Source organism: Melitaea cinxia, chromosome 24, assembly GCF_905220565.1.
Source record: "Melitaea cinxia chromosome 24, ilMelCinx1.1, whole genome shotgun sequence".
NCBI classification, from domain to species: Eukaryota; Metazoa; Arthropoda; class Insecta; order Lepidoptera; family Nymphalidae; genus Melitaea; species Melitaea cinxia.
This window is the reverse complement of record NC_059417.1, coordinates 8,542,663-8,686,841: the sequence shown is the minus strand read 5'-3', so window position 1 is coordinate 8,686,841 and position 144,179 is coordinate 8,542,663. Positions and strand designations below refer to the sequence as shown.

The window sequence follows — 144,179 nt, the reverse complement described above, 5'->3', positions numbered from 1 at the left end:
GAGATTTGGGTGCAAATAAAATGGTAAATTATCTTCTATTGTTTCGAGAAGTAATGGTTTTTATGGTATCGTTATATTTTTTTATATGTTTTGAGTTTACTTACGAAACTATTATAGCCACGGCTCTCCACGGTATGAAAAATATTGGTAAGTAAAATCGTGTGAAACTACTGACGTTAAGGCTCAGTGACGCTGAGAGTAATCAGCATTTACTGAACCGGTACGAATAGAAAGCGTCAATTTATATTACTAGTGGTCGTCCAGTGGTCGAAATTCGACTACAATTAATTTAAATTATAATTTAAAAATAAAAATAACGCTAATGTGTTAATCCCAATAATAAAAATATAAAGCCGGGTCAAATGAGACGTTTTGTATGTTCCAAGGTTCCTTTATTGATTTCCTATATCGTACTGAAATGGTACGTTTTGTAATAATTGTCTTTGCTCGCAAACGAAAAAAAAACGACATCAATTACATCGACTAGTAATACAACGTAAGTAGACGAAAAAATATTAAAATACGCATGATTAAAAATAACTCAAAAAGTACTCCTCAGATCTCTAATAAATCGAAATGGGACGACATGAACGAAGCCCCATATTTCGATTAAAAACATAATTATCAAAATCTGTACCACCAATAATATAATAATATATACGCTACACATAGCGTTATTACAAAAAGTTAAAAAAGGTTATTTGCAAACTTTAACTGCCATTAATCTATAATTATTTTTGATAATGAAACAGTATGGATCTCCTTACCATTCTCAACATTATCGTTCGCTATAAATTGAAATTAATCTTACTTCAACGGACAAATTTTTAAATATCATTCAAATGTTATTAAAAGATTTTTTTCTAATTGTTAACCTGAATACTTCTATCTTAAAACATTATATAAAAATTATCTAAAACAATCTAAATGTTATTTAATTCTATATGTATGTAAAAATGGTAAGTAAATGGTATTACAATCTACAACTGAACATAGGCCTTCCCAAGGTTGCGCCAATATGAGCGTTATATCTATACCAGTATATTTCATTTGATTTTGTGGTAGTTAATCGTTTCGGACTTGTTTTATTACGACCTCAGTGTTCCTAAGTTTTTCGTCCATTTCAAATATCATACAAAGATGTTGAACAAAGATGCTTTGAACGATTTTTGTAGCTGTATGTATGATTATAATAGATATATGATTTACGGTCTTTCTGCCGCACTCAGAGACGTTTAAAGATTACATAAACGATTACTAAGTACAGATTTAAAAAAGTTGTCTCTCAGAGTCAGTTAATGATTTGTTATATGACTAATCATCCATTAACTTTAAGTATTGCTGGACCCTTACTTCAGTATTGTTAAATGGAGATTTTGACGTTTCGAAAGTGAGGTTAGCTTGTTATGTTATATGACAACAGTAGCCCGTGGTGTATAATATTATAATTAATCTAATCAATAAATAAATTATAAACAAGTGTGATGTCTGATCTAGAAGATTTTGTCGAGTTTTGTCACTAAGTGATATTCCTAAAGCTAACGATATCATTCAGTATATAAATGACGTCAGAGAATAATATTGTTGTTACATAAAAGCTTTCTTTTAACGCACAGAAATGCGGGTAGATACATGCTACATAGACAAAGATAACGAAATGAATGGTCTCCTCTCGTTATTTATGTCTCATTATCCAAATTAATCCATGTAAATTATGATTGCGCATACTTAAGTTGACTTATCTACTTTCAATATAAATGTTTACATTATTTAGAATTGTGTGTTGTTTTGAAAATAAATCTTTTTATATACAACTAACTTTTGGCCGCGACTTTGTTCGCTTATAAGTCTTCTTATTATACCATGTTAGGCGATAAAAAGGCAAACATTTTACTTGTTTTTGTAACATGACTTGTATCGTAGCATGATGTTGTAGAGCTTAAATTAAATGGTCTATTCAACACTAAAAAAAATTCAATTCGGGCGAATAGTTCCTGGAATAAGCGTGTTCAACCAAGCAAAATCTTTCGGTAATCTACGTGATACTAACTTTCTCCCGCGGCTTCGCTCGCATTGAATTTTTTTTTTAATAAAAAGTATCCTATGTCATTTCTAATACCTCCAAGAATATGTGTAAAAAGTTTCATGATGATCGGTCAAGTGTTTATCAATTTATCAACAAACTTAAATTCACATTTATAATATTAGTAAGGATTAGCACATTAGGTACATTCGTATATATGTACGTATATTTGTTGTCATATAAAATATAAATAACATTTGTGTCTGTCTACCCTCTAAAGTTCTAGACTTTGTTTCTCTTTACGTGAGTAGTCTTTGACTTACCTTATATTTATGTAATTTTAACGATATTTGATTAATAATAAAGTGTGTTTACTACAGTAGTTGCGAAATTTTGTAAAAGATGTAGCGGATTTAGTGAAATAATGTTCTTTATAATTCTAGTATTACTTTACTTGGTTATAACTTCGCTTCATAGCTTGATCTTGAATATGTATTGATTTATGTTTTATATGTTACCTAACGACGCGTTGGCGCAACGGTCACAGCACTGGTCTGTGGCTGTTGCGCTGGCGGTTGCGGGGTCGATCCCCGCACATGACAAACATTTGTTTTGGCCATACAGGTGTTTGCCGTGGTCTGGGTGTTTGTGCAATCCTCGTGGGTCTCCCCACCGTGCCTCGGAGAGCACGTTAAGCCGTCGGTCCCGGTTATTATCATGTACACCTGATAGCGATCGTTACTCATTGAAGCAGCGTTTTGGATTAAGTACTGATCCTTCTCCTACATGGGGAAAGAGGCCTATGCTCAGCTGTGGGATATTATAGGGTGAAGCATAAGTAGTAATTGACGTATTTTTCTTTGTTCCATCTTAGTTTTTATTTGAGTTTCTTTTGTAACATTGAGTGGCGTCGTAAAATACTTATATGTATTATCTTTATGACTCATTTGTGTTTTTATTTACCGATTATTGTGTTCCTTCGTTGCATCGCAAAATAGGTATTTATATGAAATAGTCTTCCAATACAATAAAGTTTTTATATACCTACGGTACGTTTTTCATATTATGATTTATAGTGCCGTGACTCTTACAATATTTTGTTCGAAATTTTCGTTGCCAAGATATAGAGGTGACATACTTGTATTACGAAAATATGAGACTTTTTTTTTATCGTGTATGAGTTGATTAAAAATTGTATTTGAGTGTTTAGTATTAAATGATTTAATACTAAAGTAAAGGATTGTGTAAAACCAGGTCGTCTGGCGCGAACTTGGTGAGGGCTATGTCTAGCAGTGTACTGCAATAGGCTAAACTGACTGACTAAACTAAATAAGGTTATAATTATATATAAACTAGCTGATCCTGCAAACGTTTGTTTGCCATATATGTTATTAACCCCCTTAATCCCTCTCCCCTTATAACTTAGGGGTATGAAAAATAGATGTTGGCCGATTCTCAGACCTACCCGATATGCACACAAAATTTCATAAAAATCGGTCCAGCCGTTTCGGAGGAGTATGTTAACTAACATTGTGACACGAGAATTATAATACCTATAAGATAAATATATCACACGCTGTTTTAGAACGATAGAAAAAACGTTAAAATCATAAGAGATTTAAAAAAAAAATATATAAAAATATATTTTTGAACGAAGACCGTCTATTTAAAGTTATTTAAAAATGTTTTCTTAGTAAAACGGGACATTCATCATATTTCTTGTTGGTCATTCTGAGTTCCCAATATTTTATAACAGATGCGCTAAAGTTTGTCACACTGCATTAAAATCATCATAGCATTAGTGTAACGTACAGACACTAGGTGTCGAATTGTAAAAATAACGCACTAAACGATTTGCTTCCTCGTTCCTACGCACCGCAAAAATTTGGAATGACCTTCCGGCTTCCGTTTTTCCAACGAACTATAACTTGGGTATTTTTATATCAAGAGTGAATAGGCATATTCTAGGCAAGCGCGCACCACCTTAGGCTGCATCTTCACTTACCATCAGGTGAGATCGCAGTCAAGCGCTAGTCTATATATTTAAAAAAAAAAAATATATATATATACTTCGTAAATGAGTTATGACTTTTGTATATGATTATTATTCATTCTATATATATTACACTGGCGTCTCTTCTAAGCATAAATTTGTCTGAATCTTATTTTATTTAAATAACCTGAATTTACAGTTAGTGACCGCAAAAGTTAAAAAACTTATTTAAAAGTTTTTAAAATATTCGCAATGACTGTAATTGTAGATAAAAATTAGAATTAATGAACTTTACACAAACTTCATGCTGTATTGCTGTAAAGGAAGATATAATTAGATTTTTGTTTCATATACACGAGTCATTAATTGTAAGTCGAAAATATTTCGAGGAATTTTTATATTTTTTGTTTTAACTTTTATGATTTTAGTTTGAATTTAAAATTCATTATTTTGTTCCCATAATTTTATTTCAATGTTGTAATTATGTTTTTGTGATTTCTAGTGTTAATATTTTGTTTGATATTTCGTAATGAAGTTGACATGCCGTACAAAATATGATATCCATCTGTTTTATTCTATCATTTTTAATAAATACTAGCCCGCGACTTCGTCCGCGTGGAATTGAACAAAAAGTTATTGTTCGGTTTGTAGAGTTATAAAATAAGTAAAATGTAGTTACTCCTTATTACATCAGCTATCTGCCAGGGAAAGTCCCGTCAAAATCAAACAGACGGACAGAAAGACAGACAGACAGACAAAAATGATAAAAAATGATATTTTGGTATGGTACAGAGTATACATCCATATGTATTTAGATATATTTGTATAGATTTATCTTTTAATACACACGTATGTGCTTTAGTGAGGTTCGAATTAATAAAAGATCAAAACAAACTGTCAACTGAGAGACAAACTGAAAAACAAATCACGCTAGAAATTCATGAGTTTTCAGCAACACGCAGTTTGACGTCACGCTTACACACAAACACAATGTGTGAATGTGTGAAAATCTTTATGAATAAAGTCATATTTTTTTATTCTTTTATAAAATGTATAGACTTTTGTCCTATAATGGTAGTATACTACTAATATAGATGCAAAAGTTTGAGTGGATGGATGTTTGGTACTCAGTCAAGTCTAAATGACTGAAAGGATCTGGATGAAATTTTGATGCAAGTACGAATACTTATTTTATACTTTATCGTTATTTTATCAATATTTTATGTTTTGATAGGGTTTGAATAGGGGTGAGAGATCATTATGAGTGATTTGCACTTATGTAAGTTGGAATATTCTTATTTTTTTTTAATGTGATTTTAAATGTACAATAAGTTATTAAATAAATGAATTGTAGGCTAGAATAGAACTAGGCTTTTTATCCTGGAAGACTTTATGATTACCATTGAATAGATTAATTGTTGTTTTTTTATAGAGCCAAGGGTCGAATGATTTGACAGATTTTGCACAGTTAGGTCAGAGAAATGATATAGGCAGACAAAATTGTACTGTTCATATGGAACATTATAAACGTTTAAATTGTATCAAAATTTTCGAACGAAGTTGTGGACAATAATTAAAAATATGAAAAACCTTGATTCAACACTTTTTAATTTATAATGTAACTACTACTAGGATTACTTTTTATCTGTCATTTAAATTGGATACGATTATTGTGAATTATATGCGTCGTATAGATGTGAACGAAATTTATTCGCATTGTATCACTTATCACTATTGATAGTAGAGCAGGTGTTTGGTTATCAGTTAAAACAATATTATCTTATTATATACGGTGTAATGGACAATGAGACAATATTTTGTTTACTATAGATTTTGTATTTCATTCTTTATGCTTCAGCGTGGTGACTATGGGCAACACACATGTGTTCACGCCATTTTTGGCGTGAACTTGTAGAGGCCTATGTCCAGCAGTGGACGGCGACAGGTTGAAGTAATAAAAAAATAAATAATAATTTGTATTTCTTTATTCATTTGAACTATTTTTAAAATTTATTAGAGTGTTATATCGCTTATAACTTATTCTGAATAAATGCAATAATCCATACTAAGTGATATGCACCCACTTTTTCCAAAACGTAACAGTTTGGAAACAATATGGCAATCTTAAAACTTAGAAGGAACTACGATGGTATCATATTTAAGTTTTGTCAAACTTTAAGGTGGAGTGTTTTCTAAAGCAACCCTTAGGTAAGACGTCAATCACCTTTTACAAATACTTCTAACACCCAGACTCGGGGTAGGAATCGAACAAAACGAACTAAACTAAACTAAGAAAAAAAAAAACATCTATTCCATTTCAATATTATATTCCTTTTTAAGAAAATCAGGTCGATTACTTCAATAGACAAATGTTGAACGATGTAATTCAATTACTACTTTGTCAATACGTTACAATGTTGTCAAGTAGTTTAGTTAGGTAATGAAACGAGAAAACCAGCGTTATTATAAGTACTTAAGTACATTTATTGTCAGAGTAAATAAAATGGTATATAACACTATAGTGTAGAGGTTTTAATAATGTGTCAACTTGTTAATAAAACAGCGATAATATGTTACACGCAGAATTACTATTTACAAACCACTTGATAGCTCGGCTAGATTTCTTTTGTGCGTTTGGGATACTAATACAGGGATTTCAGCTATTTGTTTAGTTATTTTAGTCATTTATATTTTACTCTTTTGCCGTTTCTGGTGTAGCGACGCGTGTATACGATTATACCGTCGACTTACGCTGTTTCGGTTCCCGTTCGAGGCAAATATTTATATTTTTGGCCTGGTCACCGCTTCCGCACGTAAAGCTCGTAAGAAGATTTTTAATTGTGTTTAATGCTCTACAAAGACGTACAGGTGAGTTTGTATAACTTATTTTATATATTTTTTTATTTATTTGTTGAAATATATTGATAACACACACTTTGTTACAACTACCTGTTCTAAGTTAAATTAAGTTTAAGTAACACAATGAAAATTATGAGTGTGATAGTTAAAATTATAAATTTACTTGCACTTTGGATGTTCGTTAGACAATCGAATATCGAATCGAATGCATTCTTTTTTAACAAAGTTTGCCAGTTTATCTTTTGTCGTTCTACGGACGTCAAAGCTAACTAGTATTTTACATTCTTCGTGACATTGGCGAAATCATCTTTGCTATCTTAGGACAATTGGAAGCCAATAAGCCAAAAAAATTGAGTGAAAAATTAAGCTTACAAATTAGTGTATTGCGTTACACTATGATATTATCTATAAACCTTGACATCGGAACCACCATTTATGATCTTCCGCCTCTTATCATAAGTAAAAAATAAAATTGAGATAATATATACATTATGAAATTAGGTTAATTAAATTTATATTATCAATTTCGATAATTTATCTATGACGTTACAAAGAAATATTCGTTTCTGGTATGAATATCCTATTGGGTCTCCACCGTGCTTCGGAGAACACGCCACGTCGTTAGTCTCAGTTATTATCATGCGACTAGACGTAGACACTTCACAGGAATCTTTGATCATGGATCATGGTTAGGCAATTCTGGAACTAAATTTAAACGTAAATCAGTGATTGAATTTGGTTATTTTTTGAATTTTTTTTTTTATATTAAAATTTTACAAATGCTCAGCTACGGAGTATAAGAATCATTATAATTATTTTCTAAGCAAGTATAAAAGTCCTCCCTGACCATGGTTGCTATAAAGTTTCCGAGACGTCGTCGGGCATTTAAAAAACTTAATAAACCGCGATAAAATCCGAAAAAGTTGTTTCATTATAAGTATAACTTGTGGAGAAATAGGTCTTCGGCCAGTAATGGGACGCTATTTCAGACGGTTTTACAAACTATGTTTCATTACAATTCGGTTATTAATAAAAGTAATTAAGAACAAAACTTTGCCATTAATTTTTCCATAATCTTCGATAGGCTAATATTTATTGGCATTTTTCGCGTATCATAGAATAGAGTAGCAATGTTATTTGGTAAGTTGTCTCGTTTGCAATTTAAATTTTGGAACGATTTCAAATTGACGTACATCGTCTTAGCACGAGTTTATCTAAATTCAATAGGGATTTTTATTGGCAAAAATTTATCCCAAATGTTATTAAAGGGTATCTGATTATTTATAAAATCTGAAAAGTATTGAATATAACATTGGTAACCTTTAATACAGCCATTTTAAGTTAGCACTGCACTGACTGAGGTAGGCCAGAGCCAAAAATAATCCTACTCAAAATTTGGTACAGCTCGACTGGGGCAGTACTTTGAGCTTACAGAAGATCACAGCTAAATAATACTATTTTCAAGCAGTGTTATGTTCCTGTGGTAAGTAAGGTGATCAGAACTCCTTGGGAGAGTTGGGTAAGATCAGCAACGCGCTTACGATGTTTCTTGTGTTGCAGGCGTCTGTAACTTACAGTAATCGCTTACTATCAGGTGAACCGTACGCTTGTTTGACGACCTAATTATATAAAAAAGCACGGGCCGAAGACCTTTAAAGTAATGTACATTATGTAAAAATGATTTTAATTTTTTTTTATTAATTCATACTTAGAGTTAACGGTAAGCGGAAAAGTTTTCACGTGCAAAAAAGGCAACAAAGTTCGAAGGCGTTGGTCGTGTTAATTGTATCCAAATCATATGGATTTTTTAACATTATATTCCTTTGACGTCGATACGATTTTAAATTTCAAATATTAACTCATACATTTTTTAAGGAATCCCGATTTTGAATAAGTATGTAACCCGCACGAGTAAAATAGAATTCGTTAAACGGTAATTTCAGCTTTTACTTTTTTTATAATTGTGACGTAGTGTCTACACAGGGCTGTCAACTTGTCTGTGATGATTGTGGTTGATTTAAACGAAAAAACCGACAACAATTTATATCGACAAGAAAAAAAAAACAATTTAATACGCATTCTGAGGAATAATTCAAAAAGTCCTCATCAGAGCCGGATCAAATTTAAATAGGACCACGCGACAAGCACTAACTTTCTATTAATAGATGAATCACCAAAATCGGTACACCCAGTAAAATTTATGATGTAACAAATGTAAAAAAAATCGAATAGAAAGCTTCCTTCTTTTTTGAAGTTGGTAAAAATAACTCTGGGCTGCCAACTAGCCCGTGGAAATACCGCATTCTGTTCCCGCTACGTAGCTGTGTCGTAAGAAGTGTCGTCATCAGTGATTGAAATGGCTGGGAATAAATTTTACGACGATTTCGCCGAGTGGTCTTGATGAGAGATTATATTTACTTTGTAGTAGTTTACTAATGATTTTTTTTTAATTAACAATTTTTTTTTATAGGTATAATTACGTGTCTTTGGAACTCCAGAGCGTGTTTTAGTTTAAATCGATGTCAAACACAAGCCGGATTTGTAAATATAATCTATTGGTTTATAGATTATATGCTATTTTTAACGTCATGGTTTTGTTTTGTAGATTACTTTTCCACAAAATACTTGTTTTTAAAAATCCTTTATTTTCTTTTTCTTTGATTGAACTTTCGAGAATAAATAATAGATAAATCGTATCCCTTATCAACTTGCTTTTTTTACGTGTAAGAAAGAACACGATTAGCGATTTGGACTCATTCCAAACTTGCTTGTTTATTTTATTTATGACAAGATATCGGTTAATCCTACTAATATTATCAATCTACTAACACTACCTAAATATTATTACTATTATACCTATTTCAATGAAACTTGGTGAATCGATAGTTGGAAATCCATTCTAACCCACAGACTGTATTTTACCCCGACATGACCATGTGATCGGTAGTCACACGGGTAAAATCGCAAGGCATAGCTAGTATCGATCATATATTGTAAAGTGTTCGTAGGTATGGCGGAAGTAATTTTATTAATATTGAGTCGAATTTATAAGAGTTGAAATCCATTGATTGTTTTGCTTTTGTAGCGATGAATTAAATTCTCGCAATTATTTGAAAACGTTTTCTTTTTTGAGGTGTTCTTTGTTTATATTACAATTTAAAAAAAAAAAATGAAAATTATGAGTTTCATTTATTTAAAAAATGTTTTTTTTTGGAAAAATTAGGTTAGGTTAATATACTCGTATATATATATGTTTTTATTTTAAAATAATGTAACCATATTTTCATATACGTAAATCGATTAACCAGTGTCAAAAGTCAACGCACCTAAATATAAAAGAACAAAGGCGCTACACGTATTGAATATATACATACGATTTGCTCCTTTTGATAACACTATTAGCGTTTTGTCGAGACTCGAGTTTGACGCGCAGTCGAGTATCGTTACTCGGAGCGGTCTATCATACACCGGTTATTTGTGTTTATACGTGTCACTAATCGCGTTCGAAATTTAAGTTAAAACAATAGTAATAAAATAAGTGTGCTCGTGTTCCAAATTTGATTTCTAAAAATATTAAAATAGGTTTTTATAGTGTCGTGTTTGCTGTTGTTTAATACGAAAGGTTGTCTTGTGTGTTTTTTTTTAATAAGCAAAGAATTTTTATTGTATTGAGTGTTCTGTGGTTATTGGAATTAATCTGAGTAGTTGGAAATAGATGTAATTTTATTTAAATTGTGAATGACACACGCGAGTGAGTGAAACAGTAATTTAGAATTTTGGCGGTATTTTTTTCTTGCCAACAAATTAGAATTTCGCTCTACTATTGGATTTAGTTGTTCAAAAATGTTTTCAAGTGAGTTTTCAAATATGAATTATTTTAAAGTTAATTATAGTCTTTCATATGTTTGAATCGATCATGTATCGTGTAACATACTTTTATTATAACATTAACGATGTTTTTATTTGTTGTTAAATCTTATTTAGGTACTTACTTTGTTTTCAAAATATCTTCAATTTTACTAATTTAAATTAAATGAAAATATGCATATAAATAAGAGCCAAGTGCTTAAGAAATAAAATTAAATAGATTCATTTCAAAACTATACTGTAGAACGACTCACCTTTATTTTTAAGCGATTTCAAAAAAGGAGAAGGTCAGAAATTTTGACTGGGTGGACCGATTTCGATGATTTTTGTTTCATCGAAAGATTGCAGATTGCTTGTCTTGTATTCTCATTTAAATTTAAATGAGATCTGACAAGTGCTTTTCGGGTTATATCTAATAATGCGTATTTACTTGACTATTTTTTTGTCGCTCTACGTTGTATTTCTTGTCGATGTAATTGAAGTCGGTTCTTTTTCGGTTTGCGAGCAAAAACAGTTATAAACTATAAATACATATTAAAGTTATTTTGTTTACTAATCCTGAAATTATTAATTTATTCATTAGTGGTAAACAAAATTAGAAGTGCAATAAGTTTTCGACATGACACAGAGGACATTAACCATTACTAGTGGTCGCCCAGTGGTCGAAATTCGACTATAATAATATATTAAATATAATAATATATTTTAAATTATAAGTTTGTACATTATTCAAGTTATGTTGTCAAAGACTATAGGTACTTTGTATAATAATAAACAAAAGAGTTTAAATGCGCGTGTGTGTGTCAAATACATGGTAGTGTGTGTAATGTTTTTTTTTTTATTGATTTAATGTATTTTTTATGCATAATTTAAAAAAAAATACTAATGTTTATTATACTTAGTGAACAATGTTTAAAAACTTATTATAAATATCAATCACTTGAAACCATAAAGAAATATCACTAATGGATTTATTGAAAAGGTGTCCAGAATAAAAAAAACCTTTGAATGTATTTCTTACCTTATTCTTCTTCTATCATTATTAAAATGAATCTAGGAAATGTCATGGTCCATGATTCATTGGGGAGATGGCGCGGTGGCCGATGCAGAAAATAAACAGTATATCAATCAGTAGTATCAATGTCAGTCAGCTGTCAAAGCTGTCATTAAATATATGATTATTTTTAAATCAATACGAAATCGATAATCATTTTGGTTTGCTATTTTCGCTATTAATGTAAGTAACTTTATTTAAACGCACTTTATTGTTTACGACTTCAGTTGTGCATCTAAATACTTTGAATTAATTAACTAGTGCAAATTTTTCTTTTGAATTCTGTAATCGATTATAGTTGAATCGATACCTAACTAATTTAACGAAAGCTATCTTTCTCATTTTTCTTCGTTTACAGATTCAGAATTGAGCAGATTTTTTATATTTTAATTTAAAAAAAAATGACCAATTTTAAGCCATATCTCTACTTATTACATTTCGGCCCACTAGTCCCCATCTCCTTCAAGACAGGGATAGAAAAAAATTGGATGTCAGCCCGATACGATCAAATCAGCACGCAACGTGTAGTAATTTATCCACAATGTGTCCACAATTAAGACGCCTAAATTTCTATGGCTTCGTTGTGATAGATTAGTTCCGTTGTTGTCAATTATTTGTCATATTATAGGATTACTCTGTAAATAGTGGGATAATAGAAAATAATAAATCCCTGAATGAGATTAATAAATCGACAGACGAAGCCGCAAGTATTGAATAGTTCATACGTTGAAATACATTTTTTTATTTATCTGTTGTTGTGTATGTGTTGACCAATGAAACATTATTCAATTCAAAAATTCAATGAGAACCTTCCGATTCCTACTAGAAGTTTATGTCTATTGATGTAAGCCACGAAATATTCCATTCAAAGGAATAAAAAACGTTCGATTTCCGTCAGAGGAAGATATTTGTATTTATAATAAATATCTAACACTTACTTTTACGGGGCTTACCGCGATGTTATTTTGGAACTCATAATCCCTGTCATCAGTGACCATGGTGTTTGCAACGTCACCGAAATATCGCTGGTTGAGTATAATTACCGTGAAAATTTAATATCTATTTCTAGCCTAGGTGGTTGTCCTTGTGGGTCTTTTTACCGCAATGCGAGCAGTACGTAAGGCCTCAAATACCGGTCGTTATTATACATACGTAATACTCTTTACTCTAACAATAAGTAAACGATAAATTCTTCACTCTGAATCTGTAGAGTGCCTTAAGCTTAATTTTTTTTTACACAAGAAGAAAATTCCTTTGTCTAACAAGTGCATTTACAGGCTGATGAATTTCCTAGTAACGAGTGGAAGAACTAAACTTATACCCCTGAGCTCTGGCTACCTCACTAACCAGGAACACACCACTATTTGATAGCAGTATTATTGGACGTGGATTTTCTGTAAGGTTGAGGTCCTTACCCAGTCGGGCTGCTCCTATTTTCTTGTATTTATTTCTTGCTGTGTCCTACCTCAAGCTGTAGATGTTCTACTACTAATTGTTACTGACTAAGTTTTTCTCACGTATAAATATATAAGTACGAAATGAAAAAAAAGTACTTCAAAATAAAAAATGATCGTCAATTTTAGTATGAATTTGATCACTAGCCAGTTTTGACCATTTTCTGTCTTGTCATTGTCTTTCATATTGCTTACTGAATTTCTAATTCTCGTATTTAATTAACTATTTCTTCACTTTAAATATATTTAAAAGTAACATATTATATCGATTCATTATTATTTTACAAGTTTCGAGAACGTATCGAACAAAAATACACAGTGGTTGTGATTGGGACATTAGGTACATTTAAAAAAAATCACAATCGTTTTATTAATTGTATTCAAATTTGAAAGGAAATTTAAGAATGTAGTTATAGCTTCCAATTGTCTATTTAGTGAGGTATTTATAAATATATGATTGTCATTTTATTGCGGGGAACTAGAGGTCCAATGGGACTCACTCGATTGAGTACTTCAATAGTTTCTTGTTCTGCTTAGACTTGTGTTTATTTTTCCGTTAAGTCGTGATGTAGTTCTAATAGTTACATAAAAGAAAATAATTTCTTCTACAACGACAGCTCTCAGTCTCAGTTTGGGTTCTCTAAAAAAAAAAAACACCTACTTTAATAATTCTTATAAAAATACGATGTTATTAAGTACTTCTCCTTTCATCAGCGAAATTGTATAGGGAAAATTTTTCAAAGATTTTGAGATTTGAAAAGCTTATTATTAAATTTTATTATATAAGAAACCATACGTTATATATTGACGGTTACAGGTTACTTTGTATGCAAGACTCCAAGGAATGACGCGCGTTACAAATAGTAATTACATGTGAATAGGATAAAAGAAATCTTAGATAAACGTTTTTGACGGATGTGCGGATGAATGTTCAGGACACCGGAAGTTTAAATCAAATTCAAAATAAAAAAAAATCTACCTATTCAAGTAGAACTTTACAATTATAATTATATTAATGTTAAAAAAAATAATTGTTTGATATGAAGCTACCACCGATTCGGAATGTAGATTCTGTAGAGAAGAGAAACTCCGCAGGTACTCTTTAAAACAAACTATTAATCATTATAAACTACGAGTAAGTTATGGTTTGTATGAAAATCAGCGGACCTAAACCCACACAATTCTATTACTAGAGTTGCATTGGGTATAATATAGGGACTAGCAATAACTAATAAACAAACGCTCTAGAAATATAAACACCGGCGGTTTGCGGGTTCGATTCCCGCTCGAGATAGATATTTGTATTTGTACAAATATTTCTGTACTTTGTACAAATACGTCTTCTTTATCGTCATCATAATTTTCTATTCCGAATTCTAAGTTCTAAGTGGAAATCTTTTTAATTTATTAAAAAACAAAACACGAATCAAAACAAAACATTCGTAAAGTTCTAAGAATTAGTTGTTGGAGACAATTTCGGTAAGGCTTATTGCGATGTTTTTTCTCAGTTCTTAAGATATAATGTGTATGGTAAGTGCTTTTATTTAGAACTAGCGACCCGCCCCGGCTTGGCACGGTTGCAAAAACCATCAGTATTCCTCTATTATATTAAGCATGTATTATACATATAAACCTTCCTCTTCAATCACTCTATTTATAAAAAAAAAACCGCATCAAAATCCGTTGCGTAGTTTTAAGGATTTAAGCATACATAGGGACAGAGAAAGCAAAGTTTATGCTATGTAGTGATTGTAACATCTTAATTTGATACTGAGGTTGTTTATTGGGAGGTTTATTATGTTTCACCTAACTTTGTGATGTGCAAAAATGTATTTATAAAAATATGAAAATTATTCACCAACAGAACACGTTAGTAGTCGTCCAATAATTCAAGGTGATTGATCATCTTGAACCTCAGATAAAAATACCATCTTACTAAAAGGATATAACATTATTGTGTTTGTTCGCAAACAAAAAAAATCGACTGCAAATACATCGACAAGTAATACAACGTAAGTAGACGAAAAAAATTAACAAACGCGCTAGTCGTCACTACGGTTTTCCTTCGGTTTCTCTGAGATTCCATCATCAGATACTGTTTTCCTTATCATGGTACCACACTTGGGATATCTTCTTTCAAAAATAAAAAATAAAAATCGGTACATAAACGACGAAGTTATATATTTATACACCGTAATATCCCACTACTGGGCATAGGCCTCTCCCTATGTGGGAGAAGGATCAGAGCTTAATCCACCACGCTGCTGCAATGCGGGTTGGCGGATATATTCCCTACTATGAGTAACGATCGCTATCAGGTGTACATGATAACAACCGGGACCGACGGCTTAACGTGTTCTCCGAGGCACGGTGGGGAGACCCACAAGGACTGCACAAACACCCAGACCACGGCAAACACTTGTATGGCCAATACAAATGTTTGTCATGTGCGGGGATCGAACCCGCAACCGCTATCGCCAGCGCAACAGGTACAATCCATGGCTGTAACCGTTGCGCCAACGTGGCATCTTTTATATATATATATATATATATATATATATATATATATATATATATATATATATATATATATAAACATACGGTCGAATTGAGTAATCTCCTCCTTTTTTGTAGTCGGCTAAAAATACCTAATGTCTCGGATCTCATTTTAAGATAAATATAACATACATAAAAATATTTAATTAAATAAAGTAGGATGTGACACAGGTCGCATGCCGAGCGGGTAGAGATTTATCCCGACCATAATATTTCATGCCAGAAAATGGATTTTAGTACAGCTAACAATGTACACTGTTAATATAAAGAGGAACATTTATTCGTTTGTTTGTGATTGATAAGCTAAAACACCACTGAATCGATTTTCAAAATTTTTCACTAGAAGGTATCTAAGTGGTATGTCCTTACCACATAGACTGTATAACAACAAGAGAAAACGCTACAGTCAAAATCGTAGATACTTTGATCTATGTTATGACACGTTGACAGCTGCAGTCAAAATGGCCGAAATTCGTTTGTTTTTGTATTAAGTGTTTTGAACCTGTAGCTGTACTTCTTGAGTCAACGTTTCCGGGTCAAAATAACCTGTTCTGTCATACTTTGGCTGTACGAGTATGTTTTTTCAATATAAATGGCAGGTGTTTGCGTTTACTTATCGTATTAGTTCATTTTCGGAGAAACAGATTATGAGGAAATTTGACTTGTGTTAGTGTTAATTTAATTTAATATATGTTCAAAAATGAAAGGTATACCGTAGGACAGTCTAGATTCAGAGTGCCTCAAACAGGTACCACAGTCTTCTCCTTCAAAAAATCCCTTAAAGTACACTATTTGGCACTATATACATAATATATATATATATATATATATATATATATGTTTATTATTATATATTATCTATATGTACTTTATTCAAATATTCTAATTTGCACACCAATTATTTGTTTACTTCCTAACTACAGTTTCTATTTCGTGTCATATACCCAAAGGTTGTCTGGAAAAGATCGCTCATTCAGCGATAAGACCGTCTTTGTACATCTTTCGTTTTGTTTTTTTTGTTGTTTTTTTTAATGGTGTACAACAAAGAGTATTATTATTATTAAGACGTCGTAGTCTAATGATGATGATGATGATGATGATGATGATGATGATGATGATGATGATGAACTGCCCGGACAGACTTCGTTCTGTCAAAAGTTAATAGATTTTTATTTATATAGATTTTTTTATTTTAAATTATTTTTTAGTATTAAATAAAACCTTCCAATTCTTGATTGTTATCGCATATGCGAACAACAAATAAAAGATAAGAGATAAGGAATTTGTTATTTTTCTTTATTCGAATACGATAATCTCCGGAAATGCCAATCGTGTACAGATAACCCCATTTTACGATGTATAGTGGTAATGAAGTTTTGAATAAAGCTAACAGTAGCCATCTTAGAGAAAATATTTGTCTTGGTTTGGCGTTTGATCTTTGTGGGATTCCCCACCCTGTTTCGGAGAGCACGGGGCCATGTCGTTTGCGACGTGTATACATATATCGCGTGTAATCGTGCCAAGTCCCGTTTATTTTATAATATTTATCATAAAGTAGCTGATCCGGACGCTGACCGATTTCGACAAATTTTGTTTTAATCGAAAGGTGGTGTGTGCTGATTGGTCCCATTTAAATTTATTTGAGATCTAACAACTACTTTTCGAATTATATCTAATAATGCGTTTTTACTTGACGCTTTTTTCGTCGACCTACGTTGTATTATACCACATAACTTTCTACTGGGTGTACCGATTTTGATAATTCTTTTTTTGTTGGAAAGGGGATATCCCTAGTTTGGTACCATGATAAGGAAACCAGGATCTGATGATGGGATCCCAGAGAAATCGAGGGAAACTCTTGAAAATCCGCAATAACTTTTTACTGGGTGTATCGATTTTGATAATTTTTACTTTAATCGAAAGCTGATGTTTATCATGTGGTCACATATAAATTTTATCGAGATCTGATAACTACTTTTTGATTATTCTTTGATAACGCGTATTTACTTGACATTATTTTCGTCACCTTGCGTTGTATTATACCTCATAACTTTTTACTGGGTGCACCGATTTTGACGTTTCTGTTTGAATATAAATTAAAAGCTACTATTCGTCACGTGGTCCCATTCAAATTTAATTGAGATTTGATTAGTAATTTGTGAGTTATATCTAATATTGCGTATTTACTTGACGGTTTTTTCGTCACCCTACGTTGTATTATACGTTATATCTTTTTACTGGGTACACTGATTTTGATCTTTTTTGTATAAATCAAAAGCTAATACTTGTCATGTCGTCCGTTTTAAATATGATTGAGATATAATGAGCAATTTTTGAGTAATCTTTGATGACACGTATTTACATGACGATGTTAAGACGACTGTGGTCATGTTCAATACTTTGCCACAACGCCATCTATCAAAATTTAATGAAATTACTTCGTTCACTATCGATCAAATTACAATATTCCACTAGAGTAGAGAGTTGCAGTTTATTCGTTATAAATATATTTGAGCTTTTAATTTTTGAGTTATCGCTAATACTGGGTACTTACTTGGCTATTTTACGTCGACCAACGTTATATTAACGTCATTACTATTTTACTGGGTGGACCGATATCGATGATTCTTTTTTTAATCGATAGGTGGTGCTTGTCATGTGGTCCCATTTAAATATAATTGAGATTTGACTCGAACTTTTTGAGCTATATCTGATATGGCGTATTTACTTGACTGTTTTTGGAGTTTTCTCCTTAAGAATCGATTTTCATTTAAGGCCCCGGAATGAAAAAATTGAACAGTAAAATCTACTGAACGAATGACCTTGTTAGAGATGGCGTTCAGACGTTTTCTAATAACGCAATTAGGTTCCGATAGATGGCGTTATTGATTCATTTATTTACAATTTGATATAGTAATAATATATTTCTTAGACTAGTAAGCCTTTTTGTGCCTATTTAGTATTTAGACAGTTGATCTGAAGGGGTAAACTCCAGTCGTGCATCGGAGCTGTGTGAAAACATGAACATTACATATTTTTAATAAAAAAGACATAAACCGTAATTCAATATAAATCCGCTTCAACTAAAAAACCCGCCGTAATAAGCGATGTCAGCGCTTCGCGCGAATCGACGACGGGCCTTTTATGAAATTTCTGCCTTCAATCGCTAACAAAATGTTAGAAATAACAGTAGAACATTATATAATTCTACAATTTTATAATGTCGCGTTATATGGAATACGAACAAAGTATTATTACTATTTTTTCGTCGATCTACGTTGTATTACTCTTCGATGTAATTGAAGTCGGTTTTTTTTTCGTTTGCGAGCAAACACAATTATTTGAGAATATTTCTAAAATTTTCTTTTATACACAACTTATCCCGAATAACTTAATTATGGAGCACAAAAAGATTTATCCTGTTCAGTGCAGTTGTTCGTAAGTTCTCGCGTACATACACTTCGGAGATTCATTTTTATATATTTAGATCAGGGGTTCCCAAACTTATTTTGTCTACTGCCCACTAAGAGAATAAATTATTTTATAGTGCCCCCTTTGAGCAATCTTTTAATGAATATTAGTTTATGTTCACAAGTGTGTGTGTAGAGTCCTTATAGATTAAATGACAAATCGCCCCCCAAGCCTCTACACAACGCCACCATTATTTTTTCTAGGTCTCTTACCGCTTAGTACTGTAGCGCCCACACGGGGGCTTTATCGCCCACTTTGGGAAACACTGATTTATATCGTAATAATATAGTTTATGTTTGATTAAACATTTCGTCATGTTAATTTGCAATTTCGTGGTATAGGTACGTAACTTGTAACCTCTGTTCTGTATTTAGTTTGTGCTAATGATAACAATATGCGATAACGTACGTAGGTTTGTTCTCGTATTAATAAAGCCATGGATAGTTAAGTAAATTAATCATTATAATAATAACAGTAGGGAAATTATAATAATAGGGAAATCTGTATTTCTATTTTTATACATCTAAGTGGGCAAACAAACGCACGGCGCACCTGGTGGTTAGCGATTATCGTAGCTTACTGACGCCTGCAACTATAACTTACTTTTAGTTTTCGAGCTGTGAAATATTTCATTAACTACTAACTTCAAGTTTTAGAATGTTTTTAGAGTTAAAATATATGAATAGAGAAGTAATATAAGTTTATTTACTATTTTATTCTTAAAAAAAAATACATATTTTGGTAAAATAATTGATATCACTTGTTCGAATATATAGTGCGTTTCATCGAATAGTTCCTATGGCGTTAATGTGGCAGTGATGTTTTCCAGTGTTCCCACATTATCTATAATAACTTACCTCAAAGTAAGGGTAATTTTATACACGTTTTTTAGTTATTCTAATATATTATTTATTTTTAATTTGTTGCACACTAAAAACAAAAAAAAAACATACTGAATAAAGTGCAAAGGTCTTATTACTGATTATATATTTACAAATTATTCGATTGTTGTAATTTTAAAAATCAGGACAGTAATGAAAAGCATAAATAATTTAATAATTTTTATTAAAATTATGATCAGGCAAAAGATGCTCATCTAACGGACTTATACCCAAGAGATCGTCGTCATCTTCATCTTCCATATCATCTTCGTCATCAGAAGTGTCGCTATCGTCTCCCACTTCAATTATGAACTTGTCCATCTCGCTGTCAATAACTTGGCCATCAGCGTAATATTTTTCTTCCAATTTTTTCACGTGCTCACATTCTTTTTTCCATTCTACTTCGGTGATCGTTGCAAATGCTTCTTCTGTGATTTGGACGATTTTATTTGCTTCCTGACCTAGCTTTTTTTCAGCAATTCGTCTTTTTAAAACACTCCATATCAGCTCGATGGGGTTTAAATCGCAGTGATAAGGTGGAAGCCTTACCACTTTATGCCCATGCGCCTCCAACATTACATCGGCTTCATAAACAGGTGGTTGTTTGTGCTCCTTTATTATTTGAAATAGCTGGGCTGTTACCATACTTGGCAAGTAAGAAAGAGCATTACTGTTATCCAGTTTTGCATTTCTGCCTTTCTGCTTGACATTGTTGGTGCTCTGTTAAGCTGCACTGTGTGGTAGGAGGCGTTATCCATCACCACAGTTGATTGAGGAGGCAGATTTGGTATAAGCTTTTCATTAAGCCACTTATTAAAATTCGTCTTATTCATATCGTCGTGATAGTCGGCCGCTTGTGACTGAGATCTGAAGATCAGTTGAGCATTGGGTATGAAACCCATAGCACCACCCGCGTGGACGATAATCCAACGTGGCCCTTTGGAGTCTGATGATAATACACCTTCTTTTTGCTTTGCCAACATTTTCCGGCGCAATATGTTGAATGTATATATGTCTCGTCCAAATATACAACTGGGCGCTGGTTTCCGAGACGATTATTTCGCAATTCTTCCAGGTATCGATAACGCCAGGCGACAATATCGTATCTCTCCATTAGGACTTATCTTTTGGATCCACATTTTTTAAAATAAAATCTCATATCTTTCATTATTCTCCACAAAGTGGTACGACTTCCTTTGAAATTTTTCTCGCTTCGCATTTCATGCAATAACTTTGTTAGAGTGGGCAACTCCTTTTTTACGGAATAAAATTCATGTATTTTATGCCTTATAGCACACCGGTTGAAGTCATCCAGTTCGATTCTTTTAGGCCGGAGGCCGGTTTAGCGTGGTGTTGAAACCTTGGTCGAAGTGCTGGCTGCGACCTCACCTTCTTTGGTGACTTTAGACACGGTTTTTTCGGATATACCTAAAAAAAATATTTAGGTTTATTAATTTTTTTTTTTAAATATTCGGTTTGTCACATGCACATGTGTGTACACATGCTTGCCTAGGTCTTAAAAATAATTACCGTTAAAAACAAATGTTAGTTTAAGTGAGGAAATTATTATCTGCTACTGGTAACCCTATTTGACTAACCTGTCATGGCGGCGACACGAGCCTGAACACATCTTAAAGGAATTAATGGGGCATTATGACGTTTTTCACGTTCACAAAATGTCTTCACCTTTAACACCATCATTCTTTCACCACTTTTCAAAGTTTTGGGCATGATTTCAGTCAAAAATCAAATGAAAATAAACAAAATCTGCGGGGGCGTCTTCTCGTGGCAATGAATTTGACAGAGAGTGGAGTTCAGTGGGACCAACAGAACGCCATAGGAACTTTTCGTTGAAACGCATTCTAGGACTTAAATTTTTCAAATATTTGAAAAGTTGGTAGATCTAGCGAGAAGTTGGTAAAGTTGGTAACACTGCGTAGACGCAATACTTGCAGCAACCAGTTACGTTGTGTCGACGGGTTCATTATACTGATTAGCTTTTTGTCGCAATCATTAGCGTATATCTATACTTATATCAAGAAAGAGAGAAAATATATAAATAAGTATATGTTATGTTTTACCAACTGAACCGGCAAACTTTGTACTTTATTAACTTTATAACAAATAATGTCAAAATATATCGTAAAAATCGATATCTATGTAAGCATACATATATAATATTATATCTTAAACAATTATATGTTCAATATAAGATTTTTTTTAAATCTATTTTTATTTAAAAGAGTTAGGTCACGAAGTGATCATGTCACACCCATAGGAGCAACCTCTCTCAATTAATCTTAATCCTATCAATACAAATTATATGGCAGTCTTGCCTCTGCAGACGTTGGAAAGGCCAGAATACAGGAATATGGAATACCATATTTTAGTATTAATAGAATTTACGTTGCTTCTGATAAGAAATTCTACCATTTCTGCTTCGTTCCAGACGACATCTATTATGTTATATAAGAGACTACTAATTGTGTATACATATAATTAACCCAAATACCTTGACATTCTGTATTTGTAAACAATCCGCTCATAACGCTCACGTCTAACTGCGAGTATCACCTTCACCTATTGCACGGATAAGTGAAAATATTGTTTACATTTACAAGACATACATAATTCATAACTAATTCTGTAATTACTTACAATAAAAGAAACATTTGGTTCGAACATTTTTTTTAATCTAACTTTTTTTAGTTTTTTTTTTAGGATAATAACGGTTAGAAACATAAATATAAATTATTGTTTGCTCGCAAACGAGAATAAAACTGACCTCAATATATATTATTAAGTAATACAACGTAACGTAACTAGATAGTTGAAAAAAATAGTTAATTAAATACGCATTATCAGAGATAACTTAAAAATTACTCGTCAGCTAAAAAGAATTATCAACTATCAACATATTACACCCAGTAAAAAGTTATGTAATGTCACACATAAAAAAACATACAATCGAATTAAGAATCTTCTCCTTTTTCGAAGTTGGTTAAAAGGCTAAATTGGAACCACTACCAATTTGGATATTTTATTTCGTTATTTTCAGGACAGTTTGTATAAAAAAATAATTAAAAAGTATGAAAGTAAAGTACTCACGGACAAAATGTGGCGGTACGAAGTTTCCTCAGTTAGCGTTAGAAAGCTCTTTATAAAGATGCTAATTTAAAACTAATGTAGAAGCATGTAAATTTAAACGTGCGATGCGGTGTACTTTTAGTAGTTTCCTAATTATCCTATATGATATCCTTATCAGCATTTTTGTATGCTATCATTATAATGGATAAATATATATCATTATAATTTTCCGTAACAAAATATTAATATATATATATATATTTTTTAATTATGTAATATATCCACAGGCTTATTATGCCCGTGCTTTTGTTATTCCATATATTATTATTATTATTTTTTAACATGCATCGGTACTTCACCGCAACTTTAGAATCCTAGAAGCCTTAATAACTAGTCTTAAAATTTCAAATTTCTAAAAGTCGACGCGAGTCCACTGATCAAGACTATTCTACATATTGCTTTTTTATATTTTTATATAGTAATTATTTTTATTATATTTACACTTATTTGCTAACTACAATATATGTACACTTATTTTCTAGCTACAATATATGTACACTTATTTACATATTAATATTTATAACATTCGACTTATTTTTGCATGGTTAAATGTTTAGTTTCTACATAACGTTCTTAATATGAATATTTCAAATATAAAATTACATCACAAGAACGTTACAAACAATACATTTTAATATTTTAAGTATTGTGAATAATATTTTGACTGATAATGAATATTAAAACTCGAGTAGTGTTTAAATATACAATTATATTTATATACTTTTTCGAATTTTTATAGATATTAGATAAATATTATTAAATTGAAAGAAATTTACAATTGAGTTATCAATTATCAAGCGATGTAATTATTCTATACTAGCTGCCCGGACAGACTTCGTTCTGTCAAAAGTTACCTAATAGTAAAAAAAAATTTCTAATTTTTTGTTTTTAATATTAAGCCTTCCGTGGGCCTTAAGGAACATACAAAAAATTAGCCGAATTGGCCATTCTCGAGTTATGCGCTTAGCAACATTCATTTTTATTATTATTCTATATAACATTTCTAAGCTACATACAAAAAAAAAAACAGTCAAATACAAATATTACTCCACCAAGAAATAGATGTTCGAATACAGAATAAACATGTTTGCTCGCAAACGAAAAAAAAAACCGACTTTGATTACATCGACAGCACAGTAATACAACGTAGGTAAACAAATAATTGTGTTTGCTCGCAAACGAAAAAAAAAAACCGACTTCAATTACATCGACAAGTAATATAAAAAAATAGTCAAGTAACTACGCGTTATCAAAGATTACTCAAAAAGTAGTTATCAGATCTCGATAAAATTTATATGTGACCACATGATAAACATCAGCTTTCGATTAAATTAAAAATTATCAAAATCGGTACACCCAGTAAAAAGTTATTACGGATTTTCGAGAGTTTCCCTCGATTTCTCTGGGATTCCATCATCAGCTCCTGGTTTCCTTATCACGGTACCAAACTAGGGATATCCCCTTTCCAACAAAAAAAGCATTATCAAAATCGGTACATCCAGTAGAAAGTTATGCGGTATAATACAACGTAGGTCGACGAAAAAAGCGTCAAGTAAAAACGCATTATTCGATATAACTCGAAAAGTAGTTGTTAGATCTCAAATAAATTTACATGGGACCAATTGGCACACACCACCTTTCGATTAAAACAAAATTTGTCGAAATCGGTCTACCCGGTCAAAAGTTCTGATGTAATATACATAAAAAAAAAAAATACAGTCGAATTGAGAACCTCCTCTTTTTTTGGAAGTCGGTTAAAAAATAGTCAATTATTGGACATAATTTAAAGTGTTCGTCAGATATCGATTTAATTTAAATTACTATGAAACTTAGTAAACCTGATGAAATTTGTTCCGCCAAATTTTGTTTCTTTTTTTAACCGACTTCCAAAAAAGGAGGAGGTTCTCAATTCGACTGTATTTTTTTTTTTTTATGTTTGTTACATCAGAACTTTTGACCGTGTGGACCGATTTCGACAAATTTTATTTTAATCGAAAGGTGGCGTGTGCCAATTGGTCCCATTTAAATTTATTTGAGATCTAACAACTACTTTTCGAGTTATATCTAATAATGCGTTTTTACTTGACGCTTTTTTCGTCGACCTACGTTGTATTATACCGCATAACTTTCTACTGGATGTACTGATTTTGATAATTCTTTTTTTGTTGGAAAGGAGATATCCTAAATTTAGTACCATGATAAGGAAACCAGGATCTGATGATGGGATCCCAGAGAAATCAAGGGAACTTCTTGAAAATCCGCAATAACTTTTTACTGGGTATACCGATTTTGATAATTTTTAATTTAATCGATAGCTGATGTTTGTCATGTGGTCACATATAAATTTTATCGATATCTGATAACTACTTTTTGAGTAATCTTTGATAACGCGTAGTTACTTGACTATTTTTGCGTCGATCCACGTTGTATTACTTGTCGATGTAATTGAAGTCGGTTTTTTTTTCGTTTGCGAGCAAACACAATTATTGTGTATATAGTTTTTTTTTTCATTTCTATTACACATACAGCAAGGTAATAATGACGAACACAAAAAACATGGAATTTGGTTAGGTCTTTCGGAAGATACGCAAATAAATTTTGGCGATTTTTATTTATATTATAGGTATAAAGTTTTTTGTCTTTTCGAAGGCGAATTTCAATTACTCTCCTATATAAACTTTTACATTACTTTCAATTGTCAAACCTTCTTATACACTACTAAAGTTATATTCTAATATATAAAATTCTCGTGTCGCGGTGTTTGTAGTTAAACTCCTCCGAAACGGCTTGACCGATTCTCATGAAATTTTGTGTGCATATTGGGTAGGTCTGAGAATCGAACAACATCTATTTTTCATCCCCCTGAATGTCAAGGGTAGTCCACCCCTTATTTTTTTTTAATTTTTAGATAAATTATTATTTTTTTATTTTATTATGATTTGGCGTTGAAAAATACATACAACCCTAAATTTTCACCCTTCTACCACCAACCCCTGTTTTTAAATGGCGTTTAGCGGCAAGCCAACGTTTGCAGAGTCAGCTGGTAACATATAAAATATATTAAAACGTGCATTGATCGCTTATTATAGTACCTCAGTTTTATCGAATTTTATTAATTAATTAAATGTTTAAATAAAGTAAAATACGCAATGTTATTGGTATATTTTAACATATTTTAGTATATCAATTGATCCAAATTTCTTTAAGAATTTATCGTTTTTAAATATAGATAGTATTTTGACTCGAAAGTAATAAAAAATGTTAGTTAAGTAGGTCAGTTGTCTGCGAGATACCATTGAAGTTTTTTTTTTTTTTTTAATATATAAGTTTTAACATCCCTAGGCTCTTAAGTGCCCATGCCTTTTTTTATTTACATTTGAAATTTATTTTCTTATTATTTCTGTTTAGCGTTGAGGCGTATTAATTTCAAACCATTGAAGTTTCACGTGTAATTAGTTAACGTATTATGTACATAACTTTGATAATCATAGGATCTTTTTTTTTAAATAGAATTTGTCATACATGGAAAAAGATAATGGATCAAACGTGAGAAACAAAGAGTCATAACCTGTGGTACTGGGTGCGCCGCTTAACCCTAAAATAGGTTAATTATTCTAATTGCCCAACGAGCATCCGTGGGCTGGTGTTACGCGTTATATTAATGGAGAACGAGAGATGGATTGAGTGGAGAGCCGATTTTTTTGTGCGGTTATAATGCGAAAACTACTTAACCGATCGAAATAATACTTATATCATAAAATGCAGCGTGTTTCGGAGAAAAAAATATGGACGGATAGAGGTCGTTAGTATAAATCTATAAGACGACGCGTTGCTGCAGCCGTTCAGTGCTTTAGCGCAACTTCCAGTGCTGTGGTCAACTTCAAGTAGCAGCTAATCGCATATATCATGCAAATCTAATAAATATTGTTAGCATAATCTCGATTATTTTAATACGTTTCGTGACGTTATGCAACAGTGTTAATAAAAATAGTTCCCTACCCGCTAATACGTTTTGTAACGTCATGCAACAACGTCAATAAAAGCAGTCCCTACCCGTTCAGAGGGCTCTTTTGCTTCTCGGCTTTCGGAACGATAGGTCGTTGTTTCATGACGAGTGCGTTGATCATTTTTATATTCAAAGTAACGGTTGTTTGCTTGGTTAATTTAAATTGTAATTCTCGGTCATTCTTTTCGATTAAGTTAGTGGTTAGGGTTATTTTTTGTGATAATTGTTATATTTGTAAAAATGAGTAATAAATAAAAGTTAAGTGTTCGGTTTTCTGTCTTTTTTTTGAATAAATAAGTTTGTTTCTCCTAAAAATATCATTACCACATTACGTTTCGTTTTTAATCGCGTACGTTATCGGAATATTTTAACAAAGCCAAATGTTCTTCTGACAGGGCTATAACAATGTATTGTATGTACTATCCCTATAAAAACTTTGATTGACAGATTTATTGATTCAGCCTCTAACGTACTGCTCCTGGGTAAAGGCCTCTTCCTTCACAAGAGAAGGGTCGGAGTTTATTCCACCACGTCGTTCCACTGCAGATTTTTATATATATTCCCTACTATGAGTAACGATATCTATCAGTTGTTTGTGATAACAACTGACTAACGGGATTGACAGATTTCTATGCTCTCCGAGACACGATGAAGAGACCTATTGGACGGAAACAAACGATCGAACCCGCGGTCGCTGGTGTTTAAGCGTCTTTACGCACCGCTACACTAGAGCAGTTTCTATAAAGACTTGTACTACACGTATAAAAGTAATAGTTGAATGCACGCTATTTAAAATATTTCTAAAAGATAATGGATGTTGTATTTTCGACCACACCGACCCATCTTCTCAACCCCAAATGAGATTGGCGTAGTAGATGTCAAATTAACTCAATTAAAACATACAACCATAGTCATAAAATGAATCACTCACAGCAATTTGTACCTTTTGTTCAGACTTGGCTACATTTTATATAGTGTCATTTATATTTCTTGCCAAAAAAGATAGCGAACTTGCCAGATATGAGAGAATCTTTCTAAAGTGTTATGCAATGAATTGTTTCCAAATTAGCTTGCGTGTTGGCGTTGGGTTGTTACTTTCTTTTGAGAGCAATATTGGTTGTTTGGTTGTATAAATCAATATTCAAAAATATATATCTTTTATAGCCTATATCCTAAAAGGAATGGGTATTTAGTAAAAAGCAGGAGGTTCTCAATTCGATTGTATTTTTTGTTACCTCAAAACTTTTGACTGGGTGGATCAATTTTGATGTTTTTTTTCTTTTCATCGAAAGAGGGTGCGTGTCATATGGCTCCATTTAATTTTAAATAAGATCTAACCAGTACTTTTCGAGTTATATCTACTAATGTGTATTAACTTGACTATTTTCTCGTCGACCTACGTTGTATTATAATACCTCATAACTTTTCACTGGGTTCGATTGTGATGATTCTTGTTTTTATCGAAAGTTGACGTGAACCCATTCAAATTCGATCGAGATCTGACTTTTTTTTTTGAGTATTCTTTGATAACGCCTTTTTATTTGACTATTTTTTCGTCTATCTACGTTGTGTCACTTATCGAGGTAATTGAAGTCGGTTTTTTTTCGTTTCCGAGCAAACACTATTATCTATTATACATAAATATTGTAGGTACTAAATTTTAAGTCAAGTAATAACTGTGTCTTTATGATAGAATTTATAATGATTGAATATTATCTTTTTTTTTTAAAGATTAACGGTTTAGTTTTTTGCCGATTCTTTTTGGCAGAATCAACATTCCTAATCTGTGGTAGTTTTATAATAGTATAATTAAGTAATAAATCTCTTGAATCTTACATGAATGACGATATTTTTGATTTAAATTAATTATTTATCACTTCAGCCTATGGCAGTCCACTGCCAGACATCTCGGTTTTCCGCAATTCTCATCCAGCCTACACCGGCAATCTTACGTAGATCGTCGGTCCAACGGGCCGGAGGACGTCCCACACTGCGTTTGCCATTTATTAAATGAGGAGGTTAGGAACAAAAAGTGTCATTTACAGTTTTTAACTTTTTGAGTAAATTGAGAAAATAAATATTCAAGTTGATCTAAGCAATTTTTATTATTTTTTATTAACCATTTATGTTTCAATTCTTGTATTAAATTTGATGTATTGTAAAGTTATTTTGCTGGTTTTGAAATTTGGAAGAAAAATAATAAAATACACATCAAATGACACCCTTTGATCCAATAGCTTGTAAATGTCACTATTTGATTCAATAATTTTGTAAAATGTCACCTTCTGAAACTCGCTGTCTAAAAAATGTTACCTTATGAACCATTCTGTATGAAAATAAAAATAGATTCACACATAACATTTTTATTTCTTATACATGTAATTCTCCACAATCAGGTTCCAAACAATCACAACGATTTTCATTATATTCATTGTCATTTTCACCGACATTACTTTCATACAAAATATCACAATTCCATTTTAATGAAGGCTCATTTTTCCAGTCTTCTCCAAACTGCTTTTTTAATAAACTTTCAATATGCCTTTCAAACTTTTTAACTGAGGTAGGGCACAGCAGGAATTTCCTGCTCAAAATATGGAGCAGTCCGACTGGGGTAGTATACCTCGACCTTACAGAAGATCACAGCAAAGTAATACTGTTTTCAAGCAGTATTGTGTTCCTGTTGGTGAGTAAGGTGACCAGAGCTCCTGGGGGGATTGGGGATTGGGTCGGCAACGCGCTTGCGATGCTTCTGGTGTTGCAGGCGTCTATAAGCTACGGAATCGCTAACCATCAGGTGAGCCGTACGCTTGTTTGCCGACCTAGTAACATAAAAAAAATCCTTCTTTTTAGCACCTTTGATAAAGTGTCCCAATTCTTTCTCAACTAAATTAACATTACTCAGGTTAATTTTCTGCTTTAAGAGACTTTGAAATTTAAAGTTTTGAAAAGTTTTAACTATTGCTCTAGTTCCATTTCTTGTAACCTTCTTTTGTATGTATATGCGTTTTATATCTCTAATACCATCAATGTTTTTAAATATTTATCAAGGCTTTTAATATACTATTTATTTTTATATAATGTACTTCCAATATTAACCAAAAAATGAACTTTGCCATGCTGAGATATTATTTTTTGATAATGTTCTTTAGTGTTTATCATTGTCACTTTTCTGAGATCTTTTTCTATTCGCCCAAAAACACGATCGGCTGGCAAAAAACTATGTCCCCGAACAGGATATACAATCAAAATTTCTTTAATAGATGGAGGTGACTCTTTGGCTAACCAGAACATAAGTGTATCAATAATAAATGAATTTTTGTTTTGACCATCACACCCGTCACATAACATGCGGATGCTGTCTATGTTATTGTTTTCAACAATGTATCCGATTTGAACCGACTAAAGACTCTTCAAATGTATTTCCTATGAATATGTCACCTTTTGAATTCAAGTCTTAATAATCTCTGTGACTGAATAAAAATGTATCTTTTTGTTCCGGAAGCAGAAGTTCACATCGATTTTTCTATGAAACTAGTCATTTTTTGAACAAAATCTTGGGAGTAACAGATAGAATTTAACATTTTGAGTCGATTTCAAAAAAAAAAACCGAATTGAGCAAAATACGTAAATGTCACTTTTTGTTCCTAACCTCCTCAAATATGTTTTAATTAATTATTAAATATGTTTTATATTTCATCAAGAGTTCTGCTAGCCGTCAATTTTTTTTTTGATAGATATACTAAAAACAGAAAACAAAAAAAAAAAAAAATTGAAACTTTGCAATTATGTCATTCTATACCATGTTTGTTAATCAAATTAACTGTTAGGTTAGGTTAGGTTAGTTTTAAAAGAAATGTTTTAAACAAAGTAACACGCGGAAGCTTAGTATGAAGTCCGTATTCCCATAATTGTATCGTGTTTATTTTTAACCTTTTTACAACATTTTTTAGACATGTCGGATACTACATACATAAAAGAGGAGATTCTCAATTCGACTATATTTTTTTTTCTATATATTTATACGTGAAGCAAAAACTTTATTCCCCATTTTACGAAAATTGCGCGGACGGAGGAGTATGACATTTCGCACACATATAGTTTACTATCTGTGCCCGCGGCTTCGCCCGCGTTGAAATCAGTTTGTCACAAAGTTTTCCCGGCAAACTTCCAGTGAAACTCTCATCAAAATCGGCTTTGCCGTTCCGTAAACCTTCCTCTTGAAGCCCTCTCTCCATTTGTGAAACCGCATGAAAATCCGTTAAGTAGATTTTGAGGGAATCGGTCACATACGCTTTTGGGAACTTAATTTTATAATACACTAACTGTTGCCCGCGACTACGTCCGCGTGGTTATGAAGATATGCATTACTATTAAGATGCTTAACGCAAATTATTTTTTTATTTCAGTCACTTGAAATGCTTATCACTCTGAGTAACTTTTTCAAAAGGCACAATTTAGTATAATTTAATAGTTATTTTTATAAAACCTCTCTATACAACACATTTTTAGTTTTATTTTCAGGCTGCAGTATGAATAACCTATCAGACGAACTTGTTGCTACTGTATATTTTTCATACAAACTATCAACCCCAATTAAACCTCCTTAGCGATGGAATATCGCAAAATCCGTTCTTAGCGGACGTCTACTAACTATAATCTACCTCCCTGCCAAATTTCATCTTTGTCCATCTTGGATGGATGGACCATCCAGCGGTTTTTGAGTTCTCGTGATGTCAATCAGTGACCTTTCTCTTTTATATATATAGATTACGATGTATTATTTGGACACTTCCTCGCCATCTATAGAGCATACATTTTAAATTTCAAGTCTCTTACCTTAATAACATATGACTTTCATATAAACTTCCAACCCCCGTTTTATCCCCCGATTATGGATCGAGTTTCGTGAAATCCGTTCTCAGCGGATGTTGACTATTATATACAATCCTGGAAACTAATTTATGGGGTTGGGGGGAAAGAGGGGGTTGGGGGGGGGAGGAGGGTGGATTTTCACCCCTCCGGCATACTATTTTCGTGTAAACTCCGTTGTTACAGTGATAAGGTTAAGGTTAAATTTTTGTTATTTTTGACTCCACCTTAATTCTGGTGCTGCGGTAAGTTTACTCATGCTCCGTTCTGCGACTATCACGCGTTATTTTCCAAGAAATTTACGTAAAAACGATTTTTACTGTAAGATAAAAATACGATACGAACTGACCTTTAACGACTGACGAATAGACACTTTTAAACAAAATAACGCCACTTTTAAACAAAATAACGCGTAGTTGTGCTGCGGGACGTGCACTCATGCTCCGTTTTGGGACTTTCACACGTTATTTTTCGAACTAATGATGAAATAAAATGATAATTTAAAACACAATAACAATTATTAAAAATACGATACAAACTGACGTTTAACGACATAGACAACATAAACTGAGTTCTGAGACAGATTATTAAATGCATAATATAAATTATATAAAAATCATTTTTAAGATTTAATAATCTAAGCAATTTTTATTTATTATTAATATCTCAAATAATTGTAATTTTCTTTTCTTAAAGTACTTTTAAATTTATATCCATAAATAAGTCAGAGATAGAAATAGATTAAAAATACTTTGAGATAGTTTAACATTGCGTGCTAGAATATAGGTTTAAAAATTCGAAAAATACCCAAAACCGAATCGGAGCACCCCACTGTCCACGTGGTCTTGGTCTGTCCTACCCCTAGAGTGTTTTTTTTGTGCCGCGGAGGCGCGGAGGGAGGGCAGCCCTCGCCCGCCGTGCGAAAGCGCGCGAACGAATGCGTAGAGGAGCGGCTGCGGAACGGAGCATGAGTGAGCGTGCTTTCGCACGCAAGGGCGGAAGGGCTGCACTTCCCGCAGCGCCGGAGCCAAGCGTTCCTCTAACTTTCGAAATTCTTCTTCTAACCTCAAAACTTTAACCATGGATATCTCCATAACCATGGGGTTCTGAGGTGTGACAGTGGTACCAGGGGTAGCGTTCCCCACCCTCTCCCCCCTTCCCATAGTTGTCAGGGGGGGTAAGGGGGGTAGAAACCCACCCTTCCTACCCCTCCCAACCCCAAAAGGGAGTTGATTTCTAAAGATTCATTATTTGAACACCTTCTCATCATCTATAAGGTATACATTTTAAATTTCAAGTCTCTTACTTCAAAAACATGGGACTTTCATACAAACTTCCAACCCCCATTTTACCCCCTTAGGGGTTGAGTTTCGTAAAATCCGTTCTTAGCGGATGTCTACGTCCTATAAGGAGCCTACTTGCCAAATTTCAAGTTTGTAGGTGTTATAGTTTCGGAGATTTCGTGATGAATGACCTTTCGCGTTTATATATATTATAGATATTATAGATTATAGATATAGAGAAGGAGCGCAGAATGCTAATATATTTTTTTTAAATTATGCATAATAAAATTAAGCAATAAAAAAAATTTACACGCAGTACCATGTGTTTGACACACATATGCATATTATACGCTTTTGTTGATTTTCAGTCTGTAGTCAAATTGAAAAATTTAAAAAACGGTTCGTTATTTTCATATTCTTTTTTGTTTTCTTTAATTTACATTTTTAATTATTGTCGAATTTCGACCTCTGGGCGATCACTAGTTATATTTTAATAAATCATTAGCAATTGTTTTGATAATGATTAAACAAAAATATACCTATAAAAATAAATTAAATGAAATATTTTTATGTAATCAGATAAAGTTGAGTGTTACGATGATTTGATCTACGGTTTGTATCTAACACCGTGTATTCTTTTTATATTTTTCTAAGAAAGAAAAGTGGGCTAGTGAGAATTCCCCGTAAGCGACATTAAAAAGAAATATTCACATTTGTAACATCGCATTAGCGTAAGCTGTAATGAATTTGTGATTTTATGATGGTAAAAAAAATAATAATTTGACTATGACTAGTCCGTTGACGCAGTTAGCCTTATGAATACTTCGCCTTCTTCGGGTTAAAATGGCTTTCAATAGTGAAATGAGCACAGACGATTTCAGCAATGTCACGTAGAATGGAGAAGACAGGCCCAATAAATATATATCCTAGAAAGATTAAATTCTTTCCCTAAATTAGGGTATGTCAAAAACATACACATGGTTGGTACATAAGTCACAGGCATCAATGCGCCTACCCTAGGAACAGACGACCGTATGTTTATTATACTAAAACAGATTCGAATTTTATCGTGGTTTATTAAGTTTTTTAGATGCCCGACGTTTCGGATACTTTACAGCAATTGCGGTCACGGGAGGCCTGACGTGTCAGATGGTCTAAAGATACAAAGTTATTCGAAACTACCCTCGTCGTGTGTGCTTATGTTAAATAAATATATTAATTTATTTCTATCTTATTAACTCGGGGAGGCCTGTGTCTAGCAGTGGACTACGATAGGCTGAAGTGGTGATAATGATCTTAAATCATTGAATCAATTGAAATCCGTATCACATAAAAAATGCTAGACTTTTTGAAACTAAAACTACGATGATGTCGATGCTAGGTGACCTAGAATTGCTTATGATACTTTTTATTATAATGTTAAATCGTCAATATTTCAGAAAGTAATAAAGGAAATCACGCAAATTATCATGTACATCACAAAAAAAAAAATACCCGCCAAGTGCGAGTCGGACTCGCGCACCGAGGGTTACGTACAAAAATTATTAGAAATATTTTTATTATATGATGTAACTAAAAATGTATGCTTTTCGCAATTTTTCCTTTATCTGTGCTATAAGACGTTTCGTATCAAATTTCAAGATTCCGAGTTCACGGGAAGTACCCTGTAGGTTTTGATTCCCTTGCCAGTGTCGAAAATTTGAAGCATAATCACAGCTCCAAGCGACAGTAGACCTGAGTATTTGATATGAATTTCAGCTTGATACCTCCACGCGTTCCCAAGAAAAAAGGTCTTGACAGACAGACGGACAACAAAGCGATCCTATAAGGGTTCCATTTTTTCCTATTGAGGTACGGAACCCTAAATACAAACAATAGTCAATCCTCTTTGTATTATTAGTATACGCGTATTTACATATAACACTACCTGTTCTACTTTGTATCGTGTATGTGGTGTATCGTAGTTAATATATCCTTTGTTCCATATTCAACAAAACAATACATACACACACACACAAACACACACACGCACACACACACTGGTACTTCATATCAGTTTGCGTAATCCTGACTAAAATTTGATACTTTATTATGAGGATTTTTTTTAAGAAATTTAGAATCAGATTAAAAGTACCTGCTCCGCTACGGATTGATGTTATTCATTTATTGGGAATTTGGGATGACTGAGATGGAAAAAGTCAATTATTCTGCCTTGCCTTATTCCTTTTCTATTCTTGAAGTAAAATGGGGGAAAAAAACCGTTAATAACAAAATAAATAAATTATAACATAAAAATATCGGTTATGTTGATATAAAAACTTATCAAAGTATGCTATCGTTTTGTATATATCTCACAACGTATTATTATTGAGTTTATAGGCTATAAAATATTAAGTCACCTTTATTCTATTATATTTCTTTTTTTTATCGAACGAATTCGATCAAAGTCCACTCCACTATTTACAAAGTGGTATTAGTTCCGGATTTCCCTTATTTAAACATAGGAGTATGCATGTAGTAACCTGTTATAAAACTACCGCATGTTAGCTTGTTTATTACGCATTGAATGTGACAATTAAACTGGTTGCTATGTACATTATGTAAGTACCATTTGCGCTTTGCGGTTTTATCTGTACGGCTGTTGAGGGAATTTTCGAAAGACATTGAAAAGTAACAATGTTGTTATTTCGGATCGATTATCTATATTCTAAGTTGTATATATCTATACAACTTAGATTTTAAGTGATTCAATAACCTATGTCTATCCGAACTTAAAAAATTATAATAAACTAGCTGACCCCGCAAACGTTGTTTTGCCATATATGTTATTAACCCCCTTAATCCCCCCTTTATAACTTAGGGGTATGAAAAATAGATGTTGGCATCGGCCAAACTGAGAAGCGCCTCAGACCTACCCCATATACACACAAATTTCATAAAAATCAGTCAAGCCATTTCGGAGGAGTATGGCAAGTAACATTGTGACACGAGAATTTTATATATATTAAGTGAATATTCATAGTGTTTATTATAAGTATAATAAATAGTTCGCGACTAAACTTTGACGCACTACATAATTATCATTACAACTTTTTATGTGTAATTAACATTAGTGATATTAATCATCATCACTTCAGCATAATACAGTCCACTGCTGGACAGGCATCCACAAGTTCGCGCCAAAAATGGCACGAACTTATGTGTTTTGCCCAAAGTTACCACGCTGGGCAGGCGGGTTGGTGACCGCAGGACTGGCTTTGTAGCACCGAATACGCCGCTGCCCGTCTTCGGCCTGTGTATTTCAAAGCCAGCAGTTGGATGTTTATCCCGCCATCGGTCGGCTTTATAAGTTCCAAGGTAGTAATGGAACTGTGTTATCCCTTAGTCGCCGCTTATGACACCCACGGGAAGAGAGGGGGGTGGCTATACTCTTAATGCCGTAACCACACAGACAATTAACAACAATTTCACTATTTAAGTATTTTTTAAGTTTTTTTTTTAAGAATTATGTTTAGTTATAAATATTACACAAGTGAATCTATAACTTAATAACTTATTATTTAGTTAACATAAGTTAATTGAATTAAATGTATAACATTATGACGTAAAAAAATATATGTTAAAACATTCTGCAAAGTATGTATAACATTTCTTATCTACGATAAAACATTTTTATCGTAGGTTTTGACACAAAAAATACATTTACAACGCTATCGACGAGTGAGCATTAATAAAAACGCGACAACATGTTAACTAACGCTAATTATACAAACGGTAAAATAAAACGCGTAAATAGTTAGGTACTGTACTTTTATGACATACATTTTTTTCTGTTTTTCTAACGTTTCCTATGTATGTTATCCAAACAATGTGGAGTTTATTTATTTATACTTTACTGTACACCACACATACATTATTGAGCATAGTTCTAAGGTAGTTACAGATTGTGTAGTAAAAGGGATAGGCATACGGTTAATTAGTCATTTCTTCCAGACAACCCAAGAGTGAGGAGTTTTTGTTGATTGGAACGAGTTTATTACTTTATTTCTATTTTCATAGTATTCAATAATTGTGTTTGCTCGCAAACGCAAAACAACCGACTTCAATTACGTCGACAAGTAATATAAAGTAAGGTAGACGAAAAAATAGTCAAGTAAAAACTCGTTATTACAGTTTACTCAAAAAGTAATCATCAGATCTCGATTATATTTAAATGGGAATTCGATTAAAATAAGAATCATCAAAACAGGTACACCCAGTGATGTAATTGTGCGCAAAGTTAATAGACATTATTAGATATAACTCGATAAGTACTTTTCAGATTTTAATTAAATTTAAATGAGACAACATGAGGCGCACCACATTTCGTTATAAAATCGCCTTTATTCGGAAGTCAATTTAAAATATTTTAAGTTCGGTCATTTGCTAATCTATATATATAAAAATGAATATTTGTCTGTATGTCCTTTATAGAATCGTAAACTATGTATTTGATGATGTCTTCAGCAAAGAGTTGTGTATGAGCCAACAAAGGTTTCTGAGTTGGTACTACCAAAAAAACAATAAAAAAAGCGTGGCAACGCGCGTAGGGTACAGTTAGTGTTATATAAAACGTAAATCTACATTTCATTAAACGATTGTTTTAAATGCTAGCGTATTGTAGTCCGCTGTTGGACATATACCTCTTCATTATGACGTCAAGTTTCTCTGCAATTTGTATTCAGCCTCGACTGGTGATTTTATGTTAATGTTCGTTATGCGGGAGAATACCCTAACTCTGCTATGTATGGAAAAATTCATGGACAATAGGATGTTCTCACTGTGTTATATACCTACCAAAATTTTAATAGAATTATAACGAGGGACATTTAATCTATAGAAATTTATTTTACTTACTGACTTACCTTCATGACTTGAGGTTACATAACAATCGATGGCAATATATTATTCAATACTTGCTGAACCAACGGACGTTGTTGTTGTTTTTTTTTTTTGGTATCGCAGGGGAACCTATTTACGGGTGATAGACGCCCAGGTAGGCAGTCCTAGATCGTATGTCGGCTTCAGCATTTGGGTGTGCAATACTGACCAAACCCCCGTGAGAGCCTTCAGCCTGTTTAATTGGAGGGTCCCAGTTCTGAAGGCAAAAGGATTCCACCAGTGACAGGCTGGCCTCGGCGAAAAGGCCAGACTTCTCCTCCATGGGGACTGTCCGGCTCACCTTTGAACCATCCCGACGACTCCGTGTCTAACAGGACTGGGTTCCCATCCCGTCCTGACACGGGCACAGCGCCGTTACTGGAGGCGCATTAAGTAGCGCCTCCTACGCACCCTCGTTCGTCACCTGCGGAGAGAGGCCTTGTTGGCGGCCTCCTCTCTCACCCGCTCGCTCCGCCCGCTCATTCTCCTTAAATTTTCTAATTTTCCGCGCAATTTTCTTATTTTTTTTACATAAGAACCTTTTCCTGAATAACGTTACGTCATTAGCTCTAGACTATTAATAGTAATAACTAATCATCATTACTGTCCTTGTCCTAAATCTTATCCCTATGTTCTTAGTGAGACATAGAGGGGACAATTTGTATCTATTTTTTTTTTTCTGTTTTATGCTACGCTGTTATTCTGTAATTGTTTCTGTACCGTTCTCCAAATAAATAAATAAATAATAAATAAACGAACACAATAAAAAAGAGTAAGCGAAATCGGTGCAGCCGTTCACGCGTGATGACGTGACCAAGGGAAATAGGGATACATTTTTATATATGTATGAATGTGAGTTGCACGTATTTTGTCATATGTAAGTAGCAGGAACAATATTAAAAAGGCTGAAAAGAAAATTAAGTCGTAGGTAATTATGAAGTGATGAAAAGGTGAAGTGATTTTCTTGATTATTTACGTAATTTCGTTTCTGATTTTACATATCTACAACTACATCACAATATAGAATAGTTTTTACTGTTTGTTAAGTTAAACCACTATAACAATTAAATTAAGTGTTCAATATTATAATAAATTAAAAAAATAAATACAATCTTTCTCCACAATTGTGTCACCAGTCACAATGTCTTAAATTATTGATCGATTTTGACAAAAAGCTTTTATGACCTTTTAAATTTAATATTTCAATATAACCTGTATATATATATATCGCGCTAGGGCGTGCAAAAATATCTTCTATAGACAATAGTTATTCTAATAATGTATTTTAACGATGCAGATACGCGTTCCCCTAATAACACGATGATAATATTAGACGATGTTAAGTGCATCGACCTCGGTTGCATGAATAACTGGGAAATAGAATAGGGACAGTAGTGGGCGTATTTTTGTGCAATCCCTGATAACTATACAATGTTTTATTTATTTTTCATTGCATTTTGTATATTCTGTTATGAAAGAAGAGTAAGAAAGAGAGAGAAAGAGAGAGAGAGACAGTTTTTATGTGTATTGAAGTGATAGGTAAGTTGTTGACTAAAATAATTTCTTAACTTTTCGTACTAAGGCTACTTCAAAAAAGAAGGTTCTCGATTTGGCTTTATTTATTTATTTATTTATTTATAGGACACCAACAAAGTGTACACCAAATTTCAAGTACATATACAATAACAGTAGAGAAGTGTAACTTTAATTATAGGTGATAACTACATTAAAACATATATCTACTAATTACACACAAATAACGTACATATGACAAGAACTTAAGATAGTGTTATACAATTAAATTAACTACATTAAAAGATTGAACAAAAGAATTATTATTTTTTAATTTATGCTACTTCATTAAGTTTTTGATGATTCTTTTCTTATTCGAAAGATGACACGTGTCGTGTGCTCCCATTATTTTTGTGTGAGATCTGACGAGGAGTTTTAAGAGTTATCGATATAATGTGTATTGCGCTATACTTGTCGATAAATTGAAGTCGTTTTTGTTTTGTTTGAGAACACACATAATGATGTTCAAATAACGTTTTCAAATAAATCGATTCGTAGTAATCATTCTTTCATCATAATCATGTGCTGTGTGGCTACGGCACTAAAGAATTTAGCCACCCCCTCTCTTCCCGTGGGTGTCGTAAGAGGCGACTAAGGGATAACAAGGTTCCACAACCACCTTGGAACTTAAGAAGCCGACCGATGGCGGGATAACCATCCAACTGCTGGCTTTGAAATACACAGGCCGAAGACGGGCAGCAGCGTCTTCGGTGCGACAAAGCCAGTACTGCGGTCACCAACCCGCCTGCCCAGCGTGGTGACTATGGGCAAAACACATGAGTTCACGTTATTTTTGGCGGAAACTTGTGGAGGCCTATGTCCAGCAGTGGACTGTATAGGCTGTAATGATTCTTTTATATTGAATAATATAGATTTCTTCTTAACAACTAGTATGTGGTACTTTTGCCTGCCAATAAAATACCGTACTATAAGATGCCCAAATATGCTATTACATAATCGATACCATACTTTCACCATATGACGATAACGTAATAATTTCTCAATAAACTTGTTTATATTGAAACTAGCAAATTACCACTTCCAAGACCCTACTATTTGTGATGTTAGTGAAACTAATATTTCTAATCAGCTAAAAAAGGGTTTTTCGTCAGCTCTGACACGCAACTTACGTTAACTCCTCAAGTACGATTACCGTGGTATTAAAAAAAAGAAAATTAAAACGTTCATTCATTTAATTAAATTATCTATATACTTATTAATACGTGAAGCATAAACTTTGTACCCATCTTCATCCCTAATATTTTTTTAAATTATGCATAAAAATCAATAAATACATTAAGTAAATAAAAAAAAAATGTTATACACACTACTATATATTTGACACACACACGTCAATGAAATTGAGATTAGATTATGACCTATTGATTAATATTGTTTGTCTCTACTAAATGTCAACTATAATTACGTAAAGTTAGTCAAATCAGTGACTATTTATCAAGATCAGTTTTTACGCACAATGCTAACACAGTGTTATAAATAAAATTCTCGTGTCACAATGTTAGTAACAATATTCCTCCGAAATGGCTGAACCAATTCTTAAGAAATTTTTTGTGCATATCGGGTAGGTCTGAGAATCGGCTAACATCTATTTTTCAAACCCCTAAGCTATAAGAGGGTTAATAACATATATGGCAAAACAACGTTTGCGGGGTGAGTAACTATATATCTATCTATCTATTATATAAATGAAAATGAATGTTGCTAAGCGCATAACTCGAGAATGGCTCGACCAATTTGGCTAATTTTTTTTTTGTAAGCCCCCGAAAGGTTTTTATACAAAAATTAATAACAAAATAATTTTTACTACTTACTTTTGACAGAACGAAGTCTGTCCGGACAGCTAGTAATATACATAATAAAAACCGTTGTCTCTATGAACGCAGTGTTACTTGTTATGCAGTCGTGAAACAATTTTCTAGTATTCAGTAATTGCCTCGGGCCGTCGGTCCCGGTTGTTATCATGTATACCTGATAGCGATCGTTACTCATAGTAGGGAATATATTCGCCAACCCGCATTGAAGCAGCGTAGTGGATTAAGCTCTGATCTTTCTCCTACACGGGGAAGGAGGTCTATGCCCTCCTAAACAGTAGTTGTTTTGTATGTTCCGTTTCTGATAATACATTTTAATTTTGATAAAACATAATTATTATTGAAGCATACACTTACGATCAATATCATCATTGATATTGATATGAATGAAGCCTTTATATGGTTTTGTCCACTAGCAATAAAATGTTGACACAATTTGTATGGAGCTTACGGTAAAAATTCCATCTCTAGTCAAAACCAAAATCAAAAATAATTTCATTCAAATAGGCCTCAAAAGCACTTTCGAATCGTCATTTTACAAATAAAAATTTCACAGTGATTATTATTTTTGTAAAAGTGAAGCTATCACCGATTCGGAATGTAGATTCTACAGAGAAGAATCTGTAATAATTCGCATTTATCTTTTTGAAAATAATACAATTATAAATTGTGTTTTAGTACACAATTAGTAATATCTTGCATGAAATAGAGCGTCACTAAGTCCACACATCTTTATACTAACTAAAATACTATTACTACTAGTAAGCCAATTCAGAGGTAGACAAGATATATTATTTATTGAAAACGGTCGTTGGTCATGTTTTCCGCGATAAAGCACTATGATTTATGTAACTTAAGACCCGTAGACTCGAAAGTGATAATAATACTTATTAGTTTTCGTAATGGACATTGAGTATTCACATCAGTCACAGAGTTAGACATCTAAGAAGGGAGATAAAATCTTAAAAGGTACCTTAGTCGTTGAAAAGGCTTAAATTACGTGTTAAAAACGTAAACAATTGAACCAAACAATGTAATCAAGGACAAACAGATAACACTGTACCTTAATTCGTAGCAATAAGGATCATAATTCTTTGATAATGAATCGTTCATCACGATTACATGATACACGCGTGTCGAGTTTCAAAAACGTGTATGGCTACGGCACGAGTAATAAATAAACGACGCAAATAAACGGGAAGATTGATGTTAATTCTGTTTCCGTTTATGCTTATATATAAAGTAGCCCTGTCTCGCAGTATCACACTCGTAAAAAATACAGCCTTTATATATAAAAAAATAGCCTTTAGCCTTCCTCAGTAAATGAGCTGTAAGCGACACAATATTATCTATGACCCATGTACAATATAATCTGTAATGTGGTACAAATTTGTATGTTGGTAAAATGTTAATATAGTGTAAGGTATATTGTAAATCGTTTTGTAGTCGTCCAGTAACCGTCGCTGCGATCGGCACGTTTTAATTAAGTCATTTGTAAAAGCTTCCATTTATCCTCAATAAATATATCCTCACCACAATTGTTTTATATCCGTCTAAGATCGATCCTCTACATTAGCTATCCAACAAAAAATGCTTTGTGGCTACGGCAGTAAAGAATATAGCCATGAACGTAAGAGGCAACTAAGGGAAACACAGTTCCACTGCCAGTCTACCACCTAGGAATTTAAAAATGGCTTTCAAATACACAGCTCGCAGACGGGCAACAGCGTCTTCGGTGCGACAAAGCCAGTCCTGCTATGGGCAACAGACATGAGTTCGCGACATTTTTGGCGCGATCTAGGGGAGGCCTATGTCCAGCAGTGGATTGTGATAGGCTGAAGTGAGTTAGTGAATGAACAAAATTATATTTTAATTTAATGATTTTTTATTTAAATCAATCGAGTGCGGTGGGGAGTGTTGTTAGTATTTTTTGCTTCGGAGACTTTGGACGAGTGTCCATGCTGACTTCGTACTAAGCGAGGTGCGGTCTCGCTAAGAGGCACCCTTAGGACGAACGGACATTCCGAGCCAAAAAGCCTAAAGGGCTCCCCTTATTTTTTCACGGGTAGGTATTAGTACCTGGCCACCTCGACCTGTGATGCTGTCAAGGCCGCTAGGGCCAACAGCACTTGACACTTTGGCAAAAAAATAATAATAATATGGGTGAGTGTCATTCGATTACCATAGCAAGAAGCCATACATCTTTTTTCCGCCGGCGTGGGGACGCCATGGGATCACTTTCGCACACTACCACGAATAGCAAGAAGTCAACGTTAGTCTATATCAATCACCACCAAGGTGTTTGATTCCGTAAAACTAACGTTTTTTCTTATATTTTGTCCTGTATTTTATAATACCTATGATATAATGGTTTTACCTATTATAGATTTTATTAATGTAATCCCTGTTTATGTGGTAAAACATAAAAATGTCTATTTTTGAGACTTGTTATTTTTACAATACCTACGAAAGTCTCACTCTCAACAACCCAGTAATATTCACACAATTTTTTTTAATTGGGGATCTGGAAATACATATAATTCATAAATAAACGCCCACCAGAAACACGTGTGGCCTACACAAAATTTTCTCATTAACGGAAATCGAACCCGCGATCGCCACAGCCTGTATTGTGAACGACGTCTATTTGATGATTCACATAATATAATGAACACTGTGTTTAAATACTGCGATTGTCATTTCGACGTTGCAGACACCACTCTCACTGACTCAGGAGCTGCGAGTTTAGTGTCATTGCGGACAATCATAAATGTGAAAAAAACTTACTGTGTGGAAAAAAAAACGAGTGTGTTTTGGACTATACGATTGAAGTAAAACTTACGAAACGTAAGTCTTCTTTCTATCTTCGTTAACTTATATCTCCCTCTCAACTTCCGTTCGCCACGCCCGATCACACTTTTCCTAACGCTCTCGTCACGCATTCACCAGCTTACTCCTCAAAGCAAGCATGCGTAAAGAAGCTTTACTTCAAAAAACATACTCTAAATGTGAAAAAAAAAAACATTATATTTATTGTACTTTTTAGAATTTACTTAGTGATTTTTCATTAGTAGTGACTTGAATAGAGTCAGGAAACAAAGAGGGAGCTGTGTCAGCTTTTTATCTACAAACACAAAAGATCACGAATTATGCAAGAAGTAATAAATAAATAAATAACTAAATGAATGACGTTAAAGAGCGCAAATTAAAATTAAAAAAAAAAAATATATCAACACTCGTAGAGATAATTACTAGCTTACACCTCGTCGCTCGCGTATCCAGGTGCCATGAGACTTTTGGAATAAAACATAGCCTTATATGTTATTATAGATCACCAGCTATCTACATACCAAGTTTTATTACAATCAGATCAGTAGTTTTAGCGTAAAAGAGTAACAAATATCCATCTACCCTCAAAAAGTTTTGCAATAAAATATTAGTTCGACAGAGCAATCACCTTGTTTCAGCATATACGCTCGGTATAGGACTTGCGGTACACGTGGGTGATCGAATGAATCACTTTTTTATAAACAATGGTACCCACGTGTAGGATACGTTTATTACGTCGGAGTTTATAGTGTGAGCGTAGTAGCTGTTGCGTAAACAACACTCGAGTTGTATTTAACTGGTTTTGTGCTATTGTTGTTTATTTAAATTATATTAGGAATGGCACATTCATTGAGCACGAACAAAGAGGACACAGATTAACGGACAATTATAATAAAAACTATGTTAGCTTTTATATTCTTATCTATACCTAAACGTAGATGTAATAATTGACAACAAATATGTGAAATGTATTTTATAATTTATCTAGCTTGTACCCGCGGCTTCGCTTCAGCCTGTAATATCCCACTACTGGGCATAGGCCTCTTTCCCCATGTAGGAGAAGGATCAGAGCTTAATCCACCACGCTGCTCCAATGCGGGTTGGCGGATATATTCCCTAGTATAGTAACGATCGCTATCATAGGTGTACATGATAACAACCAGGACCGACGGCTTAACGTGTTCTCCGAGGCACGGTGGGGAGACCCACAAGGACTGCACAAACACCCAGACCACGGCAAACACCTGTATGGCCAAGACAAATGTTTGTCATGTGCGGGGATCGAACCCGCAACCGCCAGCGCAACAGGTACAATCCATGGCTGTAACCGTTGCGCCAACGCGGCGTCAACCCGCGGCTTCGCTCACATTGAATTATTTTTAATAAAAAGTACCCTGTTACTTTTAATACATCCAAGAATATGTGTACAAAGTTTCACGATGATCGGTTAGGTGGTTTTCGCGTGAAAGCGTAACAAAGAAACTTACATTCACATTTATAATATTCTGAGGGATTAGGGATTAATTAATTAATTTAATGGTTTTCAGATGTTTTTGTCTTAAAAGATAAACGTGGCCCTGTATTGCAATAAATCAGAAGCGTTAACTAAAATGTATACGATTTTTAAAATTTCCGAATTTTTCATCAAATAAGAACAAAGTATATCTTTCAGCGATAAGACCGCCTTTGTACATCTTTCATTTTATGTTATTATTTTGTTGTTTCTTTTAATGGAGTACAATAACGAGTACTATTGTTATTATTATAAAGTATTACAACAATAAAAAAATTATACCAGTATAGTCGTTTAAGCGTGATCTAGGCAAATAGATATTTATTTTTATTTTTGTAGTTGTATGTTTCTTGTTTTGATTTGTTTCATGTTCTTTCGTTAGCCTGTAACGTATGTATCACTCCTCTGTTGCTGGTTCGAGCGAGTAAAAAGTTCGGTGGTTCGATGATCGCTAAACGTCAGATAATTTGCTGTTTACAATCTTTTGGATATTTTTATAAAAAAAGTTATTTTTTATGGAAATCTAAAATTTATTGACCTTCATAAATAAATAGAAACGATAACATATATTCACATCGTTGTAAATAACTGAGGTAGGTCACAGAAGGAAATATTCTGCACAAAATCTGGAGCAGCCCGACTGGGGAACCGTCTCGACCTTACAAAAGATCACAGCTAAATAATACTGCTTTCACGCAGTGTTGTGTTCCTGTGGTGAGTAAGGTGACAAGAGCTCTTGAGGGGAATAGAATCGGTAACGAGCTTGCGATGCTTCTGGTGTTGTAAGCGTCTATAAGTTACGGTAATTGCTTACCATCAGGTGAGCCGTACTTGCTTGCCGACCTACTCGTAAAAAAAATCATATACATAAATTAGTTGAATTGTAAATGTTTATATAACCAGTTCGAGAATAAGATAATTTACAAATTATTTTTATTATCTTTATCTATACTTCCTGTAAAAAGATTTCCGGTATCGATCACAATTCGTACTGTAAAAATTATAAAATAACAAATCTAGATAAACAATTTAATCTTTAACATAACATAACATAACAATACACTTTATTGTACACCAAAACAGAAATAATACATATTATGAACTTAAACAGAGTATCATCAGGCACAAAGGGCGGCCTTATCGCTAAAAAGCGATCTCTTCCAGGCAACCTAGGGGCAGAGGAGATGGTATTGTGTCAGTGTAGGTGTACAAATTGAGACATAAACGTTTGAATATATTTACTTATTTACATACATACATACATAAACATATACATAAATACATACATACGTACATACATACATACACATATACATACATATATACATAAACATATACATACACAAACACATACATACAAACATACATACATATGTATATATATATAATTTTATTCACGTTGAATATCAAGATAATGCTTCCTGACAGCCTTTTTAAAAATAGAAAGCGATTGTACACGTCTAATATGCAAGGGTAAAGAATTCCAAAGTCGAGAAGCTTGAACAGTGAAAGATTTAGAATAAAAGGAAGAGGAGTGAGGGGGAATTTCAAGAAGTAAGGTATTCTCAGAGCGAAGACTGCGTTCATGGATATCACTAAGGAATTTAAATCGTTGCTTTAGATAAGCAGGTGCAACAGGGTTAAATAGAATAGAGTAAAGTAAGTTAAGAATATGCGTATTTCTGCGAAAGCGAATAGGGAGCCACTTAAGTTTTTTACGGAATTCAGAGATATGATCATATTTACGAAGTCCAAATACGAATCGTATACATAAATTCTGGATTCGCTCAAGTTTATTAATCTGCTCTTCAGTAATGTCAAGATAACATGTGTCTGCGTAGTCCAGAATTGGTAATAGAAGACTATTTGCAAGAGCAATTTTGGTGGGAATTGGAAGTAGATTACGCAGCCTGCGAAGAGATCCAGCCGAAGCAAAAACTTTACGACTGACTTCACAAATCTGTGGGCCCCATGATAGATGTTGATCAAAAATAACGCCAAGATTCTTCACACTTTCACTATATGGAATTACAATACCATTAAAAATTACAGGAGGTAGTTGAGATCGATTTATACGGCTAATTAATTTAGAACTTCCTATAATTATAGTCTTAGTTTTTTAAAATCAATTTAATCTTTATTATGATTAATAATTAAAATTAAGAAACAACTAGGTATATAGTCTTTTTATCTTTGACAGATCTAAAGAGTATTTGTAAGTAATTTGTTAGTCAGTCAGTCAGTCAGTTCAGCATATTGCAGTCCACATCGGGACATATGCCTCGATAATTAGACATCCCGATTTCGCCCATAGTCACCACTAGTGTTGCCCAAATGCAAGAACAAGACGAGACTTAGCCAGTCTTGGTCTTGGTCTTGCGCCAATACACCTGGTCTTGGTCTTGGTCTTGGTCTTGCGCTCCCAGTCTTGGTCTTGGTCTTGGTCTTGCAGCAAGAGTCTTGCAAGTCTTGCAAATTACCTATTAGTCTATTACTATTTATTAAAGTTTACTTTAAATCTTAGAAAAACGTATTAGAATTGGAACATAGTGAGCTTGAATTAACATAGCCATAGTAAAGATCAAGCAGATTAATAAATAACTGAAGATTTGATAAGAAATTCGAAAAATCAACTGACCTATATGTCGTTTTCCATGGAAGTAACTGTTTCTTAATAAACATTTATGATTTATAAGCTTACATTTGCTAAAACATGTAAAAAAACAAATTAATTACAATAACTTGACTGTATTTTAAAGAACAATACTTATCTGTCTAGAAAGAGATTGAACCCTCAACTTATAAGAAATTTAATAAAAGAGTTTTACGATTTATCATTTATTTGAATAAAAAATAAAATACAACACAAATCAACAGCTTTATCATTAGGTTATGATACTTTATATCAATTTTTTTGACCGAGAATTAATACAAAGTAACCATCTGGCTGACTCATCACTTAACCTATTTCTATGTTTTCTAATTACTAATGATGCTTTAGAAAATAACCTCTCAGCAGGTACTGAAGTTGCAGGTATTGAGAGAAAATCACGGGCCATTTTCGATAAAATCGAATACTCTGTCTCATGCGTCCTCCACCAATCTAAAATGTCTTCCGAGCTGGCAGTTCTTGGTTTTCTCAGGTACTCCTCCAACTCGTCTATCACTAAGCCTTGAAGACAAGATCCAGATGACGTCGAGGGACATTCATAGAGTTTATCAAAGTCTATTACGTCTTCATCTTCATCACATACTTTATTTTCTTTTTCTGGTAATTCCAGAGATTTGTTCAGTGAGTGTAGACTTTTATATTCTTCATAAAGTTCATTGAACTTGCGCAGACTTTCTGTTTTAAGTTGCTTCCCCCACATTGTCAGGTCAAAAGTCTGAGCCTTATGCCTTGGGTCTAAAATTAAAGAAGTACAATAAATCCAGTTGCTCTTCTTGTAATGTTTAAGCATTTTGTCTCGAGCTGCTTGGAAAGCTAGAATGAGCCTTTCATCCACTTCAGATCGATTAGGTTTCTCATCTAACTGTTTTACCATGGATTCAATTTTATCTAGCAAGAGATTGAATGATACAATGACTAGCGGTAATGTAACATATTTGTCTCCACCAAGTTTTGTACTTAAAAGTTTAAAGTTTATTAGAAATTTATGTAATTTTTCGAGTACCTGCCATTCATTAGCTGTGATTTGAAAATAATTTAATTCGGTGACAGAACTGCACAATATGTCAATGCCCGCTCTCACTTTTAAACCAAATCCAATCATATCATGTGTGGAATTCCATCTCGTTGGACAGTCAAGAATGGCATTTAGATTTGATGGCACGCCAGCTGCTTCACAAGCAGGTACTTCCGAAAAGCGGCAAATTTCTTTGAGAAGTAAGTACAAAACCTTTGATGCCGCATTATCAAAGTGCCGATGGTTAAAACATAACTATGCATGCACTCAGTTTGATTTTAATAGATATTTTTTTATTCGCTATGTTTATGGTATTAGTCGTAATGCGCATAGGTCCAGTTTTTCATATTCTTTGATACAGTTTTTTGCGTCTCATAGAATTCCTAAGCGTACCTACCTATACACCGAACTGTTACACCTAACTACTCAGTGAAATAGCGCCAAGTCCTAGCTGCAAGACGCAAGAGTCTTGCAGGCTATGTCTTGTTCTTGCTCAAGTCTTGCACGGTCAGTCTTGGTCTTGGTCTTGCTAAAAATACGCGGTCTTGTTCTTGGTCTTGGTCTTGCAAAAACGCAAGAACAAGACCAAGACTGCAAGACCAAGACTGAATTTGGGCAACACTAGTCACCACGCTGGGCACGCGGGTTGGTGACTGCAGGGCTGGCTTCATCACAACAAAGACGCTGCTGCCCGTCTTCGGTCTGTGAATTTAAAAGCCAGCTGTAGGTTCCCCATCGGTCCTATCCCGCCATCGGTCGGTTTCAATAGTTCGTTCCAAGGTGGTAGTGGAACTGTGTTATTCCTTAGTCGCCTCTTGCGACACCCACGGAAAGAGAGAGGGTGACTAAATTCTAGACTGCCACACAGCATTTTTTGATGAAAACATGAATAACATGAAAAAAAGTATAGTTTTGTTTCTTATAAAACAGTCTATGTTACATAAAGAAGTGATGTAGTCTGTAAAACTTTGCGTTATGACACGTCTTAAAAGAACATTAAGTCATAAATATTATGAATAATATGTTTTTAATTTAAATATATAAAGTTATGTCCACAGGCTTATAATGCCCGTGCTTTTGTTATTCCGATTTTTATTTTTGTTAGTGATCGTTTACTTGGTACACTTACTGTAGCTTACATTAAGAAAACTAATCATACTATCTTAGTATCCCTAATGCAGACGTGAGTCCACCGACCAAAATTATTATCGTTCGCTATTTTGAGTTCCCGATGTTTATATATTATGTCAAAAATCGAACCGCTATAGTCACGGTCACGTAATGATCACGGTTGCGTCTTGATCTCGGTGGTATCATGATCACGGTGGCGTCATGGTCATAGTAACGTATTGATCCCGGGTGCGCCATGAAAGTTTTTGGTAATCATCTGCAATTTGCCTGCTTTAATATGTTCTTTCTTTCTTTCCAGTAACCATCAGCGGCGGTCACCGTCGCTAATACTACAATGCGATCGTTGTTAGCGTACTACGCTGACGCAGTGATGTCGGCAGCGGCGCGCGGGGCCGGCTGTGCGCTCGGCTGTAGCGGGCGAGGCGACTGTATGAACGGCACTTGCCTCTGTGAGATTCGATACTCGGGGGAGGAGTGCGCTGGGCCCAACTTGCCTTACCATGCCTGTGAGTATTGATATTGCCTCTGTGGTAGTGCGTCATTTGCTCCAGTAGGTTGCGCGTTTCCGATCTTATCCCTGACCCTCCCAAGTAGCTGTAGCACCCTACTAACTACAGGATTGCTATGACCTAGTTCCAGTAAACAGCCTTGGCCTCAAACTTCCGAAAGATGATTTTAGATGAAGACAATATTAAGAGTATATAGAGCAATGAATATTGTTATTGGTATGGGTGGTACTATAATAGTCGGTGCTAATCTTGAGCGCTGACCATTCTGACATACATAAGCGGTAAAATTTTTAGACCAATCAATCTAATCCAATTTATTTTTCACGTCGAATGACTTCGTGCGAATCCTACGCGAGTGTGGTTAGTAATCCAATGTCAGGCATTAATGCTGAGCTCAGAGTACAGGAAGGGGCAATTTACGAGTGATTTATCTGTCTACTGTTTTTTTATCTGATTGTTTACTGCACTGACAGGAGTATTCTAGTACACAGACTGATTTGTAATTCTGATGCTAGATAATCGTCAAATACGTATATCTCTATCTGGTCTTCAGATTTTTGAAACGTATGTGATGAGGTAGATGATGCGAACATTGAATATTTGATTTTCTTATGTATTAAATTTTTTAAGATTTATTCGAAAAGAAGGCATGGAAGTTGTGTTTGTGTTATTTTTCGGTCTGTGTATTTCTGTTTGTGGCTTTTTAAATAACTACATTTTTTCTTATCAGAAGTGCTTTGTGCACCAATTTTGATTAGCTCAAAGAAATTCCTTACTTATTTTTATCTGTAAGATGTCGTAAGTGATAAGCTATCATTGCACATTTGTTATAAACCCTGTAAGATATTGTATTTCTTTGTGAAAAATTAGTGAATAAATAAAATCTATTCCATTCCCCTTTCCAGGTATCGGCGGAGTATTCCTCATGGTTGCCTTCGTCTGCGCGGTTCAGCTCACGATCTGCATCGTAACCGAATACAGGAAGCTGAAAGCGCCCACGTTCCTCAGGGCGTGTAAAGTCACAACACAAAAGATGCTGTATCTTGTAGCGTTTCTCGCTTCTTTGATACGCGGTGCTTACTTTGTTTCGCCGGTGAGTTGCTCTTCAACTAACTTAACTATGAGTAGTTACTCATATATATATATATATATATATATATATATATATATATATATACATTTTTTTTTGTAAAAGATATTAATAAAAAACCAAAAACTTGCTTTTTTTAATTTTTCACATGAATTTCGAGGCTATGTGAAAAAAGTGTTAAAACAAAAGTTGTCGATCTTTTTATTACCTACAACTTTGCCATTTAACTTTTGTCCATAGGACTTGTAGTTTAGCCGGAAATCTAGATAAACTGTTTTTTTACCCTTAAACCACTTCCCGACCTCAGATCGCCCATAATTTATTTTACCTTTCATTTTCGTTGTATTCTCTTCCTTTTATAATGGGTTTCATCCTATTTTAATAACTACTCATAATTTTCAAAGGCAAATAAAAGCATTGGTCTATTGTTAATTCATGAATTCTGAATATAATAGTTGCGCCTCGCGGTTTCACCTGCGTTATTTCCGCTCCCGTGGGAATGTCCGGATAAAAAAGTAGTTACGTGTTACTCTTCATCTCCAGCTATCTACGGTATAAACTTGGTAAAGTTTCATTAAAATCAGAGTAATATGTTTTACGTGAAAGAGTAACAAACACATTATCCACCCCTACAAAGTTTTGCATTTATGATATAAGTAGTTATAAAAACAAATATATTCTGTTTTCAGTCTGCATTCCAAGAGGGTTGGGCGACAAGTCTTCTGTCAGCCTACTATCCCTTAATGATGTCGGGATCATCCCTTATCGTCTGCTTCTGGGCAGAGGTGAGTTTGAAGTTTTCCTTTCACGTAAATTAACTTCACGAGAAGGTGTCGTGAGCAAACTGGTAAATTTCACAGTTAGATATTAGGTTGACGACATCATTTACATAGGTTAAATAATGCAATGGGCAAAGTACGGAGCCCTGCGCTGTTCCGTCTAATACTCGCACGTTTTTACTGGTAACATTGCCAATCTTCACCACATATGATCTATTATTAGATAGTCTTCATACCAATTGTTTAACACCCCTGTATACCACAGTCATTAAGTTTCTCGATAAGAATGTCATGTTTTAGCGTGTCGAAGGCTTTACTACAGTCAATAAATACTACCAGGACGTGTTTTTTAGCGTTGAGGTATTTATAAATATTATCCGTAAAATTTGAGAGTAATTTGGATGAGCTTGTCCCTGATTGAAATCCAAATTGTTTATTTGTTATTATATCGTGATCTTTATAGGAGTGAATTTGTTTTGAAATAACTTTTTCAACTTAACACACCGGCGTATTTAGCGGAAAACAAAAAAAAAGTTCCATAATTAAAAAAAAATATGGTTTTATTTTAAAATCTACTTACTACACTTCTTTTGTTATTTTGAAGTTTCATTTGTTTTTCTTAAAATGAGATCACATTAAGAACAGATTTTGCGAGTAAAGGCTATTTGTGAAAAATGGTACATTTTTGAACTTTTCATGTAACCGGGAAAAGTGAAAATTAATATTAAAATAACAATTAATTAAATTAGAAAAATGGTGATTAATATCACGTATTTCCTCCACGTGCTCTTATTAAAGTTTCTACTCGTCTAGGCATACTGAGAATGATGTTATCGATGGTCTCCTGGGATAGTCTCCGCCATTCCTCAACTACGGCGATTCGCAGTTTACCCACGTTGGCAGGAGCTGGAATTCTGGACTTAACTTTTCTTTTCAGCAAGTCCCAAACGTGCTCGATTGGGTTCATATCTGGTGATCTCGCCGACCACTCCATAACAGTGATATTCATATCATTAAAATAAGCTTGAGTTACCCGAGCGGTATGCGGCCGAGCATTATCCTACATAAAAACAAAATCGTCACCGATATATGGGGCAAACGGTACGACATTTTCTTCTAAAACTTCTCTGATATAGCAGTCTCCAGTCAGACTCCCTCTGTCAATCACTACCAAGTCTGTGCGAGCTCCCAAACAAATGCCCGCACAAACCGTTATTGATCCACCACCGTATGCAGTTTCAAAATTTGTCTGAATGTATCGTTCTCCTTTGCGTCTGTATATTCTTTGCCTGCCGTCAATTTGATTTAAGAGAATTCTGCACTCATCACTAAACTATACCTTACTCCATTGGTCCGCGTTCCAAAGTCGATGTTCCTGAGCAAAAGTTAACCTGTTTCTACGATGATTTACCTCGAGCCTTGGAGCCTTGGCGGGCACAAATGAACCCAAACCAGCTTCTTCGAACCTTCTTCGTATCGTACGCTCACTTACGGTTACACCCCGTACTGCTTCTAACTCATGTCGGGCTTGGACGGCTGTCAAACGGGGGTTCCTACGTACACGAAGCCGAATGAAACGATCATCCCTACTCGAAGTGCGTCTTTTTGTTCCTTGTCCTGCTCTTCTCACATAAGTACCGGTCTCCCTAAACCGTTGGATACTGCGATGGATCGTTGAAACTGATCGACGAAGATCTCTGGATATCATTCTGTAGGTTTGACCATTTCTTCGCATTTCGAGTGCCCTGGCAATCTCCGTTGGGGTTAAGTGTGGATATCATTCTGTAGGTTTGACCATTTCTTCGCATTTCGAGTGCCCTGGCAATCTCCGTTGGGGTTAAGTGAGGCATAATTCAGTCCTCAACTCCAAAAAGATACGCGATTAAAAAAAAAAACTAACAAAAAACAGTATTTCTATGAAATTTTAAATCAAACTCAGAAGGAAGAAATACTCGAAGTTTGCTCCAGATAAGGTGTATTTAAATAAAATTAAAACAATTGCATAAAATGTGATGTTCAGTTGTTTTCTTAATTTGAAAATATTTCTTTTTAAATTAAATGACGTATAAGCCAGCCAGCAACCTTATATGATACTGATATCGAACCTTTATTTTATGTTCCGCTAAATATGCCGGTGTGTGTATTTTATCTATTGTAGAAAGTATGGTAATTTTTTTTTTTTTTATGTCACTAGGTCAGCAAACAAGCGTACGGCTCACCTGATGGTAAGCGATTACCGCAGCTTATAGACACCTGCAACACCAGAAGCATCGCAAGCGCGTTGCCGACCCAATCCCCAATCCCCCCAGGAGCTCTGGTCATCTTACTCACCAGCAGGAACACAATACTGCCTGAAAACAGTATTATTTTGCTGTGATCTTCTGTAAGGTCGAGGTACTACCCCAGTCGGGCTGCTCCATATTTTGAGCAGGAAATTCCTGCTGTGCCCTACCTCAGTTAAAATATGGCGATAGTTGTCATAGACACCCTGGCTTCCTTTTTTGTGTATAGGCCTTACTATTCCAGTCTTTAGTTCATGAGGATAAATACCTTGTTTGACAGCTGTGTTAATAAAATGTGACAGTGGTTCTGCAATTTCAGCGTTTATAATTTTTAGATCTTGTGCTCTGATTTTATCTATACCTGGTGCTTTGTGGTTGTTTAATGATTTTATTTCTTTCATGACTGATTCAGCTGCTACTTTTTGGTATCTATGGCATACATTTTTAGACAAGACATATGATTTTTTATCTAGTAATCTAATATTACACTTTGGAACAATTTTATTTACACTGTTGGCAAAAGTGTCTGCTTTATCGGCAATATTATCAATTGTGCAATCGTTATTTAGAAACGCGTTTAAAATTATTGTATCGGCAAGACTTTTTGATCTACCCGCGATTTTGTTTAGTATTTTCCATAGTGTTCGTAGATTATTTTTATTATTATTTATATCGTTATGAATTTTTAGATTTTTAGTTTTAGTTATTAATTTATTTGCATAGTTTCTAGATAAGTTGTACTTTTGTTTTAATATTTTATTGGTTGGATCTGAGAACCATTTTTTGAACAATTGATTCCTATTTTCACATGCCTTTATGATACTGTTATTTATCCAGTGACTGCTAAGTCTATTTTTATTAGCACTTATTTTGAATTTTATTGCTGCTTTATCATAACAATTATGAATATTATTTATTATAATCTTATAAATTTTTAAAGGACATATCATTTTTTTACCGGTTGCCAATCTATATTTTTTAGGTTTGTATTAAGAATGTTGTACTTGAACGGTTTATTATTTTTCCGAATAATAAAAAATAAATTTAGTTTAAAATATTTTTAACGTCAATCTAACCCGGGGGGGGGGGAGCTCCCGTAATAATTAATGGATGCCCCCTTATACCGCAATTATCGAATTGTAAATATGTTTATATATTAAGTGATAATTTTATATTTCAATAAGATTAGTAATTATTTTTATCAAAGTTATAATACAAGACATTAGTTTGAAGAGCTCTATAACGTCTAATAATAAAGTGCCACTGTTTTATCAACGTGTTGAAAAAACGCATTTTTATTAATTAAGATTGTTTAATATAGAGAATTATTAAAAAAACTAATATAATAGCTGAGATAAAACGACAATATAATGATAACAATTAACGAATATTCGTACTGCTATGAACAAGATGTTATCATGTTTGCCTTTCGAGTAATGGATAATGTTTTTCGTCATAAATAAGACAGTTCAGATAAAAAGATTGTTGTTATTGTACCTCTGTTAAACTTGGCTATAAGAAGCGACATCTGTTATCTGGCGTCAGAAAACTAGACTTAACCTCATAGTATATTGCTAGATCGATTTCTAGCCTGTACAATTGAGCCCTAGATTTTTTTAAATTGTTGTCAAAATTACACTTTTTTAGTTTTTAAATATGTTGATTTGGCTATGAACGCCATCTACAATGATTGAACTAAACTATATGCATGGTTTTTTTATTGAATAACGTTTTGAATGTACTATTGAAGTATGAGATATTTTCGCTAGATGTCGCTAGTAATATTTTATAATATAAAATGTAGATGGCGCTATAAATTTTTAAGATGCTATTTTGTACAGATTAGAATAAAAAAAGAATAACGCCTATCATTGGGAGTATTTAAAATAAGAGCAGTAAATCGTTTTATTGTTAACATTTAAATTGAATGATTTCCGTGTTTAATGGCGACAATAAAAGTTACTATTAGAAGTGGTTAGTAAAAATATATTAGCGGTGTAGGTATAAATTTTAAATACCTATATGATAGAGCTAATCACGATTTCAAAGAAATATTTAAGTACCTTGCACTAAAAATTTGATCCATTTTTTTTTTCTATAATGCTTAGAATCACTGAACATAAAATCAGAAAATGCTGACAGATTAAGGTGAAGCTTCAAGTGCCATCTCAAATCGAGGTGTCAAATTGAATGTTAATTTTTTGATAATCGTAAATTACGAAATATTATAATTTTTATATTAAAAACTAGCTGTGCCCGCGATATCGTTCGCGTGGAATTTAACAAAAAAGTTATTGTTCAGTTTGCAGTTATAAAATAAATAAATTTCTAAAATAAAAGAAGGTACTTAGCCCAAGTACTCCTTACCACATCAACTATCTACATATATGTATTATATATATTTATTATATTTATTATATAGTATATATATTATATATTTATTATATAGTATATTTATATTACATATATGTATTTATATGTATGTATGCATGTACGTGGGTATATATGTATATATGTATGTATCTATGTATGTATGTATGTATATGTTTAATTATTTGAATATTTATAATAAATTTGTTGTAACTTGTACACCTATGCTGACGCTAGACCATTTCCTTTGCCCTAAGGTTGCCTGGAAGAGATCGCTTTTTAGCGATAAGGCCGCCCTTTGTACGTAATGAATATATTGTCAATATTTTCTTTCTTTCTTTGATATGTATTATTTCTGTTTTTGGTGTACAATAAAGTGTATTATTATTATTATTATTATTATTATTATTATTATTATTATTATCTGCTAGTGAAAGTCCCGTCAAAATCGGTCCAGTCGTTTTAGAGATTAGCCGGAACAAACAGACAGACAGACAGACAGGCAAAAATTGTAAAAAAGCTATTTTGGTATATGTATTTTATAATTTTACCTTTACTGTATACTATTTGGTATGTGTATATATCCATATGCCTTTAATAAAAAGTGGGTATTTTATTATTACAAACAGATACTCCAATTTTATTTATTTGTATAGATATAGATTATAAAATGCAATCAACAACGTTTCGGCACCGACATTTTGACATGAAAATTAACATAAAAAGTGGAATAGATGTAGTATAGATGTGGAATAGATGTGTGGAGTAGAGGTAGGTAGGTAGGATGTAGGACCTACTGCGGATTTGACTTTATATTATACGTCCTTAAAATAGTTTATTTACTTTTTGTGTACTTTATGTATTTCATGCTTACATAATATAGGAGGTATTGTATGTAGTATTTCGTACTATAGCTTATTAATTTCCTAAATTTTTTTATCTAATCCGAAAAAATTATTTAAGGAGACGCACAGTTCGCAAACAAACAATAAAATAAAAAGAAATAAACGATCTTTGTTTTCTAAATAATAACTAAAACTAAGGATGAGTAACACTTCAAATAAACTCTATTAATTATCCAACTAAAGAGAGACCTTTTGAGTGGAAGCCACAAATTAATAGCACATTGTCAAAAACACAATTATTCGAACTTTTAATATCCAAGACATTTAGATTATAATGACAATATACCTAATATATATTAGGTTACATTAATTTTACCATTTACATACATAAGAAAGCCTGGAATCAAAAGTTCAGATAAACTGGACAGTCTATTTGCTTATTCGTTTTTTTTTTTTTTTTTTTGATATTTTGGGTCAGTATTCATCCACGATATACCAGAAGATAATTTTTAAAGGTGATTTCCAAATTAAAATTTTTCATATCGTCGGTGATACTGCAATATCGCGTAACGAACACTTGCTTATACCGCATAACTACTTATAACTACAAAAAAAAAAAAAATGAGATTTCGTTCGAAAGACAGGCAGCAGCGTCTTCAGTGCGACAAAGCCAGCCCTGAGGTCACCAACTCGCCTGCCCAACGTCGTGACTATGGAGTAAAAATTACAAAAGTAGTCATTTATAGTTTAGTCGTCTTAACACGTAGAAATAATGAAAATATTAAGTTTTACCCCTGTCCTGTGAAATTCGCCACGGTGTAATTTCAATCTTCTTGCCACTGATTGTTACACGGTATTCCAGTATCAGTCCAATATAATGTGAATTCCTTAAAAATAAAATTTGATATATATTAGATATATAGGGGGCTGGTGCATTTTTTGCCCAAAGAATTGACCTAGCGATTCAACGGTGAAACGCTGCCAGCATTGTTGGAACCATTCCACGTGGACATGATTTATACCACAACTGCTTGTAAATATTTAGGTCTTAAGTTGCGAATTGAAAATATGCATAATATTGTAAAATTCCGAAATAAACGTATACTTGAACGCGTCAGTTTAGCCTACCTCAGTCCACTGCTGGACAGGCAAAAAGTAAACAATTTGAACACGTACATATGTATAAATAATGTCTACATAGAAACCTGATTTTGGTCGTTTTATTTAAAATCAAACGCTTAAAATACAATCAACGAGGGACTCGGGTCCATTCCGAGAAATGTAAGAGGTTTTATGGTTTTTTTTTTTTTAATAATAAGTTCTGCATACCAAGACCATGACTTAACATGCAGTGAACGAATCCAACTCATGTATTAAATAATGATTTAATGTATGGGCTGTACCAAGAGAAGTGTGACTTACGGTTTATAGAGATTGTTGAATATGTAATAATATGTTCATAAATAAGTTTACACTTGGGCATGATTTTTTTATCTCCAATAAAAAATATGTTAATCTGTATTCTATTTTTAATGAATGACGTTTTAAATTTGATGAAGATAGAAGACAAGTCTTCGAGCAATGCGTCCTGCTGAGACGTGGACAAAGACGACGGGACTAGTCCACAAGTTTAAAGTCGCTCAACGTACAATGGAACGGGCTATGCTTATCTCTTTCAGAGATAAGATCGAAATAAAAGTATCGTAAATTTATACGTTGAAGTGGCAATGGGCTGGTCACTTGTGTCGCAGGACAGATGGCCGCTGAAGTGGAGACCGCGTGTTGGCAAACACAGGACCGACGATCTATGTAAGACTGTCGGTAGTAGATTGATGAGGATTGCGGATAACCGGGATGTTTGGCAGAACTTGAGGAGGCCTATGTCCAGCAATGGACTACGATAGGCTGAAGTGTGTGTGTATTTTAAAAATAATTACGAGAAGAAGGCTCAGCTTTACCTTTGACGTATTGTTTGTTAGGGGTCACTGAAAGAAAGTGTGATTTAGCGTGACGGGGGCAGGGGGGGGGTCCAGAACGGTATAAATCCGCGTAACGTAATAAACACAGAGAAGTCTTTATGATACTTATATATTATACAATAATTTACAAACCGCTATTACATTACTGACCTGATCGGTTTTCTAAAAACATCTTGTCTTTCGACAAAGGCCTTATATATCCAAAGACTTCCAGGACTTTAGGATCACCGTTTCTCTTAAGGTCATCTTCCCAACGTTTCATTTGTGGAACTTAACTTCTTTTGCTATGCCTGGGGTACACACACTCTTATATTATTCTAGTCCATTTCTCTCTATTAGCAGCATGTCCTGTCCAAAGACGTTGACGACACTTGACGCAGCGGTAACAGCATTGGCTGTTGCGCTCGTGATCGTGAGTTAGATCTATACTTATGACAAACATATCTAAGATTTTATTTTTGTGTTACCCACATTAGGAATTCTAAACATTTTGAATATCATATCAAAAATTGACCGCTCCAGCGGGGTTCTCCAGCGAAATTAAAAATTATCATATCGAAAATTTCGCTCGAGCGGGTGCATCGTTCCATAGCTTAATTGGCTAGAGCGCCGACACGGTACGTCGGAGACGCGGGTTCGAACCCCGCTGGAGCGGTCAATTTTTGATATGATATTCAAAATGTTTATGACAAACATTTGTATTAGCCATATATATGTTTGCTGGGGTTTGGGTGTTTGTGTATTGTGTATGTTTCCGGACCTCCGACACAGGAGAAAATCCTACTGAGGGCCGTTGAGTGTGAACCGTTTATTTATTTATTTTGAGAAAGGGCTCAGCAGGAAATACTTATAAAGATTATCATGGACTAATCTTTAAAGTCGAGCACATTTTATGTGTGTACTTTTGAGTGATGCGTTTTAGAAAAAGGGAAATATTATAATTTGGGAGTAAACAACGTGAATTGCACTTTTTATGTTATTCGGTACCAATGAGTCTTATAATCGACTGGGTAACCAACGACGGTATCTAGAAGAATTTTTATGGGCCCACTAATTACATAGTGATGTATTTAGAATTTTGATACTTTAATGAAATATTTTTATTGTTACTGTTTTACTACACGCATGTTTGAAGTAATTAATTACAAAAATAAGAATTATAATAAATTTTGAATAATTAATAGGAGATAATGTAAGTAATATTACAATTACTTTTAAATGCAAATAAAAACAACAAATTTGCGTGCGTCACATTTATAAAACAGAGTAAGATATTAGAATAAATGTACAATAAAATTATATGTTGTGTAATTAAATATTGAAAAAAAAAAGTAAATGATTGAAATAAAACACATCTATTACCTTTATTGTCAACTATTAAAAGATACAAAAAAAAACAAAAATAGTAAGATTAGAGGGAGATGTACAAAGGCAATCTTATCGCTAAAAGAGCGATTTCTTCCAGACAAAATCAAAATAAAAAATATCTTTATTCAAAAGCACTTTCGAATTGTATTTTCATTATATTTTAAAGAGAAGCTACCACCGGTTCCGAATGCTAATTCTACAGAGAAAAACCGACAAGAAATATATATAAACTGTGTTCTTATACAGGTAACGGATGGAACATATATCGAATTAATTGTAGTTTAACTTGCTTCGTACATAGCTGTAGATACAGAATAACACATAGACTACCTTTTATCCCGATTATTACATTTTCTACGGGATCGGAAAAAACAATACAATACAATATAAATATATTTTACTGTACGACAAGAAACAATACATCATGTAACATAAAAAATGCAAGAAAAAGTAACAATAAAAAGAGAAATGTATAAAAGGCGGTCTTATCGCTAAAGAGCTATCTCTTCCAGAAAACCTTTAAAAAAGGACATGAATAAAAATAAAGCAGCATAGAGGTGTGCTTTAAAATAATATATGTAAACACATATATAACTATACATACACATAAATAGACATACTTACAAAATACGCGGGCGAAATCGCGAGGCGTTTTTAGTGTAACATAAATTTATTTGCATTATGAATGATGACGTAAGATGTTTTTTAAAAACATGCCCAAATTCCTCAAGGTCTTTATAGATATCGGTGTAATATTTCCTCGAGAGGTAATCTAACTGTTAAAAAAAACCGTTTGGCACATATACCCAAATATGATAGGTTGTTGACTTATTGTCATTTTAGATTTTAATATTGGTTTGACAGCACAGGAATTTTAGGATTAAATTTTTTATCGTATATTTTATTTTATTTTATATCTATTTAATGGTGAGTGTTCTGAAGAACTTTTTGATATGGTGCCATTACCACGTTTTTACTATTGCACTCTTCGCCGAAGGACTAAGTTCCATCCACGCCACTTCGATGTTTGGTTTGCAATCAATGTGCGAGCTTCACGGGCATTCTTTCTGCGTACATGCAAACTGTGGAATCATTTTCCTCCTGAGGTTTTTCCCTGAGCGCTATAATTTGGGGGTTTTCAAGCATCGAGGTGTACAGACATCTTTTCCCTAAAGACCGGCAACGCACCCGAAACTCCTCTAATGTTGCAGATATCCATGGGTGACGATAGAGATTTAACATCACGACTTCTTAATAATATTCGTGCCAAATTTGAAGTAAATCCATGCATTACTTTTTGAGTTTATCCCGGACATACTTACAGACAAATAGACAAACAGACAAACAGACAAAAATTGTAAAAACCATATTTTTGGGTTCGGTATCGATTGTAGATCACACCCCAAGTATTCTTTTTAAAAAATATTCAATGTACTGTTTTGACTTTCCTACCATTTTATAATATGTGTTACGCTCAAAGATCGAAAACGCTCATTGAGCGGAAAAATAACTCACAACGCGATGTAGTCACAGTAAAACATCCACATAGCGAAATTCGTGTTATGGCTCTAATGAAAACGCGCACGACGCGTTGTGGCAATCAAAGAAAGACCAAATAGCGAAATTCGTGTCGTGGCTTACATGCTATTCGATCTCAACGCGTTGTGGCAATGAATAAAAGCCATGACGCGTTCTGAGCATTCATTGTGTTAACCATATCACGACGGACAGGTTGTAACTTGTCGGTGTCGACTCGGGTGCAAAGACGCATTGAAACATCAGTTTTATTCATTTCTTTTCTGTTTATGAGAGTGAATTTTAATGTCAGCGCTAATTATGACGAATAAAAAAGGAAATTTCCCTGTGTTGAAATTGGTTACGTTTTACACGTTACGTTTTAGTTAGAGTTCCTGAAGTTGATAGAGGACGTGCAGCACCCAGGAATGTTATGTGTGTTGTTATGAGCATTAATCCATCAGGTATCTACCAGTTAGGAAACAAGGAAGGTACACTCGATAGACTTTATGCACGTAATTAATTTACACTTTCTGAAACCAACCTTATTAACATTTGTGATGTACCCTCAACTTCATACTTAACACTTCGCTCGGCATCTATGTTATCGTCTGGAAGTAAGCAAGGGTTTATAATGTGCCACTGCAAAAAATACTGTATTGATAAAAAGTGCAAGTGTCGCTCCAAGAATATAAAATGCAACTCAAAATGCCACAGTAATAGTTCATGTAAAAATAAATAGCAATCAAATACTTATTTTTCACAATTATAGTTATTTCTAATATAGGTACATTGTTGTTGTTTATTGGTGATCAATAAACATTTTTGTTAAATATTTTTATTTCTTGAAAGAATTTTAATTGTCATGAAAAAATTAAAACCCTTATCATTTTATGTGAATTATGAGTATTTTACAAATGATATGAATATTTTGTGTTCAGTGGTTTATTACTTAATACATTGATTTTTTTAAATATAAAGTAATCTCAATAAATAATAAATATCGTTTCATTTTAATTTATATAATTATATACTTAATATATTTGATAATGAGAAACATGTTATGCCGTGATTTTATAAAATGAAAAATATTTCTTAAGGACATCTACCAAAACGTTTCCAGCCTAGGCCTAGTAGGATCTATATCGGAAAGTAGTGTGCGTTGTAATCAAATAGTATTCCATACGCGTCATGGCTTTTATTCATTGCCACAACGCGTTGAGATCGAATAGCATGTAAGCCACGACACGAATTTCGCTATTTGGTCTTTCTTTGATTGCCACAACGCGTCGTGCGCGTTTTCATTAGAGCCATAACACGAATTTCGCTATGTGGATGTTTTACTGTGACTACATCGCGTTGTGAGCTATTTTTCCGCTCAATGAGCGTTTTCGATCTTTGAGCGTAACATATGTATTGATTGCGTTGGCTTTGAAGTTTGATTTTTTCAAAGCTCCAAGGGACAGGTGACCTAAATATTTGATATGAATTTCAGCTTGATACCTCCACGCGTTACTGAGAAAATGAGACTTTGACAGACAGACGGACAATTAAGTAATCCTATAAGGGTTCAGTTTTTAACCGGCTTCCAAAAAAGGAGGAGGTTCTCAATTCGACTGTATTTTTTTTTATTTTTTTTTTATGTATGTTACATCAGAAGTTTTGACCGTGTGGACCGATTTCGACAAATTTTATTTTAATCGAAAGGTGGTGTGTGCCAATTGGTCCCATTTAAATTTATTTGAGATCTAACAACTACTTTTCGAGTTATATCTAATAATGCGTTTTTACTTGACGCTTTTTTCGTCGACCTACGTTGTATTATACCGCATAACTTTCTACTGGATGTACCGATTTTGATAATTCTTTTTTTGTTGGAAAGGAGATATCCCAAATTTAGTACCATGATAAGGAAAACAGGATGTGATGATGGGATCCCACAGAAATCGAGGGAAACTCTTGAAAATCCGCAATAACTTTTTACTGGGTGTACCGATTTTGATAATTCTTTTTTTGTTGGAAAGAAGATATCCCTAGTTTAGTACCATGATAAGGAAACCAGGACTGATGATGGGATCCCAGAGAAATCGAGGGAACTTCTTGAAAATCCGCAATAACTTTTTACTGGGTGTACCGATTTTGATAATTTTTAATTTAATCGATAGCTGATGTTTGTCATGTGGTCACATATAAATTTTATTGAGATCTGATAACTACTTTTTGAGTAATCTTTGATAACGCGTTGTTAATTGACTATTTTTGCGTCGATCTATGTTGTACTCGTCGATGTTATTGAAGTCGGTTTTTTTTTCGTTTGCGAGCAAACACAATTATTTTTTTTTGAGGTACGGAATCCTAAAAAGTGATAAAATGGATATCTATTTGTTAAAACTTTTGGGTGATTCACACTAAATAGTAGACATTTACAATTTGGGTGGACATTTTCTATGCAATTTTGTTCATTTTAAAACTTTCTACAAAGTCTTAGATAACTTACTTCTGAACGTGTCTAGCCATTTTCAAGTTCTCAAGTTATAATATAAGGCAAGTATAACATTAGGTAAGTTGATGACAAAATTTTCTAAATGAAAATTATATTTACAATTAGATATTTTCCAGAATTTTTTTACTGATTTCGGAATATGCAATTTGGTATAGGATTTACGTGAAACACCTATTTAATAAAACATGAGCAATTGTTACTTAGGGTTAGGTTCGGGTCATAATGAATGCGGGATTGCATAGTTAACGTGCCGTTTGCTTTTATATGTGTTGACTTTTGTGTTGCATATAAGAGTTAGTATTAAGACCTCGCTTCATTCTGTAATACACAAGGATAGCACAAACACCCAGACCACGGCAAACATTTGTATTGGCCATACAAATGTTGGTCATGTGCGAGGATCCTGTGACCGTTGTGCCAACACGGCGTCATTATTTGACCTAAACTTTAACAAATGTTATTTGAACCCAGACAGGCACAAGAAATTGAACTATTGGTGTATCGCATAAATGTGCTTAATTATGTATAGGAGTAGAGGATTACTTAACTTCTGAAAACTGGCTACCTCCCAAAAAATAAACTACACCTAACAAGAGACGTGAAATAGCGATAAATATAATTGTTTAATTATTGCTGTCATATTGCAAATAAAATTGAGAAACAAGCAAGCAATAGTTGTTTAATGTAATAGCAAAAATCTAGTATGACGTATTCGTCATTTCACTTGGACGCGGCTTTAATTTAGATATGTCTTACAATTTATCTCCATGCAATGTACTGGCAAGTTGGAATTTCTTATGTTATTAAATCAAATGATTTCACACAGAATCGTATTTAGTGTGAAAAGTACTAAAGCGTATTTTGAGTAAATTTAATCGCACAATACAAAAAACTTATTTACATGGGGATCCAAAGGAATGTTTAGTATTTGTCTGAATGACGCTTCGATGTGTATGGCGCTTGCATTTACGATTCGTACCTTGAATGTAGATTAGCATTCGAGTACAATGTTATTTGACATATTTACTTTGTAATCTTATACTTTAGTATAAATATTTACATAAGTTTGTTTTTCTGTAGTGTGATTGAAATAGTCGTTTTGCTTTAGATGTATTGGTGGATAAGATTGGATAATTGGATAATTCATTGATTGGTTTAATTTCTTTTGTTTCAATGCCCCCTACGCATGAGTCGGAACATTATTGGGATGAATTTTTTTGTTTGTTTTTTTTTTATTTAGCCTGTAACATCTTACTGCTGGACATAGCCTTCTTTCTCCATGTAGGGAAGGGTCAGAGCTTAATCCACCACGCGGTTCCACTGTGGGTTTTTAGTTATTAGAACTGTATTATATAATACTACAAATTCTGTAATTGAATTATTAATATACACAGCACAGCTTAACCAATGTCACGTAGGATGAGGAAGATACGAAGGAGATAGATCGGTGTGGTTGAGATAACAGTATCAATAAAAAAATTCTAATTAGCCAAATAGTTAGACTTTTAATACTAAACCTTAACTTAAAACAAATAGTGGTGGATAAGGATTAAGAAATAATAAATATAGCGAACTAAATAAATAAATTTACACACGGTCCTTTCATCCTTTGGTAGGCAACTCAAGTTAAGTTTTAGTAATCATCTATATATATAAATGAATGTTCTCTCTCTTGTCTAATATATAAAATTCTCGTGTCGCGGTGTTTGTAGTAAAACTCCTCCGAAACGGCTTGACCGATTCTCATGAAATTTTGTGTGCATATTGGATAGGTCTGAGAATCGAATAACATCTATTTTCATCCCCCTAAATGTTAAGGGTAGTCCACCCCTATTTTTTTTTAATTTTTAGATAAATTATTTATTTATTATTTTATTATGATTTGCCGTTGAAAAATACATACAACCCTAAATTTTCACCCTTCTACCAACTCCTACTTTTAAATAGCGTTTAGCGGCAAGACAACGTTTGCCGAGTCAGGTAGTATATATATAAATTACGCGTCACGTTGTTTGTCCGCGATGGACTCCTAAAGTACTTAACCGATTTTAGTCAAATTAAAACACCGTGTGCAGTTTGATCCGACTTGAAAGATAGGCTATATTATATTTCGACTTATATAACTATTATATTAAAGAAAAAAGAAATACGGCGGTACGAAGTTCGCCAGGTAGGTTAGTAATATGGTAAAAATATACATACTTAGATTTTTATGTTACCTTGAAAAATAATTTAGGTCAATAACAAAAAAAAAACAGATACATAATTAATATGTTTCCGATTCTGTAGCAGCTGTGTCAACTTTTAGCGAAACCGGAAAGTAAACTAGGAGACCAGAATGAAGGTTTCAATATAAGACCAAAGAAATACATATACAAGTAATATAAATCTCGTGTCACGATTTTAAAGAAATAAAAAAGACGGATTTCATCGAAATCATGCATAGATATGTAACTTTGTGCAACTTAAAATATAGGCTATATTTTATTTTGATTAATGTGAAATGAACCTGCGGGGCACAGCTAGTTATCATTACATAGTATAAAACAAAGTCGCTTCCCGCTGTCTGTATGCTTAGATCTTTAAAACTACGCAACGGATTTTGATGCGGTTTTCTTTAGTAAATAGAGTGATTCCACAGGAAAGTTTATATGTATAATACATGCATAATATAGTAGAGGAACACTGATAGTTTTTGCAACCGTGCGAAACCGGGGCGGGTCGCTAGTATTATATAAATAGCTGACTTAGCGGATCCAGTTTTGTCTTGTAAAATATCGAACACGGAAAGTTTAAAATAATCGTGTGTTTTCTGAAAATTTCCATTTCGTAAGAACCTTCTACAAATTTTAAAAGTCGAATCAGTCTAATCCTTTCCGGGTTTTGAGCTTAGCAACACATTAAGTGATTGATTTTTATTTATATAGATACGTTTCGTGGAGGTGACCCTTAAGACACTGTCGTGAATCCAAAATCGTACAATCGCACTGTACAGTTTTTTACTACTTACTTATATCGATGTTGGACGTCCTAAGCGAGACTTATTTACATAGTGAACACTAGGTATAAAAAATCTATAATATAAGGTCTTTAATAAAAGTTTCTTCGTATCCTAATCAGAAGTTCAAGGTAAGATTTTACAAAATTTGATAGCATTAATTTTAATATGTATGTACCATTTTGTTCTATAACTTGCCGCGATCTCGTAGTATCGACAGGATTCCGTTGCTGTAGAAATTTTGGGACTTTAAAAACCACGTAAAGTAGTTTTGACAGTTATCTCTTGATGTTTACTTTACACTACCTAAAAATTTCGGAAAAGTCTGAAACAGATGGAAATGTGAGGATGCAAGATCAGGGTTATACAAGTATGGTGGATGTATTAAGACTTCCTAGTCAAACTTTCCAGCCAAATAACACTGTTCTCAAGTAGTGTTGTGTTCCTCCGGTAAGGTACTCAGAGCTCTTGGAGGATGGTCGCGGGTAGGGTCGGCAACGCGCTTGCTTGTGGTGTTGCAGTCGTCCTTGCGCTACTGTAACCGCTTACCATCTGGTGAGCCGTATGCTTATTTGCCACGGCGATTGTAACCAAAAAATAATAAGATAGGTTATAAGTTATTTACTTGTGTAATTTTTTAATTTTCATACTGAGAAAGAATGACTTGATCGATTTCATTCAACTTCAATTTTTTTAAAGTACGCGTCAAACAGTCTTCAAGACGATACGTTTGTTGATTCAGCTAGTGATAAAAAATGTGTGTCAGCGCCGACACGCGACTGGAGCTTAATCCTTGAGAACAATGACCGTTACCTATATTTAAAAATTAAAAGGCTTATGAAATTAATTGGATAATTGACTAGCTCGTTGGAGCAGTTTGTTTTGACTTGTGGCCCTGCTTTCTGCTCTGTGGGTTGCGGGTTCGATTCACGCCAGAGTCTGTAGTCTGTAGTCTGAGTTAATATATATAAATCACGCGTCACGTTGTTTGTCTTCGATGGACTCCTCTAAACTACTTAACCGATTTTAATCTTTGCACACCGTGTGTAGTTTGATCCATATTGAAAGATAGGCTATATTTTTATTTTGATATATATAATTATTATATTTAAGAAAAAAAAACAAGGCGACACGATATTTGCAGGTCAGCTAGTATATATATAACATCTATAACAGTCAGCTGTTACCTAATTATTGTGTTATAACACAATCATTAAGTTGCTATACATGGGTGCAGACGACCGTGTATAAAAAAATAATAAAAAAATTGACTATACAAATAGACACTACACCCCAACGATAGCTATTTTAATTCATTATTTTACCAAAAAACGCCAAATATTTATAGCGGTAATGTTAAATGAGTTCAGTTTTACATACGTCATATTATACAGTCGCGTGACTGATAATATCACAGCCGTTATATATTTTTATTACCGTTTTTTTTTTTCATTATGGTCGCCCAGTAAAATCTATCTCCTCCAAGCCTGCCGTAAGGAAATTCGTTCCAAAAATTGAATGATAATTAATGACAACTCTTGAATGATAACAATGAAACTCTAAAATCGAAACATACACTAATGTTGCTTTTCGTATAAGTAAGTACCTGTAGTAAAATTAATATGGTAAACTATTATACTTTTATTTTGCTACACTTAAAAATGCTGTAGGTATATTTAATATTGATTGAAAACATTAGAAGGTAACGTTGCAATATTATGTAATAGTCGTGCATAATAAGGAAATGAATCTGACTGACTTTGAAATAACAAATCTAGATCAAAATCAAATTTAGTAACTACCTCTAATTAAATAAAAAAACAAGCTTTTTATCTATACTTCTATTCTAATATTATAAACCAGAAATTAATTTTTTTCATGTTTGCAATGGAAAAAATTAAAAAAAAAAATTAAAAATAAATTTTTAAAATATTAAAAAAAAAATTAAACTCAAAAATTACTGGACCGATTTTTTTTTTTTTTTTTTTAATTACAGCAGCAGTTTCCGACTGCGCAAAGTAAACGTCTCCTTTCTGGGTTATGGTATTCGCATATATAATAAAATCCTACAAACATTTTTGTAACTGTATCAACTTAAATTTAAAGTGTTTATTAATAATAAATTAATAGATAAAACGTGTTATTCGGTGCAGGATTATATAGTTAATAAAGATGTGTCGACTGACTGAGTGGCGCTGTATTTCATGCTGGAGACTTATTTTGTTCTAAACACAGCTTATATATTATTTTCAAGAATAACGGCGGAGGTTCTTGCTGATTCTTCGCAGCACAATCTACATTCCGAAACGGTGGTAGCTTCTCTTTTAAAAATACTCTAATCACTTTAAATTTTTAATCTGTAAAATGACGATTCGAAAGTGCTCTTGATGCCTATTTGAATACAGTTATTTTTGATATTGATTTTGATTAGTAGAATACTATATTATCACAGATTAAGAATGACATAGGCTATATGTTAGCAGGATAAAATGGAACAGCCAAAATAGCGTAATCCATGCAGTTGCGAGCGAATAGCTAGTCTAATAATAAAATTATATTAAAATATATAAGTTTTTACTTTATATTATTTTTGGATTTTATAAAAGTAAGTTTCTGTATTTTCCAATGTTAACGACAGTTTGAAGTTTTTACATTTTTATTCGATTTAAAATTGAATACATTACTTTGTTAGAATACAACTTTTGTTAGCAAACATGGACATTAGAATACCTGTACCTCTTTGGTAGTTATAAAGTAGACGAAAAATTTGTACATAAAATATATATTCTTTATTGTAAAATATCATATACTTAAAAAAATTAGAATTGTTATAATTTTTGTAATGAGGCATGTCTTAAGTTATAATGATTTTTTATAATTGTGTTTGCCCGCAAACGAAAAAAGACGACTTTAATTGCATCGACAAGTAATACAACGTAGGTAGTTAACGTTAGACAAAAAAATAGTCAAGTGAATACGCGTTATCAAAGACTACTCAAAAAGTAGTTCTTAGGTATCAGTCAAATTTGTATAGATAAATGTAGACTACAAGACAAGCATCGGTTTTCGAGTAAAATAAGAATCATTAAAATCGGTACAAGCAGTAAAAAGTTATGAGGTACAGCGACGGTATAATAGAGCGTAGGTCGATGAAAAAATTGTCAATAAAGTACGCGTTATTAGATACAATTTGAAATGCAACGGCATCACAAGCAACACTTTTCGATTTAAAAAAAATTATCGTAATCGGTCCACCCATTTTGAAGGTGGTTAAAAAGAGGACCTTGTTGCCAATTCTTTTTTGAAGAATCTACATTCCCTATCGCGGATAGCTTCACAACTTTTATGTATTATTTAAGGAGTAATAAAATTTTATTAATTTGCAAAATAACGATGCAATAGTGTTTTTGAAACCTACTATAATAAAGAAATTTTTAATTTTGAGTAAAAATGTGTATGTATACTTATGTACGCACGTAAGAAGTTATACTTCATTGTCTAGCTAACTTTACGTTGCTGACTTCTTCTTCGTTGACCAGCTCGGGGTGTCGGTTTTTTTCCTGACGATGTAAAAATTAACTCTCATAATTTTTCCCTCATCATTACAGCCTACACAGTCCACTGCTGGACATAGACCTCCACAAGTTTACGCCAAAAATAACGTGAACTCATGTGCTTTGCCCATAGTCACCACGCTGGGCAGGCGGGTTGGTGACCGCAGGGCTGGCTTTGTTGCACCGAAGATGCGCTATGGTAATGGTAATTTTTCCCTACCGCGCCAAAAAAGTATAACTTCAAAAAACCAGGCAGATTGACTGATTAAAGAAATACATAGTAAATAAAAGTATATTGTTATAAATGCACTGCAAGTTTGCATTGCAAGTTTTTTTCTTGAAGCAGAGTCAGTGATGACTTTTGTAAAGTCGGTATAATATGTATCTACAGTAAATATTGTCACGTAATGTCATACCTAGGCCTAGCGTTTTCTTATTTTAGTTCGTAACGAGGTTTAATACAGAATCAGAATCTTGGATAATAGTTACGTTCATGATAAAATTTAAAAAAAAACAAGAAAAGTAAATTTATATTTTTGTTGATATACCTACGGCATTCATATTTTTCAAATTAATTTGTAGATCTTTAATAATTTATTAGATATAAATTAAGCAAACGAGGCTAAGCGTCATAGGCATGCCTACATATTATATGTCGTATATTATTAATTTGAAACCCAACTCGCATTGTTAATCCGTCCGATCCGCCATAGTTGTAGGTTCGCAGTACCGCACGGACTCCCTTCGTTAATGTTGATAGTGCGCGGGAAATTCGTAGCGAGCGAACGTCGCTAATATCTAACGCGGTCGAAATTTGAATTTTAATTTTTTTTTTTAATTTTTTTACACGATTTTATTTAATTATCCGTAAATATAGGACTTTATATGGATTTCGGTATTGAATTTTTGAATATGGAGAGTGATTAAACGTATGGTAATTTATTTTTATTTTTATAGGTACAAAATTAAACAATAATGTAAAAAAAGTGTCTGTGTGTGCAATTCACGCACAGTAGAAGTGAAACTTCTGAAAAGTAGCCTACGAAAGATTTATTTCACCGCGAATATAAAATACTGTGTAATCTAATCTATATATTGTATACTATATATTTATGTGTTTCTTTATCGTGACGCATTTTCGTTTCATCGAGTTTCTAATCAAAACGACTATAAAGAATTTTCACTTCAAAAAATATTGAGAGCAATAACGCAATTACAAATGCAATTTTATTAAAGTTTTGTGAAATATTGTCACTAACACTAATCAATTTTTTTTTTTACCTTAACCCGGTCCCCTACAATTAATTCATGGTTGTATTTAATTTGTAAATTAAAAACATTAATTTTGATTTGAAACAATACTAAAATATATAGAGATTATGTAATGTTGTTACTACGAGTATATTTAAAAAATTCTAAAAAATTGCTTAATTTATCCTTACATCTATGAAACTGCCAATTAAATATTAAAAAAAAAACGTATTTAAAAAAAGAAACAAATCAGGTTCATTAGTGTGTGCTGTTTATAATAAAGAATTTATTGAAATTGAATAAAAACTAAAATTAACAAAGCATGCATAACTTAAACACAAAAATGAACTTATTAAAACTTTTTAAAGCTAAGCGACTAACGATTGAGATACATTCCTTAAAGTTTATTAAACATTCTTAATACATATAACCTCAAAAATTGTTGGACCGATATTAAAAATTATTTCACCTGGGTAGTGCTACGTTTTAATTTATAATGAAATTATTGCAAATTATTTGTGTATCATTTATTATTATTTATATTTTTTGTAATTGTAAATTTTTTTGTTGTATTTGTTTTATCAATTGTAAGAAGAATTGTTTCTATGGGTCATTATACTATCTCGTAATGCAGTACCATATAAATTTTCATTTAAATCCTTACAAAAGATTATTGATAAATGGTATTGCTCGTAAGTAGTGTTGAGCTCGTGGTTAGTGTCGGGGAAGTCTAGCGTCGGCAACGTGCTTGCGTTGCTTATAGTGTCGCGTCCAAATTTCTTAATAAAAAAAGTGGTTGTCTCAAAAGTTGGTTTACGGACGATAGCTTAATGTGACGTCATAAAAAAAAACATCTCAGACGCATAGGTCAATCGAGTGGAAGAGAGATAGATGCGACGCAAGCGTACAATGAGCGTAACGGGACAATGAACGTAACGCTACTATGAGCGGAGCGGAATGCTACAACGAGTCATCCTTTTTCGTGTATGCAGCCGGCGTTCATCGATTGCTGTGTGGCTACGGCATTAAAGAATATAGCCACCCCCTCTCTTCCCGTGGGTGTCGTAAGAGGCGACTAAGGGATAACACAGTTCCACTACCACCTTGGAACTTATAAAGCCGACCGATGGCGGGATAACCATCCAAGTACCTACTTACTGGCTTTGAAATACACAGGCCGAAGACAGGCAGCAGCGTTTTCGGTACGACAAAGCCAGCCCAGCGGTTACCAACCCGCCTGCCCAGCGTGGTGATTATGGGCAAAACATATGAATTCGCGCCATTTTTGGCGCGAACTTGTGGAGGCCTATGTCCAACAGTGGACTGTAATAGGTTGAAATGATGATGATGATGATGATGATGTTCATCGATTTATTAGACGTTGTCAGGTCAAAAGGCTTACTGTCAAAACTAATATTATGTCAGTGAATAATGTTCGATTGCTCTACGATTTGACACGTGTAGTGTGTATGTAACTGATACACGAGTCACATAACACGTACACGCAGACAAGTGTCTAGACACGATGAATTTTATGTGTCAAGTTACTTTTAAGGATATATGCGCAGGTAACCAATAAGGACAAATAATTAAATAAATATGTAAAAATTGAACAGGTACCTAGTATATGATCAATGATTCTTTAAGATTAATTCCGTACTGTATATATATTGGTGGTAAGAGGAAGTTGGTTCATTATTATTATTTTCGTTTTGATATGTTAGATGTTTTTTTAGGCCAGCTTGTTGGATTACATTACATGGTACAATACTAATTTGATATAGTCCTAGGTTGTGTGTTCATTAAATATATCTATACATCTATAAATACAATAAAATTGGAGTGTCTGTTTGTAATATTGAAATAACCGCTTTTTACTAAATGCATATATACACGCTACATATACCAAAATAATATTTTTTATAATTTTTGCCCGTCTGTCCGTCGGTCTGTTTGTCCCGACTAATCTCTGAAACAGCTGGACCGATTTTCGCGGGATTTTCGCTGGCAGATAGCTGATGTAATTAGGAGTAACTTAGGCTACTTTTATTATAGAAATTTATTTATTTTTTAACTATACGAACTAAACAAAAAAAATTTTATAAAATTCCGCGCGGACGAAGTCGCTGGTACAACTAGTATACACTGTATAAATCTATAGCATAATTATTTATATTAGTTGTAAAATCTTACGATGTCAATTAATTTGTGACAGCTCAACGGATTTAATAGAGCAAGAGCCAGATGCAATGTGCAAGCATGTAAGATTTAGAATCATTAAAACTGTCCGGCTATTGAGGTAACATTTTTTATAAGGCCCCAAGTAACATATATAAAATTTAGCTTTTATTTTATAACAAAAGTATGATTATAATATTTTAAAGTGTCCGGCAGGGAGTAGCAACTGTCATAAGTGTGCGGCAATGGATGGCGAGATTTCTAAAGTTATCCCGAAGAAAATATAAAAAAATTGAGCTTTATACTTTAACGAATTTAAGGTACTGTTTTATATACATTTACTACCTATTACCTACCTAAGTAACCACAACCCAAACTCTATAGTCGCTGGTCGTTCTTACTTGTATAGGGAGCATGCACAGGAAAACTTCCAGCTTTTATAAAATAACGAAGGTCAGTTCGTCGTGGGCTCTTGGGCTGTAATGTATAACCGAGTTTTGAAAAATTGTCATGAATATCAATTGAATGTTAAATTAAATAAATAAAGTATACTCGTTGCCTCTAACCTCAGTTACTCATTGTACAATAATAATATATTCTTTATTGTACACCAAAATATAAACAAACAGTAGTAATTACAAAATAAAAGATGTACAAAGGCGATCTTATCGCTGAAGAGCGATTTCTTCCAGATAACCTTTGGGCACAGGACATGATATAGTAGTGACGGATAGGAAGTGTACAATATTCTTAAGAATGAATAAAAATAGTGTATGAAAGATTCATTAATTCATACAAATACACATATAAGTACAAATATCCATACATAAATAATCAAAATAGTATTAATATACGTGTATAAATGTAAAATATATATTGATAATATAAAATATGCATGTTAAAATCTGAATATTATTATATGTTAAGGGACATATAGTACTTCTTTAGACGTTGCTTAAAACAGGCTGGAGTAGAAGCACGTCTTATTGAAAGCGGAAGAGAATTCCAAAGGCGGACAGCTTTAGCAGTGAAGGAATTAGAGTAGAAGGAGGATTTATGGGAAGGAACTTTTAGAAGTAAATTGGAATCAGATCTAAGGGATCGCTCATGGGAATTGCAAAGATACGTGAACCGTTCTTTAAGATATTGAGGGGCATCAGGATTGAAAAGTACACAGTAAAGTAGGGAAAGTACATGAGTATTCCTGCGAAAACGAATCGGGAGCCACTTGAGTTTCTTGCGGAAATCGGAGACGTGGTCGTATTTGCGAAGCCCAAATATGAACCTTATACAAAGATTCTGGAGTCGCTCAAGCTTATTCAGTTGCTCCTCTGTAAGATCTAAGAAACATGCATCTGCATAGTCAAGAATCGGTAAAAGGAGTGATTGGGCTAGTGCAATTTTAGTAGGCAAAGGAAGAAAGAACTGGAGACGACGAAGTGACCCGACGGCTGCGAATAACTTTCTACTAAGTTCAGTTAGTTGAGGTGACCAGGAGAGAAACTGATCTAGAGTTACTCCCAAATTCTTAACATTCTTGCTGTAGTTCAGAATTGTATTGTTAAATACTACAGGTGGTATAAGTGACCAGTCTATACAACTAATCATCTTTGGACTACCCACAATAATGACCTGGGACTTTAAAGGATTGACTTTTAACCCGAACGAGTTGCTCCATTTGTAAATGTTATTTAAATCATTATTAAGTTGATTGATACCTGAGGGTAAGTCAGCCAGCTTAGAATGGGTATAAATTTGAAGATCGTCCGCATACAGGTGGTAGAGAGAAGAAATGTTTTTGCTGATTGAATTAATAAATAAAGAAAATAGGAGAGGAGACAACACGCCACCTTGCGGTACGCCGGCAACGACGTTAGCCCAGTCAGAAAAAGTATCTTGAACTCGCAACCGTTGCCGGCGCCCATACAAGTAACTGTGAAACCAATCAATGACCGGTGGAGATATATTAAAGGAACGCAAGACAGAAAGCAAAATATCGAAATCCACAGTGTTGAAGGCATTACTGAAGTCAAGTAATGCCAACACTGTAAGACTTCGGTTATCCATAGCATGTCTAATGTCGTCAGAAATTTTGACAAGAGCAGTAACCGTGCTATGACCCCTCCGAAAGCCGGATTGAAAAGGATTTAAGAGGTTGTTCGAGGAAAGGAATGATGTAAGCTGTTGATGTACAAGACGCTCTAGAACCTTGGACAAGAAAGGTAGGATGGAGATGGGACGAAATTCGGAAAACTCAGATGGATTAGGTTTTTTGGGTAAGGGAATTACTAGAGCGTCTTTCCAGCAGGAAGGAAAAGTACTGGAAGAGAAGGATTCGTTAAATATGTGTGTTATGATGGGAATGATATGATCAATGATAGGGATAATCATTTTACGACTGACGTCGTCACAGCCCACTGCGCTAGAACAAACTGCTAGTACGTTCTCCTTAACACCACACTCGGATAATTGATGAAAATTAAAGGGAGAAAATTCAAATGGAGTTTGTGTGGCTGAAAGGTGTGCAATAGTATTTGACTTGGTGGTACAATCGATAGTACACGAATTTGTGAAATGGTTATTAAGACCATTGAGGTCGAAAGAATTAAAAGGTACAGTCTCTTTGATTTTGCCAACCCCAAGTGATTTTAAAAATTTCCATACCTTAGCAGGGTCTGTTTCTTCGAGAACAGATTTATGAATATGGCGTCGTTGTGCGTCTCTACATGCCCTGTTGCAGCGATTACGAGCTATCTTATACCTTTCCCAATTTGATGAACTTGTATTGGACTTGTATTTCGCTTTGGCCCTGTTTTTCTGGTCTTGCAGAGCTTTAATATCAGCTGTAAGCAATGGAGCTGGAAGATGCTTAACACGCACGGGACGTACCGGGGCGTGAGCATCATAAAGATGGATAAGTAGGGAATTAAAAATGGCAATTTTGTCATCCACACTAGACGCACCGAGTACTGATGACCAGTCAATCTTAGCAGCATCTTCGCGTAGTCTGTTCATATCCATACCACCAAAATTGCGTTGCAGGAGGATTCTCGACTTAGCTTTAGGGGGTTTTAATTTATAAGAAACAAAAATGAGATCATGGTATGAGAATGCATCCGCAGAACACTGGCCATGTTTTTCAACGTGGTCAAGTGAGGAGACAAGAATAAGGTCAAGAAGAGATGGAACACAGTTAGGAAAGGAGTGAGTGGCTTGAAGGGGGAGGATGTGCATATTGGCAGAATTAATGACGGAGCGTAGGCGTGAAGATCTCCCGTCGAATTTTAGAAGGCACGTATTAAAATCCCCCATGATTATAGTATGTCTATATAAGGGAGTAAACAACTCTAAAAGATTTTCAAAAGACGAGAAATAGTCAACAGTCAATGAGGGGTTGTAATACACGCCCAGAAGAATCTTGGTACGTGATAACGAAATTTCGAGGAAGAGATGATCTGGCCCGCAACCATCGTTAGAAAGAGATTTATGAACGACTGAATATGGGATGTGAGCACGGAGATAGATGGCAACGCCGCCGCCTGCCCGTCCAACACGATCGTTGCGAATGAGGTGGAATCCAGGGAGGGAATAGGACGTGGACATTAAGCAAGGTTTAAGCCAAGATTCTGATACCATGATTGCATGAATGTTCCCTATTTGAAAACTAGATAGAAGATCAGGATAATGACCAGGAATACTTTGTGCGTTTATGTGTACGACATTAAGATTGTTAGGAACATCGAGAAATTGAGAAACAAGATTATCGGAAAGAGATGGAATACTTTGAAAACTACAGTCTAGACTGTGTACCTCAGAGGAGGAAGAGAAGGAATAGAAAGAGTTGTTGCTGTCGCTATCCATTAACGATAAATATAAATATAATAAATAAGAAAAATATGCTATATTTATCAAAATGAGAGACAATATGCAAGATAAATTAATATATGTGAGATACTAGAAAAAAAAAAAAAAATACTTATATATAAAATAAAAAAAATATATATGAATTATATATGTGTGTTTATATATATACACGTCCAATATAACGACCCGCCCGCCAGCTATTAGAAAAAGAAAAAGAAAAAAAAGTGTGACATGATTTTGGCACCAGACAACAATAATATACAAAATGTAATAAAAAAAAAAAACAACACAATACAGTCATCATCAGGTAAGATAAAAAAAAAAAAACAATATAGTCATTAACAGGTAGGATAAAAAAAAATTAACAACAATATTAAATATTAACGACACTGACACTTGTCATTTCTAAACGACCGACAGTAATAGTTAAAATGTCATTGTCAGAAGTCACTCTTGGAAACAAATGACATAACAAAACAAAAACAACAGAATAATAGTAAATTTACCTTACTGTTAAAAGAAATGTGTAAATATAAAGGAAATATAATGCAAAGTAGTTAAAGATAAAGTTTTTTTTTGTGTACCGACAGAAGTTTAGAATGAAAAATAAAAATAAACTTGCCAAAAGGTTACACAACGACAAAATAAGAATACTTGAAGGTATTACTTCTGTTTTACAGTCCTTCTCGTGCGTGAAGCTGCCCGTTGTTTTTGATCAGCTGGTTTATAAGCTGGACTCTTCTCCTGCAATGAAGAGCTCTCAGCTGTTGAGTGAGGAATGCCTTCAAGATCCGAGAGACACTCAGCCCTGTGATGCTCACCGTCCTCCGCCACGATGTGGATTATTCCGTCACGTGTCCAGCAGTTAACCACACCAAAACGCTTTCTTGCCTCTAAAAACACTTGATGACGAGTCTTCGTTAAGAACTCAGATTGAGTAAACCCTGACCCCTTTAGTTTAGTTTTAGCAAACCACACTTTATCGCGTACCGCAGCATCGGCAAACTTTATGACAATAGGTCTAGGCTTTTTGTCAGATGGTCGACCCAGTCGGTAGGATGCCTTGATACTGCTGCTCGAGAAGTTAGGAAGTTTCAAATGGTCTGCTACGAGGGTGGTAATTTTTAGTGACGTGTCTTCAGACTTATCCTCCGGGACACCATGCATCAGAAGCATTTTGCGCCTCCTCCTCATTTCCAGGCGGTCAACCTCTCTGTATAGTAATTCGACCTGACGTTGTAGTGATTTAAGTGCTATGAGAATGAAAGATTTGAATGACTCGAACTCAGCAGCCAAGGATGATGTGGAAACTGGAGAGTGAGAATTTCCCTTCTGGAGATCCTTTTGTTGTTTTTGCTGGAATTCGTTCATCCTTTTGTTGAACATCTCAGACATAGCAATAATGGTATCCTTCAAAGACTCCATAGTTATTGATAATTTAGTAGATGTTGATTGTTGGCAGTTAAAGAAATTAATAACGTAGGATAATAATAGCTGGCGGGTAACAGGGTGCAATCTTAAAGAATATGCATTAAACGAGCAGGAAAACTTATTAAAATTAATTTAAATTCAAAAAATAAATATCCACTATCCAAATTGTGTGTTGACACTTTCAAATCTACCCGCCGATTTTCAATTACAATATTTTATAGTGTAACTTGTAAAATTTGTATAAATAAATAAATAAGAAATGTAACAAAAGTTGAACTGTATTCTATGAAAAAAATAATAACAATAAATTCTCAGGCAGTAAAGATATAGAGAGAGGTAAGAGATCATAAAAAAAAATATCAGGATAAGTTATGATTAAAATTTCATGTTTGATGGTTTTTTTTTATTGTTATTAAGTTTATTGTGAAATGTCTGTTTTTATGAATTAACTTCGCAGTAGGTACTTCAGAGTAATTCTACCTAGCACTACTCTAAAACAGAGGCTTAATAACGAATTTACCATATTTAAAAAATTTAATACCTTAATTTTATCACAGATATTTTCCAACTATTAAAAAAATAATAATATTTGTTGAATTTCCTCAAATTTTTCAACAACCTTTCCTCAACAAATTTTTTCCCGTCATCAATATTTTAGAATTACCGATAGCTCTCGATATTTCCTCGTCTTGTTAAATATTTGTTATAATATAGCGGATGGCTATTTCGTCTGCATGACGTAATGTTTTGTCGTTAATTATACAGTAAAACTACACTGCTTGAGAGATGATTGAGAGTGATTTTCTGTAAAGTCGAGATGAGGTATTTCCCATTCATGTTATTAAGGATTTTATGAAAGATATCTCTTGCTATTCCCTACCTAATAAAATGCAATCATATGCACACTATATGTTTAATTTTAATATGCGTACGAGTTCCATAATTTTATAAAACCTGTATGTAGGCGGAGTGGCAAAATAAAAACATGCATAATTGTGTTTGCAGGCAAACGAAGAAAAACCGACTTCAATTATATCGATAAGTAATACAACGTAGGTAGACGAAATTATAGTCAAGTAAATACGCATTATCAAAGATTACTCCAAAAGTTGTAATCAGATCTCGATGAAATTTAAATGTCACCACGTGATAAACATTAGCTTTCGATTAAATTAAAAATCATTAGCATCGGTACATCGGTACACCCAGTAAGAAGTTATGCAGATTTTCGAAAGTTTCCCTCGATTTCTCTGGGATTCCATTATCAGATCATGGTTTCCTTATCATTGTACCACACTTGGGATATTTCGTTTCCAATAAAAAAAAAGAATTATCAAAATCGGTTCGTAAACGACGAAGTTATCCCTGAACATACATTAAAAGGAATATATACGAGTAACGGTCGAATTGAGTAACCTCCTCCTTTTTTGAAGGCGGTTATAAATTCAAAACCAATATTATAATAATACTATCTGAGTCACCGTAACAATGTATGAACTATACGTACATAATTATGTATTTGTATATGTATGATGCGTATATATGCCTCTTTTACTATGTTATTTTTAACCTACTTCAAAAAAGAAGGAGGTCACTTATTACCCGACTGCCAAGGAAGGGTTATGTTTTTCGCGCGTATCTTGTATATATGTATATTTGTATGTAATATTCTTTACTACCTCATATTTCCAGAACCACTGAACGGATTTACATAATTGAGGTATCGTTAGGTTCGTCTTAGCTGCCCAAGTGTTCTTAGATAGGTGACATTAAAAAAAAATCAAACACGGCGGCTGCGCGAAGCCATTGTAGTTAATAAATTTTTTTTTTTTCTCGAATACTACAATATGGGTATCAAATTGAAGGGCACAATACACTACACTACACTTTATGCAACGTCGTAGATAATATGCAGTCGGAGGCATGAAATTGAAGGATAAGTCAAATTATTCTCTCTTTGTGCATGTCTCCGACTGCATGTTATCTACGACGTTGCATAAAGTTTCGAAGGACTACCGTATTAATATATTTTAAATGTACAGCACAAAATGTTTGATATTGTATCTATTTATTTCGCTGACTTTGTGTGCATATTGAATTTTTATCTTGTTCCAGCTTTTTCAGTTGATTTTCTATTAGTTGTTCTTCACGCAGGCGGGTTCTTTGTTTTTTTTTTAATTATCATTTTATTTCGACCGTATATACCTATATATTGTGTTCGCGGATAACTTCATCGTTTATGAACCGATTTTGCTGGTTCCTTTTTTGTTAGAAAGGGTGGTACCATGATAAGGAAACCAGGATCTGATGATGGCATGTCAGAGAAATCGATAGGACTCTTCGAAAATCATAGTGACGACTAGTGCGTTTCTTAATATTTTTCATCTACTTACGTTGTACTACTCGTCGATGTAATTGAAGTAGGTTTTTTTCGTTTGCTAGCAAATAAGCAAACACAATTATTGTATGTGTATTGCTACGTGTTAACTGTGTCTCAACATCAAAATAAGCATTTTTGTTTATCGGAATGTACTGCTAGGCATAGGCCTCTTCTCCATTTAAGGGAAGTCTTCTACCCCACGCTGCTCCACTTTGGGTGGGCGGATATATTCCCTACTATCCGAATGTAGTAACGATCGCTATCACGTGTGTGTGATAACAATCGGGAGTGATGCCTTCACGTGCTCTTTGAGGCACGGTGGGTAGACCAACAAGGATAAAACGCAACAATTGGCTTGTTTTTGCAGTGACCCTGCTCTCACGGGGCACAACCTTACCTGCTGTAGGCCCGTGAAGCAAAAACTTTGTTCCCTATTTTACGAAAATTGCGCGGACGGAGGAGTATGACATTTCGCACACATACATATAGTTTATATAGAGAAGGAGTGCAGAAGCTAATAATTTTTTTTAATTATGCATAAAAATAAATCAATAAAAAAAAAACATTACACGCAGTACCATGTGTTTGACTCACATATGTATATACACATCACATATATATATATATTTATCTTCTGTCCTGTTGTTTGTCCGGGCTAACCTCCGATCTACGCGACCGATTTTAATGAAATTCTGCAAATATATTTAAATTAGTCCAACTTAAAATATGCGCTATATTTTATTTCGAAATTTATAATTATTACATACATATAAAAAAAAATAAGGCGTAAAAGTCTTCTCATTTAATCTTTCTCTAAGTAGTATAAAACCTATATTTTGATCTCAAACGGTTATCATTATCCTGCTAATTTTTATCGTCGCAGTCAGTTCTTTCAGGTCAAAGATATTTATTCTCATAAGAATTTACATAATTATATGAGAAGACGCGTATATTCTTTCATAAATTTAGCAAATTATCTTATCATTAAGTGTTATATACGTACGTGTTTTACAATTGCTTCTACTTAGGTATATACCTATTTCTTGTCACTATGTTTTTTCCTTCGCGGTAATGCGATAATTATTTAATTGAGTTATAATGTTAACTCTGTTGATTTTTATTTTATTTTCTTTATTCAGAAAACCAACAGTTTCTTATATACTACTCTTATCATAAAGGATATAACAAATAATATAGCCAATAACAGGTTTCCCTAAAGTTAACAAATTGGTATTATGAAGATATCGTTGACAAAAATGAAAACAACAGTCACAATCAGTACATTCTGATACACAAAAAATACTTGTAAGACAATTTTGATGTTGAGATAACTAACACTTAACAATACACACATATAAATAAACTAGTAGAAGAGGCTTATATATTTTTTTATATCACTAGGTCGGCAAACAAGCATACGGCTCACCTGATGGTAAGAGATTACCGTAGCTTATAGACGCCTGCAACACTAGAAGCATCGCAAGCGCGTTGCCGACCCAATCGCCAATCCCCCCCAGGAGCTCTGGTCACCTTACTCACCAACAGGAACACAATACTGCTTGAAAACAGTATTATTTAGCTGTGATCTTCTGTAAGGTCGAGGTACCCAGTCGGGCTGCTGCAGATTTTGCATATATAAATAACTACACATCATACAAATACAGATACATAATATATACTTATAGTTTATACTTTGTTACGGTGACTCAGATAGTATTTTTATTATATTGGTTTTGAATATCCTTTTAGACTTTGTGAAGATGTCGACGTTTTTTAATAATGTGTTATACGTATGAGGGAGTCACAGTAACAGCGAGTTTTTTAAATAATTCGAATAATGTTATTCTTTAATATTAATTTATAAATTATTCAAAATAAATTTACTTTACATACATAAATAATATTGCAACTATTTTGAATGCATAGTATTTTAACCACGAAAATAAAATTATTTTACTTATATTTTTATATATTTTATAAGCGACCAAAGTTAATTTATGCTATTTAGTTACTCAGTTAATTCTTAAAATTCGTCTGCATTTTTTGCGCTACGCGAAATTGTTTAAAAATGTTTGATTGAGTGCTATAAACTCGAGGTTAATGATAAATTATTGCAGTTACATATTCATTATGATACCACAAAGGGTAACTATACTAACGTGTAAGGATAGAACAATTAACAGTGGAGAAACAATGGGGAGTACATCAAGAATGTGTTTAATGAGTATATGCCTTAGTTACTAGCCTTTATAGTATTTTATGTACTATCTATTGATACGACTATACTCGTATAGGTGGATACAGCGAGAGGCATTAAAAAAAAAATTATTTATAGGTGGATACAGCGAGAGGCATTGAAAAAAAAATTCAAGATGTTTAAGGCTCGGCTCGCATTTAAAACTAATATTCTGCTGCGCGTCTAATGTCATAGGTCTATAGTTAATTTATCAAACTAATTTTGAACATATCAATTTTAAAGTCATATATTTCACTAAGTAATTAACAAACGTGTAACATGTCCAGCACTGGACTGCAATAGGCTGAACTAATGACTGACTGAACTAACAAACACAATTTAGTGCTACTAACTCACACAAGGTTCTTCCCGTGATGTGGGAAGTTAGGATTTGCCTGTAACTAAATAATAATATATCGCCGACATATGCGTGTAATGTATAACTTTAGAACCGCTGCATCAAATTAGATCATTATTTATTTTTTTTTTGTTGTTGTTGTTCGATATTGTCACATTATGGGTAACATTATGGGTATTATAATAAAATAAAAATTAGATATATTCGAAAATATTGTGGCGTTTCGGAGTTCGTCTAGTCAATCTAGTCATTAGTATCTATACAAATACTATTTAAAAGAATACTTGGGGTGTGATCTATAATCGATACCGAAGCCAAAAATATGATTTTTAGAATTTTTGTCTGTTTGTCTGTATGTATGTCCGGGATAAACTCAAGAAGTACTGATTGGAATTACTTCAAATTTAGCACGAATATTATTAAGAAGTCGGGTCAACATATAGGCTACATATTACCACGCTATCACCTACGGGGAACGAGCAGTGAACCTTTATTTCTTGAACGCATTCTGTGACAACGTGTCTACAATCTAACGACGCATATTTGAATGTTGTTGTTATTATGTTAATAACCATGCTATAAGCTAGCTTCTCACTATAAATAAAGACATTCTGTAGTATATTTAGTATCAGCATTGCACCCGTGCGAAGCCGGGGCGGGTCGCTAGTTTTTAATAAAAAATATTATTATAATTTATAATATATATTTTATTCGTTTAAGGACATGTATTCTGGTGTAGATATGACGTAGGTATTATGTAGTTGTGTTATGCAATACTGGTTTGTAGTAATGGACTTAATATTGAAATTATGTTTTGCAATTCAAATTCCTGTGCTATATTCTCTTATCGCGGAATACACAATATTTCAAGGGTAGAGAACACGCTGATTAAAAACTTCTCCATCGATTAATTCTGCAATCAAAATAAAAATCAGTTTTAAAATTAAAACAAATAGTAAATTTGAATTCATCGAATAAATATCTTAAAACAAAAGCCGGAATCTAGCATAAATTTATTGTGGATGACTAGCCCGTTGGCGCAGTTTGTGGTAGCCCTGCTTTCTGTTCCGCGGGTCGCTGGTTCGATTCCCGCCTGAGTCTGCGTGTAATATTTGTATTTGTATATGTATTGTTTCTATGTATATTCATATTTAAAAAAGTAGTTATAACAATCGACTGTTACATATAACTGGCATTAAGTTGATTACCATAGTGACAGAGGACCCGTTGTGTAATATGTGTTATATATATTTATAATTCATTAACGGGAAAGAGGCGTGATTATATGTATGTATGTATGGATGTATGTATGTATGTATAATTTATTATAGATCAAACACGATCTATTTTGTTTTCTCGTAGTAAATAAGGGCTCTGTGAAGTAACTAAAGTAAATTAAAAATTGTGTCGTGTCCTTTGTCTCATGCAACTTCGATTTAGGCCCCGATTTAATAAAAGTCGGTCGCATTAATTAACCCATATATTGGTAATTCGGCTTAATTAAAATAGGATTGTGACATTAATTTAACACAAACATAGTTAATTGAATAAAATACGAGTATAATTTTCATTCGATAATTAGATGAGTAAAAGTCGACCCTACTTGGGAGTCTCTAATAAAAGAATCATGACATACTTAGTTAAGGGGTCGTGCATTGATCACGTGCGGTTCGAAATGGGACCCCTCAATAAGGGTTCGGAAAAATAGTATAATACAATGTAGGTCGAAAAAAAAAAAATTAGTCAAGTAAAATACTCATTGTTATAGATAACTCAAAATATACTTGTCAGATCTCATGACACGAACCACTATTCGAAAAAAAAATTGAAATTGGTGCACCCAGTCAAAAGTTTTAAGGAAACGTTCATAAAAAAACCGCAGTCGAATTGAGAACCTCCTCCTTTTTTTTGAAGTCGGTTAAAAACGTAACGCACCTGTTTCGGCAATCGTTAAATTGCGCAATTATCACGCGATAGCGATTACTCTTGTTGCTGTTTTATATCGTGAACCGAACGAAACTTGGTCAATGGTAATAACGATAATGCTATTTTGTAGTGTTGGCTATTTTTCTTGTATTGTTAAGTTGTGAACAATGGATATTAAAAAAATGATATGTGCCGCCTTTTGTCTAGCACATCCTTGACTCTTATCTCAAGTGTGGTATATAAACTTACTTTGTAATTATTTTGTATATTTTAAAATAAAATCAAACGACAGTTTTTTAACGAACATAATCAATGAAATAAAACAACTTTTTCGGATTTTATCGCGGTTTATTAACTATTTTAGATGCCCGACGTTTCGGATACATGACAGCAACCATGGTTACGGGAGGACTGCGGTGTCCAGACGTTCTAACGTTACAAAGTTATTCGAAACTACCCGGATAGTAAAAAATAATATACTAATATAAGCTAAGTAATAAACCGTGATAAAATCCGTTCCTTTTTACGAAAATTGAATAAAATGAAATAGCATGAAATTTCGCACACTCATTTAATATATAAAATTTTCGTGTCGCGGTGTTTGTAGTTAAACTCCTCCGAAACGGCTTGACCGATACTCATGAAATTTTGTGTGCATATTGGGTAGGTCTGAGTATCGAACAACATCCATTTTCATTCCCCTAAATGTTAAGGGTAGTCCACCCCTAATTTTTTTAATTATTAGATAGATTATTTATTTTTTATTGTATTATGATTTGGCGTTGAAAAATACAAACAACCCTAAATGTTCACCCTTCTACCACTAACCTCTTTTTTTAAATAGCGTGTAGCGGCAAGACAACGTTTGCCGAGTCAGCTAGTAGTTTATATAGAGAAGGAGTGCAGAATGTTAATATTTTTTTTAATTATGCATAAAAATACAGTAAATCAATAAAAAAAACATTACATACACTAGCATGTATTTGGCACACATGTGAACAAATATAAATAATAAATAAATAAATATCTTTAACTGACGACTGATATAGTAGATACCAGGGCTTGTTACCGTTACCAATTACCATTATAAAGTACCGGTAAATAGCGTTAATTTTAACGGATACCTTTTTTACCGTTAAAACTTTTAACGGTAATTCGGTAACGAAAACGTTTTTTAACGTTAAATTTTACCGTTAAATAGGATTTTTAACGATACTGATAACGTTACCTCTAATATCATGAATTAACGAAATTTTTATTGATACCTCTACGACGTTGCCGCTCCATGCAGAAAGTCCCTGAACAAAAGCACTGAACTCCCCGCGCCGCTCAATGCGAATTGACAAGAGCGGCAACAGCGCGTGGCATTAGATTTGATTATAATTGGGCGATCAAAAAAATAAACCTGTATAATTTTTTCATCAATAGATTATTATTATTGTACTGGAATTCAGTTGCTAATAAAAACAACGTATTCAGAGATATTGAAATATAATAAATAAAATTGTGTTTACTCGCTAACGAAAGAAAAAACCAACTTCAATTACATTGACAAGTAAAATAACGTTTATAGACGAAAAAATTGTCATGTAAATGCGCATTATTAGATATAACTCGAAAAGTACTTGATCAAATCTAAATGGGACTATGTAACAAGCACCACCTTTTGATTAAAAAAAGAATAATCGAAATCGGTCTCCCAATTAAAATAATTTATGAAGTAACACATATTACAAAAAATTCAATCGAATTGAGAATATCTTATTTTTTTCAAGTTTGTTAAAAAAATTAAAACACAACGAACAGCTTATTTCATATTCCATCATTGTTTTGATCATTGTTTTAAAAATAGATCACATATGTGCACACTAAACAAACATTATATGACGTATTCTGTAATAATTCAAAAACCAATAAAGAAAATTACAAATCGAATCTGTCTCTTTCATACATTATAGGAGCGTAACAATTTCGTTACCTATAACGTTAACAGTAGCAATTAACAGTAACGGTATAGATAAGTAACGTAAAATGAGTTTTTACCGGTAAAAAATATAACGGTAAAATGTGTGAAAAATAACGTTATCTAAAGTATCGTTACTCCAAAAATAACATTATGCCGACCTTGACAAATTAACGATACCGAATTTTTAACGGTATTCCAAGCCCTAGTAGATACATTTTTGTTTCGATAAATGTACACACCCACCCACACACACACACACACACACACACACACACACACACACACACACACACACACACACACACACACACACACACACACACACACACACACACACACACACACACACACACACACACACACACACACACACACACACACACACACACACACACACACACACACACACACACACACACACACACACACACACACACACACACACACACACACACACACACACACACACACACACACACACACACACACACACACACACACACACACACACACACACACACACACACACACACACACACACACACACACACACACACACACACACACACACACACACACACACACACACACACACACACACACACACACACACACACACACACACACACACACACACACACACACACACACACACACACACACACACACACACACACACACACACACACACACACACACACACACACACACACACACACACACACACACACACACACACACACACACACACACACACACACACACACACACACACACACACACACACACACACACACACACACACACACACACACACACACACACACACACACACACACACACACACACACACACACACACACACACACACACACACACACACACACACACACACACACACACACACACACACACACACACACACACACACACACACACACACACACACACACACACACACACACACACACACACACACACACACACACACACACACACACACACACACACACACACACACACACACACACACACACACACACACACACACACACACACACACACACACACACACACACACACACACACACACACACACACACACACACACACACACACACACACACACACACACACACACACACACACACACACACACACACACACACACACACACACACACACACACACACACACACACACACACACACACACACACACACACACACACACACACACACACACACACACACACACACACACACACACACACACACACACACACACACACACACACACACACACACACACACACACACACACACACACACACACACACACACACACACACACACACACACACACACACACACACACACACACACACACACACACACACACACACACACACACACACACACACACACACACACACACACACACACACACACACACACACACACACACACATATATAATACTTGCTTTTACCCGTGGCTTCGCTCCCCTTGAATTTTTTTTTAAATAAAAAGTACCCTACGTTACTTCTAATATTCTCAGACCTTCCCGATATGCACACAAAATTTCATAAAAATCGGTCCAGCCGTTTCGGGGGAGTATTGTAAATAATGTAATGTAATGTAAACATGCTGTGTGGTTACGGCACTAAGAATATAGACACCCCCTCTCTTCACGTGGGTGTCGTAAGAGGCGACTAAGGGATAACACAGTTTCCCTACCATCTTGGAACTTAAAAAGCCGACCGATGGCGGGATATAACCATCCAATCATCCATCATCTGGCTTTCAAATACACAGACCGAATACGCCGACGAGCACCAGCGTCTTCGGTGCGACAAAGCCAGCCCTGCGGTCATCAACCTGCCTGCCGAGCGTGGTGACTATGGGCAAAACACACGAGTTCACGCCATTTTAGGCGTGAACTTGTGGAGGCCTATGTCCTGCAGTGGACTAGATTAGGCTGTAATGATGATGATGATTGTAACTAACACTGTGATACGAGAATTATATATATAAAAGAGAAATATACCTTCAAGCCGAAAAGTATACCTTCTTCTTCTTCTTAATCTCTGACATCAGAAGCGGGATCAGATCCAACCCCACTTTCAAAATTTAATTAATTTAGTTAGTTACATGGAACGAACAAATGTCTCTCTTCGCTTCCGGTATGGAAGTTATTATTCAGAAAATATGTGAAGTTATAGGCCTACCCCCTGACAATACATCTGTTTTTAGCAAGTGTGCGAGTTAGTTGCAATATTTTGTGGTGATTGGTGGGTACATCGATATTTTAGTTCTTTTCGGTCATTCTGTTGTATTCTTATCGGTGTGTAAGTGGTTTTTGTTCAGTGTTCGATTACGTTATTCGATTCTCGGTTATTTGTTGAATTTAGTTTTGTTTTAATACGTGATACGTAGGTAATTGTGTAGCGATTGATTTTGCGATTCTGTTTTTGTTTCGATTCAGTTACAATGTCAGATTGTGAGCGTGATCGTAGTATCGAGCCCTCGCGGTAGTCGCAACCCCATTAGTGAGTGTCGCCGCAATAGCCGTGGTTGTCACAACGGTCATGAGCGTCGTGATGAGTTTCAGCGTCGCGGCAATCCCGGCGGCGCTGTAGCAGAGCGACGCGTGGATGTCTGTACAGTGGCAGGCGTTTGTGGAAAATTACAACAATCTTGTGAGTCGTACTATTTTTATTTTGATTCCAGTGCCGAATGTTATCTTGTTAGATAAACTGTTGGCCGTAACTTCATAGGGCGATTATTCATTTACAGGCTGTAGGTTATGCTAATGAAGATTGTACTGAACAAGTCCTTTGTGACGTGTTGATTAGTGGTAGTCGTTTATCGATTCTACTTCATGTGATTGCCCGATGATTGTTTCAAATATGACGTAATCATTGGTCGAGAAATTTCAAAACAAGGGTTTACAATTAGCATTACTGAGTCGTTTTTTTAATATCGCAAAATAAAAATCTGTTGCTACCTGTACTTACGAACCGGGACTCTTGTACAATCTTGACGATATCGACATAGGTATTCTGAGTAATGAATCTCTGCTGTCCTTGCTTAAGGAATTTGTTCACGCTTTTATTGATTGTTTACCCCACACGCGTGTCACATCTAGTGAACTAATAATTAGATTTCATGATGCGACTCATACTGTTTACCGTACTGTTTAACGTCTTACAGGCTCAGTCCAGATGAAAGGTAGATAGTGCGTTCTGAGATTAGAGAGCTAATAGGAGCTAACATCATTTGCCCCAGTCAGTTTCTGTTTGTGAGTCCTATACTACTTGTGAAGAAATGAACTCTAACGCGGTGCCAGATAGGTTCTCTTTGCTTTTTATAGCAGAGTAAGTGGCTAGGAACATAGAAACGAGTGCGAGTTACGACAAATTTAGATTTAATAAAATTAAGGCTAAAATTTTAAAGTTTGACATTGGTGACTTGGTCTTAATTCAAAACGAAGAGGTAAATCAGACAAAATTAGAACGTACCTACAAATTTACTCACGATAGGTTAGGGAAAATACCAGTAGGTCATGTACCAGGCGAAATTGATGTAATTTAAGATCTTATTGATAATGAAGCTTAAGAAACTTGAGTGAATGACTTTATCGACCGTAATGTGTTTGACCGTACCAGTAGTTATTTCGTAGTCGTAGTCCGTGGGTGTGCGATGTGCGTTTAACTCTGGCGGAGGTCGTGGTCTATGGAGACCGTTGTGAGAGAGTAATGTGTTTGCTCTTCGGCTAGAGAGCCGTGGTGTTAGAGGTATTCACTCGGAGATTTCTGAAAGCTTGGTTGTAACTTGTTGTGGAAATAGAGTACGTCTATAGTTTTGGTTGTGATAACGTCGATGGTACATGGCTGTGGTATTTATGTGTAGTGATTAGTTATGACTGAGATTATTGTAAAGTTCTTCAAATATCTTAAGTTTAGAGCGTAGTTTATCTACTTTCCCCTTTTACGTAGAGTTTGACTGAGTAGCATGAGCTGCTGTCGCTCGATTTAGGTGACAGTGGCGACTCTTGATTACGGTTATCGTCACTCGATGGAGGTGGCAAGGTTATCGTCACTCGCTGAGTGGCATGAGCTGCTGTCGCTCGATTTAGGTGACAGTGGCGACTCTTGATTACGGTTATCGTCACTCGATGGAGGTGGCAAGGTTATCGTCACTCGCTGAGTGGCATGAGCTACTGTCGCTCGATTTAGGTGACAGTAGCGACTCTTTCAATTACGGTTATCGTCACTCTCTGAGTGGCATGAGTTACTGTCGCTCGATTTAGGTGACAGTAACGACTCTTTTAATTACGGTTATCGTCACTCTCTGAGTGGCATGAGCTACTGTCGCTCGATTTAGGTGACAGTAGCGACTCTTTCAATTACGGTTATCGTCACTCTCTGAGTGGCATGAGCTGCTGTCGCTCGATTTAGGTGACAGTGGCGACTTTCTTCTTAGTCGTTCACTCTTGACAGAGTGGTCATGGTTGACGACGATTCATTGGCTAAAGTAGCCCTCGCTATACGTCTCCACTTGATGCGGTTTTCGGCGTCTCGAGAACTCTGGACTATGGAGGTCTGTGTCGCAGCTTTGATAAGGTCTGTCCAGCGCGTACGTGATCGACCGCGTGACCGCTTGCCTTCTACCTGCCCTTGGACAACGAGTCGCTCTATGGATTGTTCGTTTCGAACAATGTGTCTGAAATATTTCAGGATTCGAGTTTGCACAGTCGATGACAATCTCTGCTTGATTTTTAATTCCTGTAGGATCGAAATATTGGTCCTAAACGCTGTCCAAGGGATCCGCAGCAGTCGCCGCCAGCACCACATCTCGAGTGCGTCGATTTTGCGTCGGTCTTTGAGTCTAACCGTCCACGTTTCTGCGCCATAAAGAAATATCGGGAAGGTTAAGCTTCTCATTAGGCGGACTTTCGTGGCTCTGGTGATATTACGGTTGCACCAGACTCTTTTTAACTTGCCAACGGCAGATCTTGTAATAGCACATCTCCTTCGGATCTCGTCTTCGCATCCTCCGGTGTTTGCAATAGTGAAACCAAGGTACACATAAGATTGGACAACCTCACAGTTGCCAATCATAGAGATGTCAGGATGGTTTAGTTCGGCTCGATCCACTATCATCATTTGGGTCTTATCTCTGTTGATCGTAAGTCCAAAGGAGAGGCTTGTTGTCTCTAGAAGTGTCAGCAGGTGTTCCATGTCCTCTTTTGTTTGAGTGAGAAGAGTAGTATCATCGGCATACTTCAAGTTAGATATTTTTCTACGTCCCACTGAAATCAGTCTGTAGCGACTTTATGTAGAACTAATAATGGAGTCCTGTTCATACCAATCGGGATTGGTTAATTTTGATTTAATGATGGTTTCGCGTATGGTTATATGGTGTGTTATCATAAGTGGTTGTACTATCACTTTATCCTTGATTAAGTGTGAATCAGGATAGGCCGAGATGAGACTTTGATACCGCAGTACCTCTTTCCTTTTTACAGCATCACACGAGGACGTGTGACTTGTCAAGATGGCCGTGTCGCAGAGTATGCATACGGAACGTCAAGTGTTTGACTTGGGTGTATTCAGATAATGTCAGTTGTCAATTATTAGCTGTTAGAGTAGTGAGGTGATCGACGCGCCACCTAGCACATCGTTCGATAGTCACCTACCCTCATTTATTATATTACTTGAATTGTTCTGACGTGTATAAAACGAACGGTTTCACCTCGGCTAAGGCAGTCTTGGCTCTGGCTTGGCACGATACACTTGTTGTATCCTGCTAGTAGCTTAACCTAGACTCATTCAATAATTAATTTGTGCAATCGAATTAATTATTACCTATTACGATTAATTTGACTAGGCGAGGCGTATAACTCGAGCAGTGAAGGTGAGCGTTGATGCGCATCTCAAAGGGGGCCTCCTTAAACCTACACCTAGGTCGCAAGTCCTAGGCACTGCTCTGAGTTACTCCCTCTGCCACACGATGGATTCGGCACCCGCACGGTGAACCGTGAAACCATCGAATACTAAGAAGTTAGTCTTCGCCCCCTTAACTAATAACTATCCCGCCTTCCGTGCTGCGTTACCTTTCTGTTAAGTGAATCCTGTGTTATAATAATTTGGTGATATCATTGAATTGTGTTTATTTGTTGAGTCAACATTACCCACTGAAGCCCACAGTAAACTGAGTACTCTGAGACGATGAGAAAGAGAAATATACCTTCAAGCCGAAAAGTATACCTTCTTCTTCTTCTTAATCTCTGACATATATAAGATTTGAGGTTACGGATATACATGTCGGCGCAATAACAATATTACGTCAATTGAACTAATTCAATTTAATAATTTGATTGTTTTGTAGTTACATATTTCATAAGCTGTTGATCGAATATTACGATGTAAAAATTATTCTTCAATTTAAAACAACAGATTGTAATTTACTAATTCACATTTGATTTATTGAAATACTTTACGTGCAATATAAGTGCAACGAAGTGCATAAATACGGCCACACTCAGCATGCTGGCTTATCCGACCCCTTTTAAAGGGTTCCCCTTCTTCTTTCACGGCTGGGTCTCAGTATCCGGTCACCCCACCCGATGACGCTGTGAAGGCCGATGGGCCAACAGCACTTGATAATTCGAAAAAAAAAAATGCTGGCTTCACGGGACAGTGCGGACGCCTGTGACACGTTGATATACTGTCAGTTTAATAATCGAAGCTCTGGAAACTATTTTAGAGTTTTATGTCTATGGTGAGCGTCAACCAAGAAACCATAAGTGACGTCGGTTATGCTGTCGACAGGTATTTTAAAAACACTAAAATTTTTCTGCGTCCGTTATACCTATATAAAATAAATATACATATAACACCCACACTTGGGATGAGACTTGGACAAATTTCTTGAGGTAGAGCACAGCATCTAGTCGTAGAAAAGAACACCCAAAACTCCCGGAGCAGATGACAAGGTGAGGATGGCACTGCGAACTGCGCCAACAGGCTAGTCAAGAGAATCAAGAAAAGCTTCGAGTTTTAAAATATAAAAATAATGTAAATTAAATGTAAATTAATACGTATTCAGATGGTAATATTGTTTTTTATTTACATGACTAGCAGGTAATGAAATCAAAAATTTATCTTAAAATGCGGATGTCTAGACGTTAACATGTAGGTACCCTTAGTCACGTTTTTAGTGTTAATTAGTTCGAATGCCTAAATTTTTAAATACCTTTCAGATTTTTTTACGCATTATATATATATATATATATATATATATATATATACATACATGATATAATTTATACCTAAAAGATGTCCACTACGATTATTTAATATTGAACATAGCTTTTATTTCACTTTTTTTTTGATCGGATACCTTTTAATCTTAAATATAAAATGCTGACGCACGTGTCTTTGTCACCTAACTTTTCCTAAGCGGCTGAGTCAGTTTGGTTGAGAGATTATGGATGGTTTGAAAACACAATTGGACCCGGTAGATGGCGCTGCTGTCGGTATGTCAGTATTTTATAATATATAAGCAACCATAATTAAATACTGTGTGGCTACGGTAATTTTTTTTATTTTACGGTAATTACGGTAATTACGGTAATTAATACCATAATAAGTACTGTGTGGCTACGGTACTAAAGAATATGGCCACCCCCTCTCTTCCCGTGGGTGTCGTAAGAGGCGACTGAGGGATAACACGGTTCGGCTACCACCTTGGAACTTAAAAAGCCGACCGATGGCGGGATAACCATCCGACTGCTGGCTTTGAAATACACAGGCCGAAGACGGGCAGCAGCGTCTTCGGTGCGACAAAGCTAGCCCTGCGGTCACCAACCCGCCTGCCCAGCGTGGTGACTTTGGGCAAAACACATAAGTTCGTGTCATTTATTTTTGGCGTAAACTTGTGGAGGCCTATGTCCAGCAGTGGACTGTATAGGCTGTAATGATGAAGCAACCATAATTACATAAAACTGAAGCGGTTTTGCTGATTCACTCGATAAATATTGCGAAGTTGAAAGCTTTGAACGTTTTAAATAATATTAAAATTATATATGTATAAGTAACGGTATCTACTTTAAATATGTAAACATGAAGAAACGTGATCAATGTAAATTATTTGATTATATTTGACTAAATTTCTGTTTAATGAACACTTGACTAAACACGAATATAGGAGAAATTAATTATTTAATTTCAGTATTACATTCCACGCTTTTGGCATCTTATAATTCGAGTTGAGGAATAATGTTTAAAAAAAGTTAATTCAAAAAATTTGTTTGTGCAATTCACACACGACAGAAGTGAAACTTCTGAAGGTATGCCGTTGGAATTTGTTCTATTGACGATGTTCACGGTCGTGTGAAAAAGGTCGTAAGCGCCGTGAAAAACGTGTCGCTTACGCGTTTTGACGGTTTTGTGCAGTACTATCTTATTCCTTTCTATACATTTGTGTGTTGTTTCTTTATCGTGACACATTTTCGTTTTATAGAGTTTTAAATTACGATTCTAAAGAAATTCAACTTCAAAAACGAATGCAAGCAAATGTAAAAACAAACACAGTTTTAATCGTTTCTGCATGAATGATTTTTATTATTATTACTTTCTATTTGTTTCCACGACTCTGGGGAAAGATCGGAGCTGAATCTACCACGCTGCTCCGCTTTATGTTAACGGATATAAATAACATACATACAGTCGTTGTACATAAATGTTATAAAATATGATACTAAAATTTGGGGAATTTCTTTAAGTAATGTGGTTTTTCTGTTAGTTGAATTTGTTGTTGTTGAAAAAAGCTGTTATTTTAATATTACAAACAGACATTCCAATTTTATTTGTATAGATACCTTGATGCAAACCAAGAAAAGACATTTTATATAGAACAAAAATTAATTAAAAGAAAAAAAAGGTACAAAAAGCGGTCTTATCGCTAAAAAAGCGATATCTCTTCCTGTCAATCTCCATCAAAGGACATAAATTATGGTATTAATAATTAAATCAAATATAATTTAAGAATAAATAATTTCAAACGTAATAATTCATCGTCTTGATTATGCCATGAAATAAAATTATACTTGTCATATATATATAATTGTTGAGCCATTGTTTACATAATGATATGTTGCCGAAGCATTTAAACCACTTTATAATTTTGCTGAAATAAAAACTGTTATTACATACGAAACAATCGTTTTACGTACGTAATTGTTGTGTTTATTTATTATTATTTTGTACATAATCTTTTATAACAATAACGTAAGTTGGTTTCTAGTTGTTCAGTTTTTTTCGTAATTTAAACAAATTAAAATGATTTAAATTTAAAATTTTGTTGTATTAAGCTCATTATTAATTACCAAGGCTAGCAAATGCTAGCTAGTATTTGACTAGTTTTTTTATATATTTTTAATAATTCTAAAAATTTTGCAACAAATTAAATGAAAGAAAAAGGTAGGGAAGATATAATTTGCGTCGTAGTTTTCATTGAATTATAATTGTATTATGATTTTATTCATATTTAATTTGATTTTATTATCTGTAAGTTTTCTTACAATCGAAACTTTTAATAGGATAAAGAGAATTCAAAAAGAACAGCCGTTTATACGATTTCGTTATACTTATGACATAAAAATATTTACATATTTAGTATAATTCTAGATTTTTCATTTTAGTCTGAATAATGTTTGCAGCTGCGTCTTCATACTGTGTATGTTATTTTTTGCATGATAATATGATATATTATATACCACTTGTCAATTCTTGTTGCGTATAATAACGTAAACATAAATAATTAAATCTTGTTTGTTTTTGTATTGTAATTAGTGACCTCACGATTCATTACAGATTCATTAGCGTTATATTTAATTAGTAAGGAATTTACGCGTCTACCTGTCATTAAATATTAAAATATATACTTTTTCAATCGTCACATTTTTCTACAGAAACCAACATAGGGTACCTAATAAAAAAAAATAAAAAATTTAAATAAAAAAATAATAATAAAATATTACTTTATTATTATTTTCATTTAAATTTTATTAGTAGTTTTTTCGTGCGAATCACGTCATGACAATGTGTGTACATACATTTCGTCGATTTTATTTTCATTTATTTTATTATTATATTTTATATATATATATATATATATATATATATATATATATATATATATATATATATATATATATATATATATATATATATATATATATTTTTTTTTTAATTCTTAGATGAATGTGTATACACGTGTTGCATATTACCTTACGTGCAAACGACTTTTCTGCTACAGCGACTTAACAGCTACTTTTCTTCTTCACGGAGAAGAGGTCGTTGGCCAGCTGTAGAACGTTCAAAGATTGACTTATCTTGTTACGTAGACACAGTTATTGTACTTACGAGTACAAGTTTGTAATGGTATTCTAATGATTTAGATAAATAATACATGCATGTTCTAATGTATGAACAAATAAATGAGCTACTTTTATATTTGTATGTACGTATTTTTAGGAAAACTACATTTTTTATGCGTCTTAACGATTATTTATACGAGTTAACAAATCCGATAGAAATCGTAAGTTTTTTTGTCTTGTGTCAATCTTGCTTGACAAACAGCGCTACTAAACACACACAGATTTGGTTGAGCTAGAGTATTTCAGGTAATATTTGGTTTTAAAATTTGGAGCAGGCCAACTGGTGAAGTACCTCAAGCTTAGGAACTTCACAGAAGATCATAGCTAAATAATGCTGCTCTGAAGTAAAGTTATGTTCCTATTGTAAATAAAGTAGTCATAAATTAGCCATCCCGCCAACCCGCATTGGAGCAGCGTGGTGGATTAAGCTCTGATCCTTCTACACGAGGAAAGAGGCATATGCCCAGCAGTGGGATATTACAGGCTGAAGCGAAAAAAAAATTAGCTATAGCGGCTTGGGAGGATCAGGGGTAGCGGCATCAACGTGCTTGTGATTCACCTTAATATGCATGCATTCATAGGCTAAGATAATCGCTTACTATTAGGCGGTTCATACGCTTATTGGCTAACCATAAATATCATCACATGACTTAAGGGGATCCCAGACAAATTCGGCCGTTTTCATGTGCTATAAAGTATACGTTAAAGTTACGTTAAAAATATCAAATAAATATATGTTGTAACTCGGATTCAGTTTATTAATGTGACTTTAAGATAATTGTATAAAACTCTCTAAATAAAGAGAAATAATTGTTTACCTGGACCTCCTTTCGCGTACAAAAATCGTATAGGCTTTCTAATTTTACTACTTACAATAGTGAAAAATTTTTTTATTAATTAAGAATCCTGTACTTAATATTTCTACAGAAGGGTTTTTTATTAAGTGCAGTATTTTATTAGAAAATAGTAAAAATATAATTTCTGGTTATTTGCCGGGCGACAGGCGGCCCGCGGCAGACGGCTAGAGGCCTTTGTACGGGGAACTTGTGTCGCTCGTCATCGCACGCTGCTCTTGCTTACGCGCAAATCTATTTACTTTTTTTAATCCAAGATAGGCATGAAATGTAACAGGCAGACAGACTTACTGTTGAATTTTGCAATTGTATTTACTTCAAATAAAAAAATAATTTAAATTATTAATTTTGAGCTGTGTAAATGTAAAGCTGCTTAGTTTGTGGTCTAAGATCCGAACCTAAAGTCGATCTTCACCGAGCCGATAATAGAATAAAATATAAATTTAGTATATCTATACAAATAAAATTGGAGCGGCTGTTTTTAATATTAAAATAACCGCTTTTTACTAAATTCATATGGATGTATATACGATACATACACAAAAATAGCATTTTGACAATTTTTGTCTGTCTGTATGTCTGTTTGTTCCGCCTAATCTCTGAAACGGCTAGACCGATTCTGACGGAACTTTCACTGGCAGATAGCTGATATAGTAAGGAGTAACTTAAGCTACTTTTATTTTAGAAATTTATTTATTTTATAACTGCGAACTGAACAACAAGTAACAACTAGTAATTAATATAATTTTATAGCCTAAATGATCGACACGACAAGAAGAAAATTAAATAATAATTATGGATGATCACAACTTGTACGCAAGCTCTTGGTCTAGGAAACGGATCAATCGCATGTCCTAAGTAGTACAAGCTAGAGCCGGTAGATGGTCGAGTTTAATAACCTTTACGTAATACTGATCAGGTGAAGTGCGGGTGGGTGGGGTGTGGCAAAGTCTAAATGCTCAAGGTCATTGAGAAGGGGGAGCCTCTTAATTATAGTATCTTAAGAAATAATCTGTTTCGTCTTTGAACAATATTCAATGTATCATTGTCATTGATAAGTAACGCTAAAATATGCCACCTTGACTTTAAAGATGATGCCATGAGCAATAAATGACGTATTTGTAAGTAAATAGTATGTGTTTGTCTTCTTGGGTACTGTCCGTGTACTCGTATCACGAAATTAACACATTCATCATCATCATTACAGCCTATACAGTCCACTGCTGGACATAGGCCTCCACAAGTTTACGCCAAAAATAACGTGAACTCATGTGTTTTGCCCATAGTCACCACGCTGGGCAGGCGGGTTGGTGACTGCAGTACTGGCTTTGTCGCACCGAAGACGCACATTAAGATCATAAGATTTGCGTTTTTAACAACATAACAATACGCTTTATTGTATAACAATACAGAAATATTACGTAGCAAATTTATTTTAATACAGTGTCAGTACGTACAAAGTTCGGGCTCTTCGAAGCGATCTCTTCCAGGCAACCTAGGGGCAGAGATGTGTCGGTGTAGGTTTACAAATTGAGACGTAACATTTAAAGGGAGACATTAACGTAGATACACATATATACATAACAACATAGATACATAACAACGTATTTACATACATTTGTATAATTTTATGTAACTTGAATATCAAGAAAATGCTTATTTTTACAGTCTTTTTAGAAAAAGAAACACGAGAACGATTTTACACGTCTTATATGTTAAAGATATATTAGTTATTTTTGACGCTGTTGCTACAGTTTGTTAATGCAATAAGTATAGGTCGTAGAGGTGTTCATTATATACGAGTATGGTCTGGGCGTTTGTATTTGTTCTACGTGTCATTCTATCATCATTGATTATTAACTAGAGTAACGAGTTTTCACGTCGATGTTCTTGAAATAAGTGTCTTTTATCTAACTACTGAAATAGTGTATCTATAAAAATAAAAATTAGAAAAACTGCACAGAAGATTAAAAATTTTCTGAACGCCTACAGCTTGCTTTTAAAAGACCTAAGACAGAATAACGGGCTGTGTACATTTGTAATAAATAACATTAAACTGATAAAATTGTCATTGATGTACTCAACGAACAAACAGATGTTCCAATATATACTAAATAATAATTTCAACATCTCGTGTCAAAATAAATACAACTCCGGTGAAGTTAACACGCACGTGTACTGCTAAATATGTGTACTTCAAATACGACCCAAACAATTAATTGTGGTTAAGGACACGTAATTCGCACTAGATGCCCCGTTCGGTTTTGTCTGTGTCATTTATTTTTACTGCGACTCTCTTATTGATCTTAGCGTGGTATTTTTTAAGGATACAATAAATAAGATTTAATAATATAACCTAAAACTTAATTCGCTGAATACGAACCGGATCCATTTTGATTTTTTACACGCTTAAAAAAATCTAAATTCACATTTTTCCAAAAAAATATTGGAAATTTATATATAATCTTTATGATTTGTTTGTAATGTATTTGTGGTGTACAATAAAGTATAAAATAAATAAATAAATAATAAATTTCACGCTAAAACAGACAGAAAAGCAAGCAAAAAAGTCAAGAGAAATATGATGACATATTCCTCTGTTTTACATAGCCCTAGTTCGTGTTAAACTTCTCGACTTTATTTTGACATTAATGATTAGTAAGAATTTTTTTTTCGCCAAGACGCCGAGACGCCGCGTTTGCGCAACGGTTACAACTATGGATTGAACCTGTTGCGTCGGCGGTTGCGGGTTCGATCCTCGCACATGACAAACATTTGTATTAGCCATACAGGTGTTTGCCGTGGTCTGGGTGTTTGTGCAGTCCTTGTGGGTCTCCCCACCGTGCCTCGGAGAGCACGTTAAGCCGTCGGTCCCGGTTGTTATCATGTACACCTGATAGCGATCGTTACTCATAGTAGGGAATATATCCGCCAGCCCGCATTGGAGCAGCGTGGTGGATTAAGCTCTGACCCTTCTCCTACATGGGGAAAGAGGCCTATGCCCAGTAGTGGGATATTACAGGCTGAAGCGAAGATTTTTTGTAAGAAAAATGATTTTTGTCCCCAGGTTTTCCACCTCCGCGACATCCGCTGGGAGAGGCCGAGGTTCATCTCGAAGTCGTTCCTGGCCTTCGTGACCTTCAACGTGATCAGCTACTCGCTGTTGGCTGCTGAGGTGCTCACCACAAACATCGCTGATACCTCAGCTGAGAAGAAGGTAAGATTAGAACAGATTTGGTTACACATAACTGAGCCAAATTTTATACTAGTTTTATGAGGGTAGTTTACGATTTTTTGTTTTGTGATACCATAAACATTGCTAATATCTATCCGCTAAAAAATCTTTGATCAAATCAATTAAGTAAAGGATGATTGATCTATGTCGTATGGAGATAGTTTACTATTTTTATTTTTTTTGTGATACTACCAACATTGTAGATATATTCGAAGACAAGAAGGTGAGACTAGATCATAGAGAACTGATTCAAATAATTGTGTTTGCTCGCGAACGAAAAAAAAACCGACTTCAATTACATCGACGAGTAATACAACGTAGATCGACGAAAAAATAGTCAAGTAACTACGCGTTATCAAAGATTACTCAAAAAGTAGTTATCAGATCTCGATAAAATTTATATGTGACCACATGATAAACATCAGCTTTCGATTAAATTAAAAATTATCAAAATCGGTACACCCAGTAAAAAGTTATTGCGGATTTTCGAGAGTTTCCCTCGATTTCTCTAGGATCCCATCATCAGATCCTGGTTTTCTTATCATGGTACCAAATTAGGGATATCCCCTTTCAAACAAAAAAAGAATTATCAACATCGGTACATCCAGTAGAAAGTTATGTGGTATAATACAACGTAGGTCGACGAAAAAAGCGTCAAGTAAAAACGCATTATTAGATATAACTCGAAAAGTAGTTGTTATATCTTAAATAAATTTAAATGGGACCAATTGGCACACACCACCTTTCGATTAAAAGAAAATTTGTCGAAATCGCTCCACCCAGTCAAAAGTTCTGATGAACATACATTAAAAAAAATACAGTCGAATTGAGAACCTCCTTTTTTGTAAGTCGGTTAAAAAGGGGAGGGTATATAAAGTAACGCTAGTGGCTAGAATATCTTTATTTATAGTATGAAGCTAGCTTATAGCATGGTTATTAACATAACAACATTCAAATATGCGGCGTTAGATTACACGTTGTTACAGAATGCGTTGAGGAAATAAAGGTTCACTGCTCGTTCCCCGTAGGTGATAGCGTGATAATATGTAGCCTATATGTTGACCCGACTTCTTAATAATATTCGTGCCAAATTTGAAGTAAATCCATGCAGTACTTTTTGAGTTTATCCCGGACAAACATACAGACAAACAGACAAAAATTCTAAAAACTATATTTTTAGCTTCGGTATCGATTTTAGATTACACCCCAAGTATTCTTTTAAAAAATATTTAATGTACAGTTTTGACTTTCCTACCATTTTATTATATGTATAGATAATATAGATAATTCATTACTAATCTCATTTATATTTTTGCTCTTTGGTCCTGGGCTATGTATAACTGCCCCGGATCTGGGGTTGATATGTATTTTGTATACGTGTATCTATATAACATTAAAATACGCTACATTTCCTAAATAATTCTGTGTTATGTAGCAAGATAAATACCGGCTTTAAATTACATTAATTAAGTTACACAAGTAATAATAGGAGAACTTACAATGTTTTTGATAGTCGAAAAAAATATTAGGAACAACTTGAAGCCCGTGCTCGTGCCCGCGACTTCGTCCGCGTGGAATTAAAAAAAAAGTTATTGTTAAGTTCGCAGAGTTATAAAATAAATAAATTTTTAAAATAAAAGTAGCCTAAGTTACTCCTTATTACATCAGCTGTCTCTGTCTGCCAGTGAAAATCCCGTCAAAATCGGTCCAGCTGCTTCAGAGATTAATCGAAACAAACAGACAGACAGATAGACAGACAAAAATTGTTAAAATGTTGTTTCGGTATATGTACAGTGTATACATCCCTATGAGTTTAGTAATAAGCGGTTATTTTAATATTACAAACCGACACTCCAATTTTATTTATTTGTATAGATAAGAAAACGTGTGATGTTGTGTAGTATTAGTTGTGCCACCTGTTTCAGAATTTCGTCACTGTATTTGTTAAGACCTTTGTTTTAGTACTCGTAGCTTACTCGTGGAATATTAATACGAAATGGGACCACACGACAAGCACCACCATTCAAATTAAAAAGAATCATCAAAATTGGTATAACTAGTAACAAACTATAAGCTAACACGCACAAAATAAATTCCGTCGTATTGAGATCCTTCTCCTTTTCTTGAATTCGCTATATCATCACTTCAGCCTATCGCAGTCCATTGCTGGACATAGGCCTCTCCAAATTCGCAGCAAACATCCCGGTTATCCGCATTCCTCATCCAGCCACCACCGGCAATCTTACGTAGATCGTTGGTCCAGTGGTATGTCAGTTGTTATCTAAAGGAACTACGTATTACCTACCTTAGGATAGACAACTTCCTGTCCATACTCTTTTTGTTAATATATTGATTTATTTACTTGATTGTAAACTAAAAAGTAATAAATGTATGACAAAATATGAAATCTTATTTGTTTACAATTGTAATTATTTCTAATTATTTTTAGTCCTAGATATGTATACTTTTAATTTTTTACGTTGTTACAAATTATTTTAATAATGAAAACAAATTTGTTCAAAATGGCTTTAATAAATTTGAAATTATCTAAATGAAATGTCATTCAAATCAGTTTATCAGTTCCGATTGAGTAACTTCAATCTATCCAAACTTTTGCAATTATGATAATGGATGATTATTGAGCATTATATGTGTATATATACTCTTATTTATTAACCGACTTCCAAAAAAGGAGGAGGTTACTCAATTCGACCGTATATATATATATATATATATATATATATATATATATATATATAACTATATATATATATGTATGTTCGGGGATAACTCCTTCGTTTATGAACCGATTTCGATAATTCTTTTTTTCTTGGAAAGGAGATATCCCTAGTTTGGTATCATGATAAGGAAACTAGGATCTGATAATGGGATCCCAGAGAAATCGAGGGAAACTCTCGAAAATCCGCATAACTTTTTACTGGGTGTACCGGTTTTGATGATTTTTAATTCAATCGAAAGCCGATGTTTATCATGTGGTCACATTTAAATTTCATCGAGATTTGATTACAACTTTTGGAGTAATCTTTGATAATGCGTATTTACTTGACTATTTTTTCGTCTACCTACGTTGTATTACTTGTCGATATAATTGAAGTCGGTTTTTCTTCGTTTGCCTGCAAACACAATTATTTGTTTAAAATATTGTTCTAATTTGGTAATGTGCAGTAAATAATATTATTATGTAGTTAAACTCGAATTACAGAATGCTAGTTCAATTGCTTTTAAGGTATTTTGCATTTATTTTTGTGGTTTACTTGCCGATACTTGAAAAACCATTTGCCGTATTTGTTCACCGCTTTAGTTCAAGTTTTGCGGTTAGGATGCATGCGTAAACCACGCTTTTGTGAAATATATCGAATTCCATATCTGAGTGAGATAGTCATCATTGTTACTCTATTCTGGAGTCATTCTGCCAGCTTGACTTTGTTTGGATACCGAAATGACGTTGAAGTGACATCGTGAGCTTTTTTTTTAAATATCATTTCAAAAATTGACCGTTCCCGCGAGGATTAACCTGCATCTCCAACTCACCGTGTCGGTGCTCTAGCCAATTAAGCTATGGAACGATGTACCCATTAGATCGAAACTTTGGATATGATGATTTTTATATTTGGCTCTAAGCGAACGCGGCGCCGTCTATAGTGAGCTCTTTACAGTTTCGGTCACCAACCCGCCTGCCCAGCGTGGTGACTATGGGCAAAACACATGAGTTCACGCCATTTTTGGCGGGAACTTTTGGAGGCCTATGTCCAGCAGTGGACTGCGATAAGCTGAAGTGAGTGAACCAAAAGTAATTTAGTTGGACATACTTTGCGTGACGTTGTAAGTAACATACAGACAAAAATTATAAAAGATTTTGACTTCGATTGCTCATAAAACAGAACCTTATAATTTGTTTTACCTGAACAACTTTCATTTACAGATTATTTTCTAATGTTTACGCGAATTTCACTCATTATAATGAAACAACTTTTTCGGATTTTATCGCGGTTTATTAAGTTTTTTAAAATGACCGACGAATCGGATTTTTTACAGCAACCATAGTTACGGGAGGACGTTTCGATTATTTTCATTTTATTTATAGACATCGGTTAGGAATTTATGTAGACATAAGATTGTTTGATTGACAGGTTTAAGCAAAGGATTCCATGTAATTATGAGTTATCTTTTGTCGCAGTTATGGTTTATTTACATATTAAATAGGTAATTTAGTTAAACCTTGAATATTGCGGTCACCAACCCGCCTGCCCAGCGTGGTGACTATGGGCAAAACACACGAGTTCACGTTATTTTTGGCGTAAACTTGTGGAGGCCTATGTCCAGCAGTGGACTGTATAGGCTGTAATGATGATGATAATGATGATTGAATATTGTTTGTAGTCTAAGTGGGGTGAGATGAATTCGAACAATTAAAAATATTTAAAATAATTTTTGAAAGTTTAGAATCTAGATAATGTTAGTTACAAGTTATATAAATGTATATTTTAACATACGGTCATCTGTTCCTAAGGTAGGCAACTTAATGCTTGTGTTATAGGTAACAACGACTGATATATCTACATTTTTTTAATGAACACTTGTAGGTATAAATAAATACATATTACTCTCAGACTCGGGGGGAATCTAGCACTCAACCCCCGGAGCAGAAAAAAGAATTGTTTTAGGTAAATGTTTTTCTTTTAATATGATATTCTCTTTCACGCAAAAACTACTCTTGAAACTGATTGTAATGTTGAGTACGAAGAAATTTGGAGTGTCAGAATAGCACATGGTTTACTTTCAATCGTGACATTTCCAAGGAGTCAGAAATTACGCGAGTGAAACGAGGCTCCGCTGTCATTAAAAAAACATTAATTGACTGCAATAACTAGTTTAAGGTGACGGAAAAATTAATATCAATAATAAAATATGATTATAGAAATAGAATTTAATGAAAGAAATGTTTTATTTTCCTCAAGTTATTGTGTCGTTTCTATTAAGGTATTGCCTTACCCTTAATCTCTTACGCTCTTCAGCCTGTAATATCCCACTGCTGGGCATTGGCCTTTTTCCGTATGTAAAAAGATTGGAGCTTAATCCACCACGCTGCTCTACTGTGGGTTGTCGGATATATTACTTACTATGAGTAACGATCGCTATCAGGTATTTATGATAACAACTGGGACGGACAGCTTAATGTGCTCTCTGAGGCACGGTGGGAAGACCCACAAGGACTAACAACCAGACCAGAAATAAATATTTGTATAAACACAAATATCTACTCCGAGTGGAAATCGAGCCCATTACAGTTGTTGTGACATTATTCGTAAATAACGAAAAAGTTGAAGTACTACTTCAAAAATAAAGTATGAAAATTAACTATTTAAAATACATAGTATACATAGTACTCATAAATGAAGTAAATTAAATTCATATTACGATATACGTATAAAAAGATATATATACATACCAGACATACCTTTCATATGATAATAAATAAATAATTATATATCTAATAAAATAATATTTATAGTACAATAGAGAATGTTTGTTTAATTTACAATTTGAAAACAAAGAAATTTTCCCTGACTAACAGCGCTGAATCATGTCTTGAGTATTTCCATAGTAATTGCGTGGAATACATAATGTACCTTTTATACCGTTTCGATATTATAATTTTACTAGCTACCCGGACAGGCTTCGTTCTGTCAAAAGTTAATAGTAAAAAATATTTTTTTCAATTTTTTTTTTTTCAAATATTAAATCCTTCCGTGGGCCTTAAGAAACATACAAAATAGCCATTCTCGAGTTCGCGTTTAGTTAACATTAGTTTTTATTTATATAAACTAGTAATACGACCGGATTTCGCATTAATATTCTCTTTGTAAATTTCAGATGATAAAAAGGCGTGTTTTAGCATTGAAGACGCATTGTCTTGACGGTTAATGACTTGACTTTTTGTTAGTAATCAAGATATTCCAGTCAGTGGCGTGCATAAAGTTTTTAGACAGGGTAGGCAGTCAAAAAAAATATGAACAGCCACACTGCACCTACTTTCTGGCAATTTTTTCGTAATTTTTTTCAATTTTGTTGATAATTTTAAGAACAGACAAGTAAATTATTGGACACGTAAAGTGCATTTATACTTATAATGCAGGCATAAAAATACACGTACAGCAACCAACTGATACTTATCAAACAAATCAGTTACTTGATAGACTGTGACCTCATAAGGCCGGCACTCTGATAATTTCGTTTGTGTCAAACATAGGAAATCATTGATAACACTATCTGACCAAGCCACATATTTTGACTAAGGTGTAGAGTTTGTGAAGTTAGGGCTTGTAGAGTTAGGGCGTGTAGAGTTAGAAGCTTGGCTCTACATTAGATCTGATAACTTTTTGACAGTGCGAGCCATATGACCTCGTCTTGGAAACATTTTACATGAAAATGTTTTTGTTGGGATTAATTAGTTACGAAATTGTACTCTTAATGAAACTACTTGTTTATTTATTAATTTATGAAAAATTATAACGTCATTGTTATTTATATGTTAAATCGATACTCCGGAAGAATGTATAATTTATCCGTAAAATCAAACGTGTTGAATTTGGATGCATTATTTACTTTCATTAAACACACATCTCTGTTACATATTTCACAAGTAAACTTATTCATCACTAATATATTAATATTTTCACTAATAGCGAAAACGCACAAACGAAAAATTCAAAGTGAATTGTGTGAATTGTCATTTGTCATAATATTACTCTATCGAATGATTCGGCTGATGCAATTATACGACCGTGTCAAAAATCATAATTATTAGTACAAACGGTATCGAACTCAAGACAATTTAATTTGAAAGGTTATTCTTAGGCAGTGCCTAATTTCGTTGTTAAACCGACCAATGTCAAAAACACAATACTTTGTTCGTATACCATATGACGCGCGCGACATTATAAAATTGTAGGATTATGTAATGTGTTACTTGTCACTTTTAGGCAGAAGTTTCTTAAAAGGCCCGTCGTTGATGCGCACGAAGCGCTGATATCGCATATATGATGGCGGCTTTTTTTGAAGCGGATTTAAATTAATTATGATTTATGTCTTTTTCAAAAATATATATTCAAAAATATGTAATGTTTATGTTTTATATATCATTTTTAGTAACATGACAAGGTAGGCAGTGCCTTTCTGCCTATATTGAATGCACGCTACGGATTCCAGTGTGTAACCAACTTATAGTTTACTAGCGTTGAGAAAATTGTGAATCATCATTGTCACTCAACTTGGCCATGCCCTTTGACCGATTAAATAGTAGTTAATTAGAACGCCGTGTTCCCAACTAGGTAAGCTAGGTATTTACCAATGGCCAGTACAAATGTCTGTCGTGAGATCGGATCGAATCCGCGACCGTCAGCTCAAAAGCCAGTGCTGTGACCGTTGCGCCAACGCGTCGTCTTACTATAGTGTCATTATAATGACATTATAGTGTTTATTAAGTCCAATAATGCTATTACAATTGCAAAAGTCTGACTAAAACTGATGTTATGTGCTTTTAACTCTTTTTTTGTGAAATTATAAAATCCCGGGATCATCGAAAAAAGGACCGGGGTCGAATTCGTTACCCCTGGCACTTCTTTCCGAACTTCCGCTTACCTTACATACAACAGGAACAACATCTCTTCCTTTCTTGAAGTCGGCTAATCATCATTACAGCCTATACAGTCCACTGCTGGACATAGGCCTCCACAAGTTCACGCCAAAAATGCGTGAACTCATGTGTGTTGCCCATAGTAACCACGCTGGACCGCAGGGCTGGCTTTGTCGCACCGAAGACGCTGCTGCCCGTCTTCGGCCTGTGTATTTCAAAGCTAGCAGTTGGATGGTTATCCCGCCACCGGTCGGCTTTTTAAGTTCCAAGGTGGTAGCGGAACCGTGTTATCCCTCAGTCGCCTCTTACGACACCCATGGGAAGAGAGGGGGTGGCTATATTCTTTAGAACCGTAGCCACACAGTACAAGTCGAAGTTGGTTAATGAACATAATGAAAATCGTGCTTGCAATGAGTGTGTTAAACTAATTTAGTAAAAAAAGACATTTTCAGGGGCGGCAAATTTTCGGTGGATCCCTTGCAGAAAACTATGCGATGCCACTGCTATTAAATACTAATTATTTAACATAGTATTTTGTACTATAAAAAATAAATCTCACGTTCCACAGCTTAATTGGCTGGAGCACCGACACGGCCAGTCGTAGATGAAGTTTCGTTCCCCGCTAGTAAGTACTACGGTCGATTTTTGATATGATATTATTAAAAGTGTTTAGACTTCCCTAATGTGTGGTCAACACAAAAATAAATAATATGAATTATAAAAATAGCATAGTGTCGTCTCCTGTCAAAGATTTTCATTGTAATATAAAACTTTCAATAGTTACGGGTTCTTTAAAGAACTCTATAGACGGCGTCGCGGTCGCTAAGAACCGAATATAAAATCATCATATCAAAAACTTCGACCTAGCGGATACATCGTTCTATATCTAAATTGGCTAGTGCACCGACACGGTCAGTAGGAGATGCAGGTTCTCGTATGGTCGAATATTGATATGATATTATTAAAAATGTTTAGAATTCCCTACAGTGTGGGTAACACAAAAATAAATCGTATAGAATAGCTATATAAATAAAAATTAATAGTCAAAATTTATTTACGCGCATTACTTCCGTACTATGACACAAATTTGGATAATTCCTTTTTTTTTGTGTTCGTTTATGTCACGACCATGTTTACAAGATATAAAAGAATATTGTAAATCAAATCTATATATTCATGAAAATAATTTAAAATTGGAAAAATATAGAATAGAATAGAAGTTCGCTGAGGCAGCTAGTTAGTAATTAAAATAATTATCGTATGCTGCGACAAACTCTAAATCTAATCACAGATATAATTGATTATTATGTCAATGAACTTACTCAATGCTTTAACAAATCATAAAACCACTTGTAGAGATACTGCAAGTATATTTAGAAATAGTGTCTAGTAAATAAAATTTGTGTTCCAGCACTACGATAGAAAAATTGCCATTCTTAAAAAAAAAAAAAAAACAAAACTTAAACAAGGAAAAATCCTAATAATATAAGTATAATTTTGGTTAAATTTAAAACATGTATTATTTGAATTTTGCGCCAGATGAGGAAAGAGTTATTAAATATACGTAAAACCTACAAGAATTAATTAAAAACCGAGTTACATGACTGCGTAGACACATGCGAGTCATCACAGCTTAGGTTCTCGTAGCAGTAATCTTTAGCTCACACTGCTTTTGACAGTCGGTAAGGCAATACAGTCGCTCACTTTTTTGTATCCAACACCTACAATATTATCGGTAAATTGTTGTGCGGTTCTTTTTTAAAAATATGTTGTTCGATACTAACGCTTTTAACTTTAAACTGTGTGCACAATGCCTTCTAATAGTCTTAAATCTATTATCTTAGACATACATCTTTGTTTCTATATATAATATGACAATAAATGTGTATTTAATTATAATTATTATTATTTGTGAGATAAATACTTGATCTGATAAACATTGCTCATATATTAAATTTAATAATTACATTTACTAAAATCTTTTAATTCTCAGAGCAATTTTCGTAGTTATCTATTTTGCAAGAATTTTCTAAGTGTTAGAAAGCTTAAAATAGGTTTGAAACCAGTATGGTCGATCTTAAATTGCAGCGTGACAAGGGGAAGGGAATTAGGGATTTATTATATGCTTGATCCTAATTATATAAATTGTGACCGACGCTTTGCAAACAACTTTAAGGTTTACTTTGAACTATTTTAACCAAGTTAAAAAGAAGAAGGTTCTCAATTTGACTCCCTAACTTTTTACTGGGTGAACGGATTTTGGTGATACTTTATTTGAAAGCTGGTGCTTGTGATGTGATCTCGTTTGAATTTAAGCAATATCTGACGAGTACTCTACTTGTTAAGAGTTATTTTTGCAATTTCCTTATTCTGTCAGAAAAAAATTACTAAAATTGTCATTCGTGTAATAAAATTATCGTGCTTTGTATTTAAATTTATGGCGTATTTTTTTTTTTTTTTTTTGTATATTATTTTGTTAGTATTCATATAACAACCGCTCTGGTGTTGTGATGTACGCGCCAAAACACCGGCGGTTTGCGGGTTCGATTCCCGCTCGGGATGGATATTTGTATTTGTACAAATATTTCTTTCCGGTTTGGACGTCTATCCTTGTAGGTCTACCTACCGTGCCTCGGAGAGCACGTTAAGGCGCCGGTCCCGGTTGTTCTCATATACACCTGATAGCGATCGTTACTCATAGTAAAAAAATACATTCGCTAACCCGCAACGTTAATTAAGCTCCGCTGGAGAAGTTCATGATGAAAGAGGCCTGTACCCAGCAGTGGGATGTTAAAGGCTTAATTGCGATCTTGATTTATGTTTATTCTTCATTTATAACTATATTTTTTATTGTTTCAGAGTTTTTATCAGCACGTGTTTAACGGCTGCTACGCGGTGCTCCTCTTCATAGTCGTCATATTCTTCCTCATATACGGAGTTGAAGTTTATTTTAAGGTAATTATTTGATTATGTATTGTTTATTTTAAACTAGCGACCGTTCCGGCTTCGCACGGTTGCAAAAAATTATCAGTGTTCCCCTACTAGATTATGCATGTATTTTACACATAAACCTTCCTCTGGAATCACTCTATTTACTAAAGAAAACCGCATCAAAATCCGTTGCATACTTTTGAAGATCTAAGCATACAGACAGCGGGAAGCGACTTTGTTTTATACTATGTAATGATTATTAAAATGTACGTTTTACATCTTAAAATGTTTTAGGTACAAGTAAAAAACGTTTATATAATCTGTGTACAAAAAACGTAGATATTTATTTAATTATTTAATGTTTTATTGCACTTTAAGAATTACATTGAAGTAAATACATGTTAATATTTAAACATAAAAAGTATAGATGCGCTTTTATTTCAACAGTGATCTTTTACAGATAACCTTTGTAAATAATAAAAATTATTTTACACAAATACTAGCGACCCGCCCCGGCTTCGCACGGGTGCAATGCTGATATTAAATATACTACAGAATGTCATTATTTATCGTGTGAAGCTAGCTTATGACACGGTTATTAACATAATAACAACGACATTCAAATATGCGTCGTTAGATTACACGTTGTTACAGATTGCGTTGAAGAAATAAAGGTAATATGTAGCCTATACGTTGACCCGATTTCTTAATAATATTCGTGCCAAATTTGAAGTAAATCCATGCGGTACTTTTTGAGTTTATGCCGGACATACATACAGATAAACAGACATAAATTCGAAAAACTATATTTTTGGCTTAGATATCGATAGTAGATCACACCCCAAGTATTCTTTAAAAAAAATATTCAATGTACAGTTTTTTTTTTTTTTTTTTTTTTTTTAAATAAAGTTATGTCCACAGGCTTAAAGTGCCCATGCTTTTGTTATTCCGATTTTAAGTTTTATTACTGATCGTTTACTTGTTACACTACTGCAGCTTACACTAAGAGACCTAATTATTCTATCTTAGTATCCCTAATGCAGACGTGAGTCCACCGACCAAAATTATGCTAAACTTAATTGATATCTTACATGCAAAAAGACATAGAATTATATTGCGCCTTACTTTAATTATTGTTGTCACTATTATAATAATTATTATTATCTATGTTTATATATACACTTACTTGCTATCTATAATATATGTACACTTATTGTCTAGCTAACGTATATGTACACTTATGGCCTACTTGGCCTACTTACAATATACACTTAACCTATGTTATTATTAGTAATTTTTTTTTTTTTTTTTTTTTTTTTTTTTTTTTTTTCTTACTCCTAAGTTTTTTCCTTATACAATTTATTCCTACAAGTAAGGTGTGCTACAATTTTAACATTTCGAGCACACCCTCAATGACGGCGGCATCCCTGTGGTGAATCGCCATCCTGAGGCTGTGCTCGAGGATATCTTTTTCAGAAGTTTCCGCTGCCTTCGTCACAAAGCGACCAATTGCGTCGTCACGGTCGTCGGTGTAATAGACACAGGTGTTGGTATGCCTAGTCACCGCGACTACAGCGTGCGAGACGCTGTCGTGAATCTTGAGCCTCCTTGTCTTCGTCTGGAGGACAACGACGTCCTCATAGGTCTGGCCCTGCGCCTCATGGATGGTTAAGACGCGCGATCCCTCACCAGACCCGTATCCCTGGTCAGTCAGCAATCTCTTCTCCTCTTGCGTAAAGACCAGGTACAAGGTCCGGTCCCTTCCTACAGGAATGCGCGCGCCCGTGAGGCTCTCCACTCGCAAAGATCGGATCTTTGTGCTTGAGCTGTACACGGTCTTGTAAACCTCACTGATGGCAAAGGCGACGTCTTTGGGGTTACGATGCGTGCATGACAACTCACATGAGATGGTTGTTAACAGGTTTGGTCTGCGGTACCGCATTTCGAACAGGTTGTCCCTGTCGATGTACGGCAGCTGATTTATATCTCCATCAATGTACAGTTTTGACTTTCCTACCTTTTATTATATGTAATAGATAAGATGGCGCAATCGTTGCAACCTCGTTGACAAGTGAAGCTATTCCGGTACTATCAGCTATAACGTGACATTGTATAGCCTACTTTACGCAGATAATGTCGCTGTATAATTAAGAAACCGAATGATTCGAAATCGGTTTTAGAATTTCAGATTATCGATTGCAAACAAACATACGTATTCCTAATAAATGATTCGTATTGATTTAATTTTACTCAGGTAGGGCTCAGTATTAAATACCTTGCCCGAAATTTAGAGCAGTCCTATTGGACCTCAACTTTACAGAAGATCACAGCTAATAAAGAAGCCATAGTTCCTGGGAAGGGTCGGAAATAGGGTCGACAATGCGCTGGTTATGTTCCTGGTGTTATTGGTACGGTATCTGCCTAACATCATGCGAGCTGTACGCTTGTTTGGCACCTTTGTAGAAAAAAGGAACAAACAACTCTTTGAAGAGAAATGTAGAGTATATATCTAAAGAAAGCTTTATATAATCTTCTAATATATAAAATTCTCATGTCGCAGTGTTTGTAGTTAAACTCCTCCGAAACGGCTTGACCGATTCTCATGAAATTTGGTATACATATCGGATAGGTCTGAGAATTGCACAACATCTAATTTTCACCCCCCTTAATGTTAATGGTAGTCCACCCCTAAAATTTTCTTTTTCATTTTTATATAAATTGTTTATTTTTTATTTCATTATGATTTGGCATTGAAAAATACATACAATCCTAAATTTTCGCCCTTCTACCACCAACCCCTATTTTTAAGTAGTGTTTAGCGGCAAGAAAACGTTTGCCGAGTCAGCTATTTGAATTTATAAAATGTAATAAAAGTAGCTGCGACGCTTATTACCATTTATCATGACTTAAACGTCTTTGTATTGAATAACGCAAAAGAATAATTCCAAGTACCAATAAAAGAGTTCGGTCACACATTTGATTATAAATGTTATCAATTATCAAAAGGTCACGTTCACGATAATTGGCTAACGAGCGTCCTTTGTGAGAACAATCAGGAATAATACCCATTTGTCCCATATGCGGACAGCGGAGGACGCAGTAATGCCCCATTGTTAGCAGTGAGGTCTATGGTGTAGATATCCTATTGAAATATCATCCTTATCCGTAAGACTTTAAGGTTTGTTTTATATTTTGAAAATGATATAGCAGTATAAATTATAATAGTTTGTTTGTTAGTAAACTATACATGAGAATTGATACGAATGGCGTAGTTGTCACAACAGCCGGCTGTAGCGCTGGTCGCGACAGTACATGTTTGCGTTTAATGTGGTCTGGAAGTTTGTGCTTTTGACCGACTTCAATAAAAGAGTTGGTTCTCGATTCGACAGTATTTTTTCGCTGTTAGAGAAGTCTCGTCGTAGTCATTTACTAAAAAATAAACTTTAGTTTTTATTTTTCAATTCATGAGTATGCCATTTTAACTGTACCTTTTTTTAAATAGATATTTTTTATATGCACGTTGTTTGACTTCTAACTGCGTAAATAGTATACGATATCTATTTTTCTTAGCCCTAAAAATGTCGATAAAGTGCATAATATAATAAATACTAAATGCCGCATACAACTAAAACGAACCGCATATGGAAACGAATTCTTTTACTCGTACAATGTTTTTTATTGTTAATTATAGCCGTGCTTACCACGAGGAACGAGTCTAATAATAATAATAATCTTTACTGCACACCATTAAAAGATACAAACAAAAGTAGTACGGTTAGAGGAAGATGTACAAAGGCGGTCTTATCGCTAAAAGAGCGATTTCTTCCAGACAACCTTTGGGTATGTAGGACAGGGCATAGAAAAGCGGTTAGGAAGTTTACGAATAATTGTCTATCAAAGTAGTTCGTCTGTTTAAATAGAGTCAAATTTAAAAGAGGGCTAGGATTTTTTTTTCCACGCGGAACGTGATTGATTACACCTAAAGAACCTTGCATTTGAAGGAACGTAGTTAGGAGTCGAACACTTTGTATATATATTATATCGCTGTCCCCGGGCAATAAAGTGGTAATATCAAAAATCAAATTTTACAGGAGAAATAAAAGAAGCTAATTTGTTTATAGTGCAGTGTACAGTGATCCAAAACAGACGTTCAATATGTCAAATGAAAGCTATTTTTTTTACCAATTTAAGCTTTTAAAAATAATTTTTTAAAAACAAATCGTATAATTTTTTAATGAAATAATTAAAAAAATGTATAATACAATTCATAGATGATACTATTTTAATTGCAAGATCATTAACAATTACTGTAAAGATGTTCACCGGTTTTTTGTGTTATTTTTCTTAGAGTAATGCAATAATACATAGCTTAGTCGTAAGAGAATTATCCATGCAATAAAACGATTATTGTCATTTATTCTAACGAAATATTAATAAAAAAAACTGAAAAAAATAAGAGTGATAGATTGATACTCAGAGAAGCCAAAAATTAAATAACATTAATAAGGGTGTAACCGGCGTATACCGCTATATTGCCCGGGGCCAGCGATATGTGGGTGGAATTGCGAGGCAGGTCTAGTATTTTCGGTTGATTTAAATAGTTCGTTAAGCTGTCTTTATTATTGTTTTGTTTTACATTTGCAGTGTGGCGTTTGTAATATCCTAAATATAGTTTAGAATTTTTTTTAACCTAATAATTGATAAGCACATTTATTGCCATAATAGTATAGTAAATTAAATCATTCATATCACTTCATACGTCGATTTCCAGTTGGAGATACTTCTCATCAGAGTTGAAACTACCAGTCCTTCAACAAATTTTTAAATTTAAATTTATAAAGCATTTTTATAAATTCGAACGAGCAAAGGGGTTGGTGTCATATTTATTACCAAAAACTTAACAACTGAACCCCAAGACTAAGACTCCGCTGAGTATCTGTCATATACCTTTATCGTTGACAAATTTAGGAAATGGCTTTTTGCATGGTATTTCATTCTATGTTTTTCTTTCCAGCTTCGAGGGGAGTTCCTTAAGGAGACGAAGGTGTGCACGATTATATCGCCTCGACCTGGTCCGTCCACGGCTGCAGAGGGTGATGACGTCCAGGACACGCTTGTTACCAAACAGGTAAAGATAATTTCAATTTATGTAATACTTTTTTGCACATTTAGAATTACATTCTAACGTAAAGTGATCTCTTACAGATAATCTAAAAAAAAAAAACTTAAAACGAAACCAATAATAAAATTAAAAATAATTGTGTTTGCTCACAAACGAAAAAAAACCGACTTCAATTACATCGACGAGTAATACAACGTAGATCGACGCAAAAATAGTCAAGTAACTACGCGTTATCAAAGATTACTCAAAAAGTAGTTATCAGATCTCAATAAAATTATATGTGACCACACGACAAACATCAGCTATCGATTAAATTAAAAATTATCAAAATCGGTACACCCAGTAAAAAATTATTGCGGATTTTCAAGAAGTTCCCTCAATTTCTCTGGGATCGCATCATCAGATCCTGGTTTCCTTATCATGGTACTAAACTAGGGATATCTTCTTTCCAACAAAAAAAGAATTATCAAAATCGGTACACCCAGTAAGAAGTTATTGCGGACTTTCAAGAGTTTCCCTCGATTTCTCTGGGATCCCATCATCAGATCCTGGTTTCCTTATCATGGTACTAAATTTGGAATATCTCCTTTCCAACAAAAAAAGAATTATCAAAATCGGTACATCCAGTAGAAAGTTATGCGGTATAATACAACGTAGGTCGACGAAAAAAGCGTCAAGTAAAAACACATTATTAGATATAACTCGAAAAGTAGTTGTTAGATCTCAAATAAATTTAAATGGGAACAATTGGCACACACCACCTTTCGATTAAAATAAAATTTGTCGAAATCGGTCCACACGGTCAAAAGTTCTGATGTAACATACATAAAAAAAATACAGTCGAATTGAGAACCTCCTCCTTTTTTGGAAGTCGGTTAAAATAAAGTTGGAAACTTATGTATTCTTCATTGCACTAAGTAAATTTATGACTATGGGCAAAACACATGAGTTCACGCCATTTTTGGCGTAAACTTGTGGAGGCCTATGTCCAGTAGTGGACTGCGAAAGGCTGCTGTGATGATGGTTATGTGATGACGATGAAGAAAATTTTACAATAGTCATTATAATACATATAGGAAGTTGGCAAGGGCGAACTTATCTCTAAAAGAGATCTCTCCCAGTCAACTTATCTCAATAGATTTAGAAAAATGTTTGAAATTCCCAGGGTATCCAAACCGATCTAGCTGACTGCGATGGCACCGTAGACCCTCGATCAGTAAACCAGTCCCAGCTACATCAGTCGCGTGTGGGTCTCGTCAGCCAGGCGTTGATGCTCATCCTCATCGCTGGATTCCTAGCCTCGGAAACGCTCAGCGAATTCTGGAAGACCAAGTATGTGTTTTTTATATAAATTTTTTGTTTGTTTACTTTTTACAATAATTTATGTTTGTACTCTTTTCCTACATGGAAAAAGAGGCCAATGCCCAGCAGTTGGCATGTTGAAGGCTAAATTAATAAATGCTCTTTTACTTGAACTTATCCATTGACTCATTATAAATAACGAGAAACGAAGGACTTTCATACACACCTCAGAGAGCCCTTATATACCCTTCTAATCCGGCCCTATCGTGAAAAATTCGTTCTTAACGAAGGTCTACTAATTATAAATTGCATCTGAGTCAAAGATGCAATTAAAATCAAATCAAAACTTCTTTACGCACGCTTGACTTGGAAAGTCAACTGGTGAATGCGTGACGGGAGCGTTACAAAAAGTGTGATCGGGCGAGGCGAACGGAAGTTGAGAGGAAGATATAAGTTAGTGAAGATAGAAAGAGAGAGTTACGTTTCGTAAGTTTTACTTCAGTCGTGTGGTCTAAAGCGAACTCGTTTTTTTGTATTCCAGAGTGCCAGTGGTTTCCCGCAACTGGCACGATCTGGTCTTCCGCCTGGCGGAGATCGGAGTCGCGCTATGGTTCCCCTGCGTCCTGTGGAACTGCATGGCGCCCGAGCGGCTCTGGTTGCTCAACCCGCGCAGGTTGCTGGCGCGGCAGCTCGACGACACTCGCCTGGCAGACCTGCTGGCGCACACGAGACGAGCGGACACCAAGGTTGGCAGCTATTTAGGAATATGTTTACATGTAAGGTATCGGCCATTAATCACGAGATGTTTTATAGCACCTTTTTAACCCCCTAGGTAGCGTGTGACGACGTTCTAGGTTACCTTCCTCCTCATACCCAATATTCACGTGTATTTTTTTAGTAAGTATCGGAATGCAAATTTCCAGACAAACATAAAGTTTTTTTCTGTTGATTTAGAAATCGAGCTTTTAACGAAAAAATCTATTTTTTATTTCATAATATTAATCAAAATCACAACTTAAGAAATAAATATTTACAGATAGTTATGGTATAAATCATGTCCGCGTGGAATAATGCAAAGAATGCATTTTCCCGTTGAATCGCTATATAACGAAAAATAAATACACGTGATATGTCATTGTAGCCCCCCCCCCCCTTTCCTTGTGATACTTCGTAATTTTGAAACACGTGATTAATGGACGACCCCTAAGGAACTTTTAAACTTACTTTTCGAAAAATATTCTTAATCTGACCAGATACGACAATAATAAATTTGGACTGTTTACTTATTTCGTGAATAAATAAAGAAAATTTTTTAACACTAATTAGCCAGAAATGCGTTTTTCTTATCTCAATTTTACTCATAACAATTTCTTGTATTTGTAAACAATCGTTGATACCAGCTCTAGCTACAGTTTCCTTATGAATCAGTCACTGATTGGTTCTTAATTTAGTGTTTTACTGGAATTTTTTGGGATATATTACTAACTAAATGTGACTTTGTGTTATTTTCACGTTATTCTATTTTACAAAAGTGTAGCTTAAACAAAATAAATGCATCAGTGTGTGGTTTCGATGTTAGGAGCCAAATACTTCAACAAAAGCCTCGTGCGTCTGAGGCAGCTTTTGCATTTGGTATCTGTTCGTCAAACGCCTTCTTTGTTATTGTTTAACTGGGTTTGCGTATTTTAAGACCATGAAGCTTAGACATAATATCTATGTTTCGTTCTAATTATACAAGTAAGGATTGTTAGTCTTCAGCTTAAACGCTTTTGTATTGTCTCTTCAGGAAATTTGTGCTTAATTCATATATGTCTTCGCTATTACGTCCTATGTTCTGCAAAAATGTTGGTCCAAAATTGGGGTTAATGTTTTACCAATTATGCCAACATAAACGCCAATATGACTTCCCAGAACACGGTGCAGTTTACCCAACTCACGTGGCGCGAAAAGGCGCATATTATTGTGGAGATCGTCCAATATTGGCGATGGGGTCTTTGGAATATTTTATACGCCATATTTATTTATTCCAATCCCGTGAAGTCTATTCAGGACACGTCTGCCATGATGAGTGTTCAGGACAAGTCTTCGTTGGTGAGTGTTGATTTATTTACGTCTCGACGTTTCGATAATGTAAAAATTGAATCTTTTCTAGTGATTGGGGTATCTGTGGCGTTCTTTCTTGGTTATCATGCCTGTGCCAAACTGATAATACTAACTATAAAAAACAACTAACCATAACTTTATTTGATAATCTGTTAATGGATGTTAAATGTTGTGTTCTAAATCTACCGTAATCGTCTATTATATTTCTATTATTTTATGAGCTTTTATATACTTTTAACTCACTACCCCCTAACTGAAAAGAAATGAGTTTTATTCTCTAAATATAAAATTTCTCTAACTTTTCAGAATGTGGAAACGGATTCACTTGTGGGCAGCGTTAGTTCGATTCGCGATTGCTGGATATGCTACGACAACTCTAGACCAGAGCCACTAATCACTCCATGTCGCTGTACCGGCGATGTGGCTGCAGTGCATCACGATTGCTTGAGGAGATGGCTCGTCGAGGTATACCTTTAAATTATACTTGATATTTACCCAAGGTTAAAGGAAAGTACGCCCTTTTAGACCAGTTTGTTATGTCATCTCAATATGATCATATCTGCCTTAAATTTTGCTTATCTGGGATCTTATCCTCTAATTTTACGTTTGTCGATTTCGGAATTTAATAATAAAAGGTTATTTTGTATATTTCAGAGCGCTGCAACTCCCGATGGCTTGAAATGCAAAGTGTGCAACACTCCATATATAGTCCAAGAAACGAATCAGTAAGTTATTAACTTGAGTTTCCTTACAAATCGATTACATTTTGCCCAGACGATTCTTTAATTTTGGCTACATCAAATTTTGATACGATCAAATTGTTCCAATATGAGCGTGTTTAAACTAACACTTATTCACTTCGGCAACTGTTAGTGAGATCGTAGTGAGAGAGTTGTAGATCAATATTTAGTGATAGGACTGCCCATTGTACTATATGTATTTAATATCAGGTTTTGCTATGTAAGTTAGTCTTAAGTACAATAAAGATTATTATTATTATTCGTGTCCAGGGTGGAGTGGCAGCGCGGCTTCACATGTGGCCACTGGGTACGCACCGTGCTGAGCGTGGCGTGCGTGTGCGGGGCCACGGGGGCCGCCTGGGTGCTCGTGCAGCTGTTCCCGACCCCGGTGCCCCGCGTGCTGGCAGCTGGCGCCGCCCTGCTCGTGTGCTACGTGGCCGTCAGGTGAGCGACAGTGTGTGCGTGTGTGGGCCGCGGGGGCCGCCTGGGTGCTCGTGCAGCTGTTCCCGACCCCGGTGCCCCGCGTGCTGGCAGCTGGCGCCGCCCTGCTCGTGTGCTACGTGGCCGTCAGGTGAGCGACAGTGTGTGCGTGTGTGGGCCGCGGGGGCCGCCTGGGTGCTCGTGCAGCTGTTCCCGACCCCGGTGCCCCGCGTGCTGGCAGCTGGCGCCGCCCTGCTCGTGTGCTACGTGGCCGTCAGGTGAGCGACAGTGTGTGCGTGTGTGGGCCGCGGGGGCCGCCTGGGTGCTCGTGCAGCTGTTCCCGACCCCGGTGCCCCGCGTGCTGGCAGCTGGCGCCGCCCTGCTCGTGTGCTACGTGGCCGTCAGGTGAGCGACAGTGTGTGCGTGTGTGGGCCGCGGGGGCCGCCTGGGTGCTCGTGCAGCTGTTCCCGACCCCGGTGCCCCGCGTGCTGGCAGCTGGCGCCGCCCTGCTCGTGTGCTACGTGGCCGTCAGGTGAGCGACAGTGTGTGCGTGTGTGGGCCGCGGGGGCCGCCTGGGTGCTCGTGCAGCTGTTCCCGACCCCGGTGCCCCGCGTGCTGGCAGCTGGCGCCGCCCTGCTCGTGTGCTACGTGGCCGTCAGGTGAGCGACAGTGTGTGCGTGTGTGGGCCGCGGGGGCCGCCTGGGTGCTCGTGCAGCTGTTCCCGACCCCGGTGCCCCGCGTGCTGGCAGCTGGCGCCGCCCTGCTCGTGTGCTACGTGGCCGTCAGGTGAGCGACAGTGTGTGCGTGTGTGGGCCGCGGGGGCCGCCTGGGTGCTCGTGCAGCTGTTCCCGACCCCGGTGCCCCGCGTGCTGGCAGCTGGCGCCGCCCTGCTCGTGTGCTACGTGGCCGTCAGGTGAGCGACAGTGTGTGCGTGTGTGGGCCGCGGGGGCCGCCTGGGTGCTCGTGCAGCTGTTCCCGACCCCGGTGCCCCGCGTGCTGGCAGCTGGCGCCGCCCTGCTCGTGTGCTACGTGGCCGTCAGGTGAGCGACAGTGTGTGCGTGTGTGGGCCGCGGGGGCCGCCTGGGTGCTCGTGCAGCTGTTCCCGACCCCGGTGCCCCGCGTGCTGGCAGCTGGCGCCGCCCTGCTCGTGTGCTACGTGGCCGTCAGGTGAGCGACAGTGTGTGCGTGTGTGGGCCGCGGGGGCCGCCTGGGTGCTCGTGCAGCTGTTCCCGACCCCGGTGCCCCGCGTGCTGGCAGCTGGCGCCGCCCTGCTCGTGTGCTACGTGGCCGTCAGGTGAGCGACAGTGTGTGCGTGTGTGGGCCGCGGGGGCCGCCTGGGTGCTCGTGCAGCTGTTCCCGACCCCGGTGCCCCGCGTGCTGGCAGCTGGCGCCGCCCTGCTCGTGTGCTACGTGGCCGTCAGGTGAGCGACAGTGTGTGCGTGTGTGGGCCGCGGGGGCCGCCTGGGTGCTCGTGCAGCTGTTCCCGACCCCGGTGCCCCGCGTGCTGGCAGCTGGCGCCGCCCTGCTCGTGTGCTACGTGGCCGTCAGGTGAGCGACAGTGTGTGCGTGTGTGGGCCGCGGGGGCCGCCTGGGTGCTCGTGCAGCTGTTCCCGACCCCGGTGCCCCGCGTGCTGGCAGCTGGCGCCGCCCTGCTCGTGTGCTACGTGGCCGTCAGGTGAGCGACAGTGTGTGCGTGTGTGGGCCGCGGGGGCCGCCTGGGTGCTCGTGCAGCTGTTCCCGACCCCGGTGCCCCGCGTGCTGGCAGCTGGCGCCGCCCTGCTCGTGTGCTACGTGGCCGTCAGGTGAGCGACAGTGTGTGCGTGTGTGGGCCGCGGGGGCCGCCTGGGTGCTCGTGCAGCTGTTCCCGACCCCGGTGCCCCGCGTGCTGGCAGCTGGCGCCGCCCTGCTCGTGTGCTACGTGGCCGTCAGGTGAGCGACAGTGTGTGCGTGTGTGGGCCGCGGGGGCCGCCTGGGTGCTCGTGCAGCTGTTCCCGACCCCGGTGCCCCGCGTGCTGGCAGCTGGCGCCGCCCTGCTCGTGTGCTACGTGGCCGTCAGGTGAGCGACAGTGTGTGCGTGTGTGGGCCGCGGGGGCCGCCTGGGTGCTCGTGCAGCTGTTCCCGACCCCGGTGCCCCGCGTGCTGGCAGCTGGCGCCGCCCTGCTCGTGTGCTACGTGGCCGTCAGGTGAGCGACAGTGTGTGCGTGTGTGGGCCGCGGGGGCCGCCTGGGTGCTCGTGCAGCTGTTCCCGACCCCGGTGCCCCGCGTGCTGGCAGCTGGCGCCGCCCTGCTCGTGTGCTACGTGGCCGTCAGGTGAGCGACAGTGTGTGCGTGTGTGGGCCGCGGGGGCCGCCTGGGTGCTCGTGCAGCTGTTCCCGACCCCGGTGCCCCGCGTGCTGGCAGCTGGCGCCGCCCTGCTCGTGTGCTACGTGGCCGTCAGGTGAGCGACAGTGTGTGCGTGTGTGGGCCGCGGGGGCCGCCTGGGTGCTCGTGCAGCTGTTCCCGACCCCGGTGCCCCGCGTGCTGGCAGCTGGCGCCGCCCTGCTCGTGTGCTACGTGGCCGTCAGGTGAGCGACAGTGTGTGCGTGTGTGGGCCGCGGGGGCCGCCTGGGTGCTCGTGCAGCTGTTCCCGACCCCGGTGCCCCGCGTGCTGGCAGCTGGCGCCGCCCTGCTCGTGTGCTACGTGGCCGTCAGGTGAGCGACAGTGTGTGCGTGTGTGGGCCGCGGGGGCCGCCTGGGTGCTCGTGCAGCTGTTCCCGACCCCGGTGCCCCGCGTGCTGGCAGCTGGCGCCGCCCTGCTCGTGTGCTACGTGGCCGTCAGGTGAGCGACAGTGTGTGCGTGTGTGGGCCGCGGGGGCCGCCTGGGTGCTCGTGCAGCTGTTCCCGACCCCGGTGCCCCGCGTGCTGGCAGCTGGCGCCGCCCTGCTCGTGTGCTACGTGGCCGTCAGGTGAGCGACAGTGTGTGCGTGTGTGGGCCGCGGGGGCCGCCTGGGTGCTCGTGCAGCTGTTCCCGACCCCGGTGCCCCGCGTGCTGGCAGCTGGCGCCGCCCTGCTCGTGTGCTACGTGGCCGTCAGGTGAGCGACAGTGTGTGCGTGTGTGGGCCGCGGGGGCCGCCTGGGTGCTCGTGCAGCTGTTCCCGACCCCGGTGCCCCGCGTGCTGGCAGCTGGCGCCGCCCTGCTCGTGTGCTACGTGGCCGTCAGGTGAGCGACAGTGTGTGCGTGTGTGGGCCGCGGGGGCCGCCTGGGTGCTCGTGCAGCTGTTCCCGACCCCGGTGCCCCGCGTGCTGGCAGCTGGCGCCGCCCTGCTCGTGTGCTACGTGGCCGTCAGGTGAGCGACAGTGTGTGCGTGTGTGGGCCGCGGGGGCCGCCTGGGTGCTCGTGCAGCTGTTCCCGACCCCGGTGCCCCGCGTGCTGGCAGCTGGCGCCGCCCTGCTCGTGTGCTACGTGGCCGTCAGGTGAGCGACAGTGTGTGCGTGTGTGGGCCGCGGGGGCCGCCTGGGTGCTCGTGCAGCTGTTCCCGACCCCGGTGCCCCGCGTGCTGGCAGCTGGCGCCGCCCTGCTCGTGTGCTACGTGGCCGTCAGGTGAGCGACAGTGTGTGCGTGTGTGGGCCGCGGGGGCCGCCTGGGTGCTCGTGCAGCTGTTCCCGACCCCGGTGCCCCGCGTGCTGGCAGCTGGCGCCGCCCTGCTCGTGTGCTACGTGGCCGTCAGGTGAGTGCGAAAGTGTGGGAATGTGCATAAGTGTGAGCGAGTGTATGTGAGTGTTGTGCGAGTGTGTTTAAGTCTGTTCCCAATGCCCGTGCCAATGTGTTCTTATCAATATGTTTACCATGTTCTTACACCATGTTCTTAACAATATATTTACTATTTCAGGTTCCTAGGCATGAACACAGTTAAGGCCTACCAACGTGCAAAAGTTTCTTCTTTGAAAATTTTAACCGATCCAGTGGATTTGATGGCTGACCAGAGTCAGCTGTCTACGATAAGCAAGACAGTCACCGTAGAAATAGCTTCCAAGGCTATTCTCGACCAAGCTTTAAAAGGAGACGTCAAATAAACACAAATCGACGAAATAATGGTTCAAAAGTGATAGCTGGTTGTTCACCTCATTCAAAAAGCGAACTCAGTCGTGCAGTGAAAATTAATAAGTGAATTCTGTGCTAAAAACAATAAATTTCTCTGAGAATTTAATCATTGACTTGAGGGGTGTAAAATGTAACAAAATTCCAAAATTCATAGCGTATACAAAACTAGTTTTGTACTAAAGTCCAAAAGAAGTTATTAAAGTAAAATAAATTATTCAAAATGTGAACAGTTATTGATGAACAGTGAAGAGTTAATGTGACGTAAGTGGTAAAGAAATGAAAGTAACTTCCGTACATACAATACATAGCAATATTCGACACAGTGTTGTGATGTATTTGTATTAAGTACAAAAGATAAACGTCAATTTTTAATAATTAGACGAATCTGAGCGTATATTTTTATTCGTATAGATAAATGTCTCGGTTAAATTTATCTAGTAGATTCTTCAAGAGGAAGAATATTGTTGCCAAATTCCAATAGATTTCGTATTTTAAGGTAATGTAATTGTTAGTTCGAACTATGTATACATATTTTTGAAAATTGTATCGAATGTAGACTTCTGGTAAACTCTACAATAAGTTTTTCTAATAAAATATGTATGGAATTTAATAAAATGTTCAATAAGCTTTAGACAGCTAAAGCCTAGTATATAGAAGTAGAAAAATCTTATGAAATGTGTGTACTAAGTACAGACTTAGTACACACATTTCAAAAGATTTTTCTAGAACATACACAATAGCCCACAATCCTTCAAAAAGTTTTTGACATTGTCATAACATTTTGTTACCTCCCTTTTAGAATTTTTTTTCCGTCATCTAAGGGCTAAAAATACAATTTGTCAATTTTTTTTTTTTCCTTAAATACTCCTTTGAGCCACATTTAATGGGGTACAATAAAATTGAGTTTGAGTATTGTTTTTAATTGCAGTTACTTCAAAGTTATTTTGCCCTTATACACAAAACTCCATTTTTATACATAAATTGTTTCCGTAAATAAAATGCCTTTTAAAATTTCTTTTCTTATATCGAACATTTCACAGTACATAAAAATTGGGTCTTTTTACTGTTGTCAAAAAATAAAGAATTGATACTGTTTTGGTTGTTACTCTTGTAACTCCATATAGCCAGCTAAAAAAACAGTTAAAATATCTTAATATTTTCGTTTATAATTATGTATTAATACAATAAAAGTAATTTAAAAATAAACTTACGTATTTTAACAGACATGTAAAACAGAAAAACGTATTAATGTATCCTGATTCCGAGCTTAATTAATTTAGTCCACTGTTATTATATAAAGACATTCTTTCCATGTGATATAAATGTATAATTGATAATAATTAACAAATAATAGCATATCAATAAACGCTTTAGATTTTTAAATATTGAATGTGTGTTACAAGGACAACAAGGCAACCTATATATATTAATCCTTGAATTGAAATTAATTTGTGTTTGCATAGGCAAAATGATTTAGAGGTATACGAATTTCTTGCTCTGCTTGTTTGGCGTGTGTTTCTTGCTATGATTGGATGTAACAATGAGAACAATATTATTTTAAAGGAAATAAGTTATGAAATGGCTTATATATTTTAACACAATTGTTGAAATGTCAAAAATTTCCACCACAAGGACCTACAAGGTCAGGCATCCAAACCGGAAAGAAATATTTACACAAATACAAATATCCACCCCGAGACGAGAGAGCGAGAACAGAGCGGTTGCTTTTGTTGTTTTTGGACCACCCCGGCCCCCACTGTTTATTAATTCTAATTTTAATCAAATATTCGTAAAAATTTGGCAATAATCTACTATTGAAATAATTGTTTAGAATAATTATTTATTTAGGAAAAAAATTAAGAGTAAGGAATTTCTTACTTGAAATTTTCCTTATATAAAAAAGTGTATAAAAAAATCTTATAAGCCATTAATACTTGTTTATAGTAATAATAATTATTTCAATATGAGATAGATACAAAAAAAAACAGAATAAAAATGTGTACGGTTATGTCATGTCATATTTTGCAACGTCAATGTCATACACATTACTAAATCTTTATAAACTTTTTTTTTGTATGCTTATAATTCAAACACGTTTATATAATACATATGTGTGAGGCCATTTTATAAGTAATATTATTATTTTCACTTTTGCGTATTCCATGCATTGGTTCAAATTTGGTTGCATGCCATTTGAAAATTTTTATCTTTTTCATTATTATTAATTATTATAATATAAATAAATATCAAAAGAGGCTCGTAATTATATTTCATACAAAATAGAATTACAATATTTTTTTTTTTACTAAAATAGTAATTTTAATTTATAATGTAATAAAAAAATATATATTAATAAATATAATTAAAATAATTAAAATTGAGATATTTGTGCCACAAAATTTCAGTGCCAATTTTTGAAATTGTTGTATTTGTAACAAATGCATTTAGTAATGTCATTTTTTAAAATACATTAATAAATAATTAATAATATTTCAGTGATAAAGTTAATCTTTCATTGTAACATTTTTATGGTTATAAATGAATAAATAAAAATTTAAATTATTCGTCGTTATAATAATTGTAGTTCTACATATTATATGTACAACGCTGACCCAAAATCGAGATAAATCAAACCACATACACTATACAGATCGTTCGACTCCTAACTATGTAAAGACAATCGCTCCATATATACAATTTCTAAGCTAATTATAAAAACTAGTGGTCGCCCAGTGGTCGAATTTCGCCCATAATTAATTTAAATTATAAGTTTTAATATTACACAAAACAGTATATATGCGTGTGTGTGTCAAATACATAGTAGTGTGTGTAATGTTTTCTTTTTTTATTTCATTTTTTATTCATGATTAAAAAAATATTAGCATTCTTTACTCTTCTTTATATATACTATAAGTGTTTGAAATTTCGTACTCCTCCGTCCGCGCATTTTTCGTAAAAAGGGGTAGAAAATTTTTGCTTCACGTATTTTAATATATAGATAAGTCAAATTGAAGCAGTAATTTAAGATTCCCAAAGGAAGGACTCTGCCCAGCACACCCTCGAGGTGTGCCCGAGATGGGCGGCGCTGCGTCGCGATCTGACGACAGTCCTCGGAGGGGACTTGTCACTGCCGAGCGTCATCACCGCGATGCTCGGCGACGACGAGTCCTGGAAAGCGATGGTCTCCTTCTGCGAGACAGTAATGTCCCAGAAGGACAATGGCGAGCGGATGAGAGAGGAGGCTGCCGACGAGGCCTCCGTCCGCAGGCGACGAACGAGGGTGCGTAGGAGGCGCTACTTAATCCCCCCTTTAGTAACGCCGCTGTACCCGCGTCGGGCCGGGATGGGAACCCGGTCCTGCTAGACACGGCGTCGTCGGGATTATTCAGAGGTGAGCCGGACAGCCCCCATGGAGAAGAAGTCTGGCCTGTCCGCCGAGACCAGCCTGTTTCTGGAGGGATCCTGTTGCCTGTGTGCCTGCACGTCCGGGACCCTCCAGATAAAGCGGCTGAAGGCTTCCGCAGGGGTTTTGGTCGGTATTGCATCCCCAAGTGCTGAAGTTGACATACGGTCTAGGAATGTCTACCCGGGCATCCTGGATATCAACCGTAAATGGGTGCCCCTGCGATATCAAAAAAAAGTAATTTAAGTTCAGCTGTAAAACTGTCTTGTAGCTAAACTTAAACTATTATTAATTGTGTTTAGTTTAGAAATATTATGCAGTATATGTGGTTTGCTTAGATCCAGAGTATAATTATTTGAAAATATATTGTCTGTAAAATATCTTCAAGTAAATTTGTGATATTCTTCTGTAAGGCACTGGATTTTAAATGTAACTACACAAATATCTCCTCGGCATGTTATATTATTTTGATTGTTAATAAATTGCGTTAAATACATCATTTTCTTTATTCTTAATGTATTTGAAGTGCATGTTTATTAAAGAAGATGTTTTCTTACAAAGTAATTATGTACTTCAGTAAAATATGAAACATTTATTTTACCGCCATTTTTCAATGCGTTATTTTTTGTATTACAGATAAAGTTGTCAAAATTGACAAATAATATATTTGATTATAAATACGTATGTATTAGTATGGATTATATAAAATATCATGAGTCGCAATAAACATATATTTTAAAAGTATTTGATCTCTGTTCTTTTAAACCCGGTTCCTATATTTAAAAAAACGATTCGTTTTACTAACGGATTTTTATAATTAAACGATCAGTTTCGCATTTGAATATGTGGTTGAAATTTAACGCTTTGTAAAACTAATCGTTTTTTGTGTATATAGAAACCGGACTTTTAAATAATAATTGGAACTACTTACTGATAATTGTAAATATATATTGTAAGATGTTCCAGTATTTCGTTTATTTGGACTGTCTCGACGATCCGACAAATAAATTGTTCAATAGTATTTGCTAATTGTAGTTTTATTTTATCTTATTAATCTATAATAATATATATAAAAGCGAAAGGTCACTCACTCATCACGAAATCTCCGAAACTATAACACCTACAAACTTGAAATTTGGCAGGTAGGCTCCTTATAGAACGTAGACATCCGCTAAGAACGGATTTTACGAAACTCGACCCCTAAGGGGGTAAAACGGGGGTTGCAATTTTGTATGAAAGTCCTATGTTTTTGAAGTAAGAGACTTGAAATTTAAAACGTATGCTCTATAGATGACAAGAAGGCGTCCAAATAATGTATCTTTAGAAATCAACCCCCTTTTGGGGTTAAAACGGGGGATGGTAGGTTGACTCACTGATCACGAAATCTCCGAAACTATAACAGCTACAAACTTGAAATTTGGCAGGAAGGCTTCTTATAGGGCGTAGACATCCGCTAAGAACGGATTTTACGAAATTCCACCCCTAAAGGGGTAAAACGGGAGTTGGAAGTTTGTGTGAAAGTCCTATGTTTTTGAAGTAAGAGACTTGAAATATAAAATGTACGCTCTTTAGATGATGAGAAGGTGTCCAAATAATGTATATTTAGAAATCAACTCCTTTTTGGGGTTAAAATGGGGGATGACTCCCTCATACGAAATATCCGAAACTATAACACCTACAAACTTGAAATTTGGCGGAAAGTTCCTTATAGGGCGTAAACATTATCTAAGAGATGATTTTACGAAACTCGACCCCTAAGGGGGTAAAACGGGGGTTGCAAGTTTGTATGAAAGTCCTATGTTTTTGAAGTAAGAGACTTAAAAATTAAAATGTATGCTCTATAGATGATAAGAAGGCGTCCAAATAATGTATCTTTAGAAATCAACCCCCTTTTGGGGTTAAAACGGGAGATGGTAGGGTGACTCACTGAACACGAAATCTCCGAAACTATAACAGCTACAAACTTGAAATTTGGCAGGAAGGCTCCTTATAAGGCGTAGACATCCGCTACGAACGGATTTTACGAAATTCCACCCCATAAGGGGGTAAAACGTTGGTTGCAAGTTTGTATTAAAGTCCTATGTTTTTGAAGCAAGAGACTTGAAATTTAAAATGTATGCTGTATAGATAGTGGGAAGGTGTCCAAATAATGTATCTTTAGAAATCAAATCCTTTTTGGGGTTAAAACGGGGGATGGTAGGTTGACTCCCTCATCACGAAATCTCCGAAACTATAACACCTACAAACATGAAATTTGGCAGGAAGGTTCCTTATAAGGCGTAAACATTATCTAAGAGATGATTTTACGAAACTCGACCCCTAAGGGGATAAAACGGGGGTTGTAAGAGTGTATGAAAGTCCTATGTTTTTGAAGTAAGAGACTTGAAATATAAAATGTACGCTCTTTAGATGGTGAGAAGGTGTCCAAATAATGCATCGTTATCTATATATATAAAAGAGAAAGGTAAATAACTCACGCATCACGAGAACTCAAAAACCGCTGGATGGTCCATCCATCCAGGTTGGACAAAGATAAAATTTGGCAGGGAGGTAGATTATAGTTAGCAGACGTCCGCTAAGAACGGATTTTACGATATTCCACCGCTAAGGGGGTTTAATTGGGGTTGATAGTTTGTATGAAACATATTCAGCCTGAAAACAAAACTAAAAATGTGGTGTATAAAGAGGTTTTATAAAAATAACTATTAAATTATACTTAATTGTGCCTTTTAAAAAGTTACTCAGTTTGATAAGCATTTCAAGTGACTGAAATAAAAATAATAATTTGCGTTCACCATCTTAATAGTAATGCATATCTTCATAACCACGCGGAGGTAGTCGCGGACAACAGTTAGTGTATTATAAAACAAAGTCCCCAAAAGTGTACGTGATCGATTCGCTCAAAATCTACAGAACGGATTTTCATGCGGTTTCACCATTGGAGAGAGGGCTCCACCACTGGCAAGAGAAAGAGAAGAAATTTATCGGGAAAACTTTGTGACACACTAATTTCAACGCGGGCGAAGCCGCGGGCACAGCTAGTCTATAATATAAAAATGAGTCGCTGAATGTGTTGCTAAGCGCAAAACTCGAGAACGGTTGGACCGATTTCGCTAATTCTTTTTTTAAAATATTCCTTGAAGTACGAGGATGGTTCTTACGGAGAGAAAAATTCAAAAAAAAAAAAATTTAATTTCCTGAAAAAGTCTAAAAACAACACTTTTCTATACTCCCATACAAAAGATTTGTGATAATACTTAAAAGTCAATTTGAACTTTAATACCATACGATAAAGTTTGTGTTAGGCGATACGAAGTTCGCCGGGTCAGCTAGTTTGTTTATAAAAGACGAACTTAAAAAAATAGAAAAGTGTGTTATGAACTGAGTAGGACACAAGAAATATTCTGTTCTAAATCTGGAACATCTCAACTGGGGAAGTACCTCGACCTTACAGAAGTTAACAGCTCAATAGTAATGCTCTCAAGCAGTTTTGTGTTCCTGTAACGAGTAAAGTGACCAGAGAAACGTATTTATTTTTATGATTATATATTTTTTATTATTGATAACTAAACAAAACAAGCAACCAACAAAACACCCTGCAATTTTAATGTCTGTCTGGGCATTCCTATCTCGATGTTTAATTTTCAAAATTTAATTAGATTAATCCTGTATTCAAGGATAATATTCTAAAAATTTCAATATACCTTACTACTGTAAATGTTGTTAAAAAAATCACGTGATTAATGTTCGATCCCTAACGACATTAGCGGCGTTAGGGTAGGGCGCGGTGGTGCGACCGTCCAGGGTGCCAGATATAAAGGAGCGCCACAGGCTCTGACTGTGACCACTGTCAAAGCAATTGTTTGCGAAGTTTCCCTAAATGAGGAGGCAACTAACGTAACGTAACTTTATACTAAGGGTCACAAATGTTGCTCAGAATGACTTACGATAAATTCCAGATGGCCATATTACTGTTGTTCTGAATATATCTGATCCAGCCACTTAGCCGTTCACTCGTAATAGCAAAATTATTGATCAAATACTAATAAGTGTCCCAGTGCAATCTCACATTAATAATTATCCGAACAATGATTCAGAGCGACATCATTCAAATTCTTACTATACACAAAAATTAATGAAAAAAACTTACAATGACACAACTCAGCATCATTGGTTGGTTTTTAGGATCTACTTTTTGTTTTTGCTGTCGGAAATTTATCTGTTTGATGTGAAAGCTGACGTCAATGTTAGCAACTTGAAGGTATAACAGATTTTATCGAAATAGCGGTTCCCATGAGAAGTTTTACGTTTCATGGGTTGATGTTGAACTACGATAAAAAAAAAACCGAAAAAACAACAGGTTGCAATATGCAATATTTGGTTAGAAAGGAAAATGCAATATGGAATAATCACTAGATCACGTCTAGATTGATGCATATTATTACTTTATTTATCTGAAAACAAAAAAAAAATATAGTGTTTAGGGGCACTTTTAATAATAATTTATTGCAGACATATGTCCATATTTTTTTTAACTACTTTTTTTTTCTAAACTATATTAGTTTCAATAATTGTGACAAAAATTATACCAAATCAAAATCCAATTAAACAACACTGAAATCAAAATCAATCTACTAAAACTCAATCAAACCCAAAATTAAAATCATCACCAAATTAAATACTAAAATTCAATCAATATTACAATAATTAAAATCAAAACTTTTGACTAACTATATGCGCTAAACAACGCAATGTGTTTGGGCTAAGTTCTAATACTTACTAGCCAAACTTGATGATTAGTTATGCAGAAGTAATCGCAACCGATTAGGTATGAGGAGTGATATTTTAGATTACTACTGCAGAAAAGACATTCAAAGTATATATTAAGCTGATAGGTAAAAAAAATGAAGTGAATTCGGAAATTATATTGTCCGTCTAAAATCGTTAATTTTATTTTATTGAAGTTGGCGGTGTTCCGGATAACAGAATTCGCGGATTTATCATCAGATGGCGAAAGAATCAGGAAAAGAGGATTTCTTAGAATTTAGTACCGCCAATGAATGCCATTTTTTGTACGGGATTAAATTGCGTTGTATAAATCTCGCACAGGATCGCTGTGTTATGAGCCTTTAATTAAGAACACAGATATAGTTGAAAATTATGTTAATACGAGTATATAAGCTTAAAACAAAATATTACCTAAATTGCTTCATTAAAGAATTCTATGACGTAAGACAGCCTATAAATATGAAAATTAAGACATTTGATGACGAATGTATGCGCGATAAAAATTTAATTGACGCATTACTCCCATTTCGCCTTGAAATCAAATTTCCTCACTCGATTCATGCGGGAATTAAGATTATCCAAATATTGGTTTAATGATAAACACGGGTTTTGTTGGCGCGTATAAAAGTATGCAGTATCGATTTTTCACTCTGGCTAAAAGCCAACGAAGCAAGGCGAAGGTCGTATGTATAGGAGTATATCATGGGGTATAATTCACTCGACTAGACTTCTTAATAACTTTTTCGCGGAAAAAATTAATTGCAATTGCATTTTTAGGTAGTAAAAGTACCTCTAAATGGTGGTTAAATATTTTGTAAGATATTTTAATTTATACTTACGAATTAATGTGTTGCTTCACCGATGACAATTTGGTACCAGAATACTGTAAAGGACATAAAGTGGTCATTTAACATTCTATTTTGAAAGAACCGGGGCTACCGTACGGTATCGTGGGCTGCAGCTACTGCTATAGCCGGCGACCGCCCGTGGGAGCTCGTGGCGGAGGTCCTTGCCGAGACCTACTCATATGTCTCGGGTAAGAGTCGGGTGCTGGACACGGCGTTGCCGGGATTGTTCAGAGGTGATCCGGACAGTCATCATGGAGGAGAAGTGTGGACTTTTCGCCGAAGTTAGCCTGTCGCTGGAGTGATACTGTTGCGTGCAGATCCGGGACCCTCCAATTAAAGCAGCTGAAGGCAGCTGCAAGGGCTTACTCGGTATTGCACCCCCAAGTGCTGAGGGTTACTGCACACTGCTCCAAACGGGCTAGATAGACCATTTTCGTGTTTTATCTACTGCGCCATCTTTTAATATATTCTTTGAATCAGTCTATAATCTGAGCACACTATATATAGACAAACATGGCTATTACTTTATTTAAACAAAGTGCAACGAAGCGCAAACGCTAATGGAATCGAAGCAGGATTAGTGCAGTTTATAAGTACCTATATTTACATTATATTTTACTTAATAATATTTTTATAACTATGAAATTGAATTATTTCCGTGATCTTTAACTACTATACCGATTAATATCGGATTCTAAGTATATTTATATTTCTAACTAACTGTGCCTGCGACTTCGTGCGCGTTTTGTGTATTTACATGTTCAAGGTGATTCTTTAAATTGGCATAACTCTTTTATTTATGAACCGATTGGCATGAAACGAAACACTAAATGTTAAGTGTATGTTAAAAACTAAATGTTAGTGCCTACCACAATATATTAGTGAAAACCAAACCTAAATCGGTTAAGCAGATGCACAAATGCACGACAAACAAAAAGACAAAAATTCTAACAATCATTGATTTGGGTGCTATTTGATAAAGGTCCCAAAAATATTTTTTCTCATATATCTTCCATGTACAGACAGCGATCCGCTACATTTTATTATACGTATTCATTAACCTCAACCTTTAGACACCTGTAACACAAGGAGCATTTTGCAAACGCGTTATCGACCCTCCCTAGGAGTTTTGACCACTATAATCACTGCTGCTCTGGCTGCTCCAGGTTTTGAACAAATATTTCCTGCTTAGAAATCTCTGATTTTTTATTTTCTTTTATACAAACCTCGTCCTGTCAATAATGATTACACAAAAAAAAAAGATTTGTAAGGTTGAGGTTTCTTGTTCTATCTTCTATGGAAATACATCTCCTGTGCAATCTAATATATAAAATTCTCGTGTCGCGGTGTTTGTAGGTAAACTCCTCCGAAACGGCTTGACCGATTCTCATGAAATTTTGTGTGCATATTGGGTAGGTCTGAGAATCGAACAACATCTATTTTTCATCCTCCTTAATGTTAAGGGTAGTCCACCTCTAAATATATTTTTTTTAATTTTTAGATAAATTATTTATTTTTTATTGTATTATGATTTGGCGTTGAAAAATACATACAACCCTAAATGTTCACCCTTCTACCACTAACCTCTGTTTATAAATAGCGTTTAGCGGCAGACAACGTTTGCCGAGTCAGCTAGTATTTTAATAAAAGTCGTCGAAAATGTCAATTAATTTGGCAGAACCATGAACGTTAAGTAAATAATAGAAAATTAAAAAGCTTTAAGCGTATTTTTCAATCATCAAATGGATAACACCGCTCTTAGAAGCTACATCCGATCTTTTCAAGAGCCTCGTCTAAAAATAGCAACACAGCAAAGGTCGAGCCATTTTATGAAAGCTTTAAATGCACCGATTTACTTTGTCCGCTGATCTGATGACGCCCGCAGCTTTTGAGATGATAAAGACTTATTGTAAACTGAGTTTGAATGGATATATTGCAATTTTTTCTTCACCAATTTTGGTGTGTTTTATAAATATTTATAAGTGGCAAAATTGTTGCTTAATTTCCTAGTGTTAATTGATTGTTTAATGTTAGACTACTATTTTTCGTCATAAATAATATATATATAAAATAATCTTGGGCTCTGGATACTTTTTTATACGTACGGCTTCACTGATGGTAAGTAATTACCGTAGCTTATAGACGCCTGCAACACCAGAAGCATCGCAAGCTCTGGTCACCTTACTCACCACAGGAACACAACATTGAAAACAGTATTATTTAGCTGTGATCTTCTGTAAGTGATTTTATGCAGGATATTTCCTACTGTGCCTTACCTCAGTTAAAAAGGTATACGAAAAGGTGCCGGGAAAAATATTTTGAAATTTTAAAAAGTATAGAACAAATGCGATGGTACGATGTGTGTCAGAGTTATATAAAACTAAATAAATAAAGAGTTAAATAGACTTGTGAATTGTATTGTTCAAGTTAAAGATCTAATAGTAAAACAAAATTTGATTACTGTGTCTTTTGATCACAAAAACATATAAAATCTAATTTAAGTTGTCGTCATTAATTTTGTTACATTACCTCTTTTATTTCATTAATTTTCCGTTACTCGAAAGTTCTTATGAGTTGTATTATTTTTGAGGTAAAACTTCTATATGCACTCTTGACTCGGGGAGGAAGCTGGTGAATGCGTGACGAGCGTTACCTGTGGCGTTACGAAGTGTGAAGTTGACAGGGAGATAGAAAGACAGAGAGAAAGAGTTACGTTTCGTAAGTTTTACTTCAGTCGTGTGGTCTAAATCATACTCGTTTTTTTAATTAAAAGTTTTGATAAATAATAGAGCTTTTAATACAAATAAAATAATTGCTATAGAATCAGTTTTAAATTAAATATTGTTTTTGATCACATATCCAATCGAAATTAGGTTACCATTGTCTAAAATTTTATTAATTACTGAAAAGCCTACAGAACACAAGTGGCTACGATTAATATGATGATGTAAACGAGTTCAATTAAAACTCAATACAATACAAATATTAGCATAATATACATTCCTATATCTTATATATAAAATTCTCGTGTCACAATGTTATTTACAATACCCCTCGGAAACGGCGGGACCGATTTTTATGAAATTTTGTGTGCATATCGGTTAGATCTGAGAATTGGCCAACATTTATTTTTCATACCCCTAAGTTATAAGGGAGGGAGATTAAGGTGGTTAATAACGTATATGGCAAAACAACGTTTGCGGGGATAGAAAAAAATGTAATTGTTTGTATATATTTGATGTCACTCGTATCATTATTAGATATAATTTAGTGACACTTGACATTTTTAACTGACTTAAAAAAAATGAGGAGGTTCTCAATTCGACTGTATTTTTTAATATGTTTATATTTCATAACTTTTTACTGGGCAAACCGATTTTGTTAATTATTCATTAAATCGAAAGCTAGTGCTTGTGCTATTGAATACTTTTGCATGATACCTTATAATTCGAATGTTATTGATTGTTTTACTGACTACCTACGTCATATTACTAGCCAGTGTCATTAAAGTCGTTTTTTTTTTGTTTGCGAGCAGTGAGATTCAGACATGATAATGTGTCTTTCTACTGGTAAAATAACTTTCAAAATAGATTTTTAATATACAATATAAACTTACAAACAAACACACGAAACCACTTTCTAATTATTGTATGTAAAAATAAATATTTAATTATAATTATATAATAAATTCTGTAATAATCTTGCAACATATTGCACTCTTATAGAAATAAAACAATAAATAAACAGATTTAATGGTTCCACTGATCTCTGAAACGTTTTACGATATCTCATTTATATATAAACAATAGTGCAGATATCGTTGTATAATTGAAATAATATATAATTATACAATATGTGCAGAAAACTTACAATATGCTGCATATATTTGTGTGTGTTTGCCCGCAAACGAAAAAAGACCGACTTCAATTACATCGACAAGTAATACAACGTTGATAGACGAAAAACGAGTCGAGTATTATACATATATATTAACACGCTAAGCTAAAAAAATATATTATTGCCTTTTTTGTAAATTAATCAATTATTAAAATTATTTAGTGGGAATTATTCGCACGGGTACATATTATTATAGATACCTCAAAAAGTACTTATCAGATCTCGATTACATTTAAACGAAACCACATGACACCACCTTTCGAATAAAAAAAAAAAAGAATTATCGTAAAGTCCGAAAAGTGAAAAATTCTCAGGGAGCACACATTAAAAAAAATAGAGTCAAATAATAATTTCTAATTTCCGTAAGTCCTTCTAATATTTTGCGGAAGATTCTTATGCAATAAGAATTAAAAAAAAATTGCGCAATAAATTTGAAATTTTAGAACAAAAGAGAAAACGTAACAATTATTTAAGCACATGTATTTTACAAGTTTCACCTTTTAAAAATATATCTTGTAAAATGGTACAAGTATTAAACATTTTTTAACTGGGTCGTTGGCGCATTTGGCAATGAGCCTACTTTCTGCGCCAGGATGTGTGTTCGATTCCCGCCCAGATGCCAAGACCACAACATACATATGTATGGCACGTATACAGATCAGAATCAGACCTGCAACCGCTAGTGCATCAGTCAATTTCTCTAACTACTTCAGTCATGCTGCTTACCAACGCAAAATATTAAGGCTGTTAGGAAAGAAACAATGCTAATACCATTAGAATGGGAAAGTTTGTAAGGATGCTGAACCGATTGTAATAAAACTTGGTAAGTAGACTGCGGGAGGTCTAAAATACCACGTTGGCTCTTTATTCCGACATTCCCAAGGGATCGAAAAGTACGCGGGTAAAATCGCGAGGCGCAGCTAGTTTAAAACGGATTGATTCGCAATTGAAATGTATGTGTTTGTTCTCAAGCAAAATAAAATAATTTACATTGACAAGTAATAAAATCACGATGTTTTTAGCAACTTTTTAACCCCACACGTCGTGGTGATATGTGGTGAGCTTTTAAATTACCCTCTCCATTCCCAAAAATTACGGGCAATTTTTGTGTTTCGGGCAAAGTTCATTGAAATTTTCTTAATATTATCTTTAGTACTTATATAATTTGATTAAATTGTGGAAATATAATCTGATTTTTAAGAAAATAAAGTATATTGATAAAAATTTTTAGACAAACATCAAGGTTGCAAAGTGTTGGTTATTTATCGCGCTCAACGAAAAATAAATACACTTGATATCTCATTACAGTCCCTCCTCCTCTCCTGTTTTTAGATTTTTAGCGGTATCTCAAAAAAATTCTTGTCAGATCTCGCACCATTTTAAATATTTAAAGAACCCTCTCGTTTTTTTTGGAAAGGTTGGTTAAAATATGATGAAATTATCTACTTTTTACTTTGCTAGGCAAAAATAATATAAAATTAATAAAATAACAAAGTATGCTGCGTCAAACAACTAGTTAGTTCAGTTAGGTATGAACTTTATTGGTACAAAGATGGCGTCAGACCAAAAACAAAAGCCGCTTGTGTTTCGAGCATATGCAAATAACCGCGGCCTATGTACATCAGTGCCAAGATGTGTAATTAACCTTTATATATATAACTCATTTTATTATATGCATATTTGACAAAAGTTTGAAGGACTAGATGCGCCTCTTGGCATTAACTTATTTTATTTAGCCTCCTTCAAAAAAGGAAGAGGTTCGCAATTTGACTGTTTTTTTTTTAATTTATTTTTTGCATGTGTTATTTTATAACTTTTTACAGGGCTAACCAATTTTAAAGATTCTTTATTTAATCAAAAATGAATTCTTGTCATGTGGTCACATTCAAATTTGTTCGAAATCTGATTAATACTTTTTGCTATGAGCTTTTTGCTTTTTTACTATGAGTAACGATCGCTATCAGTTGTATATTACAACAAACGGAATCGACAGCTTATCGTGCTCTCTGAGGCACGGTG

General features: G+C 35.1%; 2 protein-coding genes across 2 annotated transcripts; one reads left to right on the top strand and one right to left on the bottom strand.

Annotated features, from left to right (window-relative positions):
• Positions 1-20,325: 20,325 nt before the first annotated feature.
• Positions 20,326-21,964, bottom strand: LOC123665642. The gene is made up of 3 exons (XM_045599917.1): positions 21,757-21,964; positions 21,519-21,586; positions 20,326-20,665 (listed from the first exon to the last, which is right to left on the bottom strand). Exons 1-3 carry the CDS (start codon positions 21,887-21,889, stop codon positions 20,330-20,332), a joined length of 537 nt encoding a protein of 178 aa, XP_045455873.1. The 5' UTR covers positions 21,890-21,964; the 3' UTR covers positions 20,326-20,329.
• A 29,333-nt stretch (positions 21,965-51,297) lies between these two features.
• Positions 51,298-130,590, top strand: LOC123665373. The gene is made up of 12 exons (XM_045599686.1): positions 51,298-51,455; positions 52,364-52,551; positions 53,238-53,333; positions 104,701-104,850; positions 115,385-115,480; positions 120,471-120,635; positions 121,744-121,910; positions 122,422-122,626; positions 124,290-124,448; positions 124,638-124,708; positions 124,994-125,167; positions 129,013-130,590. The coding sequence occupies exons 1-12, from the start codon at positions 51,320-51,322 to the stop codon at positions 129,194-129,196; spliced, it is 1,791 nt and encodes a 596-aa protein (XP_045455642.1). The 5' UTR covers positions 51,298-51,319; the 3' UTR covers positions 129,197-130,590.
• The last annotated feature ends 13,589 nt before the right edge of the window (positions 130,591-144,179 follow it).

What these genes read in the sequence shown, in the direction of transcription:
- LOC123665642 (XM_045599917.1), bottom strand. Translation starts at nt 21,889, where the DNA reads ATGCCCAAAACTTTGAAAAGTGGTGAAAGAATGATGGTGTTAAAGGTG. An exon ending in TCGTGTCGCCGCCATGACAG is followed by an intron (nt 21,587 to 21,756) that starts GTTAGTCAAATA and finishes TATTTTTTTTAG; the next exon opens with GTATATCCGAAAAAACCGTG. An exon ending in CAGCCAGCACTTCGACCAAG is followed by an intron (nt 20,666 to 21,518) that starts GTTTCAACACCA and finishes AACCCCATCGAG; the next exon opens with CTGATATGGAGTGTTTTAAA.
- LOC123665373 (XM_045599686.1), top strand. Translation starts at nt 51,320, where the DNA reads ATGTCGGCAGCGGCGCGCGGGGCCGGCTGTGCGCTCGGCTGTAGCGGG. An exon ending in GTGCTTACTTTGTTTCGCCG is followed by an intron (nt 52,552 to 53,237) that starts GTGAGTTGCTCT and finishes TTCTGTTTTCAG; the next exon opens with TCTGCATTCCAAGAGGGTTG. An exon ending in TGAGGAGATGGCTCGTCGAG is followed by an intron (nt 124,449 to 124,637) that starts GTATACCTTTAA and finishes TGTATATTTCAG; the next exon opens with AGCGCTGCAACTCCCGATGG.